Genomic DNA, 127,208 nt, shown 5'->3' on the forward strand with positions numbered 1-127,208 from the left:
ACCCCAAGGAAAGGAAGTATGCCACCAGAAATGCTCTTACACTGGGCCAGACAGAAGGTAGAGGATGATTCAGTTGTATTAGCAGATCTAATTTCTAGATCTTAGTTTCTAGTAGTTTCACAAAACCTAAGATGACTAAAAGCTAACATGTGCTGCAAACAACCCTGTTACCTTATTATGAAGTTTACAGGTATTGTAGAAACAATCCCACTTTTGTCAAAACCCACTTGGATTTCCAGCTTCACATTAAATCATCACTCAGTTAGAATACCAGGCACAGACACATTTTTAATTTGTGTTAAACCTCTTCTTTGCGCATCATATTCACCGAATGGCTCTGCACTCAGTAACATGTGCATGCATACTAAAGTTCAATTCCAGGGAGACAAGATTTTCCCAACTTCTGTTCCTGCTGCAATGTGGTTAGTTTGTAGATTAATTCACCAGAAACAAGCATTTGATTGTTCAGTCAGTTCTCAGACATCTGTACACACACACAGCTGGGATATGTATAATAGTAAGTAAACACATTGAAATACTTAACGGGGAGCCGAGAAGAAGAAAAAAAAAAAAAAAGAGTAGTCATGCAGAAAAAAGGAAAACCACCACTGCCTCCACCCCACAAATTTGGTTCCTGTGTTGACAGAGCCTTCTGTATCTTTGTGTTGGAACAGAGAAGTAGTATGAGTATTTCTGTACATAAAATCATGATATGCCATCACTCAGTGGTAATGAATCTCAAATTCAAGCTATTTACTGAAATAACATCCTGTTTGACATCCATTACCTAATCAGTTTTGACTAAGACGAGATCTACACCTTCCATAACACCTTTTATCTAGTATCACTATAAGGATAAACTAGATACTTAAAACTGTAAATTCTTTACTCCTTCAAATTAGTTGGTGCTTAACAGTAAAGACAAATATTTCTCAGTAGTTGGGAAGGTGTGTTTTAAAATACCAAATTTAACACTTTCTTTGTTTACCAGCTGAGTCTTCTATTGATAGGACATTTCTTCTGAAACTCTGTATTATATCCTCCCCATCCCTCCTCAGTAGTTATAAATGTATGATCCTTTGAAGTATGTCCATCACTGACTGACTAGTATAAATCCAGAACCACAAATCATTACACACCTTAAAAAAAAAAAATCATAAAACATACCTGACTCAATAGCTGTCCATGAAAAATGTTGTTAACCACATTCAAAACCTGTTTTATAAGTTTTCTTTGAGAAGCAGGGATAAGAGCTGGGTATCTAGTCCCTGTAGTCTCCAGTTCCTGCTGTACTTTATCCAAAAGTTCACAGAGAAATTCCTGAGCATCTTGTTGGGCATATCCTCTGAAGGCTGGAATTAGTCTCCACACAGAATGAAGCATGGCAAAAGGAGATACCAGCGCCCATTTGCCAGACCACATAACCTGGAACAGAGTATGCAGCTCGTGACAGAGAGAAATATGCTTTGAACTGGGCTCCCTGGGCTGAATGAGTTCCATACTTTTTGATGCTCCTCCACTTAATCCAGAGGATAAACTAGGCCGCCTCACAGAATATGATCCCTTTACTTTCTCTTGGTTGTCATTCACATGTAACGTTGAGGCAGCTACTGACGGGTGTTTAGACGAAGATCTTGTTTTACCATTGGTTGCTGTTGCCAGCAGTTCCTGAGTTTGGTTGAGATCAAGCTTTAAAAAGCACTCTCGAAAAATAAGTAAGTGACTTAATACCTGCAGGACAGAATTCATATAGCATGTATTTCCCAGGTTTCTCAGTCCTGTTACCCCAGGAGTCACTGTGGGCCTTCGTTTAATTGGAGAGTCACTTATTTTTTTCAATCTCAATTCATCTGAGGTATATGTCTCTTTCAACTCTGCCACAGATTCCATGTTCTGTGATGGACAGGCACCTGTTTTTGAGGACAGTCTAATCTGATTTTGTAAACGACTGCTCTTTCTTGGAGGCATCTTTTCCAATCTCTGCTTTCAACTCACGCTTTCGTTCTTGTCTTCTCTTCCTAGCTTTGTCCTTTTTTTCCTCTGCTTCTTCTCGACGTCTTTCTTCTTCCAAAATCCTTTTTCCAGTAGGTGTCAACTCAAGCCACGATCTGAATATTTTGCCAAGGAATGCACGCCGTCGGTGCCAGAGAGCTGTGAACATTCGATCTTCATTCCGAAGCGTGGCTTGGGCACCCCCATGTGAAAGGTAGGAATCATCGCTTGTGCCCGTGGAACGCAAAGTCCTCCCGCTCCGAGTAGTGCACTCATAGTTTTGACTCTTGATTGCACTTAACGTACTCCGCAACAGCTTTAAATCACCAGTCGCGTTATCATTGAGAACATAATCGTCGCAGAGATAACAGAAGACATACAGGTCGTTTACTTCCAATGCCACTGGGTGCCTGCTCTCCTGAAAGTGCTTTAGTGCATGTTCTTCGATGTATCTTCCACATGCCACGTGTGAGCAGCTGAGGCACGCCCACACAGACTCCGTAGTATTGCAGTCCATGCAATGCCATTTCTGTGGATTGAGAATGGAGTGATCTTGGGCCAGTCGCAGACGTCCTACGTGCTTACACTTATCCATTGTTAAAACTGAAATTGCAGAGATATGCTGGCAAAACACATCATCCAAACTGTTTTCTGTCCATGATACTTCAATCCGCAACTAAAAACCAAAAAAAAAAAAAAAAAAATTACAGTTCACAAATACCCAGCTGTATCCCTTTTACAGGAGTCAGTATACCAAATTCATACCCGAGGTTAAGCTCATGACCATCACCCAAGTCCCATCAAACACATGAGAGCAGTCGGTTATGTGGAGCCACTCCTAACACCATCATCAGCGGTTCGACATTCGGACTAAATTGTCTGAATACCTCTGTTGATATTCCCAGTACCTTCTGGCTCAGTCAGGACTGAAGCATACTGGTTACACTTCAGGCCTGGGGTGTTTTTGTTTGGTTTTTTTTTGTTTTTTGGTTTTTTTTCAAAGTAGCACTGATTTGGTTTAAATGCCCCATCCCTGGAAGTGTTCAGGGCCAGGTGGGATTGGGCTTTGAGCAACCTGGTCTAGTGGAAGGTGTCCCTGCACATGCCAGGGGGTTAGGGTAGATTATAGTCCCTTCCAATCCAAACCATTCTGTGATTCTTTGATTCCAAAACTCTTCTATTAATTCTATTCCTAAGCATACAGGTGCAGAAGTGCAAAGTTCACTTAAATTTATTATGTTTACACAGTGCCAACAGTTCAGACAAATGAGGCTTTATACAACTCAAACCCTTAATTAAACCACACCTTTAATTAAATCACTGCTCCTCTGTGCTCAGTCAAGTCCATTATACCATTTCTACAATAATGTATCTTAAACAAGTATGCTTTAACATGTCATCCTAACACCTCTGAAAGAGTAACTTGGAAAAGCAGAACTTGATTTCTCAATAAGACAGAAAGAGTAGATATCTACCTTGGCTGCTCCAAACTTTATAAAAACCTGCATTTTGAACCAATCTTTCTAATACATGTCTTCAAAAGATCATTTAAAAATCTCACTAGCACTGGCTTACATCCTTTATTAAGTTTATATGGTTGCCTTTGTTTGTTCAAAGCTGCTGTTTTTGCTTTCTCCTATAAGGTGCATTTTCCCAAAACAAACAGACTGGCTATGATTAACAAAAATCAAACAGACAGTGAACCATTCTTTACGTTTTTTCTATCTTTCTTTGACTATGTCTTGTTTAGATATATCATCTAGAGATAAACAATAACAGTGCTATGGTGTGTCACTAAGTGATTATATTCGATCTGGGGCATTTGTGCCCACCACATCACTTACTAGAAGGGCCAAATAGCACCAGCACCAGTGTCATTCTGTGAGTACCTGCCAGATGAAACAGTTAATTCACCTGAGGAGTTCCAAGGGTTTGTCAAATACCCAGGCTACACCAAGTGAGACAAGTTATGCCATTAAAAATGCACACTGCAGACCTGGCCTAGGCTGTACAATATCAAGGCCCAGGATTCTATGCTTTACAGACAAGTAAACCATGCTACAAAAGTACTGAGTGATTTACACAACTCTGGATAGAACCCAAAAATTTGCATTCCAGCTATTATCCTTAAATGTGTTAATATTTATCAATTTTTTCAGTTCTGAAATACATAAAGAGGTTACTCAGCGTAGAACAGATGTTTGGTGTAAAACAAGGGAATCCTAACATACAGTGACATGACACCACCAAGGAAGGGAAACAGGTAAAAGGATGCAGCTGGCTAGGAAAGAAGCTTTAAATTTCATCTGGTACTTAGACAAAAACTATCATTAAAAGATTTAACAAAAAATGGCTTTGTTTGGTCAATTGGCCCACAGCTTCTGCCTTATAAAATGTTCTAAAACAGACACCAGCATAAGAGCTGTAATAACTCTGTAAGTATATAATCACATTGCACATGTTGTATAGATCTCATTCTGTAATGGACAAACGATTGAACCAGTTGTAGTGAAACTAATACAGTGTATACAATTTTACATGCCCCTTTTAATCATTCTCATTCATTTTAGCTAAGAATTGTCTCCAGTCCATACTCACTACACCAAAGAATTTCAGGCACTAAGACCTCTGGGTACTCATTCAGCAACTCCCAGATCAAGTACCAGCCACAGTGTATTATAGGAGGTCGAGATCCCTTGTGTGCTATGGTCAACAAATCACAAAAGTGGCTTGCTTAACTTTTTCAGCTTGCTAGCATCATCAACATTCATTCCTTTTAAAAGGCAATCTATTTGTAGGTACTACTTAAATTCTTTTACAAAAAGTTGTGCATAGTAAGTTTGCTTCTTATACTGTCTTTATAAATAAGATCATTAGCACTATCCCATGTCTTTGAGTCTGACAACCTATTTTCCCCAACAAAGCTGAGCTTTTATAACATTGATAAAATTCACATAAATTTTAGAGTTGGGCTATGTATCTATGTATATTAATTCTTCCTGGACTACTGAAGTAATACCTATGCAAAGCGTGCTGCAATAATTAAATATAGTACACAGAATTTTAAGTGACAAGACTCCTATTTGTGTTTTTGGGCTGAGATAAATAGATTCTCCTGCATATTAGTAATGCTCCTTTCCAGCAGACCAGAAAAAGCCACTAAACTCTGTCTTCCCACACGGCTGTCACACACAGCAATGCTGTCAGTCAGAGAAGTCGGACAGGTCAAACCCTTTTTGGTTTTGCTAAAGTCACTGTGTAAACGCCGTGCCTTATTTTTCCTTCTTTTTAATATTATATGGTCAGAATTTTTTTTTTCCTCAGTTTTAAAAACATTATCAAGACTGAAACTATTTACATGCCTCAGCATAAGCACATAGTGGACTGAGGACAAAAGTAGTCTGCTGATTTCAGGACAACCACTGTGTAAACCAGGGTTGCACAATCAATCTCTTCATGCAAAAGCAACACGACTCTACGAAAGCGCAAGATCAGCGCCTTAAAGAGAAAAACCTAAAACCCCAGCTCCCCCACCAGCAACCAAGCCAGCATGACATTTTCCCACCTACGTCGATGTGTGGAGAAAGGAGACAGGGTGGAAGGGGGAGGGGGAGGAAACATCTTGGCATAGGAGTCTTTCTCTGAAGAAAATTTAAATCAAATGGCAGAGTTTGGTCAAAAAGACTGCAAAAAACTTCAAGAGCACAAAAGTGAGATCAAGAAAACTTCAGATGAATGCCAAGCAGCACACTGACAGCATGAAGTACTGAAACTACACCAACTCACAACATTTAAAAACTGTACCTTAGAACCAAGACAAAATACAATACTTCAGGGAAAAAACAAGAGTGAAGTGGCAAATAATGGTGGAAGAAATGTGAAAAATACTATACTCATTCCCACACCTACTAGAAAGCTGCAGCAGCAATAAAATTGTACAAGCAAATACTCCAATGTTAAAATTCCCTAAAGGAAGTTATTCAGCACTAGTTTCTGCATTCTTCTCTCCTGAGGTTCAGTTCTGTGCACACACACAAAGAAACTTTGAATTAGTTGATCAGCACTTCAGAGATCAAGCCCCCACTGTGTTCTTACTACAGACCTGAGCTGAAGTAGTAAGCAAAATAGCAACTCCTAACACGCAGAACACTACTGCTGAAAGCATTAAGTCGTCTGGGAACCCAGAGATATACAGAAGGTTTTTCTTGCACCAAACTTCCACAAACTAGAAACAAATACCCAGGGAAAAGGATTTTTTTTCTTATTGAACTATATTTCAACCTTACTGACATGTTTCCTTTTGTTTCAATCAAGAATAGCTGCTAAAATGTACATTCTCGTGTAATTCATGGCCTGAAAAAGTACCTGATAACAAAAACAACTTAGAAGTCAATAAAATTGATGGTTTATTTCCATTTTTGTTCCATATAAACAATAATTTAAGACTTTAGGAATTTAAGACTCATTTTCACAGCTGATAAATTTAAAAAATGTAACTCTAACTATAAACAGAAGGAAGTATTTTCCCCTTATCACTACTTTTGTAATTAATGGCTTGGCACATAGATGAGAAGTCTCAAGCCTTAGACTAGAAATGCAATACATACTTTTACAATCCTACATCCACACACGTGTGCATGCTCTTGTGCCCCTTTTATATTCTGGCTTTTAAATCCGATGATCGTTTAACAAATGATTTTCATCACTTTCAGAGTACCTCTTGTAGTATCTGAAAACACGGGAACCACGAGTCCTTGAACAAGTGAAAGTTTTAGGTAACACGTATGACATCTAGAAGGCAGATGTGCTGCTTTACTGAGTTCTTAAACAAGTTTTCTTGAAGAAAAAACATAAACGAAACACTGATGTGCACTTCACTCTGCAGTACAGTCCTGCAGGTATAACACTAAGACTTAAAATTAAAGAAGCACTTAGAAAAGAAATTTTTGTATGTTATTTCTGATTTTTAACAGGACAACCCCTGTCACGAAAACCCCCAGCCTCCCTTCTCTGGAGCCATGCAGATCGCCATTTAACTTTTTTTGCTCTGTCTTTTTTCTTTTTTTACCAACTAAGGAATGTACGTCCAGTGTGCCGCCTAGAAGTGGCCATTTACAACAGGACACTACAGAGGCACAGCTTTACATTCGATGTCTCCTATTGCAAATAACCGCGCATTTCCTGCAGCGGAGAATTCGAGGTAAACAAACAATACAGATTGAAACCCTTTTCACGGAAGCACGGAAACCACGGCGTTTCTTACTGGTCTGAATTTACACTTGACAGTTCTTCCCGTTTAGAAAAACGAGCATCTCTGACTGTCCTGACAGCTCTCGGGGAACGCCTGGCTCCTGTTCTGACAGCCATGGAGTACAGAACCCCCGGCTAAGCGCGCCCAGGGCTCGATGCCGCGGTTAGAGCTGTTCGGGTGGAAAGTCCGGTGCTTCCCGGCACATCGCGACATGGCGCGACTCTTCGCCTCTCGCCACCACAGGCGGGAGACCCGGGCGGCGGGCCCTCGTCACCGCCACCCTGTGCTCCTTCCTCCGCTCTCCCTCACCTCGACGCCTCCCCGGCCACTCCGGGACGAGCGAAGGGACGGGGCACCGTGCGGGGGTTCTCCGCCACACACGGCGGCGAGGCGGCAGCACCGCTGCTGCCCGGCGTGGGAGGCCGGTCCCCGGGCCCGCTCCCCCGGCCCCACGCAGCGCCCGGCTCGCCCCCGCCGCAACGAGCGCCTCCTGCTCAGGTGCCGCTCCGCGGGCACCGCGCTGCCGCTGCCGCCCCTCCCCGGGGAAAGGCGCGGCCGCCCCGCGCTCCCTCCAGCCGGGCACCTGCTCCCGCGGGCCGTCCCGGGGGTGTCAGCGCCGCCGCCCCGCTCCCGCCCCGCTCCCGCCTCCGCCGCCGCCACACGCACCCGGCAACCGCCGCCGCCGCCATCTTGGGCGCACCGAGCCGCCGCCACCGCCTCGGAGCGGCCCCTCGGCGACGTCAGCGCCGCGCGGGGCCGCCCCCGCCCGCCCGGCCCCCGCCCGGCCCCGCGGGGCTCCCCGCGACCGCCTCCACCCGCCCAGGGCGGGAGCGGAGCGTCCGGGGCCCGCGGGGAAACGCGCAAACGCCCCGCACTCACCCACCGTCCGCACCCCCGCGGCCGCCCCGCACCCACCTGCCGATCGCTATGTGCCGGCGGCGGGTCTGTCACCAGATTTGTAGTGGAAACCGAAGTCCTTCCCACGTCCCCTCCCACCTCCCCGGCCTCCCCCGCCCGCCGGGCCGGTCCCGCGGGGCCGGGCGGGGAGGGAGGGGGCCGCTGCCCGGGCAGGGGTGCTCGGGCGGGCGGAAGGGAGGACACGGTTCCCGAGGCCCTGGGGGCTGCTGCTGCCCGGGCCCGTGGGACACCTGTTGGCCCTGAGGTGGGTCTGTACCCAGCCGGGAAGGGTGTCCACATTGCCCTTCCTGTATTTCACTCGTGCTTTCTCGTCGGTGTCGCCGTCCTTGACAGTGCGAGCTCTGGGTGCGTGGGCTGAGCAAAGAGCCGCGCCCCAGGCCTCGCCCGGTGGCTCCCCCGGCTCGCCGGTGCCACCACGAGCCACCTCTGGCCTGGCCGCTGCCTGGGTGTGACACACCGACCGTACCGGGGGTCTCAGCCCGGGAAACTCCTCCACATCGTGCGTCTCTCTGCGTGTTGTTTGTGAAAACTGCAAAGCAGCTCACACGGAAAACCCCCCAAGCTCTTATCGGCCTCTGTTACCCATCTTTTTCAGTCTCAGGTTTCATTACAGAACCTTAAATAGGCAAAAAACTTGTAAACCCATGTCCTGCGGATGTCCTATTTTGTAAATTTGAGGCATCTTTGCACCGGTACTTTTAGAACTAAAGTTTCTGAAGTGCAGCCAGCTCTTTTTAGCTGCTTTCTAGTTCTGCCAGCACTAAATTAATTTACACTTGTGTATACCTGCTGCTCTGCCCGTGCACAGGTAGGCTGTGTTTGGGACAAGAGGAGCCTGGTTTAAACTCCCTCCTTACTGGGCAACATCATTTTTTACATCCATGCTGAAGTGGGTTGCCTTGTGGTTTATGTGAACCTGCTCTGAAAGTCAGTGCACGGGGCTACTGGTGATTGCAGAACATGGTTGTGGTGCATGTGCTGCTGCTCAGTCACAATAAACAAGTAGCGGTTTGATGCAGTGTGAGCATTTCAGATCAGACCCTCTTGTTCTGGATCCATTATGCATCAGGATGTTTTCATGACGGCATCCAAATCTTGCACATCTGTTTCTGTGTTTCTAATTGTGTCATCACAGAAAATGTGTTTCAGTTTAAAAGTTGAAAACTATAGGCCCCAGTTGCCTCAGTTCTCCTCCAGTAGTGCTTTCCTGTTCTCTCTGTTTCTTACAAGACTGCTGAGATGGCGTTAGGAGGATGCAGCCAAGAGACATGATTCCATTTTTCTGCAGGATCACTTTATTATGGTGCTTTCAGAAGCTCATAAAAAGTGTATACAGGTAAAGTAAGCTCACTAGGCTTCTCAGGATTCCAATGTGTTTCTAACTTGTGACTTTAAAGTGAGGAATACTGTTTCATAATAAAAATATTTATGAAAACTGTTCATGCACAGTGTATTTGCATATTCCTCTTAGGTGTTCTTAGGACAACATTAACCATTTTCAAATATCTATTTTGTCAAGTATTTCCATCTTTAACCATAGCAGTTTCTTCTTGAGTCATAGCTGGCAAACTCACCTTCCCATACCTTTTCTTGCTGGAATCCTTTTACGGTATTCTCACACTCAGGGTCTCAATCAAATTCTGTGTGCATGCCTGTCTGTTGTTAAAGTCTTGGATCAAGACCAGACTGACTGACATCGCTACTGTGACCTCTTCAGCTGTCTTTCCGGGCTGCTTTCACCAGAGTTCCTCAGCCCCCGGGATTCCCTAGAGGGGGAGAGCCAAAGCTCCTGATGCTTCCGCACACATTGGAGATCTCGTCCATGTGGTCTGGGTGAATGAAGTATAGGTGAGGCTCAGGGTATTACCCTCCAGGGCACTGATAAATGATCCCAAATCCTGGTTTTCCTAAGCGTTCAGGGGAGACTTTGATCCTGGGCTGCTCATCTCATAGGAAGGCTAAGGCCAGCAATGCAAATGGGAAATGATGGCTCTCAGCCATGCATATCCTTAACCCCACTCCACAGCTGATTGCTCACTCAGACACAGCCTGAGGCCTTGTCACCAACTCCTTTAATACCCTAAATGGCCACTTTTAGTAGCCATTCCCAAAGTGATTATGATACTAAAAAAATCGTTTTTATTTATGCCAATTTTATATTCTCGTAATCTATAATTTCTCTAATGCACAGCAATACCCCTTTCTCTTTCATAAAATAGAGCCTATATTTCAAAACCCTGTTCTGGTGATAACAGAGATTTGCCATGTCTCTGCTATCTCTGCAGTATCTGATTTAACACCAAATAGATAGTCTTTTTTTTTTCTTATGCATATGTGGTTTCCCTGTGTCAATGGACATTTCAGCTGATATTCACTATGCACCCTTCATACCCTTACTGGATGAGGGCAGACTTCAATATCTGTTCCTGCCACGTATTTAATCCGTTGCAAAATATTGATTTGGAATCGGGATTTGGCTTTGGCAGAACAAGTAAATCACTGGATTGCTATGTGCTGCTCTTACCGTATTTGTCCTGCTTCATGTGTGCCTTTTGTGACATCCCGCTTGAATTTTTCACCTTCCTTTAACTTTTCTCATACTTATGCATTTATTCTTCTAAATAATGTCCACATTAAAAACATTCAAGGCTGGTAAGAGAATTCCTGAGCCTTAGGGACACATAAGACCCTCTCCACCATCCAGACATTACAGCTAGAATGTTGTATTTTATTGAGACAACCAGAAATTGGTTTCCCAAATGTAATTTAAAATTCCTTAGGCATTTATGAAAATGGATGAGAGATATAGAATATTTTGTCAAGAAGCAAGCAAATGTAATAAATCCCTATAAGCAATGTAGCCTCGTATCTTCCTATTATGTATTCTCTGGAGGGGAAAACATCACCTCTAACTGAAACTCCACCTCTGACTCAGTGTTAAACCTTTCTAATATGGCAAATAGTTTTAATTTTGTTTTTAAATGGTCATTGGAATCATATACACTGTCTGCATTAATACAATTGAAAACAATATTTACTTACTGCATTTGGCAGAAGGAGACATCACAAACTGTTATTCCAAGTGAGGCACCTAAACTTTGGCAAATGCATGAAATTTCAAACTTCTGTCAAATATAAACATAATTATAAAATAGTAATAGTTTTTGATACTCAAGAACAACAAAGTGGTAGGCTAACCAAGCTTTCTAGTCTATCTGAAAAGACAATTGATATGATACCAGGTGTCAATGAAGACTGGATGCATAGGCATCTCAGTGTCTCCACTGAGTTTGGGTCTGGTTTTATGGTTTGAATCTTCAAAACTGGTGAAAAGGGGGAGAAAGAGAGAAAACCCTATGTAAGCTAAAGAAATGAAAGCAAGCTTTAAACAAATACAGAGTCATCTTTGCTCTTGCCAGTGTGAATGCTTTTACTTGTTAGCAGCACCTAGTTAGGAGTGATGCTCCTGTGTGTCCACAGTGCTAGCAGGGTATGATGTCATCCTGGCAGACCCACTGCTTTGATGTGAGGTCATGTTTGTCACTGCTCTAGTTTTAATCTGCCTGCAACCACACTGCTTGCACCAGGAACTGCCCTGAGTTCAAGCTGCTCCTCTATGAAATGTCTCCTGAAGAGCCAGCTGGCTTCCCTGAAGTACAAGGCAATATTGGTGATCAGGAAATTTGTTCTTTTGCTGCTACGACAGTACGGTCATATCCTGTGTAGACACTGGCAGATGGACCTGACTATGTGGAGTTAATTGCACATATGAGGCACAGAAAATTGGTGACATGAGGGGAGTGATAATAAATCACAGATTTGCACATACTAATATGAACAGCTTGATGGTTTCTAGTTCAGACTTAGATGAGAAATAGGAAACCTTTTTTATGAAACAGTGGGAGCATTTTAAAACAACACTTAAGAAGGGGAATGTTGGAAAGCACATCTAAAAGCTCGATACAGATATGCACCAGTATTTGCATATTTGGGAAAGGTTTACATGCTTACCTTCATGTAACATCTGCACTGGGAGTTTGTTGTGTTTCCATGTTTATTGACACAAACAAAATACTTCAGTTTATCTATAAACAGATTCAGGACTCAAAGAGAAATTCTCTGTTCGTGATCCTGAAAATAACAGGATTTTCTCCAATGTCTATGAAGCTTTTGGGCTGCAGTTCAGTTCAATATGAAGACTCGTACATGTTGGTGTCTAGATATGAGCTAGGTGTCTTAATTCCCAGTAGAGTTGGGGGGGTACTTGTATGAGTTATACCTTGGGTACTTCTGGGATGTGAGATGTTCAGACAGGGCTGGACAACCTGGCACACAACCTTCAGGACTGTAGTGCCCTTCTGGAGAAGCAACTGGAGACAAAATGGACTAGTGTGTAGCTTCTTAAATGGTATTGGGTGCCAAGACAGCTGAACTGAGCTCTCTCAGGCTGATCTTAAGCAGATAGTTGATGGCCAGTTAAATGGATTTCCAGAATTCAATCTCGTTTGAATCCACTCACCAAGAGCTCAATCAATTCTATGAACATCAAGTGCCACTTGAGAGGCTGTGGAATATCCTTCCTGTTGTCTCCCTACCCTTCTGGAGAGGTGTCAGTTCCCATAGGTCCTGTGCCGTATCTGCTAGCTCTGAGGAGGTGTCTCAGATACCTTTGGGGTTCTCACACTGCTTTAGATACCAACATCTAGGCAACTGAATAAAGCCTTGGATCTCCATGGGCTGTAAGAGGAATGCAGACATGCTTAGTTGCCTGAATAAAGGCTCTAGAGATGGCCGTGGGCACCAAAGGCATGGTGACAGAGGCTGAGTGGTGTGATAGAGGGTCTGAGAAAAATCAAATCTTCCTGGAGCTGGCTGTGGGGCTGGGCACCTCTCCCCAGCCCAGGTGCCTAGTGATGACAGATGCCTGACTTATCCTTAGGCAACTGAATCCTGCACTTAGCCTATGTAGGGACACTTGTGTTTAGAGGTGCAATGAATCCCATCCCTACTCATTTTATTAAACTTAACTGGGTCCAAACACAGAAGATGTATTTTGCAAATATGCATTTTTCACAAATGAGGTGAAAGTCTGGGAGGAGTCCTGAGTTTTTAAATCGTCTGCAGATGTACATATGACATTATGACTCACTAGAATTTTTTCCAAGACCTTCCCTACATTCCTGCATAAGGATAAAGAAAACAGAAAATACTAATTTTAATACTGATTTGGGGAAAATTGTCATTGTCAAGGTTAATGCCATGCCTATTCCACCCTTCTTCCTCCTATTTGACTTCCCTTCACTTCTTCACATTGGCTTTTGCCAGACAAATGCAGACAAACCCATCTCCATGGGTAAAATGGTTTAACAGTATGGAAGTATTTGGGCCCAGGGATTTGAAGGCCTGTTGACAATGTTAGATATACCAAAATACTTCATGACATTTTAGGGTAGCTTTTCTTGCTTATTATTTCTCATTTTTAAATAGACTGAAATAAAAGTGAAAATTTAATGAACAGTTGTTTAAGCGGGTGCTAATGATTTTAATTGAAAGGTCTGAGGTTCTAATGGTCCTTTTCATTATTAGGCATTTGGCTTGCTCTCCTCGCACTGCTGGTGAGCTTCTGAGTCCCAGCTCTAACATGAATTTTGTTACTAAAAGTGCTCAGACACGTCCTCATTCTGCCAGTCCTTCACAGAAAACAACTGAACGTGCATTGGAAGTGTCAAGAGAAAGAATTTAATGCAACAAAAATGTATTAATCAAATCTTCTCTCTTCTTCTTGTAAAAACAAGTGTACAATGAAAAATGTTTTTAATTTTCAAACTCAGGAGTTATCCCTTATGACTATGAATACAAAATATCCTAGTGAAAACACATTTGTCAGTATTTTCTTCTGCTGCTCTACTGGGTCCTGCCTCTACTGCTATACAAAACGGGTGCTAAGAAGAAGCATACTGTGTGATGGACATCTGATTTGGTTATATTTAATGTGAAATGACTTTGAGTCTAGACAGCAGAAGGAGATTTCTTAGTGATGTTGGGGAGAACAAATGAAGGAATGGTGCTCCGATCGACTCTTTTAATTCAAGGACAGTTTTACACTCCTATCAACCAGAAGGAAAGATAAGTGCTCTCCTCTGCAGAAACCTCAGGATTTGGCTACCAGATGAGAGTGTGCTAAAAATCTCTTGCATTTTCTCTTTCCCTAAACCCTATATTCCTCTGTCTTTGCTCTGCATGAGCCTGAAGAGTCATCATCCCACGTCCTACCAGAACACAAAGCACCCTCAGTGCATGACCCCACTCCTTGTCCAAATGCTGAGCCCTTTTCTTCTGCTCTAAGAGCTTATTCTGCATGACAGTGCTTCTGTTTTAACACATCTTTTGTGTAGCAGATTCTGCCCTAAGATTTGCTATGGATCTCCCATCGAGGTCAATTGATGTGGGAAGTATGTCTGCATAGCTCAACCCTGCTTTACTGTACTTGCAAAGAAAGGGGAAGAGCTCAGATGTGATAAATGTGTCATTCTTCACTCGGGATGCTGGCTAGCTCACTGGCTTCTCAGAGAGGATGAGGGTACAGCTTGCTTTGCCCTTAGCCCTTCTCCTACTCCTCCTTCCAACCAGCCGTTGGAGCATCCAGACAGTGACATAGAGAGTGCCTCTGTCACAGATGTTCTTATTCCTCCTTCCTCATCACAAGGAAATAGATCAAAACAGGTGCACTGATGGGCTTGGACTTAAATGGTTTAAGGCCACAGAGTTTGCTTCAACCACGCTGGCGATTCAGCTTCAGCTTATTTCAGTTGCAAGTGCATGTGTCCATGGACTTCGGTGGGAGCTGTGACTCCAAACAGATCTGAACCTGCAAGTATTCAAAGTGACAACAAACTGGACTTGATTTGGCCCCTAACACAGTCTGTAATGCCATTAAAGAGGCAGAAAAAGGACATGCTTGTCCTATTTCTTTTGCTACTACATACTTCTTTTGTTAATTTTGTACCCGCACATTTGATGGTGCGTTTCCTTGATTCCCTTTGATTTTATCTGGTGCCTGTCTCCATGGTGCTGAGTTTGGACTGTATCCTTTAACACCTTTTTAAAAATTTAATAAGCTTATTAAATAATCTTTTTGTTACTGAATATCTCAGTCTATGCTCAGTATCTCAGTTGAGGATCAGCTCACTGAAATACCTCTGCAACTGGAAAAAAACATACCTGTAAAAAAATTGGATTTGGGGGAACTCTTGCTGCCACCGCACCGCACGATACAATGACAGTATTTCTGCCTTCAGATGTAAATGCTTCTGCAAATGCTGCTTTTCAATTAAACTGTAGTACAATTCGTTGAAGTTTAGCCGAAGAAAGCCTTTGAATGGAAACACTTAAACGATACATTAGGATTTAGTTACAGACTTTGCATTTGTTTTCTCAACCAAATGTAAAACAATTGTGTAGTGGCCCATAGGAGAGAAGATTTTACTTGGGTTTTGTTTGAGAGTCAGTGTTAACGATCAGTGCTCAAGCGTTTTAGATTTCAATCTTAAATTAGCAATTTAAAGACAACAAAGAATGATTTTCATGCTTGTCAGTTCTGATTAATGTAACATTAACCCCTAGAGAACAGTATATTGCTCTAGTACTTTATTTCAAGTTGCAAGAGACCAGTCTTGGGAAACAATGAAAGGCTGTGTTTGGCGCTTTTTTTTAAAAAAAAAACAACCCAAACTTTAGTTGTAAAAAAACCCACTTTAGTTGTAAAGATAACACTAACTACCGCTATTATCACGTTTATTTATTGTGGATCTCATGGTTGTTATTTTCTAAGGTATATAGCAAGGACAGATTTCCTAAATTACAGCCCTACCAACTTAATGCCATTTCATTGCTTCCCACGGATCCCGGCGCTGATTTTGCCGCTCCCGTGTGGATCCCGAGGAGCCCCAGCTTGCTACCTGCTGATCTGAGCTTTCAAGGGCAAAAACTGCTGGCAGCACGCACAGGAAATTTATAGGTTTCTCCCCTGCTGACTAAATTACAGAGAGGAAACAAAACCAGAATGTGAAAGTGGCACATAAAAGAAGAGTAGTTTTGCTGTAAAGGTGGTTGCTTTTTGACAACTGCCTGTAACCCCCAAATTTGTTGTCATTTCCCTGACTGCTGAACAGTAGTTTAAATGTTTGCTGTTCCTTATCCACAATTCGGAGATGGTGAGATAGGCATATGAGGAGGATGACAGAGATAAGAAGAGGCCACGCAATAATGCATTTGCCATCAGCGGTGGATTAGGGTATAAACGGGAGGCCTCTGGTTCCCCTGGTCCCTTTCCATTGTAGGGTCAGATAGAAATTCTACCTATGTGAGACAGCAAGAGATCTACCATTGACATAGGTACTGTCCCCCCAAATGAACTATTGGAAACCTGATAATATGTTTGCAGTGCGATCAGTCGATTCTCTGCCAGAAATTGCTCCTCCTGCACGTTTAACTGAGGGCTTTGAGGCAGGAAAAAGCAGTTACAGTAGAAGAAAGGAAAAAAAAAGGGGGAAGGGAAAGCCCTGCAAAGCTTCATCTGTCCGAATTGCTGCAATTGAACAGTTATTTATACAAATTTCACAAGACTTTCAAATAATTTGAATATACATGTATCTCATGGTTGTGATATTTCTTACCTTGAGATCCCTCTGTGGGAGAAGCAAAGACAATAAAACCTCACAGACGCCCAGAAAAAAAAAAATCCATTCTGGCTGTTTATATCTCCTTGTTCGTTTCCAGGGGTTTAGGCCACATTTTGTTTTGTTTCCCTTCTGTTACTGCCAAAACACTGGGAGTGCTGAGCTAACAGCTACCTCGCATAAGCCCATCACACAGCAATGAAAGCAACATGCACTTCTTGTGCTTGCAATATTTCCCTCAGCTCCAGTGGGAGCTTGAGGATTTGCAAGAGCCACAAGCCTGTTCTTGAAGCATGATTATGCTTCAATATATTTATTTTTCCACGGTATTTGTGTGTTTGGAAACATTCACAGATTTGAATGGAAGATCAGTTGCATGCCCGTAATACACGAACATGTATACATACGGAGGTAAGATAGTATGTAATCCATGTAACAAATAATCATGGCTTTTCATTTGTATTGGGACAGTGCACCAGAGTCTCTGTCACTGAACTGGTGTCTGACCCTCTGCACAAGCTGTATGCCAGGCATGGACAGCTGCTGGCATATGCCAGAGTGGGGGTGCCCAAAGTGGGGGCTGCAGGCGTGCCCTGAGCATGCCTCTCATCCAGGCTCCACCAAATCCACTCATAAGGCCCATGAAGAGACGCACATTCAGGTGCTTTTGCTACTGCCTCATGGATCTGCCCTACCATCTCCAAGATGCTGGCGTATCAACACTGTGTCTGGACAGCAGGGCTCACAGATGGATGCAGAGGGCAGGTGGGGAGCTGAAGCATGGCCCTGCAAGAACCTGAGGGGCAGCTCCAGGGCAGAAGAGCGCAAGGAAGCGGATATGTTAGTTTGTCTGCCACAAGATGAACAGACTGACAGCAGCATCCTGCTCCTAAGGCACAATACAAGTGCATAGCAAGAGGAAGTTCCTACAGTGAAGAGACTGCATTTTGAATGGATGATGTAGACACAGGGAATAGGAGAGGAAGTGTACGATAATAATTTATTGTAGTTGTCTGCTTCTTGGGCTGCTACACTTGCATGGGGTTAAATACTAGTAAGTTCTTCTGGGTGACAGCTGGCTTGCCAAAACTTGAGGTATCTTTCAGAAAGCCCTTACATAACGAAAAATAAAGAACATCTAGAAACATGCTGGAACACTTATGATGTTTTCTCCAGAGGGTGGAAGTTCCTTCTGCAGATGATAGGGAGGGGCCAGGAAAGCAGAGTGGAGTCTGGACTTCCCCATGGAAGGAGCTCAGAAGTCACCCTCTTTGCTTACCCAAGCCTTGGCTGTGAACAAGAGGCGGGAAGAAGAAGGGTGGCCAGGTCCAAGAGCAGGGGTGCTCCCTCAGCCCCAAAGAGACCCTGGATATAATGCCTGCTCCCACTGCTCTGTACAGGCATGAAGGCACACTCTTTCCTGCCTGTAACAAAGTTGTTGGTTTTTGTTTGTTTGTTGTGTTTTTTTTTTAAATTTATGCATGATGCTATTTTAACAATATTGATGCTAGAATATTTTACATTTATGTTTTACTTGCTTTAAGTTTTTACTTGCTTTAAACTTTTTGGACACTTCTCTTTCCTTCACCATTTGTTGCTCACAGGGAGAAATGTAAAGAAAGCATTGACTTTTGAGCCTGACCTAGGATTATGACAACTTCTAGTTACCCAATGCTGACATTTAGCATAGTTGACTGCGCAGGCATCCAGTGCTATTGCAGCAAAGTTTCATAAAAACTGCAATTACAAAACAGATGATGCACTCTAGTTTACATAGAGGAGGAGGTGATGTAATTTTTTTGGTTCTACTGCCAGGATAATCAGGAACCAGGACTCACTGCAGGCTTAGTTGTGCTTCTTGTATGCAGTGAGATGCCCGAGATGTCTCTTTAAGAAACAACAGTTGAAAACCCAGTTGTGAAAATATTTCACCTAATATGGGTAAAACTACGTCCTTAGTGTACTAGAACCTGAAGCAAATAAAGGAAATGTCTTTCCTGTTTGTTTACTTCAAACCCTCCACAATCTTGTGGGCTTACTGCTTGTCTCCTTTCTCTAGCTGTTTGGGGTTTTTTGGTGCCCCACCACAAGTGAGTCTTGTATGCAATTAAGGTGAAAAAATAATGCAATAAAATGGAAGGGCAAGATTGTGAAATTGCTGCTGGTTGCAAAGGGCATTTGGTAGGCACGACCTTTGAAACCACTTTGATTTTTTAAAGTTGACTAGATTTCAAAGCCATCTTTCTGACTTCCCAGGCTTTTCACCACAACTGATCTTTTAGATATGCCTCTCCTTGGAGCATACACTGACCTGGAAATACAGCACTGAACTAAGTCCTCCTGTACGCCTCATGAACCCGATTTCAAACATCCTTCTGCTCTAGGTTTAGATGTGTATTCTCTGCAGGCAGTGGCTTATACAGAATATGTATAAACTTGTGTCGTCTGGAACATCATAGGTTTATAGAAACACAGGTTACTTCATATTGGAAAGGATGTGAGGAGTCCAAACTCCCACACAAAGCAAGCTGTGAGATCAGACCAGGTTGCTCATGGTTTCATCTAGCATGGATTTGAAAACCTCCAGGGACGGAGGCTGGGCTGCCCATCCTTACTGTTTGAGTCTCCTCACGGGGAAAGAATATGTTGTTATAACCTGTCTGAAATTCTTGTCTTTCATCTCATTGCTTCTTGTCCACCCAGCAGGCTGTGAGCAGCCTGGCTCCCTCTTCATAACCCTCTCTCATTAGGATCTGCTGTTAGGTTCCCTCAAAGCTGTCTCAGCTCCAGCCTAAGCCAGCCCTGATCCCTCAGTCTCTCCTCATGGGGCAGATACATGAAACCTGTGCCTCTCTCCAGACTGGCCTGACCAGACCAGCAGGAACTGAGGAGGTGTGATATGGTGCTTGTCCTGTGCTCCCTGTTGCAAGGACCTTACCTGGCCACTGCATCCAGCTGTAGGCACTGTCACAGAATCACAGAATAGCTGGGGTTGGAAGAGACCTCTGGAGGTCATTTAGTCCAACCACTCTTCTAAAGCAGGTCCACCTGGAGAAGTTTGCACAGGATCTCACCCAGCTGGGTTTTGTATGTCTCCAGAAAATGAGACACAGAACAGTTATCTTGCCACTGTGTCCACCAGGGATTGGGGCCTCACAGTCATGGGTGCTACAGCAGCAGGAAGAAAAGATGGTCCCTCCACTGAGGCACTTAGTCCAAAAGAAAAGAAAGAGAAAAAAACTCAGTACAGACAGGGAAGTAGGAAGATGAGGAAAATAACACCAATCTTGTATCCCAGCTAGGCTCATAATTCCTTGTCAGCAACAACCTCTCGTAAGTAGCAGCAGAAAGGAAATTGTTGGTAGTGTTCACCACAATGCCACAGACATGTCCTGCTCTAATTATAGACGCTGTGGTATGTTGGGCATGACACAAGGGACATTACATGGACTTGCCAGACTGCTGCTGTGTAGGGAATTGCAGTTACAGGCCTTAAATGGTGTGGTCACTGGTGGTAAGCACAGGGGATTTCCAGTGGTGACCACTGTAGGTAGTTTGTGGTCAGAAGGATGGCAAGTCCAGCAAAGAGGTTTCAAATTGTCATTTAAAATGAAAGGTAAAACCAGCAGGAGTCTGTGGGCATTTGCAAAGACATCCAGGCTGTTGTATGGGAAACAAGGCAGTCATTGTGGCCTCAGAAAGTACCCATTTTTTACCACTGTCCTCAGTTAACAGAACTATTTTTAAAACTAAAAAATCCTTGAGATTATTTTTTTCCTTCCAATTTTGTTGAACACTGACCAGCATTTTTTATGAAATCCTGACTTTGCTTTCCTTTGGTTATAAACTGACCTCCAAGGGTCTACAGCTGTAGCTACTTCTGCTACTCCCTGGTATGTGTGCCCCAGGGCCAGATCTGTACAGGCTCCTCTGGGACAGATCAAGGAGAGGTTTTACTCTCACCACATGGGGAAAGGATGCTGTTTTTTTAGTGTGTTTTCATTTGGAGGTCTCAGAACATCTCATGATTCAGACGTCTTGAATGTCAGCATGTATGAGAAAGTTGAATGTACCCAAGCGTTGCTGGATGAGGCTGGGCAAAGGCAGGTTTGGACCCAGGTGGTCCAGATGAGAGGTTAACCTGCAGTGAAGGCAGTTCTTCATCTTCACTGTGAGCGGCAATTGCACAGCACTGAATTGGCCTGTCCTGAATTTAAGAATTGTGCATGTGACTTTCCTTTCTGCCACATACCCACTTTATTCTTGGGAGAGAATGGAGATAAAGGAATTAAGTAGGCAAAGGAATCGTACTAAATAGTTTTGATAGTTTAAATGGCCTTTTTCAAACTTTCTTTAACCAGGACCCCTTGGGCAAAGCTTTTCCTCCCTCTCTGAAGAAGCAGGAGGTGTGGGATGCTGCCTGCCCTCCACAGAGGGCTGCTAAGCCAGTCTGTTAAGGATAAGTGAAAAAACCCCATCATGCTGCCTGTCTGCAACCACATGTCGGGGAAAGCAGCTGGGAAAAACCAAAACACAGAACCTGTGTCTCAGCTTGCAGAATCCCAAGGGAAGTAGCGAAGTTTTTTAAAGTTTCATTGTGGCAGTCATGGCCTGGAAGGATGCCTGGCTCAGGGACTGGGGTAAAACTGGTTTTGGGTCCTGGGTGCAAACCATCAGGGTTTGCTGGACATCAGGGCATCTCAGAACAAGAACCAGGAAACAAACTCCACTCACAGCAGCTCTGGAGGAAACAGTTGGAAAAGGAATGACACAGGACAATGCAGAGCATTCTTTGGCACTGGTACAGCTGTCCTTTAGCGTGTCCTGTTCAAACCTACTCTTCTTTGGGGAACTGGAGTCTGGGCTTCATGGACCAAAGCTGGCAGCCTGCAAAGTAGAGGCTCGAATGTTACGTTTTCCATACAAGTGAAAGGAAGACTGTAAAAGTCCTCATGCTCATGCAATCCATCATCTGAGAGGGAAAAGGCAGCAAAAGTAATGATGATTCTCTCCACTCTATACACAGGAAAGCAGATGGCTGAGAGAGTGAAACAACTTATTGTAAGTCACCACAGGGAGTGCAGCCCCATTTCCCAAGCTGAATTAGCAGGTAAGTGGGTATCTCCAGGGAGAAGAGCATTTCCACCTGCTTACTGGAAAGGAAACAGACCTTTATTTATTTTTCTTCTTCATTAGTTTCATGCTTTGAATTTTGGTCTCCTGGCAACTCAGTGCTTTCTTGTTTATACTTTTCTAATTTCATGGCAATGTGTTTTGCTGACATTGTTACAACCTAGCTGTTTCTCATGTCAAAACCATAGAAAAGTTTTGAAGTTGCTGTTTGGTGGGTATAAATGGGCTCCTCTCACTTCATGCAGGATTGTAATGCATTAACCAGGTGCGATTCCTGGTTTTGAAATCAAAAGGATAGAGTATTGCTTTTCCAGATTGAATATCTAAATAAAAGAGGTCACATCAAGGCTTCACAACTCAGGCAAGGTTATGAAGCATACATACACTAAGAGCTGGGAGCCAAATGGGACTGAAAAATTGTTGATGAGTCAAGTATCTGTTCAAGTACTCCACCTACGTCACTATCTATAAATCAGCTGTAAGAGGAAATAACTTCTTCCAGAGGACTGTACTGCCATGCAGGTGATGTATGTCCCTTCACCAGACTGTAAATTAGGTCTTACAGTACCTCAGACAGGCTGGTGCTCGTCAGAGAATGTAAATAGATCTGTGGATTAAATAATCTCTGGCTCTAAGTGGCTGGAAACGAAAGAAGAGTTTTTCTCGAGGTTACTGTTAGTACAAGTAATGGTGCCACTATAGTTTTTTTTCTCTGTCTGGGAATTTGAGCAATTGGCAAGGGTCTGTATACTGCAGGTGACATCCTTGGCCTTTTTCTTAGTCACACAGGTACAGAAGTCCCAGGGCACTGTCCTAGAAGAAAACGGTGGTGGCTTGAACTCACACCACTTTGGAGCAGAGGGGATTTTTGGCTTCGTTCCTGAGCCAGACCTTGCTACCGCGATGTCGCTTGAGCTATCAGTTCCTTGCTGTCGTACGTACAGACTACTTGCGCTGTCTCCGATGTGTCTGTACACAGGTGGACGCGTTCGCTGTGCCTGCGCGGCTGTGCTGAGCAGCTGGCTATGGGAGAGCCCCCGCTGTCCTCTAGTGGATGGATGTGGAAGAGCCCAGGCACACTGCAAGGTCCTGTCTCTGGTGGGAATACTAGGTCAAGAGTAACAGCCCTGGAAACTGAAAGCGGTCAGTGCCACCACAACAAGTGTCCAAGCAGTCACCACAGAGAGGACCATAAGGGCTTAGGTGCCAGTGAAAGTGCACTCTTCAGCCCCCTCTGTACCGTTTGTGTAGACTGCTTGTCTGAAGTAAATGACTTCTGTTTTTTTGAAGTGTTTACACATTAAATGGATGACATGAATCCAGAGATTAGTTCGATTTCTCCCACCCTTGCCCTAAAATGGTGAGAAACTCCTTTGCATGTGTCCCTCATGTGTCCCTCTTCACTCATAGTCACATACTGGCCACCGTGTGTGGGGCAAGATGGGTTCCCCGGGGAGGAGCACAAGGACCAAAGTGGGCAGAGCAGCATCGAAGGCTGGGGTGGAGGCTGCAGACTTGCTTGCAGCCATGCTTGCCTGCAGCCAGCTGAGGTGGCCTTTGGGATCATTTTGGTGGTCAGCAATTTTAGTGTCCTGGTTTTCTGGAGCTTTCTGCAGCATGAGACAGCTCACCTGTGGCTTCAGCAAAGCCTTGTCTGCAGCTGGCCCCATGTTTGAGAAACTTCTCCGGTTTGCAGGAATCTGGAGACCACTGACAGTCTTTACCCTATTTGAAAGACATACTTCCAAGAAGTCAGGCCTCCTCTAATATGTGGGAAGAGTAGTATGTATGTGTGTGTACATGCATGAGCATGTTAGAAAACTTCCCAAACACACACACCACCAGCTGGGCATACCTCTGCCACAGGAGGATGAATGGATGAGCACAAGGGTACCAGGTGGTGGCCCAGCTGTTGACAAAGGGGTTGGCAGTGCTTGGGCATGGCGAGATGAATCAGTGACAGGGCCTCTATGGGACACAAATTAACCAGATAGTTATGACTTCTCTCTCATTCAGTAATTTCTAAGACTAGACTTTTAGGTAACTGAATTTGCAAAACTTTTGAAAAGTTTAAGAAAACCTCCAGTTAAAAAGTTTGCCATAAGAGGGCAGTCTGAGATAACCACATGGGTCAGTTATCTTACAAGGACCTGAGTTTTTCTTATTAAAAAAAAAAAAAAGAAAGAAGATTCATAGGAATTAATGACTTGTTTCAAACTGAAGTCTTGTATTAAACTTTAGAAGGGATTTTTGCAATTTGTGACATAGTATGAGTGTAAAAGGGGAGCATTTACAAGAAACACAAATCCCTGTTTTCCTGGAAGAGACATAAAATGTTGTCTGAATCCTGAACTCAGAAGTCATAGGGATGAGATTTCCTCTTTGCACAGTTGTATTCTCCTGCTAGGAACACAGGTTTTGAATTTTCCCTTCAGTGGAAAAACTGTGTGGTCCATGTGGGAAGTAGATTGTGGCAACATATGGTGAAAGGGCAGAGTGACTACAAGGCAGTGATGGGACACTGTGCCATCTTCACAGAAGCTTTTATAAGGAGCTCTTATGTCTTGCTGCTTAGAAGGCTAGGTCCTGCCAAAAGGGGACTGGCAGTCATGACCCTCCTACTTGCTGTTGAGTTTTTCCCAGTGCACATAATCTCTAATATTGAAAACGCTAGTGTGGTACAGGACTTTGAAAGGTTGCCGGCTGCTAGTCTGATTTCTGGGGTCTGGAAGGCAAAATCTCATCCTCTTTAAGCCTCAACTTATCTTTCTGTGGTTCTGGGCAAGGCAGTTTTGTCCCCTAAGCATAAGCCACTGATGAATGGATGCAGAATACACAGTGTTGTTTAATGGCTCCCTCTTGCAGAGTGCCTTAAAATGCTGCCAACGCTGCTCTTCCATGTCAGATATATAATGCACGCCCTGGTGACCCCCTGGCACAAAAGGTAGAAGAAAAGAGAATTAGAGTCACAGAGGCTGCTGCCTCACAAGGTGCTGCTGAGGGAATGGTGGGGCAGTGATAGGACAACCACAAAGCTGGCTGCAAGCTTCAGGCCCTGGCTGCAAGCTCTTCCCAGAGCTTCAGGTCCCTAGCTCTTCTCAGAGCTAGGAGAACTGATGGGATGCCTCCTCTTCTTCCCTCCTCTTCTTGGGCATCATGGTGGTTCAAAGAAAGCCCAGAACCTTTTTGTGAAAACATTCTTCTGCTGTGCTCTTTGTCCAATGTGTTTTACGCTTTCATTAGCTCAGACAAATATGTTTGCTTCATAGTGCAGCTCAGGGGCAGGTGTTCAGACAATAAAAAACCCCTAAGGTAGAGCATATGCTGTTTATGCCTTAGTATCACTCTGGAAGGCAAAACCTATCAATCGTGGCCTCTCCTGCAAGAAGAACCACGAATGGAGACAAACACTAGAGGTGGCTGGTGACAATGTGGTACTGGAACTCATCAGGAGCCTACATTCAAACCACAGCAGTGCTTGAGGGCAGGAGGCTGAATTCCCTGGCCTCCAGACATAGGATTTTTGCTCCAGTGTCCTCAGAGAACCTGCTGTCTCTCTCCTGCAGCAATTAGGTAATGTGATGAAAACTTGTATTCTCAATCTCTCCAGTATAGGTCAGCTGCTGGGGCAGCAAAATCTGGCTTCACACGTTGTGAAAATCAGAAGGGAGCTCCATGTCAGGGCTGATTCTAGTTTGAGCTGCTGATTCACAGTTTGTGTTATTTTACCAGTGTTTGGTGATAAGTCCCCCTTTGCTCTGGCATGGGGAGAGTGAAGCTCCATGGTGTTCCCTGCACAGGACATGCACATTTGTGAGACACACTGCTCGTCGTGCTCACTGACCCTGCACTCCTGAGTGTTCAGCAGAGCCCTGCTGTCCCTCTCCTGCAGTGATGAGTTGGCAAAACTTGTCTTCTGGTAGTAAGCCCTTAGCTTGTTGTCTTGAGCAAAATCTCTTCAGCACAGGTCAACCTAGAGCTAATTTTGTCTGAAATGAAGTACTGATTTGTATGGGAATGGGCAGGGTTATAGCAAGCTATAACTGGACTGCCATAGCTTTTGGATGAAAAAATTAACTCTGATTTGATTTTAATACTTCCAGTTAAAGGTTGTTTACTGTGCATTTTTCAATGTCATGCTTCAGCAGTGGAAACCAAAAACATGTAAATATTTGCTGGTCCCTCCTCAACTCCATTTTTACTATCACGTATAATGCAATACCAAAAATCGTTAAAAATAAAACACCAGATACTCAGAAATAACTGTCTGTGGGAGGAAGGAATTGAAAACTTCCCAAAATGTTCCAACCCCAATCTGAAAAAAAATCCTTGCATGGATTTCAAGGGTTTTTTTTGGGATATAGGGAGATAAAAGGAATAGGATATTTGACTCCCATGCTATGAGCATGAGTTTATTGTCAGTCCTGGCAACAACAACAACAACAACAACAACAACAACAACAACAAAAACAAAGCACAATCCTTTTATTTTTTATTTTGAGCTCAAGTTCACAACATATAATACTTAATAAAATTGTTCTTGGGAAAATTTGAGGTCAATCAGTGAATCAATACATACTCCATGTTACTATAACTACTGTGTTAAATACAATTAAGTGTTTAACTAGTAGTTAGGAGTAGAGATGATCTTGCATTTATGAGTAGGAGACAGATCTGTAATGAAAGTGATCCTTTGCCATTTCTGTCTACATTTTACTTTAAAACCAAGGTAACAGGCAAATAGCTTCACATACCAAAGAGAGTTTGCAGTTTGCTATAAACACACAGATAGGCTTCATAGGGGCAAAGTGAACTCCTCAGCTGTATACAGACAGATTCCTTAAATCAGTGCAGTCATGTTCACAGAAGTAAAAAATGGACCTGTCATCTCTGAGGAGCAGTTAGTCCACTGCTGTGCTCCCATGGGAAAGGGAAAGGCAATTTTCCCAACAGAAGGAATTGCTCCGTAATGTGAGAGGTCATTGAAATGCAAGTAACAAACCAAAACAGATGAAATATGTGCAAAGTAAATAGATCAAAGACATTGAGATAATTAATTACCGGCGGTCCAGTTCTCAGAGAAAGACTGTTCATTCACAAAGAAGCCACTGTACCCGACACTTCCCAATATTGGTGCTTACAGCACACATTTACTGATGTTTGTTAATGAGTAAAGACAGAATTATTATGCCAGATAACTGTCTGCCCTAAAAGTTTATGTTCTGTTATGATAATGCCTTGGCCTACAAATAAAGTCCAGTACATTCATAACATTTTAGTTCAAGAAAAAGTGCCAGGTCCATTTTTGTGTCTACTAATGTGGAAGTTTTGATCTCTATATGCTAATCATTCGTGAGCTTACACAGCCATTTCAAAAGAAAACTCAACAGCGTTTTGAACTGAAACTCTTAATTCTTAGTGCCTGGATACTCATCTTTTTAATCCTATTAGCACAGCAGGAATATTTCTGCTGCAAGACAGCAAGTGTGGAAAGGATGAAGTCCTGCATTAGTGCTGGCTCTGTGGCTGCCAGCACACTGAGACTATCTCATCCCCTGAAGAATTACTGGAATGTTATAAAAAAATGGGCTGAATTTATTTTATGCTGCATGCCCTGGTCCTGATGGGGACCTGAGCACCTTGAGGACACAGCAAAGCTTGCGGGCACAGGGCTGTTTCTGTGAGGAGAAGTGTGATATAAGTCAGATGCGAACAGTAAATAGTAGTTGCTCTGAGTCTGCAAACCCAAAGGTTTTCCAGGTGGGAGGATTTGCTGGGAGCAGGCAGTAAGCTGAAAGGCACCATGACGAGCAATAAGGACAGAAAGATGCTGATTGCTACCCAGGGGTGGCACTGGATACCTGCCTTCTACAGAAAACATCAAAAGCTTGTTTTAGCCATTAGGTTTCTTTCTTTGAAGAGTGGCATTTGAAGCATCCCAGCAAAGCTGCATGTTTCTCAGAGAATTTCCGAGAGATGCTGAAGATGTTCATCTCACTCATTCTCAGCACCTTCTCCACCGTGCCCTTCAGCCCCAAATTTTGACTCCTAAACACAATAAGTGACTGAGAACACAGGGTTTCAAGTCCAGGCCCTGCAATTTCTCCCACTCCTTAAAGGAAAGCAAAACTCTTTCCTGAGGAGACGCCTGGTATAGCACAAAGGAATCCAGGCAGTAGCAGGGAGGTCAGGATAACTGAGAGGATAGGTCCCTCACGTACATAGGTGTTAGCAATTAAGGACTTACAATGTCCCAACTCTAGTTCTGCATCCCCTGGAAACTTCAACTCCACTTAGGTGAGACCATGGTCTTGTGGAGCTGCCTGGAAGATGCATGGTGCCATAGACTGTGATTTCACACACTGATATAGGATGTGTGAGCCCACCAAGGGACAGGCCAGCTGACTCCACCAACCACGGCAGGAAGAGCATTAGGAGACAACAAGGAAGTGAGGGGACAACAGCCATGCTCCACAAATGTCAGGGAGCAAGACTGGGAGAGAGGGCAGGAGGACTGATGGGGCTTGGGAACAAGTGGGAGCGAAGGAGGACCTGTGGGAGGAGAAGTGGGAAGATCTGAAGTGGAGGATGCCTCTGACATGCTGCAGGAGATAGGAGGGTTCTGGGAAAAAGGGGAATGCGCAGTGCAGTGTCTGAGTCGGCTGTGAACAAGACTGGGATGATACCTTGCGGGGAAGGATGTGGTGTTGGGGCAGAGTAGTCTTTCCTCTCCCTCTCCTTTCTTTCTTTTCTTTCCAAAAATATGGCAGCCATCACCTGAAATGATGCATGCATGAATAAATGGATGGATACATAATTGACAAGGGGTGACTGGTTCATCCTCTTCCAGGATTACTCCCCCAGACGATTATATCCCAAAAACAGATGGGCTTTCAGGTCTGAAAATTTGTCACAGATTCTCTCTCCCTTTTAACAACATTTCAGTGACTATAAAAAAAACTCTGGATAAAGCATTCTCTGTCTATTTATACAAACTTGGGGGCTGCAGCACATCAGCTGTGGATGGGCTTTGTATCTGGCAAAGACCCCACCATTGTCAGTATGAAACCACAGCTCCAGCTTTAACACCCTCCTGGAACAGTGTTCTCCCACCTAAGCAAAGGGGTTTAAGGAGCAGCAAGCGATAGGGGACAGGTGTGAAGACTTGGTTTACTTGGTTTAGCATAGACCTTTAATTTTAGCTGCTGCAAATATAATAAGGCCTTTTCTTTATTTATCTATGCAGCCGTGGGGCAGAAAGGGCAGAGGAGCTCAAAAGACTTATTCATGCAAGCAGAGCTGCAGTACTAAGTCTGCTATTTACACACTGCGAATGTGTTTCATTCACATTAATGCAATGTGAAGGAAAATGGATGCAAATTCTGTGTCTCCATCTCCATGGCAGTACAGAGGCTGACAGTGCAACCAGAGGCCAGTAATCTTGGTATTTTCCCTTCCGCAAAATGGAAAAATCACCTACACTAGTGGCCTGAAAGGGTTTTCTAAGCCATCCCAAAATGGAACAAAATTTGCGTGTGTCGTGTACCTCAGGGACTGGTAGAAAAATTCTCTGTCATCTTCCTGCCTGTTCTATTTTAAGCAGAAAGATTTTCCAGCTAAGGGAAAATATTTTGAATCATTATTAGCATTTTTTCAAGAATTCCTGCTTCTAGTCTCTTGTTTTACCAGGCAAATTGGTTTTGCTGAACTTAGGCACAGTTTATGCAGAATATTTCCAGGTGTTACAGGCAGACTTTTGGGCTGTAGGTTGGTGAAATGTTGGTAAAAGCACAGGAAAAAGGCAAAAAAACATAAATCGTCTTTACAAGTTGTGTCACTGAAATGGTTTTGCTGTATCCATGCACTTTCTCCTGTTGATACCTGTAAGCCAGAAACTGTTTTTTTAAGATAAGAAGAATTGAAAAATCAAGGCTAAAATAGCTGTTTTGTCTTCAGAAGCCTGTGGCAGAGCTGGGGGAGGAAAGAAGTGCTGTGTGACAGCGTGCCCCTATTCTTGGGGGTGCTCCAGCAGCTGGAATAGATGTGGAAGCCCTGCCCAAGGGTCATGGTTAGCTCTCACCAGCCCACCCCAGCACCTGGGGACATCCAGCAAATGCTGATGAAGCTGTGACAGCCTCCGAGCTGCTCTTGCAGGTGCATTTGGTGCTCCACACAGCCAGTGCTGGTCCATGCAGAGGCCCAGAGCAAGGTGCCCCAGTCATGCTCAGCCACTGTTGCTACAGACCCTTGAGCCAGGGCTCTGCACAGCACTTTGGGTGCCACCAGAGCGAGGACAAATCAGTAAAGCACTGTCGCCTTTACTGCTTCTGCACCTTGTCCAACCCCAGCCCCCCTTTCCCTCCAGCTCCCTCACAGCCAGAGGTACCCTATTAACAGCCTGCCAGTCCTAGTGGGTGAGGGTTCCTGAAATAACACTTTTTCCCACCCCACTCTGCCTGGAACAGTGTTATTTGCCAGCTCTACTCAACACAAAGACTAACCTGCACCACGAGAAGACCTATTTAAAGATGCATTTTTTTAGCTGTTTCTTTTCATAGCCGAAGTGCCTGGAGAAAGGCCAAGAGTGATTCTCAGGCATCTCTGAGCTGTTGGGTAATTCAGCTGTAGCAGGAGCACTGGGGTAAGGGGGTCAGAGTGGCAGAGGACCAGTTTTATCTGGCTCACAGATTTACAGTCACTCTTTCCAGGAACACATTCAGAACTACTCTGGTTCAAAAGATGCCTTTTTTTGCTCAGCCATCCTTGTCTCTCAGCTCATTTTCTGATTTCTGTCCTGTCTTGAACATTTCAAAAAAGGATGCATGCTGGGAAGTCACTGCTGGAGAGCTGCAGCCTTCCTTCTTGTCTCCTAGGGATTACCAAGGCTGCAGAGACCAGAACACATGTTTTTCCATTTTTAAAATGTACTACACATTTTGAATGTATGCTAAAAATGTTAATACATTATTGAAGGGCCTGGAATTTTTCCTTCAGGTGGGATGTCTTTAGGCCATTTGTGCTTCACACACGAATGCAGGTAAGGGCTTGCTACACTGGCAGAAACATGCACTTAATGAAAAGTTATTCACTGTCCTATTATAGTCAATAAGAGAGTTCAACAGTCACTCAGCTTTAACATACCCTGCTTTTTCCTCAAAAGCTTTGCCCTGGAGTCAGAGTTGCAGCGAGGTTGAGGCATCAGAGGTTCATCTGTTTTCTGAGAAAGGCCCTAAATGGGTGCAAACCTTCACCTGTCTGGCCACTGTGGACACCTGGTAAAGCAGCCAGAAGATGTGCAGTGAGCAGGAGGTGATGGCAGCAGTGGAAAAAAGCCCAAGAAGGAGGAGGAGAAGGCACTGTAGAGTGCCAGGGATAAAAGCTCTTGAAATAGAAAGGGTGGTGGGGGCAAGGCACCAGATTATGCCCTCTGTCTGGTGGCTTACCAGCATGATTTCAGTGTTAGCCTGGTCCTCACTAGAGCTGCACAGACACAGTGTCACAGTTCAAAGCAGCAAGGAGGATCCCCATGAGGTTGGGGATGTTCCTGGACAAAGGAATGGCAGGTGTCCTGTGGGTGCCAAGTGTGGCACCTCCCACCCAGGAGCCCAGCACCTTGACATGGAGCCATACCTCCCAGACACAGCCTGAGGGGATCCAGTCAGTCCCTGTGACCCAGGGGGACTGTGGGCTGCTTCACACCAGGAGAGGTTAGTGGCACAAGGCCTTGTGCTTGGAGGAACTTCTTACTGCTCTCAACAGCTTTGCAGACGTTGGCTGTAAGATGGCTGCTCAGCTAATACCCCAGTGGGGTGTCCATCTCAGGCTTCCCAGGGTGGCTTTGGAGACTTTGGCTTTCCTTTCTGGCTACTTTGTCGTCAGCTGTGGTGTGACCATTGCATTCTTATTGCATATTACTGGTTAAGGTAGTTCCATACTGGCTCATCTTTATCCTGAAGCCTCGAAGAGCCAATCAAGCAGAGCTCTCAGGAAGGTATTGTTCAATATCTACAGATAAGGGCAGGAGTTTTGCAGTATAACTTGAATCAGCATCAGGTTTCATTTGGGTTTCTCGATTTAGATTTAACTTTAGGCAATTTGAAGATGTTAAGGTAGCAAAGGGCACATTCCCAGGTAGCTGAGCTCAATATATAGGCACAGGATTTCTTGCTGGATGTTGGCAGGGTCTTATTGCGTTTCCACAGGCAGCATCTTGAGGGACAATGCACAATCAAGGCATCAGAGCTGATGAAAAATTTTCTGTTTGCAAGGAGATGGGTCCATATCGCTTTGCGGAAGGGAAGGATTTTGGGGGGAATCTCAGGGCTGAGCTGATCCTTCCCAAACCATGCTGTGTGCCACAGATCTCACTGACTTGGCTGGGATGTGTTCTCCTCTCCCACCGCTGCCCTCACCACCTTGCAGCACCGTGCCCATATTTTGACTCTGGAACGTGTGGCCTCATTGTGGCTGGGCGCTGATCCCAGCCTCGCCAGCAAGCAGAGCGTGTTGTTCCGCCTGTCTGCTCGTAGCTTTCGCCTTTCTTCTGTCCTCCTGCTATTCTATCGCTACTATAAAATGCAGTTCTGACCTCTTTGTCCTCAGCAAGCCATTCATTTAAAATACAAATGCTGTCCTTAAACAACAGTCATTAATATGAGGCAGCAAATTCTTTTCTTTGTTCTTTTTTGTTGATTTCCCCCCATCAGGAGACTGGGTGGCAGCAGAACCGCATAACTGCAGGAGCAGCTTGCTAATTTAATACTTTAAAATACTAATTTGTATGGGTTTGTTTGGTTAAAAAGGGAAAAAGAAACAAGCCAGGGGGTGATAAAAAAAGTCAAGGTTATAAACTCCTGGAATTTTTATTAATTCTTTAAATGTAAATTGCAGGCCCACGGCCGCACATCCATGCCTCCCGCAGAGCGCCAGGTATTGCAGTGCAATTTGCCCTGCAGACCTTTGGTGCAGCGCTCAACCCGAGGAACTGAACTCTGCCCTCAGCTGCCCGGGAGCAAGGCTGGCCAGGTGCCAGCCAGGCAGCTGTTCCCAACATGGGCACTGCTCCCAGCTGGCGCCCTGCTGGCTGTGGGCAGGAGCCAGCCCCTGGCCCAGGTGGGGTCAGGTGTTGGTGGGGGCAAAAACATTTCTGTCTTCAGGGAGCTGTGGTTTGGAGTGCTTTCATGACAGCGTTGTGTCTGTGATGGTCTTGGGGAGGAAGTGAAAGAAGGTACTCATCAAGGAGTGACACTTCTTACTAAACCAAGAGGTATAGCTGAAAAAACGCAAGTCTTTGGGCACCTGTGCTGGGACTTATCCTGAGTAATTCTCCTACATACATTTCTATACCTACCAATGACAGTGCTTGCTAAACATGGACTGCAAGCTTTTTTGTAATGTGACTGGATGATTTGTATTGGGAAACAAGACAAGACATACAGGTATTCAGCTCTTTTAAGTGTTCAAACCCTTGAGTACCTGCTAGCGTATTAGAGGTGGCTATTTTTATTTGGGGTGGTTGTCTTTTTTACCCACTTCCAGGATTTTGCCATGTTTGATGTCTTCCTGTAGGTTCCTCCCTCCTACCAACCAATGTTTGCCACTTCTATTTTAAAAAGATATTTTTAGATGCTCTCTTCTGAGAAGTTCACAATGTCCATGCATGGCATGAGAACCATGGCAGCCAGCAGCCGCTGCTGCCTGCAGGGATGTTCCCCCAGCACAGCTGCTGCCCATGCAAGGATGCCCTAAAACATGCTGTGAATGTGGCCAATAACCAGCTCTCATGGCCCACTGTGCTGGTCCCATGAGAGGGATGTGACAGCAGCCAGTGCCAGGAAGAACCTTCCCGGGGCAGCGAGTGTTGAAGGGACAGGCAGGGCACAGGGATCTGCAATTTACTGTCGTACTGGTCAGAGTCAGCTAAAGACACCGGAGGGCTCCAAGGCTGTGAATGTGAGGGATGCAAAGTCAAGGAAAAATTTTATTAACTGTTTTATTTTGTGTCTGTTTGCTCAGCAGGGTAGCTATCTCTGTTTGTTCACTCTCTTGTCACATAATGTGATGAGTCAAAATGGATTTTATTGTGTACTACTTGTATTTTAAAAAAAATTCCTTCCCAGTATATACTGCAATAGGTCATTGTTATTTCCCTCTCATCTTAATAAAGTTTGCATGACACCATAAAGGGGAAAAAAAAGCACATAGAGGCTTTCTCAAAAGTAAATGATATTGTTTTTCATGGATGAGAAAAGGTTGGAATCCTTGGCCAAGTTACACAGCATGAGTGGGTTTGCAGTGGAAAGCACAAACTGCAAGCCTGAGCAGCAATAAGACCAATATCTAATTATAACACATACAAATGTGTTGGCTGGAAACTGATACCTGAAGTTTGTTTCTCAGTTTAAAACTGGCAGAACAGTGGATCCACTGACAGTAATCTCTGCTTCTGAGTTTTGTGATGCTTAAGGTAATTGACCAATTGACCATTTCCTTAACTGGAAGAGAAAGGATGAGTCAGAAACCTTAATAGCTCATTATTATTAAAATAGTGTTTAATCAGTGAGCAGCAGGGAGAGAACTGAAATGAAGCTCAGTGCTTAGCAGCTTGTGAGTCATTAGAATAAACCCAGCTGGTTGCAGTGAGACCTGTAGCACCTCTGGTTTGCAATAGGTCACCCTTGCTGGCTCTCAGACCTCTTCACTTTCAGCAAGGGATCCCCCTGCCCCAAGCTACAAGGAGTGGCCTGTGGTAGACTCCAAATCCACACCTATGTTTTGTCACATCTTTCATGTGTTCTGGAAAACAGAATTACATAATGGTTTGGGTTGGAAGGGACCTTAAAGATCATCTAGTTCCAAGCCCTGTGCCATGGGCAGGGACACCTTTCACTAGACCAGATTGCTCAAAGCCCCATCCAACCTGGCCTTGCACATTTCCAGGTATGGGAAAGGGGGTGGATTCAAACTGTAGAGTTTGACATTTCATATATTACTGGTTCTCAGCAGGCTTTGTTCACAGCAGCTAAGCTGTCTCCAGCAGACTGGGTGCTAGTACACAGGGTCCCTGAGATCTGGGTTCCTACAGCCAGAGAGTGGGTTCTGCCTCTGTCCTTGTGGTGTCTGCTGCTTGGTGGAGGATGCTGGTGGAGGGGGTGGGCTGCAAAATCTGTGTCAGGACTGGGCCAAGTGAGACTTCTTGTGGTCTTATCATGCAAGCACTGCTGGTCATGAAGGTCCAGCCCTGTGCCATTGCTGAGAAATTCCAGGGAAGGAAATCAAAATCCTCCAAGCAAGACAAAGCGGACAACACTACTCCCCCAAGCTCTGGTCTCACTGTGTTACTGAAAAGGTTACATTTCTTTAAAAAGCTGGCTGAGTTGATCCCTCAGCACAGCACAGACCCAGGCCCACTCAGGTTCACTGTTATATGCAAAGGCTTTACCTTGTACCTTAGGAGATTTACTATTTCACAAGGACAAAGGAGTCTGGGCCAGGAAAGAAAAGAGGCTGTCTGTCAAACTCCTGAGTCCCTTTCTAAAAGAGAACTGAAAGCATTTCTGGAAATGGCTGAGTGTTGTTGCCTGTGGATTCTCAACATTGGGTTGATTGATAAACCTCTATACGAGGCAGCTAATGGAAAGGGTCAAGTCCTCATCTGGGCTCCTGAAAGCAGGAAAGCCTTTCAGGAATTGAAACATGCCTTAATGACCGCTCCTGTATTGGGACTACTAGACTTGGAAAAACAGTTTGAACTGTTTGTGGATGAAAGGTCTTGTTTGGCATTGGGGGTATTGACACAATGACTGAGGTCCTGGAAGAAACCTGTTGCATACTTTTCTGAACAACTTGATGATATCAGCAAAGGATGGCTGTCCTACCTTAGGGCAGTAACAGCAACAGTTCTCCTCAACCTGGAAGCCAGAAAATTAACCCTGGGACAGCATTTACTGTTTTTGTGCCCCATACAGTTACAGAGGTTTTGGAACAAAAAGGAGGACACTGGTTATCACCAAACAGGATGTTAAAGTACCAGGCAGTACTCTTAGAACAAGATGATGTGGAGTTAAAAGTAACTGATCTTCTGAATCCAGCAGTGTTCTTAACAGCTGACCTGGAACGAGGCAAACTAGCCCATGATTGTTTGCAGACCATCGAACAGGTGTACTCCAGTTGAGACAACCTACAGGACACTCCTCTGAAGAAGTGGATTTGGGAATTCTTCATGGACAGGAGGAGCTTTGTGAAAAATGGAATCTGAAAAACAGGGTATGCAGCGGTAACTCAGCATGAGATCATAGAAGGCAAAGCTCTAACCCCCAACACATCAGCTCAGAAAGCAGAACTGATTGCACTGATGAGAGTGTAAGAGCTCTCACAGGTTAAGACTGTACATATGTGGACAGACAGGAAATGTGCTTTTGCAGTGGTCCATGCCCATGGAGCCATTTGGAAAGGGAGAGGGCTGTTAACCTCTCAGGGATCCCCCATGAAACATGGACAAATAATACTGATATTGTTAGAGGCAGTGCAGCTACCTTGAAAGGTGGCAATAATACATTGTAAAGCTCATCAATTTGGAGAGACCTCATGAAATATTGGAAATCACATGGCTGACAAAGTGGCCAAGGAGGCCACCTTTGGGGACATCCTATTAGTTTTACCTGAGGCATGTTGGTATTTGGACAAAGAGGCTGCCTATTATCAGGCTGAAAGTGAGCATTGGCAAAATTGTCAGATGCTGAAAATAGTCCTGAAGGATGGTGGATTACACCCAGCAAACAGATAACAATTCCTCAACACCTTATGAGGAAAATTGCAGAGTACTCACTGGGGAATAGAGTCTATGGTAGAAGCATCGAAGCCTTAAGTTTTGAGCATATGAATAACTGGTATCATAAAAAGCTTTTTAAAAATTCCCAAGCCTATTTAAAGAACAATGCATATCAAGTTAGACAGCCTACACCTGGGACTTAAGAAAGGAAATTGTCTAGGAGACTACTGGCAAATAAACTTTGCAGAGCTTCCATGGCAAAACAGGTACAGGTACTTGTTGGTACTGGGAGATACTTTTTCAAGGTGGCCAGAAGCTTTTTCTTGTGTATATTAAAGTCTCAGAAGCGGGATTTGTTACCGAACTTTCTTTAAAAAGGAGTCTATGCAACAGTGGGGTAAAATGTCAGGACCTAATCAACAAGAAGGGAGATTTAATCCATGATTTAATCCATGAAACAGATAGCACCTAACAAGCAAGCTATAAGTGATGTCCATGTGTTAGAAAAACAAATTGGAGTTTAGGGCTAGGAGTGCTTCAGTGATCTCAGACCTGGGGGAGGAAGCTAACATGGCTTGGAAAGAAGGATGTACCACTGATGATGGACACAAAGAATGCAGAATTTATGGGTGACAAGGACATTTGGCAGGACTCACAAGATAAGGAAGAAACTAACAAAGACAATTCAGCAATTGTGCTGAAACACTCTCTATCTAGGAAAAAGGAAATAAAAAGACAAAAAATGTGTACTAATTAGCACGAGAAGTGAGAAATCGATAATAGAAGATAGAATACTAATTAATAAAAAGAATTATGTAATTTATAGCCAATGAACATTAATTTACTTGCTAAAATGTATAAATAGTGACAAATTTTTAAAGGGTGTATATGTGTCAGGTGGAGTGATCCCCCATGTACATCAGTGCTGAATAAAGTACTGTCAGCTTTCTAAGCTAACAAGCTGGTTGGAGAGTTTATTTCCCAGTTTTCAGTGACACCTGGAGCCCTCAGACACTGCAGTCTTCTAGGCGAAAACTCCTTTGGGCAGCACTTAGTATAACCCAGCACCAGCATCCACCACCAAGCTGGGTACAATTCTGCACCAGCTGGGAAGGAGGAATTGGGAAGACACAAAACTGCACGGACTACAGATAATTAAAATTCTTAACGTTTCAGAAACTATACTAAAATCATGGTAACATTCACAGTCCTTTGACAACAAAGCAATAGGTTTTCTTTATTGCAAGTCATTCACAGAAAAACCTCATCCTTAACATAATATGAAAGTATAGTCCTTTCTTCCCTAGGTGAGGGAACTCAGAGATTACTCATGTAGGTATATTTTTCAGGATGCCTTCAGATAATCTGTTCACCGGAATCAGCTAAGCTGCTGACTCACACTGCAGAAAAAATAACAGTGCAGAAATTGTAACATGAAGCAAGAAGTTATCACAGTTGTGGATACGAGTTCGAAGCTGGCATCCAGCTGGCAGAGATTGGGTGGCTATTAAATATGTCAACAGCCCCAGATGAATGCCAGGATAGCCTTGTGAACAGGAACTCCTGATGGTGTTTTCTCTTGTACTGTTGCTATTTTAGTTCTATTTTATTTCTCTCTATTTTGGATGTTACATAGAGGAAAAAAAAGAGACCTTGCACAGCCAGACAAATCAGAGTCCTGGAAGGAGAAGAATGAGAGTGCCAGCTGGTCACTTCTCCTTTGCTCCTGGCTAGTATAACTGCTGTGTATTTGATTTTTTCCAAGTCACAGAGGGTTTAAATGACACGTATGGTATGGCCTCAGTGTATGTCATCATCTACCAGATATTCAAGGATTTCTAAGGATTTAAGCTTGTCTGTTCTTTGAATACAGAATAAGCAGTGATCTCTGTTTGCTGGCATATGTTGGGTTTCCCTGAGGGTGGAAAGGGAAACTGAAATTTAAAACAATTCTCCTTTATTTAGTGTTTTCCTATACAAAAGCTGGGAGTTTTCCAAAGCTGACAGGAGTTAAGTCATTTGTGGAGAACAACCTGTGGCTGCTACCTGGGTTATGTCGGCATGCAACAATACCTGTCTGCCCCATGAATGTCAGACAAAGCTGTCATAAATCTTGTAGTGCAGGCAGTAAAATTATTGGGAATCGCAGAGAGCACGACCTTGTCAGCTTCGTAATAGTTCTGTGGGTAGAATAAAAATTCTCATGGTTTCCTTCAGGCTTAAGGCACCCCAGCTACTGATGCTCAGTGGCCATTATCCAATTAAAAGTGCTTTTTGCTCAGAAGAATTCAGTCGTTATCGCTTTTAGTGTGTTAGATACTGCGAGGGAGCAGAGCCCACTGCAGTCTGCGGCAGAAGTCTTGGGGATTGTTTCGTCTTCTAGTCTTGCGGTCTCAAAGCTCTTTGCAGAATTGCTTGTATTTTGTCACTTGCAGTAGTGCTTTGTCATTTCAGAGGTGACCGGGGTGCAACGGGGGCCCGGCCTCTTCCCTCTTCTGCCCTGTCCAGCTGATCGGTATCAGCCCGAGGTGGGGCGTCCTGTTTACGTCCCGAGGCTGCAGGACTGGGAGTGCTGGCCCGTCCCATCGGCACCGCCACTGTCCCTGGTCCCCGGGGCGCTGCCGCCGGCCGCCGGGCTCCTCGGAGCGCCGAGGCCAGCCTGTTTGTCCGAGCTGCGTGACATTGTGCTTACAGTGCCTTTCGGGGTTTCTGCCGGTCACCCGCCGCGACCAGGGAAATATTTTTATTCCCCCTCTGCTGCATAACTTGGCTTCTGTTTTCTTGTTGTTGTTTTTTTCCTCCTGCCTTTGTAGCTGTTGGCTTCGGCCAGGGCCAAGTCACGGGGCAGGATGTGCTGCTTCCCCGGAGGTACAGACATGCGAATAAATTACATAGTTTTCAGGAACTTTTCCGGGCACTGAAAGGTGATAATCTGTACCGCCGAGTTGTTAGCATGGCTCCTGGCACAGCCCTGCCCTGCACCGCTTCATCACCTCCTGACCTGGGGACTGCTGAGGACCAGTGACCCTCACAAAATGCCTGTGTCAGAGACAGGTGTTGTACACACTGCAGAGTTGTTTACACTCCAGAAGCCCTGGGCACTTTTATTTTGCACACATAGCTCCATGTTAGCATTTTCCACCCCCTTAGGCAACTGCAGGTTGCATGTGTTGCCGTGACTAGGCTCAGGCTGCAATGGCTCCCTCGGGCTGCTTTTAGGTCTCTGCTACGAGCCTGAGGGGATCAGGGGATCCTGTCATTACTGCCACCTGTTACTGCTGGTAGCTTTAGGTTAGGCAAATCTCCAGTGCTTCTTTGTGTACCTGAAATAATGTTTTCTTATCTCCTACAGGTGTTACTCAGATAAAGCCCGAGCAGAGGTTACGCAGCAGATTTGACCACGTGGAGGCTTCGCAAATGCTTGAGGTCCGAAGTGAGTTGCATCTGATGCAAATGAAGGAAAGCTCTGACAAGGAGCAGAGGTGGAGAACAATCATATTTTTTAGAGGTATGTATCTTAAGGTTATAATGGTAGAAATATCTATTACTGCTCCAGGTAAAGATCATATGTCTGAATCAGCCATGGGAAATACAATGAGGATTGCTCTTTCCTCCAGGTTAACACCAGCCTAATGGATGGTTGGTTGGGTTTGATCTGTTTTTCCCATGTTTCTTTACTCAGTGGGTGTCCCAAGTCTGGAGCTGGGCTGTATTTTTCACCTGCTGAAAGGGGTGCATATCTATGTCCACAGCAAGTCAGTTCAAGAAAATGTCACTGTTTGGTTTAGGAAGCAACTTTATTCTTCTCCGCAATTTTCATACAGATCTGCAGGTCTTTTGCCAACCCCGATTTCCAGATGGCTTTCCAAAATCCATGTCCTGTGCTCAAAAAATGTATTTGATTTCTATGAATAAGTCTGAGAGAAAAGGTCAAATAAAGAAGTGTTGTCAGTATGAGCAAACTGCCTGATCAGGGAGAGCTCAGAGACATGAGCAAACACCATCTGGGAAATGAAGCAGTGAGCAGTCCTATGGGGATGCACATACACACACTTGCACCCACACCCACACCCCCTGCAAGACCTCTCAGCAGCCTGGTAAACTTCTTTTATACATCTTCTGCAGCTGAGAACGTGTCCAGATAGAGCTTGGAGATGCCTTGAACTACATATTGCATTGCAGGGAACAAGGCTCAGGTATGATGAAATTTTTGTGTGATACGTGCATCAGTTGGGCTTAAAGTGTTCTCATGAGCACATCACTCCAGTGAACACATCACACTCAGGAGCACATAAATAAATATGCAAGCAACCCAGCATTATTTTTGTTCCAAAGGACACATCAGAGTGATGCAGAAGTGAGGAGATGGACTAGACATAGAGAACGGTTGTCCCGATGCCTGCTGCAGCACACTGGCCTCTTGGCCATGCCAACATTTTCAATATGCCAACAAGTTTCCCATATATAGTATATCTCCCAGCCTGTTATGTCCCCAGGCTGCAGGACTGAGCACTTGCTGAGGGCTCATTGCCTTCCCTTGAGGCAATAAAAGGCATTCATGAAGTTTCTATGCTGAACTGTGGGAAAAGAGCAGCAAGAAGCTGTGACCCCATGCAAGCAAGGCCATGCTTTGGAAACACCGTCATTGAAAAATCAACACATCAGCCCAGAAGGCCCACAGGCAGCCTATCTCCTCCTGCCTTATCGGAAAGATAGCTCCTTTGGATACTGGGGCAGCAGCCACTGGACATTGTTGAGATGTTTATTCTATCCAGTGTTGATATTGAAGTAAATACAATAACTAAAAATAAAGATTAAAAAAAAATACACTGCAGCTATTTGTTCCCGAGTTGTTATGTTTACCCATACCAGCTTGGCTTTATATTTAGGCAGGCCTGTAGTCCCAGATGTTCAGTCATTTTCAACAACATGGTCATATCCCAGTAGATTTAGCCTGACGGAGCAACGATATTAAACATGCCTGTAATTTTCCACTGGAACTGGAAGATTGCATTCCTCTGGGGCGAGTGACAGCTGACTGGACAGGCCCCATGCACATACAGGTGGCACAGACCCAAGTCCTTGGTCCTCTCTGCATTCTCACCATGGCAGGAGGGTACACCACTTCTGCAGCCCAACAGGGCTTGGTCTGGGATGCAGGAGGCCTCGTCAACAGCACCTCCTGCGAGATGGGGATATGCTGCTGGGGATCTGTGGCCACCTGTTGCTGCAGGGGCAGATGTGGCTGGGGCTGCAGGTGGATTCTCCACTGTCCCTCCTTGCACTCAGAGCCTGTAGGCATGGTTAGTGTCTGTTGAGGCGGTCCAAAAAGAAAAATGGTCTTTACCAGAATAAAAGCAGATGTTTCACTTAAACGCCTGTGTTTTTTGTTAGACTCTGTCTTGTCACCTCCAGCTGCTTGATGAATGGGCTCAACAGAGGTACCCATCATGCAGGCCCTGCACAGCTGGGGAGCACTCACCCTGCTTGCAGATGTTTACTGGTGAGCAGGGTGTGTAAGGCCACCTCTCTGAGGGAAGATGAGGAACATCTCTGAGTACAGTCTCCTCCAAGCACCTGGCTTCAGGTTAGTGAAAACTAATGGACAGATATGGGTGGCTTATCCTGCTTCTTCTCACGATAGCAATGGTGGCAGAGGACAGTTGGGTCTCCAACCCAATATTGGAGATTCACTCCCACAGTGTAGGAGTATGCATCTGGTCCTGACAATACTTATGGCACAGGATCTGCCTCGGAGAGTGAAAGGAGGGATTGAAAGCTAGTTGGGACCAGGTGTTCCCTTCTCTGTGCCAAAGCATCTTCTTTGAGCTCATGTGCCAGAGAGCAGAATGCTCCTGTCCACCAGAGAGAGTGAAAGAGGTGTCCTGTGAGTGCCTTGGGGGAATACAGGTTCAGATCACATGTTGCTACACTGGAGGGGCTGTACTGCTGCGTATAGTTAGGGTCTGTGTTTGGTGTCAGCTAGTTCTAATGCATCTGCTTTACCTCTGCCAACCCAAGCATGTCACCGAGAGCAATGCTGACAGACAATCAGGAGCACAGGGGCTCAGGCAGCCCTGATCCCTGGCCACTGCTTACATCTAACCTCCAGCACTGGAAACAGGGATTGTTGAAGACTCCACCATGCTTCCTTCAGCAGCAGGGAGGTACTAGCTCTTAGGTGCAGGTGAGGCATAAGGACATCATGAGGATGCTCCAGGGAGAACTGCGGCAACTCCTGTCTTTGGTCCCTTAAAACCGGAGCCCACCTCTGCTCCCCTCTTGACAGAAGCAGCACAATCCAGAGGACAGTCTGGCCTCTGGGAAGCTGCCAGCTTTGCCTGCATCAGCAATTCTTACCTGTAAGGCCAGAGGGGCAATTCTGGAAAAGAAGATCCTTCTGTATATGCTGCTGCCATTGGGTTGATTTTCCCACCACTGATTTTTGTCATGCAAAAGGACTGGTCAAGGCATTGCTACTCCTGGAGTCAGCAAGCAATACATCTGCTTTTCAAGTGGGCAGACACAGACATCCTCTTCTTATACACATAACAGATGGGATTTAACAGATAAACCAGACAGGCTGCTGCCATTAACTCACTGAGTTGCAAAGATTTCCTGTCTAAACAAGATTTTCTTGCTGAGAAGGACTTGGCTGACCATCACTGTGAGGTGATCTCATATGGATAGAGGGATATGAAAGGTCTGGAGGGTAAGTCCTATGGAGAGTAGCTGAGAGAGCTGAGGTTGTTTAACATGGAGAAAAGGATCTTCAGGGGAGACTTTATCCCTCTCTACAACTAACCAAAAGGAGGCTGTAGAGAGGTGGGACTCAGACTCTCCCAAGCAACTAGCGGCAGGACAAGAGGAAATGGTCTCAAGCTGTGCCAGGGGAGGCTCAGGTTGGCTATCAGAGGAATTTCTTCACATAAAGGATTGTCAAATATAGGAATGTAATGCCCAAGGAGGTGATAGAGTCACAGTTCCTGGAGGTGTTCAACAAATGATTGAATGTGGCACTTACTGCCATGGTCTAGGTGGTAAGGTGGTGATTGGTCAAAGCTTGGACTCAATGACCTCAGAGGTCTTTCCAACCTAATTGATTCTATGATATGCAGCTTATCTGCTCTTGGTAATGGGACACCTCCTCTTCCAGCCAAAATTCCCTTCCAGAAATCTCTCATGGGCAGATTTGCCTATGGAAGCTAACCCCTTTCTTCCATAAAACCATCAAGTGCTCACTATAAGGCTAGGACAGGAGTCAGACAGGGTGCCATGAGCAGCATCCGCTCCTGGAGCCATCCTGGTCTCCCTATTTCCTACAGTGCTCAAGCTGGCTGGACCTATGGGCTCACACCCTCCAGCTTTCACAAAGTCACGTTAATCAACTAGACATTGCAAATGCATTTTTAATGGCAATAAAATGAAGCTAAAAATATGTCAAGCAGGTAACCCCCCAGTTTTAAATCAAAAGAGATATTGGACACTCTTAGTCTCCAAGTGCTGCCATAGGAGGAGCCTTTCCTTGCCCTCCCTTCCGCCAGGGAGAAGGGTGCTGCCACAGTGGGGTGCCCTGGCAGTCACTGATTAACCACCCACCTGGGAGGGTGCTGCCCACACTGCAGATTACGTCTTGACCCCCTGGCCACTAATTTCTGATGCTTGACTTCACTCTGAAATGTTTTTATAGACCTTTTGCCATAGCACTTGTTTCCCACAGCCTTTTGTTTTCCCTTTATAGTTTCAAATGTTTCAAATATAGGGAGCAAGCTTTATTTCTGCCATCCCCCACTTGCTTTTTATAAGTATCTGCTCTGCAGCTCAGCCATCAAGCCTGTGTGAGGCAAGGATCTGGCCAGTTTTGAAAATATTTAGGTACAATGCTCCTTCTTATGAGAAGAGCTTATAAACCTCCCAAAATAAGAGGTGAAATAGGATTTTTGTGAGCCATTCATGCTACTTGGCTTTTTACCCCATGCTGATTATTACCCACCTCCAGAGAGGAAAATATCCCCCATGGTAGCTTCTCCTTACCCAGTGCTATCTCTGTTGTGCTCTTCAATGCAAGCATGAAGACCCTGCTGCCAGTGGCATAAGAAGTAACAGGAGAAGATAGTTAAATCATTTTATATTTATTACATACATGAGATATAAAAACAAATTACCAAAATAGTATAATTTTTTTTGTGAGTCCACAGGACCTTGAAAGAAAAATACATACGTAAAGTGGATTGGCACACTCGTGACTTTTCTGTTGTTGTTGGTCTTCTTTCCCCTCACACTGATGAACAAAATACACTTTGCAATGTGGTTTAAAGATGCTTTACACAAAGGATATATTTTAGTGCTGAAAACTGCAGTAATCTGTGCTATATTTCATACTGATGTTAATGAGGAAGTATAATGGCCATATATATTGCAAACAATAACACAGAAGAAAACAAATAAAATGTTCAGTTTTAAATACTAACATAAAAATAAAATAAACTCCAGGCCCACCATGAATCGCTGGGTTGTGATATGTGAATGCAAGTCCTTTCTGTTCTCCGCATCCACTCCTTTTCCTGTAATTAGAGTTTTACTCCTCTGGCTATTGCATTTTTATCTTAAAGTCTCTTCTTCTCACACTGTTTACAAAGTCTTGCTGGAGTCCTGCCCATGGGGTCCAAGTGCTGGTCTGAAGCTGGGACTTCAGTGCAAATACCTTATCTTTCAGCTTGCATCCTCAGATATTCTGAGTGGCCAGTGCCAGGCTGGCCGTTCCCTTTATATCGCCATCCAACTCAGGGGGGTTCTTCAGGAGTGCTTCTGTTTCAGGGACTTTTTCACATGCTACCTTCAGACTCTTCTTTCCCCAACACAATTAGACTTCCCGCACTGTGGAGTGGCAGGTAGTAAAGTGCTTTATACAACGAAATATTTACACTAGGGCTAGGTTCATTTTTTAACACTTCAAGGACAAAAGCTCCAAGACACTGCACCATCTGGAGCCGGCTCTTCTCTGTAGCCAGGCAGTGGGCAGAGAGTTGGCCTCTGCCCTGTGTCACACTTGTGCCAAGGCAGAAGGATTCAATCCACTGCAGCAGCTCTGTCCTCAACAGCATCAGCAGAAAATCTAGCCCCTGAAACCTTCAGCAGGGCAAAGAGGTTAAAAGCAAGTGGCATCCAATTCTCTTTGACGGGTGCCATGTCCTAACCTGTAAGGGGGTGTTTCTGAAGCGTGGTCATCATTGCCATGCTGCTGCCAGCGCCTGTCTGCCGCTGTGGCCATCGCCTTCCCCACAGCATTCTCTGGGAGCCTCTGGAAGTCACTCAAGATCCACACTAGTGGGCACTGGCAGTGGTGTTTCGCTTCTCATCTGTAGCTCTTCCAGGGTGGCAATTTAGTCTTGGGTGATCAGTGGCTTCACAGGAGTTACTCCAACATCGCACTGGAGCAAGACAAGCATCCGCCCTTCCATTTCTCTCAACAACATGATGAGGTGGGCTCAGCTAAGCCCCTGACAAGGAAGCTACAGGCAAGTGAATGAACATTGGCTAGAAAGGGTTAAATTAGACAGCGCCTACAACTCTGAATGCCTCACTACACGTTTTGGCACTATTTTCTTACATTCCAGTTTTCATCCTAGAGGTCTTCTCTCTGTGAAGGGTGTTGCATTTTGTGCATAAAGAAATGCCCTAGACTGTTGCACACATCTAGTTGCAGTCTCTTTTCAAAATCTCCAAGACCTTTCTTCCGAGAGCCGACTTCCACTGATGGACAAAACTTTTCATGTTGACGATGAGTCTGCCTGTTCGGACGTCCTCGTGTCCTGCCACGAGATACTCCAAGCCTGCAAAGCAGCAAATCTGTCAAGGACTGCACAGTACTATGCTTAAGAGGCCTATTGAATGCAAAGTCAGCCTGGATATCTAGTCTCATGTAAAAAAGCACTTATAGAAAGAAATGTATATACATATTGTTTCACATGTATATCTGTATATCTATGGCTCTATCAGTAACTATGGAAAAATGACCCCCGTGGCTATCCATCAGTGAGAGGCACTATCCAAAGTGTGACTTTGTTAGCTTCTAAGTGGAAACTGAACTCTGGGGCTGCACTACAAATTTTTATACCTTTTTTGGGAACGGCTATTACCTTAATTTGGCAGCCTCACATCTCCCTGAATACACCTGGGCCTGGAAATTGGCAAGTTCAGTAAATTCCAGTAATGGAACAGTGCAGGATGGCCCAGTGCCTGATGTCTTGCTCAAAGTGGCCAGTGGTCCCTTGGAGGCAAAGGCACACCAGATCCCAGTGAGAGGCAACACTAGATTTGCTGGCACAAGCATCCTAGAAGAGCCTGAAGGGGTGGCAGTCACACTGAAAAGAGCTGCTAATTTCTGCTTCTGCCAGATGTTTTAGAGATATGACAGAAGGGTCTGACAAAGCCTTATGTGGTGCCCAGAAGCAGCCAGAAAGGACTGGAGTGCATCCCAACAGCACCCTGCTGCTCGCTCCATGCATCCAGGTCTGCGCTTGACTTTGAGGGCATGACTCAAAGAGCACTTGGAATCAGGTAATAACTGCTAAACAGAGGGACAGAGCAAAGACTTCGACTTAAATTAGCTAAATAAACACTGCTACATATCCAAACAGCCTAACGAGACACAAATGGAGAATAAATGGGGATAACAAGGAGGATAGTCCTTTCCATGGTAGGAGAAGCTCCCTGCCAGGCTCAGCATTCTGCTGCAGCACACTTAGGGTGCAGCCAGCATTAGTTTCCTTCTGTTCTCACTCCTTCTTACCCGAGTCTAGGGAGCACAACGTGGCAGTATGAACTAGCCTGGGGAGATGGGTCTCCCCATGTGCTCTTAGTCATCCCGCTCCGTCCTGGCAGGGAGCCTGCTGGAGTTTTCTCGAGTCTTCGTTTTGCGGTTCAGAATGAAGGGTGAGTGCCTCCTAGTTAAAAGTCAAGGATGTTTTCCTTTAATTCAATACAACTTGTTATCTACTTCATCTGAGTTTTGGGGCACACACATCCTCTCTTCTGCCAAGTAAACACAGGATACGTGTATGGCAGCATCACCCTTTGCAAGACATTAGTTTGGCCATCTTGCTGTTATAAAACATCACTTTTCAAGGGCTCCTAAATTTACCTCCCTTGAGAGAGAGAAATGTGGTATTCACACTCAGAGAGCAAGCAAATATTGCCACGGCTGGGGAAAGTGTGCAAGGGTGGTGAAGGGACTCACCTTGTAGGAACTTAAACACGTTTATCATCTGAAAACAACCCACGAAGATATAAACCCATGTCTGTCTGACTTTTATGTTTATCTTTGGTCTCCTGTATGTTTTTGGGAGATGTGATTTCCATTAGAGTTATATGTCAGAGAATTGTTTTACATCAGCTTGACTTTTCATCCAGCTATTGTTGGTTGATTCATCTAGAGGTCATAAGCTCTTACTCTGATAGAGGATTTAATGTGCTAACATTGTATTGCCAACCACTCAGAAATAATTGTGGTAGCTAAAGAAAATAATGAGTTTTTAAAAATACCTGGGATCTTTTTTTCCCCCTTTGAAATTATTGAATCTTAAAGATGCATTCAATTTATGTTTTCAAGTTTCCTATTAGCACTGAACTTCATGACTTCTTTTCAACACGAAGGCTGAGATTACTTTATACTCACAGGACCAGCAGCTGCATTTCCATACAATACCAAGCTTTGCAGTGTAAATCATGAGAGCTGTCAAGGGAGTAACACCTGATGTGTCACATACCTGAATTATCCCTAAAGACAGCTGCATATCCACCCTTCTGCTGCTGTCCAAGAGGTCTTAATTGATTCTGTGATTACTGCTGTCTTTTCATTTGTTGGGGAAAATCAGTGAAGCTCCTCTAAAGCTAGTGGAGTGGCAAAGTTGGGTGGTAGGTGTGGGGCTGCCCTGCATGCTTGGCTTCAGACAGTTTCCACAGGATTTCTCCAAGTTCATAAACTGCTGTCTTGCTTGTGTTTCCATTGCATGTAGAAAAATAAAATAGCTATAGCTATTTGATTATGGATTTATGGTGTTCTAGCAATATTCCAAGTCTTACTGCACTTAAATAGCAGAACCCTGCCTAATGCTGCTGACTCATCCAACCTTTGCACCTGACGAGACTTCCTAGTTACAGCTGTGCTATCACGGCAGCATGCCTTCAAAACTAGACAGTCACTCCAGTGAAGATGAAAGAAGACTGCAAACACCTCATCAGTGAGTAACTTTTCTGCATGATCCAGCTTCACAGACAGCCCTTTCACCCAAAGAGAAGTTCCTAGTGCTGCACATGTAAGGATGTCTCAGTACCAAAGTCAGTGCTGTGATTGCTGACTTCCAAGTGGTGTGTGCACCTCATGGAAAGAGAATCCTTTATCTGAATTAGTTGGTAACTGTTGATTTATCTTGGAGTTGTAAAGAAAGGTGTGTCAGCTGGAGCTTAGTTTTGTTCTATGGAAGAAAAACATGAATCTGCATGTCCTTGTCCATACCGGAGACTGCACACACTGTTCAGCCTCCACTGGGATATACTCACTTCAGTGAAAGAAGATGAGAAGAAGTTGAGGAGCTCTCATCCCACTGCGTAAGAGAATATCTTCCAAATTTTGTAGATGTAAATTAGTGTTACTTTCAAAGAGACACCTTCCCTTGAGTTTAGATTAGAACTGCAGTACAATATCATCACTCAAATTAGATTTAAATGTGTCTTTATGGATTCAAATTAGCTTTAGCTCTGGAAGATATGTCATGCAATTGGGGCACGATGTGCACCTCCCCCATCTGGGAACAGACTGAGACTGGTAAAACTGAAAGACTGTTAGTATGCTACAAGTTTTTCTTTCTGAATTCCAATTGATGAAGACTGCTGTTGGAATCTAAGTGATGGAACAGCCAGTAATTTTTAAGCAGCACTGGGCTGCAATCTCAGCTCACTGGCATGAGGGAATAGAGGTGTGGGAATGAAATCTGTGTAAATGTGGTGCGGATGTACTGCTCAGGGAGTAAAACCTACCGGGATTGAGGATGGGACAAGTGCAGCCTCTGTTAGTCCAGGATTCAGGGTAGAGTGTCCTCTTGCCCCGGAGGATCTTCAACTTTGTGGATTTCAAGACTTTCTTAATCTTCACATTGACTTCTGCATGGGAGCCTTTGTCATGAGCTGACAAGATCTTCACCTTGATCACTGGAAAGTCAGGAATTCCAAACAGGCATATATAAACTGTTTACAGTGTTCCCTCCTTTTTTTTTTTTTTTTTTTTTTTTTTTTTCCTGGTCTAATGCAGGTGTCTGGGTGAAGCAGTAATGACAATTGCTTCATTACAATGGAGTTAGCCCAATGCTCCTTGCTGGGGAGCCTGGGATCAGTTAAGTTTCCAGTGCAACACATACATCCTCCTGCCCAAGGCCAGAAATGCTGAGGGTTGGTTTGGCCATGACCCCTGGCTCTGCCACATGGGCCACAGAAGAGGTACAATGACCTGATTTTCAAAGCTTGTGAGGGTCCAATTTCCTCCCTGAGCTCAGAAAAAACTTTGGGTTCCTTAGCACTTTTGGAAATCAACTGGATTTAGGGATGGGGACCTGGAGGCTTTGCTGGCCTTGGCCTGGGCAGCCAAGGCAGTAGGCAGGGGTGTGAGGAGCTGCCCTCACCCCACCCTGGTGCAGGTCTTCCCACTTTGCAGAACTGCCAAATCCAAATACAGTGGAGGAGAATGAGATGTTGGTGGAGACTGGAGCAAATCATGGAGTACCCTGAGCTCACAGATACCCACAGGCACACTCCCACCACGTGGCATTCCACTGCTGAGCCCATGTGGGGGAGGTGCAGGGCTCAGTTCCTCCACCTGACCATGCTGATGCCGACACTGGAAGATATCCCCATATGGTGGTGCTTTATTCAGCACCACACATAAGGAAGCTCAGGGCAACCTCTCACAGAATGGCCTCCTGGAGCTCATGATTTGCCCTGTATTTCATCTGTCTCCAGTTTAGCTGACACCTTTGCATGTTGAGTGATGAAAGGGAAGGAATCCTGAGTGCACTTTAGGTACGATTTTTGAACTTGGGAGTTTTGTGCCTTTTTTTTTTTTTAAATTTTGTATCTTTTGCAAGACCAAACACAGTCATTACTGCATCCAGGAAGCAAAGTAAAGCAGAATCAGGTTTTCTCTTAACATCACTAAGCCAGGGCAATATTTCAACAACTGGCAGCCCCTTAAACTCCCCTTTGTCGGTTGCTCTGCAGCCTGCAGAGGTATGGGTTATCTCTCTGTTCCTTTTCAACTTCAGTATGAGATAAAACAGGTGCAAGAGACCCCTACAATACTGAAGGAAGGGAGGGCTGCACAGAGCATTCCTTGCTCTGCTATGGTATGAAGGAGGCGGTTCACTGGTACACACCAGAGAGGTCTTGGGAAACAAAGTTCCTCCTCTCATTCATTTAAATCCAAGAGACACACGGGCAGTATAGATCACCCCACTGCAACAGCTGAACTTTGTTGACAGAGGGAAGTTCCCAGTGGCTGCCTGAATTGTTTTCTCCAAGTAGTGCCTTGTGTGGTGATAACCATCCCTCCTTACATTTGGTATCATTCAGGTATGGTGATTTCTAGACTATGATGGGGGCACCAGGTCTACAGACAGTGTCTCAGTGACCTGTTTTTGGTAACAGTGCTTTATAGTCTGTCTTGGACCTAGAAAACCTCACAGGGACAATTCTAGCTCTTATGCTCACATGATTTTGGTACAAGGGTATTCTGGTAGCAAGAGAAACAGAGCAAGATGCTTCACCCATCTTGACTTGGCACCATGATGTCTATATATTTCGGAAAGGCCAAAGATCTGCCCTTAGACTAAGAAGTCCTTGGGTTTGCCAGGATGTAACAGTTCATGCAGTGGCACCTCTCGCGCTTTACATGCACTCTTGCACTGCCTTACAGCCCCTTCACCTGCTACTCACCATAGGTGTACTTCATCCCACAGAAGACCTTGGGATTCCCTAAAACTTGCTCTTTACATTCGCATTTACCTGAGGAAAGAGAAGGAAGCAAATGGCTGTGGATTGTACTTAAAAGACAGGAGCATTCACAAGCAGGGCCCAGGACCTGCCGGAGGTTTTTCAAGTGGCCCACAAGCCCCATGCAAAAAAAAAGCAGTTTGCAACTATTTTCAGATCCCGAGTAAATATACAGTCTTAGTCCAGGGACAATTATTCCTTGTTTACAATTAGAAGAAAAGGGAAACAAAGGCCTTATTATTTTGCCTGGGGATGCAAATAACACGCGGTATTTTCCACACCGTAATGTACCAGACAAAATTTTAAAAGGAAATGTTGCAGAGGTTAAGGCAGATTAATGACTTCCGTGATCTCAGAACAAAGAATAACATGATATACTTATTTACGTTTAAAATGAAGTCGCCCAGACAAATGATGGAGCTTTCCCCTCAATTAACTCAATTATTGTATCTTCGAGATTTTATCATGCCGCTCTCTGAAAATGGAGGAAATGACTCTTGCCTGCTTGCATGCAGCGATTGCAAGGCAGGGCAGCTCGATGCTGCTCTGTGGGGACAACCTGCCTTGCACCAACCTCACATAGCACACACGTCCTGCAGGCTAGGGACACAAGAGGTAAATAACCTCCCCAGCTGAAGCTGAAATGCTAGACCATCTCAAATTGCATCATAAACTGCAACTGATGCCAAAATTGTTGTGGGTATCATGGAAATAAATTCCAATTTAGAGATTTCCTAACTACCTGCCAGCAAAGTGGTAAACCCCACCCTTTAAATAAAATTGCTGGTTTGCCCAACATGTAATACTTCCAGTGAATATAAAGATACCTTTAAAACATGATGGTCAAGTGGAAAAAAAGAGGGCATTCAGCCTTGAAAATCAGAGCCGGGACTGCAGATTCTTGCCTTACCAACAGCTAAATGCTAAGTGCAGGCATTCAGCATGGAGCATCTGCCTCGTGGGTTTGCATGTCCTTGTGCAGATGGGATGAGCTGTAAGGTTCCTCTGGCTCTTGGAGGGGAAGGAGTTGGTTGCAAGGACATTCCTCCACGTCAGTGGGTGGATGTCCATCCCCTCCTGCAACTGCCAGGGTGCTAGCTACATGCCAGTGCAGAGGACTGGTGGGAGGAAGTGGGCAGGTGAAACACATGCAAACCCATGGTCCTACCGGAATGTCGGAGTGCTGAGAAGCCCTGCTCATCCTCCCAGCCCCAGGTGGGCTCGCTCTCGTTGAGCACTGCTTGGAAAGGAGGTGGTTCGTTGTGCCAGGTCACGTCTGAGCTGTTGAGGGGAAAGGGAGATGGTCAACCTTCCTTCTGGAGCCTGCAGAAAGCAGGGCCACTACCAACCCATCCTCCACGCACAGTGTGAAGGCATGTCTTGATGATGTTAAATGCAAGAGGCAGTTTTGGAAAGTGAACAGGTTGAGTGTTGTCAGAGTGGGTTATGAATTCATTTTGGGTTTAAAACATGTTATAGGGATTGATTTATTTATATACCATAAATATCCCCAATGTGGTAAAAGAACCAACATATAAGATTTGGAGTGTGGGGTATTATTAAAATCTGCTGTCTTCCAAAAGTCAGAGCTTGACTTCAAGTTCAACCCAGTCAACTTAAGCTGAGTTACAACAGCAATAATATTAAGCCTTTTGTATCCTCTAACTCATGTGTCCTTGAGACTTACATTTTGCTTGTGGAGAGGAAACAACTGTGAAGGTTATGCAAAACACCCGATACATGAACAACACCACTGAGAGCAAAAAATTCAACATCGCTGGTGCCCTGTCATGGTGTGCCAGGCACCCAGGTGAATCACAGCCTCAGCTCACACTCTATCCTCAGTTCTTGACCATACCAAACCCAAAATGTTTTACATAATGGATATTTTTCAGCCTGTGTGCCACGCATAAATAGTGCCTTCCTTGGAATGAAGATCATGGAGGTATGGCGAGGCTGGGAGAGGGTGGGCAAGCCCTCCAACTCACCTGCTGCTGAGGCAGTCGCCGGTGTGGGGGTCGCAGCTGCGGGCGCAGTCGCAGGGGCGGCAGCCGTAGGCTCCAAAGCCCCAGTAGCCGGGGAGGCAGTGGTCACAGCGGGGCCCCGCCACGCCGGGCTTGCAGGGGCAGTCGCCAGTGCTGGGGTCGCAGAAGGTGCGGGGGCCCAGGGGGAGCACAGCTGATCCCAGGGGGTGACAGGAGCAAGCTGCAGGGGACACCGTGAGGGACAGAGCATCAGTGAGTGCACAAGCTCTCCAGGAAAAGGCACAGGAGATGCCTGACGAACCACTGCTCTGCCTAAGGACACTGGTGGGGTTTCTGTGCTTTCTTCCCCCCTCACCCATACAAACTTGCACAGAATCTCCCTTTGGAATCTGTATTATTTTAACTTCTGTGATCTATTTTAATTAATCGACCTACCCTGGTGTCGTGTTATGTTTTGCCAAACAGGTCTTTATTACTTTCCTTATAGCATCTGGACTCTAGTCCAGCCAAGTACCCGTGGATGTGCCTGGCTCACTGTGCAATTTAAGCAGCTGCGGGTGCTTCATTGCAAAAATGAATCAGAGCATAATTGCTTTTTCAAGTAATAACAACTGTCTTGAATCCAGGAGGTTAAAAAAACCCCTCAGAACAGTCATTTTAATTAAAGTGGAGGCTGAGCATAAAGTACCCTTCTGTCTCTGTCTGATTTTTAAAGCCATCATTTAAAAACATTAGAAAAAAAGAATGAGGACACTAAAAATTCAGGGATATGCTTTAGCATATACTCCAGAACACAGGTTTTCAGAGTGCATGTCAGAAATGCCAGCTGCTCTCTTTCCTCCCCCATAGCCCCTTGCAGCAGAACAATACACTAGAAGTGTACTGGGACACAGAGGGTTTAGGATGCCCTAAAACAGGTGAAGTTTTCCTTGCCTGCTGCTTTGGATTCTTCTTTTGCATAAATGCAATTTATGTCTTTTGCAAGACTACTTTCCCCCAAAGATATTAATATTTTCAAAGATCAGAAATAGAGTTATCAAAAGCATAAGCCAAACCTCTGATCATCTGGCCAGGCCAGCAGGCAATGTGGTGACTTGTGCTCTCCTTACCTCAGGGTTTGGTTCTCTGACCAGGACAGGGTATGGTCAGTCTTGTGCATTATGGCAAAAAAATTCCCTGCTGAAAGAATGTTGCCTAAAACTTCATTTACATAAAAACTGGATTTCCTGAGAAAATTTCATCTGGAGGGAAAATTTTCACTAAATTCTAATATCAATCTTTATCTTTGCAACTGCAAAGGCAATAAAGCAGAAAAGCCACTGTAGGCAACACAGCCTTTCTTTCTCTTAAAAAGCTTATTGCTGCACACATATATTTAATTTTGTTCTGACAACATTTTTGTGGTTTCAGGAATCTGACATACCTGGAGTATCGTTTCAAAATATTAAAGGATAGATTAATATTGGCAGTTAACTTAGAGGTGACTACTATTCCAACATCTTTGCCAAAGTAATCCCCAAATTTTCCCCACCCTTTCCATTCCCAAACAAATATAATTATATAAAATTAAAAGATTAGAAAGCCTCTTCACAAACTGCATAACTAGCCGCAGGCAGTGAACTCCGGTACCTTTAATAGCATAGTTTTCAACAGCACTCACTGAGACTTGCATACCTTTCTCCTGAAGTCTGTGAAGTGTTTTACACCTGATACATATAGCCAAATGCTCTCTTGTCCTACTAGATGTGGTGGGTATTTCTGGCATTCCTCAGCCCCTTCAGGGGAAATATCAAGCACTTAAGGCTCTTCTATTCTCCCGTAGTCAGGGAGATAAACCCACTGCTCAGTGAGAAACTTGGTCCTGTTTCGTTTGGGTTTCAGCTGAGTTTTACAGAACAACCCTATTAGGATTGGAGCTTTTTATGTTTTAGAAAATTCTTTCACACTTTTTTTTTTGTAATAGAAAATTTAAGATCAGTAGCAGCACCATGGTGGAGGGAGAATATTACATTTACAAAGGCTGTTATGAAAAATAGAGCAGTAAGCTCACAGGCAAGTAACAAGGCAACTTGAGAATGTAGTTGGCTATACTTTTGATAAAAGCCACAATGAGATGTGTTGTAAAGGTTGGTAATTTCTAACAGGCCTGCAAACCCACTCCACGGACCCCATCCTTCCTGGCTGCTCCTCTATGAGCTACCAAGGCTCCAATCAGCTTTCCAATGGTGGCCAGCAGATTGAAGCTTTTTGCTCTTGCATCTTGGGTGGAGGCCCAAGATGACACTAAATGGCATTAATCTGAATGGTGGGGTGGCAAATTTTCAACACGGTAAACGTTTGTGATGGGCTGCAGTGGGAACATGCTGGGAAATGCAGACATAAAGTGAAGTCCATCACTACACACTGAGCACAGAAATGAGACTCTAAGGCTCAAATCAGAACACATTGTATCCCATTTGAAAGAAATCCATGAAAACAGGATGGAATGCTTCCATACTATGGCAAGAGGAGGAAGAAAAAGACTGCAGGACTGATTATGTTATGTTTGGAAGCTGGAGCTAGTGCTTCCTCTTGGGCAGCTGTGCTGTGTTGGTTTTAGGCCCCATTTTCCTCCTTCCACACAATCTGCACCTCACTGGAACACAGGTGGTAGGAGACCCATGTCCAGGAAGGTGAGAGGAGCAGCTGAGCAGCAGATAAACAGATACAAACAGTGTTGAATGGCATTTCATTGTGGATACACAGGTGCAGAGTGCAAGACTCTCAGTGCAAGGCTTCTGACAGTACCTGTCTCGTGCTGTGGCCACCTCACCAGGGAGGCTGGGGATTTCCACAGCCAAGTGAGCTCTTGCAAGAGAAGGGCTGGCCAAGGCCAGCCTTGGACCAAAAGAAACCTTCCACAAGCTTGATCTTTTGCTTACTTCTTGATTTGTAAGCAGAATTGCTAAAAATGCTGATTTACCACCCTGTATATATAGCAATATTTTGCATGTGACTTCCATGGACATATGAATTAACAGCTGCCTGTCCTAGCATGGCATGTGCTGACCAGGATGGAAAAACAGTGAGTAAGATGCTAGCAAAGCTGGATTTCTCCACCCTGGATTGGTGGTACTGTTGTGGTTTCTTCAGCTGCCAGCTACCTTTTGAAATGACAAATATTTACCCTGAAAAACATACATCTGAAAAGCAAAAATAAACTCGTCAATTATACAACTTGATTTTATTGTCTGCAATTCTACTGTAGCTGAGGCTTAAAAACTTATGAGGGTGTAAAGAAAAGGACTGATAGGTATGGCAGGGGGAAAGAGTCATCAGATTGGTGCTTTAAACGTCAGAATGTCTCATTTTATCAGGTACACACCTTCTCCAGAGCAAATATTATATACACTCTTTGCCTACAAGAATCTTTAAAGTATCCTTAAAGATTATGGCTTAACAACTCCTTTATTTACTTTGACCTAGGTATTTTTAAATTTTCAATAGTTGAACAATAACAGTACCTTGAGCCAAATCAATGCCATGGCCTCCCCAGAAAGAATAATAGGGCTCCATGCATGCCTCTTGTTATTGCAGACCATGGCATGGTCCTTGGAAATGTTCCAGACATAGGCTGTAATTGATCTTATATAATTTAATTTAACAGTCATTAGTCATTTTCTACGGCCCTGCAGCTGCCATCTCCCCCAGGATGCTGGGTCCCTGGGTGCAGGGAGAACTCCCGGCAGCAGGAGACCAGAAATGAAGAGGTGAAGGGGTCTTAGGGAGAAGTGCATCTGTGAGGGTTTGAAAAGCCCAGAGAGAAATCATGTGTGAGTTTGTACTAATAGGGTCTCTGAAAAGAAACCACTCAGATAATGCCTACATTTCTGGAACCCAGTTTGTGCTAGGAAAAGTTGTCTTTCTCGGATCTTGAGTATTTTATGCTCCGTAATTCATAAATACAGGGAAAAAAAAGGGTGCAACAAAGTAGATGTGCTTTATGCAGAAGGTAAATAAATGTAGACTTTTTCTTACTGTACTCAAGAGTATCTTACAGTTTTTGTCAACTGTATGTTATATTTGGCTTTTAAATACCAGAGTTCAAGAATACCTAGTGATCCATAAAGAGGCTGGATGGTTGCATTAAAGGGTAATGGGGGCACATTTTTTTTTTTTTTTTAAATGTGGAAGTGGAATGCCATGGGCCAGTGACTCAGAGATTAACGCAGAAAGCCAAGAGAACCAAGCACTGGCATATGTCAACAAAAATACTCATTAATCATCTGATCTCCACAGCTTCCTCTGGCCCAGAAAGACTGGGAGAAACATTTTAATCAAGAACTCTGGAATTTGGCTAACATATAGCTAATGATGTGATCAAATGACTGACTTCGTTAGCGATGGTTTAACTTGCACACAGGCACAGGCGCACGCGCACACACACACACACACTGCTGGCAGCCTTCCCTTTGAGCTGTGGTTGTTCTGCTGTGATATGTCCCCAGACCTCTTGTTTCCACCTGGCTTTGCAAAGCAGGGAGGCTCTGCGCTGGCCAACCCAGGAGGTGCCATTTGACTTCCTCTCGGACCCTCCAAACAGCTACAGATTATGAACTGGGCATTCTGGCTCCTGGAAAACCTTACGATGAGTCCCTTGTGAAACTACATCTCCTCAATGGACTGCATGAGATGACACAGGAGGCCATTTCCAAGGTGAAGGATGGTGTTTTTAGGTGTCCAGAACACCACACTCAACTCAGTGCCAAAGCTTCACTCGTCCTCACTGGCCTTGGAAAACTGTGAGTTCCTCCCTGATAGGAGCTGGTACATAATTCCATCAGGAATTACAACCCTAGCAAAGGTACCAAAACCACAGTAAAAGCATGTTTCAGAGCTTGAGGGTCCCATACAGAATTAATTTCAGTCTTCTGTCTTGCATTATCTACCAGGAGTCAATTAATCCAACTGGTTCTTTTCTTAATCAACAAGGATGAATCCTTGAGTTAGAAAAAACCATCAAGCCTCTGCTTATGGTCTAGATTCAAGACTTAAATCTGATTTTTTACTAATGAGACTCCAAAACAAAAGTTCATTGCCTAACTTCTGGAAATAATTAAGGAGGAAAAGTATCTGATGTTTCAGAGAAGAAGACTTGGAACTTTGATGTACTCAAATAGGTAAAGAAACTTTAAAAAGTTATTAAATTCACTGTTAAAAAAATTGTTTACATACTACAGCAGCGAAGTAATTATTTACACAAGTAATGGAGAACTGTGGTCAATTCTGTTCTCATAAAGAGAACTAGGGTTCAGGTGTTGCTGCTCCTCCTTGCAATGGGTGAAGGGTAGACAGGAGGAGGACCTCTGTGACAGACTGGTGGGGCTGCTGGGAATCTCAGGAGGATGATATGCAGTGAGGGAGTGGGACAAAAGCAGTTGTTCCCCACCCAACATCGAAGAACAAGGTGAAACTGCACATGCACTTGCAGCCTGGGGTGCAGCTCCCACCGCAGAAGGATTTCCTCTTCATTTAAATGCAGGTAGTTCTCCTTGGGAGGCAGGAGTTTGTGCTCAGCATCTCCTCAAATGACATGGGCAGGGTGTCAGTCAGATTTTTTTCTGTCACTTATGAAGGTTCCCCTTCAGATTTGGGCCAGTGAGGTGAAATTTGGTGAAGCCAATGGGCGGCTGCAGGCTCAGAGAAGAGAGCATGTCTTCATCCCATATTTGGCTGACCAGTGTAATGTGATCAGCATGATTTGGGGATCCAGAGTCCCCCATGGTAAGTCACTATCCTCACAGTGGTCCCTGTGGCTTTTGGATTGCTGCTTTTGTTGGGGAAATATTTAATTTCACATGTGGCTGAGTCACTGCCTTTGGCCTGGTGGCCTCGGTGTCCCACTGTCTGAAGTATCAGTTAACTTGTTCCCGTCTGTCCCTCCCTCCACACCCAGCTGCTGCTGCTGCGAACACGAACTGGTGGGCAATGCTATTTGTCAGCTGCACCCCTCTTGGCTGAGGTGCCTCATTCTGAGGTTGCAGCAATCACCAAACAAGGTGAACATGAAAACATGATGCAGCTTTTGCTCTCCAAAAATAGCAATAGGAGAAAGTAAATTAATCATGCCTCTTCCTCTGCCCTCAGGCTACAGGGATCATCAAGATAGATTTGTCAAAAGCATCTGCAGACCTTCACCCTGCAAATATCACCACTGCTTTTTGCAAATAGCATCACAAAGGCAATTCAAAGAGCTCTCTGTCCTTCAGTGAAGCAAGAAGATCGCTCCAAAGAGGGGCAGGAAGATCTCACCTGTCGTTTGACACTTTCCCACTTGAGAAGCACTTCACTAGTAAAAGCTTTCTGACTTACGTTTGCAGGCATCTGGGGCAGAGAAGGGCTTCCTGAGGTCCCGGTAGAAGCCCAGCTTGCAGCGCTGGCAGTGCTGCCCTTCTGTGTTGTGCTGACAGTTGTCACAGACGCCGCCGCTGCGATTGCCTGATGCCAGCCATGCATCCATGTCAAAATGACAAGTGTCGGCATGCCCGTTACACTTGCACGCTGAGATGAAGCCAAAGGCAATAGAAAGACTCATTAAGGCAGTGAAAGATATTGATTTGTAGAAAAGAGACACAAAAGCCCAAGCCATGTTTTGGAATGGGGATTTGACCTATGAACCTGTTATTCACTCAAAGGCATGGAGTATCATTACATTTTCATCCCTACTTCCCAGACTCTAGAAGTGACATTTAAGAAAAAGCATTTTCTTTAACTCTTTTATTTCCAATACAGGTTTCCCAGTACAAGGACAGCCATAGATGGTCAGGCTAGTGCAGGGAGACAAAAACAGTGCAAAGAGAGCCATTCCTGCCACACAAACATGGATGGGTGCTGGGCAGAAGCGTGACATTGGTTCTTCACTCACTGAGATGCTTTGCAAGCACCTACCCACCACCCCAGTATCTGCTGCCTCTTGGAAACATGGGAGAAAGGCACATATGGAGGGAGCATTTCCCTATGGCAGAGGCTCTGGAGACACTGTTCCTGACCAGCTACTTACACTGACACTCTCTGGGGGCTCCGGTTTTGCCATCGGCAGCCTGCCAAGGCTGGTCATTGTAGAGCGGAGCGCAGTGCTGACAGTGGGACCCCACTGTGTTGTGCTTGCACATGCATTTCCCATGGACCTGGTACAGAAAAGAGAGCAAGGATCACGCACAGAAAAGCCCAAAGAGTTTCCAGGGCACAAGCAATGTCCATATACAGGAGATAGTATGCCAGCTAGATGCTATTACATACATGAGAAAGAGGGATAGTACCATGTCTGCCTCGATGAGCAGTGCAGCCAAGGGCAAATATTCTGCAGTTACACTTTCAATTCAATCAGTATTCATGGATCTGCATGTCATGGTATTGTATAATCACACCTTCTTTTTTTTCTTTTTTTGGATCTAAAAGGATCCAGGTGCAACATGAATTTCCAGAAGAGACTGAAAAAAGCCAAGATTCAAAATATCCTTGGGAAACACTGTAAAACTTTTCTCTTTTTCACCCTCCCAGACATGAATACACCTTTGTAGTACTGCAGGAATAGCACCCACAACCTCAGCACCTAGCTCTGTGTGCCCAGCCATCACCAACACAAATAAGTACAAGAAAAAAGAAATTCAACACCCTGAAACATAAATATCTACTCATTATAGGCATAATTTTTGCCCCACAAAGGAAGAACCAAGGATAGCACAAGGACCATGACTGACTATTCTTGGACACGTTCATGACAGATAATTTAACAGCTAGACAGCCCAGTGTAAGGAGGTAATTAGAGATGAAAGGCCAGCGTAGCACACTTGGTGCCAGCTGCCCTGTCAGTCGCTGGCATTACTCACCCTGTTGGCAAACACAAAGAAAACAGGATGTAGCCAGAGGGCACAAGCAGCCCAGCAGCGCCTGGATGCAATGAAATCGAGCTCTGCAGCAGCATGGCTCTGCTGGCAAGGATGATAGCCCTGCCTTTTCCCATGGAGCATGGCAGGTAACTGCCTACTGTAGCTATTTTGGGGTGTGCCTGTGTTTGCAGCTTTACTCTGCTCAACATTTTGCTTTTAAATACACAGTTCGGCTTCTCCTGCTGCTCAGCAGTGAGCCGGAGGCCTCAGTCTGCCCTGCCAGCGTGGCCCTGTGCTCATGCCACAAGTTGGCCATAAAACCAACGGAGCTACACCAGCTGCTGTCTGCTTTTGGCATAGAGAGGAACAGAGGGTGGTTGGGGTGCCTGGTGATCCAGCCTGGAGCTGGGGCATGGCTTTAACTGCTACTGGAAAACTCTGCCTTCCACACTATTTAACTTGCGGTTTTACAATTGTGCTGTTCCTAACTGCGTGACTTGCGGCTGGGACTGCCACAAAAAAGGTTCCTGTGAAAAACCTGAACAGTAAACAAAACAGAAGAGGATCTTGAACATGTTGTAAACAGCTCCTGCTTGTTACATTGGCACACACACACCCCACACACACACCTGCCTGATGATGACTTTCTGACTTACTCACTTTTAATGAATAGATTTTAGCTGGTATCTCACAGGGGTCAGAAGTAACCCCTGTGTACAGACAAAATTTCAAAACTGACCTTGAAAGTCCTTCAAAGACTCTTCAGCAGCAATGAAAATAGCAAAACCTTTCAAGAGCTTTTTAAGCAATCCATTCCAGCCTTATTAAAATGTCTAGATCATCAAAGGAAAATCTAGAACAACAACTGGGCTGTGTAAGCAATGGATAGGTACAGATGAAATCAGAATGCACAAGAATCTAAACTAAAGTGAAAATACATTGTTTTCTGTGTTATTTGGCCTCATTGCAGGTATCCATTGGTCTCACCGCAGATACTAGTTGGTCTGTCTGGCTTATTGTATTGATATATGCTTAAATGTGTGCTAATGTTTGAAAAGAATGAGAAATAAAAAAAAGAAACAACAGATTTGTGGAGGGAATATTTAGTTCTCAAAGTGTGTCTTGTGTTTTCATATATTCAGTTTTGCTACCACCTACAAAATGTTCTTCAAACTCTCAGATGCCTCACTCTCTTCAATTACAACTCTTCGATAAATTTGTCTCTCTCGTATATTTTAGGCAAGGTCTACACGCAGACTGATGTTACAAGGTCTCTTCATGCACATTTAAAAGCATACACCTGCATGGAAACAGAAAATTGCTAAACCTATATTGGTCATAAGGTCATCTGGCAGTTTTGATGGGGTTCTAACTCTTTGATGCCACTTTTGGTAGGAGTTTCTTGCAAGCCCTTTGGCCATTGAATAGTTAGGGCTAAACAGGTTGTATTAGAACCACATACGTGGCAGAGAAACCCTTCAGAAATCCTTCTTCACAGGACTGTCCCAGCTGTTAGGATAGAGGGACCCATCAGACCCAGGACATATGTGAACAGGAAGGAAAGTTGACCTGAGTGAGTTGGAGGGTGCCACGGTCAGAACCAGATGGTCCCTTGGTGTTTTGAAAATCATGATGTCAAAGTGAGAAGGACAAGGAGAAGAATTGCTATCAGGTGTATCTCTCAGACACTGGGACACTTGGGATTACTGTCTCCCCCTGCCCGTGCCCACAGCCTGTAGCCTCACCCCCCAAATTCAGCTTCCTCCTTGCCAAAGCCATACAAAGAATCAGTGGGACCCAATCAATCAGCCGGAGGCTGCTCAGCATTAATAATCCAAAAACTCATCTGAAACTCAGCAGCACCTAAGAAACTCTCAAAAGATTAAGCATCCCAAGACACCAGCACAGACAGAGGTAAAATTCCCTGCAGAGGAGCACTTACAGTTCCAAAGAGTAAGAGCCCACATTTTCTGAAAGCCCAAGTACTGTATAATAGAGCATGCCACATTGCTGGAACAAAGGGAGGTGGGTGAAAATAAAACAGAAGAGGATGGGTATCCCAAGAACCTGCTGTGCCACCATGAACTTGGCATGCAAAACTAATATGTAAGCCACTGAATAGCTATGCACCAACATCAACATATTAATATTATTCTGTATGTGAACTCTAAAGAAAAAGGCTTTATAAAATTTAAAAACTGTTGCAGCAATAGAAGGCTTGTGGGGTCTCAGATGCTGTAGCAAGGAGAGCTGCAAAAGAACCAATTTGGAGACGATGCAAATCAAGCCAGCTGGTGTTTAGATAGCAGCACAGCATGGCATGATGCTCCTGGTATTGATTGCTTGTAAAGCTGTAACGCATCTCGGTGGAAGGAAATAAATGATCTGTCTGAGAAGCTTAAAAAAATACCTGAATAGCATGATTGTCACGTCTGTGTAAAGGCCCGAAGGCTTGGGTTCCCCAGCTGACTCGGTGGATGCTGTTGCAGCTGGGTCAGGAAGAACCATGTGTTACCAGTCCTTATCAACAGGGTGTTCCTTTGCAGTTTCTTTTCCTCAGGGTTTATCACAACCAGATGTGTCAGTGCCTTCCTTGGCTGCTCCCTCCCAAGCACAGATCCCACTGTGGATCCTGCACCCCCTCTGCTCACCTCAGCACGGCCCAGCATGGGCTGTTCAGTAGCCCAGCCTGCCATGCACGCTTTGCAAACCTGTGCACCCCTGCTCACTGCTCCCTTCTCAGTGGGACTCATTTTTGGGTGAATACGTGCAGAGGCACTGGATGCAATGGGACAACTGATCCTGCTTCTGTATCAGATGCAGCTACCCAGACTTCAATCTTTGGGAGTAAGCTTTGGAAAAGGCAGTAGGGTTCCCGATTCCAATGGTACTGTGCCTTTACGGTGGTGCTACTTAAATGGTCTTGACACTGAGAAAACTTTGCCTCCTTAGGGTCCCCCAAGGTCTCACAGTGGTCCCAACCCCTCTCGGCCAGGCAGAGCATGGGGTGCAGACCTACTAAAGAACAAGCTGAACAGCTAAATGGGCAGCTAAAAACCAGCGAGGGGAGGGAAACAGGGTCTTTAACAGCTTGTTTTTCAGTGCAACCATTTAGTTAGTACCTTCTTTTCCCTATTCCTTTTTCACAGAAGTTTAATGAAAGTTGGACCCAGGTGCTTCAAAAACCTTGCCTCGGGCTGATGTATTTATTATCTTACAATAATGTTATAATGATTAACCCTCCAAAACAGCTCTGCTTTAAAAAAATTATCTTTCCATCCTAGCTTTATCCCACTGAAGAAAATACTTTTTTTCTTTTACGTAATTCCAGCATGACAGAAACATTTTTACACGTTGGAAGCAACAAAAGATGGTGAAAATTAGTAAACCCTTTCTTGCAGCCCATAGGCAGAGATTATTTCTTTTAGTTATAAAGAAATACTCTGATAGATGGAAATAGGAGAAAGACAGGACAAGAAGGGGTAATACAAGGAAATGAGAAGTGGTGGCAGATGAAAAACAGCCAACAGTCTGCCTACAGCAAGTAAAATGAATGCCTATAAGAGCTGTAGGAGGGCCAGTTGCAAGACTGCTCTGCCATGTAAACACCCTGTCATGCCACAGAGTAGCTGGGAGACAGGGCTGAGAAACCAGCCCAGCAGCTCTTTTGGGACCCAAGATAGAGTGGGGAAATGATGTACCTGGCCTTCAGGATTTCTCCAGCATCTCAGCACCCTTCTGAAAGCAGAATGTGATCCCTATGCATTGACAGGGAAAAGAGAACATTTTTTCCTCCCTTTTCATTCACCTCAATTACAGTTAACTGTAAGGCATACCCACCAGGGTCATTATGGAGCATTGCTAAGTACACAAACACAGTTCCCAGTATGTCTCATCCCTTTAAGCATTCACACAGCTCTTGACTCATTTGAGCGGCAAAGCCTTCTTATACCATTTTTCATTTTGTCATGGGGTCTTTATATCCCAGTTCACTTTCACACTGTTCCCCCTCATAGCTTGACAGCCCTGTCGCAATGTCAGTCATTAGAGGGCACAATGCAAACAGTGTTACAAAAGTTGCCTTCTGTAAGATAAACGAGTGTCTGATTTCTCTATACAAAGACAGTTGCTAGGGCATGCTTCCTTCCAGAGCCTTTTGTTGACGAATTATAACCTTCCAGCGCTTCCTTTCAGATTGCAAATACATAGGTTTTTCTCCTTAGTCAAATCCTATAAAATACTTTCCCCTGTATTTATCATGTTCCAAAATGTTGGGCAGTGACAAAGAAATGCTGCACTGGGGGGAAAATGCTTTCAATATCCTGTTATGAATTGATTTATGTTGCAAGAACTCACTCACTATATAGAGTCCAACACAAATGCACACTAAAAGAAAATCAACCAAAGACCTGATAGTGTAAATAGGCTAAACAGCTGGGAGGAGCAACAGCTTTTGAGAGAATGTCTTTGTTGGAACTGCTACAACTGTATTTTTTTTCTACTTTCTAGGAAAATGGGCATGATATCAGCCTAAGGAAAAATGACAGCATTCACATTGAGTTTCTAACTGCAGCTTTTAAACTGTGTTGCGCTCGAACCACCGTGCCAGTTTTAGAACCAATGCCTACCGGCTGCTGTCAGCACATGGGGAGGTATTCTTTTCCCAAAGCACCAGACAACCAAATTTATGCATGAGAAAATTCTCATATCCTACCTCGTTCTTGTGAAAGAATACAAAGCTTGTTGTCCAGGGTGTGGGGGCTGTCTGGTGGTTTTTTTTAATTCCTTGTACAATAGGCTTCTGTCAGTGTTGCTGTAGAAGACCTTGAGCATCTTTTGATGTCAGTAGCACGATAACAATTTATAACAGCCACTGGGCTGCCACACGGGAAGGGGGAGGAATATTCACTCTGCCTGACTACACAGAAGTGCTTTTGCACAGTACACAGTCCACCCAGGATCCCAACCATACTTTATCATCCCACCCCTTCAAAACTATAGAAGGGGCCTGGGGCGATCAGCCGGCTAACTTGGGTACATCAAATGCATACCTAACATTAGGTGAAGCATATCTGGGATTTGGTGCCTAACTCTAGGGCAGCTGCCAGAAATCAAATTCAGATGTATTTACGGATCAGGTTCCCAAATGGGTCTCTCTGTTCAGCCTAGAAAATAAAGCACGGTTCCTGGAAAAGTCCTTGACTTACACTGACACAGCACCTTGGACTACTAAAGAAGCATATAAGCTTCTTGCAGCAGTGCTGTTTCGGCATGGCAGCAGCACCACACCAAACCGAGCTTTGGGCACGTGTTTTAGGTCCACTGAAGATTCTTCATCACTAAGCTCTAGTTCCCCACTTCCTTTCTTCCGAGGAAAGATAGCTGCTATATCATGTTATAGAGGAAAAGAGAGAACAAGAGGATGAAGAAAACTGGGTGGCTTCATTTGTTCTCATTGTGTTCAATGCAGGTGAAAGATGCACAGACAGCATTCCACTAGAGGTAACGGATGAAGGGGAAAGGAAGGACAGAGTGGGAAACATTGCATAGTTAATAATAGTGGATTATCAATGATATAATGAAGTCACCAGTTGATAGTGGATCTCACCTCATGGGGGTAAAAGCGGGAAGCAATGACACAGCCCTTTAAGACTGATAATTCAGGCCAACCGTGAAAACCACTAAGCTGTTGGCAGGACTCTGCAATCAGGGAGGGCCAGAGAGTCTCTGAGATGGACGAACTCCAGGTCTCACCTTGAGACAGAACTGCATGGCCCAGGTGAGGGAGGTATCTCTGCATTTGCTTTCCCCATTTTGGACTCCTAAACTGTAAGATCCTACTTATCTCCAGGCTTGCAGGACACTCACATCTCCTCTTTTATGACACTTGCCATAGTTGCGAGCGGGCCATGGGGATGCTTTAGCAGGTAAGGGGCCAAGCATGCAATGCAATGGCTCCATGAGCAGAAGCAAAGGGTGAGAAGATCCTGTACCACAGATCAGAGGAAAAACAGACTTCTCACGGCCACTGAAGATCAGAAGGGATGTCCTCTGTGTGTGAATTCATTTCTCTACTCACATGTGTGGTTTGCCATGTAATGTAGCTCACAAACTGATCAACTGCTTTGCAAAGTATGGTATGAGGTCTGTTTGTCCATGCACATTTTTTCCTGGGTATGCACTGGGCTGTTGCTGATGAGATTTGGGTAGTGACCCTTCGAATAAGTTTGGGAGGAGTAGGAAAGAGAGAAAGTGTATCTGTATCAACCTGACAGCTGTCTGTGGCACACAGGTGTACAACAAGGGACAGTCAGGATTATACTTCCCATGAGGGGCAGCCCTTGCCATCCTTGGAAGGCAGCCAAGGCTTCTGTGTAGTTTTCCTGGGGAGCTCATGGAGATATAACCCTAGAGCAGAAGTCCCACCTGTATTTTGAGCAGAATTCACCTAAAGGCTAACATGGCATTCCCGATACTCAAACAAAACTGGAGCTTTCTCACATAAATTCCATTCTCTTTTAGGAGAAAGGGTGGGCAGGGGAATTGCCAGCAAGAGAAGAACAGCACAGAGAGTTTTGCAGCTGGATGGTGGTGATGGCACAGAAACAAATCTCTTTTTTTATCAGTCCTTGTCTATTTTTTTTGTTGTTGGGCATAATGTGAAATATTCTCACAGTGAATGCTTGGAAGTTAGGATTTTGCCTGTACACTGAGACCAAGTAGAGGGTTAAGAAAACTTACATATACATTTTTTGGAAAAGTAGGGGGCTTTTTTAAAGGATTTTAAACTTGCTTAAATGTTGATGTTAACTCTCTAACTTATTCTTCAGGAGTGCTCTGGTCTAAACAAGCATAAAAACAGAACCAGATCTTATAATCATACTGTGAAATAATAATGTGCTTCCCAGTTTTGTTTTCCTTGGTTTTATAGTGAAGGTTCTGCTACAACCCCAGATGGAAACAATTACATAAAGACTAGATTGAAGTCCCCACATCTCTCTTGAATGTCTGACCATAATGCTTCAGAATTATATTTTCCCTGAGCTTTTCAGGTGAAATGTACAAAAATGCTCCCTCTCTGAAATCTTCAGCTCTTTTCAGTAGTTTTCTGACTTCTTCCAGCTAAACAGCCACAGACACCAGAATCTTTCATCCCTTTTCTGTTCATTCACACCCATGTCTTCCTATCATCTTGAAAATAATCTTCTCTTCCAGTCTTGAAGCAATGCACTGGCAAACCCCAGACTGGTATGCACGAGTGGGTTGCCACTGCAGTCCCCAAATAGCAGCAGCCTCATGCCAAGCAGCAGCCTGGCATGGACCAGGCTCAGTCGAAACTACCTCGGTCCTAGGATGGAAGAAGTGGTACTGAGAGAGGAAACCTCTTACCACTTCTTCACTCTCCCTGCAAACCATGGGGCTATGTTACCCCTATACTAACACATTTCTCATGGGACATGCAGAATAAGCTGTATGACACAGTAAAATGAGTCAGCCTCTACTGTAGAAACGTCACCTTTGGGACTCCTGCCACATAAATATTTATAATCAGAGTTGAATTTCCCCCTCGGGGCCAGCGCAGGGCCTTGTTGCTATGTTTTGCTTTGGTTTTCAGTGCGATTTTGGCACTTGCTTCCTTCCCACAGCACTGCCTGTTACCTGCACACTCTCCTTTCCATACAATATAGCCATACTAGAAGCCTATTTGGGTGGAGACTCTGTTACAACTCCCACTGGTGCTCCAGGGCACTCTCCTGTGCAATTGTATTCCACCAAAATAATCACGAGCACAGTGCTGCATGCTTTCAAATCGGCGTATTTTCAAGATGTTGCAAGACTAGCACTATTAGAAGGGAAATATGCTCTCTGCTTCGTGTCTGAGATAGTAATTTAAGTGAAATGAGAGTTCCCTGAAGAGCTGGACTCCTACTCCCTTTTTTTTTTTTTTGATCTGTTCCCTCTCTAACATTATTCAGCACAATATATTTGGCTGACCCAGCTTTCCTTACTGCTCTTCTGCCAGCAAATCCAGAGTTTTCTGAACCAGCATAGATGGGCAAAAAGGATAAGATGTGCTGGGGTAGCAAGTGTCCCTGGACTGGCTGGGTGCAGGCATGCCATGACACAGGCATATGTCAGCTGCTGCTGTGCCCATCACCTCCCCAGCGGGTTAGTGGCTCTTGCTTCCTTGGGACATGGGGGGACTGGGGTTTAGGTCTTGGTGGGTCCCAAGGGATTTGAGCTCAGAGCTCTTGCGATGAAGTCCCCTTGAAACCAGAGCACAGGGTTTTCATCCAGAGAAAGGTACTGCAAAGTGCAACAGAAAGCCTGAGAGTGAGAGCCAAAACCCAGCTCCCTGTCCCCTTGGTTCAGGACCCAACCCAATATCTGAGGATCCTCCAGAACCAATGGCAGTCACATGATGCCTAGTACCTTCAGAGAAGCTCTCCTCCTACTTTGTCATCACAATGCCCTGCATTTATTATCTTTTAGATATTGTGTTCTTGCAAGTTAGCATTTGGGGGAAGACAGGAGTCAGCAATTTAATTTTTTTAAGGATCTACCTAAAATAAATAAATTACTGAGGAGCACCCTTGAAGGATGAGAGTACCACACCAAGACACAAAGGAAGTCCAGTGCTTCAGCCCCACATGGAGATCACCTCCTCTGCAAAGAATGTTTCTGCCCATTGTGCTTGGAATTCAGGGCACATCATGTCAAATATCTCATACTTGGACCTATCTCATACCTTACTATTTTTAAAACTCTGCTTTGCTGCAGTTCAGACATTGTTGGGTGCATGCACATACCACATGGAAAACACCAGCTGCCTTGATGGGCTTGAATCCAGCAATGGGAATGCAGTGGTCGGCGTGGCCATTGCAGAAGCAGCTGCCCTTCACGATGAAGTCATAGATGGCAAAGTGCAGGGATGGCGTGGGCTGTGGGGACTGGGGGGCCGGGAGGCAAGGGCAGCCCTGCCGCTCCAGCAGCCGCACTCGCAGGTTGGTGATCTTCAGCTGCGCCTGGGCTTCCGCACTGTAAGGGTCCTCCGCGGCGTAAGGCGGTGACAGGGCTCGGAATATCACCTGGGCAGAGAAACACAGCAGGTGAAGCAGAAATGAGGATGTCAGCCAGCCCCATGGTGTGCCATGAAGTGGAACGGTAATGAGAGCATCCTCTGGGAGCATGCACCAGGTTCTCATGATGCTCTTCCCCCTCCACAAGCAGTGGTAGCAGCAAATCCACCTCCAGCCCAGTATGCACCAGGTGATCCCCTGTGATCCCATATGTCCCTCTCCACAATAAGTATGGACCCCACAGGTGTGCAGTTACATTTCACCATTAACTTTAATCAGAAGTGGGTGCCACTGCTATGTGGTATGGCCCAGCACAGGGACCAGCTGTCCTGCAGGTGATGCTCAGGTGGGTTACGCTACATTAACACTCCCTCCCCAGGATGGGTGTATTTTTTAACAAATAAAGCTCAGATTTCCAAATATTTGGTTCCTATCAGTCCCAGGCTACTTCCTAGTGGAAAAGTGATTAGGTATGGCAATTAGTGACAGCAAGCCGATAGTCGAGAAAACTGAGATAAGAAAGAAAGAAAACTGGGGGGCTTCCAAAGTTTAAACAAATACTTATCAGACATTCTTTAACTTCACTCTGATTGAATAGGTAAATATTGGCTCAAGCTGAAAATTGAGAGCACTAGACAAAAGTAACCAATTTTCTTGAAAAGGTTTATTTTAAAGTTGTTGGTCTAGCTGCCTACAGTGAGAAACCAGAAACAGTATATACTTCATTTGACTACGATTGACATAAACCAACACATTTATGACACATGTAATTAGTTATTGGTACATTTAACTTACAGTGACACTTTCAGATTAGTTAAATAGCTCTTCACTGAACAGCCACGGAAGGCTTGATGAACTACAGTATTGATAAACAACATTCAATCAAGTCACTTGAGGGTTTGAGGGTGTGATGGAGCCTAATGACTCGATGCACCACTCCCAGCAATGACTTAAAACCCCCTCAAACTACCCTGCTGCCCTGTTGATAACCACCCACGCCACCCAAAATGTCAGCCAGCGTCTTACAGACAGCAAGGAGGTGTGTGGCAGCAAAGGGTGACCATCATTTCTTGCCTGATGAGAGGCAGAGCATGAACCTGCCGCTATTGGTGTCAGGGATCACAGTCTCCTACCTCTAAATCCACTCCTGATATGCTTCAGCTGATGAAGGCTTCTATTTTATTTGACCAGGATTCACAGATCCTGGAAATAATGACCACAGTGCTGCCAGCTGGCCTGCCCGCACGCTTTGCCTGCCGGCTGCTGCCTCTGTCAGCGCCACCACTGCTGGCACCGCTCCTGGCCAGGACCTGGCTTTTCTCCAGAGCTGCCAGAATCCGACCGGAGGAAGCTTTGTCTCAGCCTGGAAGGAGATTTAGCCCTTGTTTTGGAGCTAAATGGTGGCAGCATGCTTTTGCGTGCCCTGTCAGCCTGCCAAGTACAGCTGCGACCAGCATGGCGGTGACAGCGGGGCTCAGGAGTGCTGGAGCTGGGTGTCACACGCTGGCAAATACATCACAGCGGCAGGTCTGCACTGCCATCCTGCAAACCCTCCCTCTCAAAGGTATTTGAGCATCTTCTGTCAGAAGGACTCAGATATGGGAGAAGGTTAACCAGGAGAGGTGGTCAGAAGACAAGGCTGGTGAGCAGCATGTTCCTTGTGCAGAAGTGTTGAGTCTGATGAGGGGTATTAATAAACAACAAACACACTTCAAAAGGTTTTTTTGTTTCCCCTCTCTTTCAGGAATATACAGAGTTTTTTCTGCTTTCCTAAAATAAAAATATAAAGCAGGTATGAATAGAAACACAAGCAAACCCAACTATCAAGTCCCGTACCTCTTCCTAAGTCTTCTTATTTACCCAAATTTAAATCATTCTGATCACATTTACTTGCTACTGGCTTTGTGAACACACAGTGCTTTCAGATATGGAAGAAAATTCCTTGGGATACATCCAAACTGGTGACATTGATTTCCTTTTAGTGAAGATGACAGAAAATGAGAGGTCAAGAATTTTCAGTAAAAACCAGTATTTTGAGTTTCTTGTTATTACATAAATTGCATCTCAGAGAGTTCTTTGTTTGTCCTTGTTCAGATGAAAGCAGGGAAGGAAATACACAAATAGGAACAATTTATGCTAGATGGAGCTGCAAACTTTCCTCTCATGTTTTTGGTTCTCCTTGTTTATCTATCCCTGTTTAATGCATGTGACTGATGCTTGTGGTTCTAGCAAAGACAATTGCTGCATGGAAATCAATAACCCCTAGCGCCTCTGCACTGAGAGAGTTAAATCTTGTCTGTGTGGAATTCAGGGGAGTTATGCTGCTGATTTCAATGGAGCCAGTATTGCTCAGACCCTAAAATGCTACAAACATTTCTTTTTATGGCTACATGAAAACAGTGATGCTAAACATGAGCCCTATCTGTAATTCCCAAGGGCTGCGCGCTCTCAGCCACTTCCCCGTGGCTGTCTTGTACTGCTCCAGCTGTGCCCAGCAGCCCCAGCCCTGGCTTCAGAGCCGCACTGCACCCTGCAGCAGTGTAACCTAATGGGGTAAGTCTGGTGTCACTACTGCCAAGACAGTAAAACATCTTCCTTCATCTGTCCCAGACACTAGAAGCTCTGCTTTAATAAAATATAAACTGGTCATTATAACATGTAGGATGCCATACAAATAGCAATGCTCTGCTCTGACCCAGCAGATTAAGCTGGAATTCTACAAGCCCCCAGACACTACATAATAAGGTCAAGGACGTGTTTCCCAGCAGGATTTCCCTGTTCAGTCATTAAAATCACTAATTTTTCCCAGCCTATCTCAGGAGTCAGCACATTGCTGGGGCTACACTGCCCTCATACAGCTGTTATGGGTTTGAACCCCTGTGCTGTCCAGCACCTCAGACCCAGGTAGACACAAGGGCAGTGCCAAATTTCCTGCTTTTACCTCTTCTTGGGCTTTTCTGTGCAATTGTCCCAAGAACAGGGTAGGCATAGGGCCGTGGTATCCTCTCTGTGAGTGAACCATGGTTTGCACAGCAGACCTGACTGGGTTTTCACACCTCTGGTTCTCCCAGGTACCACAGTCAGAGGCCGCCTCAACCAAAATATTGCTTAGTTTTAACTTTGCAGGGGAAGCGTGTAAGGACGATTTGAAAAGAACACTTTGCCAACACGTACGTGCATCTGACGATGCATCTTTGTGGTGCCACTGTGTAGGACTTTGGTCCCACTGCCCATCTACAGTTCTGTTGGGCCAGTTTTCTCCAGTTGCTCTGGGACACTCATGATGAGGTATCTAAGCCACAGCCATTCCTCTTTTCAACAGCTTCCCAAAGCCCTCCTGGTTTATCCTGCTAACACCACACAGGTGTGCCAGGCTCAGCTCCTCAGTGGCACTGTCACCACAGTTGTGGTCTTGGCTGGTATGGGGACATGTCATGTCAACTTTTTAGTTCCCTCTTGCCCCCTGGAGAAGTTATTGCTTGTTTTTTGCCATGACATAGCTCCGCCACACGCAGGGGAACGCAACGCTTGGTGGTGGAGTGATAGCATGCAGCAAGCCTCAACAGGAAGCACCCCACTCAAATCTTCCTCTGTCTATGAGGCTTGCCAACAAAGTGTCAAAACCCATCACTACAACATTAGGTAGGCAATGTGACTTACATGGTAGTCAGTACTACACAGGACAGCAAGGACTGTGAAGCCTGGATCTTTATATCAGCAGCTCTGAAATGTATGTACTAATTAAAAAAAAATTAAATTCTGTAAAACAAATCAGAAGTAATACATTGAAACCCCACAGCACTTCTATACTTTACATGCCATATTATATCCTATCTGAAAGTCATTTTCATTCCCAGTGTTGCTAGTTCATTATAAATCTTATGATATTTGGGATTCTTCTTAAACACAGTACCAGGAATTGAATCTTTATCTCAGCTTCCATTTAAAGTTAAGTATCTGGTAATATCTCACATCTGAGCACAAATGTCACAAACCATGAGGCAAACAAAAAGAACCACTGTCTTTAAAACAAATTTTCTAGTATTTGGGGTAATGTTCCTCCCACATCACACAGAATTATGCTGTTGGATGGCACGTCCTATAAATGCAATGCCTGCATGAAGCAACATCAATAGAGCAGTAATTTACAAGTTGCACAGGGTTTTTTTGGTGTAGTGGTGGTCTTTCTACACAGCCAAATAGGAAGTGTAGTCTGCAATCCCTGACTGAGGAATGCCACTGCTATGCCTCAAGAGGGTTGGGTTCACTTGACCCTCTTGGTATGATGCCTGGTGGCAGCAGGAGGGAGCCCACTCCACTCCTAGGGGAAGCCCACTTCACTCCCAGGGGAGCAGGAGTGGATGTGCTGTCCTACAGCGCCCTGCAAATGCCATGGAGTAAAAATATTCTGCTCTTCAGCCAGACCACTGCAGCTGTCTGGAGTTTGGGCACATCATTACAGAGACACCCTCTATTAAAATTTCCACAGCGTTTCAATTTCCTTAGGGGCTGTCGTGAGCAACTCTTGCTCTGTTGATTACTTCACAAGTTTGAGTGGCAGAAGAAGCCCGAGCTCCTCGCCATTCTGCAGATGCAACAATGTAGCCCTGTATATAAATAAAGCAGCAGCCATGAACAGATTGCACTCAAGTAACTGCATGCACCACAATGACCTTGATATATAAATACATAAAGTCCCTTTGCAAGAAGTACCCTACTATGTTTACATGCGAGAGGCAATGAAAGAACATCTTTATATATAACTCCACAGTGGGACGGAAAATGCTAATGAATGATTCTGATAGCAACAAAATAGGCTCCGAAGCCAAAGCTGCCTGAGGAAGTCAACAAAACCAATGAAAGATTTGCCAGGAGCAAAGGTTTTTCGATGAGTCATGGGCCCATCTCACACTGCTGCAGCCTCCACCGGATGCAGCTGCAAGGGCCCAGATCTTTGCCAGGACTCAAGTGTCCACAGCGATAAAATGGGGCCCTTTGGGACACAAATGCCCACAACATGGTAGAGACGTGTGTGACCAACAGAAAGCTTCTTCCTCACAGACCTTCAGAAACAGGCTCAGCCACAGAGGCTGTGGACAGGGACTGGCAGCTGCCAGGCATGTGCTCGTTCCCTGGGTCCCTGCACCTGGCCAGAGGTGTCACATCCAACCTCCAACTGGGAGCCTAGCCTCAGCCAGGAAGGCATCAGGAAATGACACTGTCAATAAATTACAGAGAATGAGTGGACGGAAGACTCAAGAAGCATATACATAGGGGAACAAGCCAATAAGCAGGAATATTGTAGAAATAAAATCAATAAACAAATATTAAACCCCACATTTTTATTTGGTTGTAAATGAAAACCAAGGGGGTAACATCACATGAAGTGATCTGTGATTTCTTTCCAAAAGAAACTGATGAACTCTACCCTGTAATATCTGACCTGGATGCATGAAAATGTATCTGTAAGTACCCTACAATAATGACCTATCCATATTAGTGATTCATTTAATTGGCTCATGGCATTTTATAAATTCAGTACTGCTTTATTTGATCTCTTTTCTGGTAGTTTTATTCCTTTCAATGCATTTGACAGGAACATAAGAAAAAATAATAAGAATAAAAAGAATGTAAGTTTCGTTGTCTTCTCCAGATAGACAGCAAAAGTAATAGGGCACATGCACCCCCTTACTAAATGGTATGTGATGTCTAGGTAAGTGTTTAACAGAAAAGTTAAGGTTTGCTTTAGGAGTCTGCAGTGACTCTTGGTATGCAGGCACTAAATAAGTGTGCTTAATTGGCCTGCATTATGGGGCCCTGTTGAATCTCCACACCACTGAAAGAGGTCTGATTTATTTAGTGCTTGGACAAGGCTCTGAAAATGTAGGCAGTAAATGCAGTGGTGGAGCTCTGCCAGCACGTCCGGGACCTCAACCCTTTGCCTCCTGAAAAATTTCCCTCGAGCACAACAAGCAGCTGAGATTAGGCACAGCCTGCCTGATGCTGGGGCTGAGGTGAAGGTGAGCCCCCATCTCTGATGTCCTGGCTCCAGGATTTCCAGCTGGGTGTCCAGCATCACCTCACATCTGCTTGTGCTCACAGGCCACGGCTGTTACTTGTAGTTGCAAAGCAAGCTGAGGTGGTCCATGTTACATCCTCTGTATGGTACGTCTCTGCCATCCCCCAACCACCACATGCTTCCACCCTGTCCCCCTGTGTCTCCCTCCACAGCCAGCCCAGCTGTCCAACAGCCCAGGACCTCTCCTATAAGGACTACTCAAAAGTGGTAACTGGTTTCAGCCTTGGCTGGTATTGTTCGGAAAAGCTTAGATGAGAAATTTTGTTGGGACAATTAAGCTTTCCCGCTCAATAGATGTAAAAGTTAAAGGTAGTAAATTCTCTTGGTAAACATTATGGAAATCTCACAGGCAGCAATAAGGCTGGTTTGGAGAAAAGTTTTACCAAAAAAATATTAATAATGATGCAATATGTGTGTCAGCTGGGGCTGTCTATAATGTCAACCTGCCGCAGTCTGCTTTCAACTTCCACCCAAGAAACCACATTAGGAGCAATAAGCTCATCATCACCACAAAAGCCTGATCAGATGGAGGTGGATGTAAATTTATGTGCAGAAATCCAATGCCAGTCAGGTGCTCCCACTTCAAAGAGATGTTCTCACACCTCTTTCGCACACCCCTGCTCAGTCACCCTTCAGTGCTGCAGAAGAACCTTGAAGCCAAGACTGTTCTGTGCTTGTGCCCCTGTGCCTTCCCAGGAAAAAGTAATTAAGTTTCTCACTCCACATGTGCAGGAGAGACTGAGGTGAGACTATCTTATTATTCATGTGAGGATATCTTGATTTCCAAGGTTTGCTGGGCCATGCAGCAAGAATCCTTCAGCAATGAATCTAATTTGGTACCTATGGGGAGCCCTGTCACCTTTGAGGACTCTTCTTTTTTTTTACAGTGGGAAGCCTCAGACAGAGGAGCTGACTGGTTTAATGGGGCTCCCTCAGCCCTGCTAGTGCAGGAGCAGCTCAGGCACCCCAGCTGCCAGACGCATGGTCTGACTGCCAGGTGTAGTGCCTGCAACAACCAACAGATTCCCTGCCTACGTACGTCCTCTGAAAGAGACAGGTACTCCACAGGTAGGTTTCTCTTGTCTTCCAGTTTCAGCACTGAGAGTAGAACTCCATGCTAGCATTTATCCTCCCAGTCAATATTTAAGTTTCCAGGGATTTTCTGCATCAGTGTGGTCAATTTCTGCCAGGCTCTCTCCTTGGCTCTTTCTTGAGGGGAGAACTGTGTCTGCAGAGCAGTGTTTTGCTTGCAAAGTGAGTTCCCTACTGAAATAGGCCTTGTGTCATTGCACCGCATGTACATCCAGGTGTGTGTCCATCAGTCCACTCTAAAAACTTTTGAAACCACTGTCTAACTTCAACCACCTTTTGGAGATGTATCTTAAAGGTGTTAAGCTCCTAAAAGAAAACAATCCCATTCCTTCACAAAATCAAGCTTGGTGGGCCACTGCTCCACGTGAAGAAAGCTGCACAGCCACAATACTGGTACATTCTACAAACAAAACATGTATTACCACTTCAAGCAACAAGCCTCTAGGAGAGAAACCTGTGTACATCTATGTGCTGTGTGTTCACTGCAATCACTGTAGGCTGAAAAAAGAATTTTTGGCAGATGCTACAAATTATTCACACGGTGTGGGAAGTTTATTGGCGTAAGGTGGGTAGGTATTATCCACTGGCTCCTCTAATATACTTCTTTGTTTTTCTGCCTGTGAGACCAAGTGGACTTCAGGGAAGAAGAGCCTGTCTTTTTCTTGTGGAGAGGTCTGACCACGCACTCCCATGGTGCACACTTAGCATAACCTGGATGAGATGAAACAGCAACAGAAATTGGAAAATCTGCCTTGCTGCTGTGGAGAGGAGACCATCAGAGACAAGATCACAGTGAGCAGCAGAGTCTGTCTTGCAGGCCACAGTGTTAAGCACTCAACCAACATCCCCGAGCAACGATGACAGAAACTCACTGTGTACCCCCACCAGCAGTCCCTGAGCTCCCTGAGATGCTGGAGAAACGGCACTCCTGCAGCAGCCTTAACAAGGTTGTTTCATATAGTTTGATAAAGGACAGCATTTGGCCCACGCCTACAGCTTTCTGCAGTCTTTTACAGCATGTAAATCAAGGCAAATAATCCCTTGTCTCACCACCCAAAAGTTATGCCATCTTACATAGACTTTGGGAGGAAAATCGAGCTATTTCAAATAATTGGCCCTTGCGAATTAATTTATACCAAGGCAACTTTTATCTTTTGGGAAACTCAAAGCATTCTTCTGCCATTCTTAAAAGCAAAAAGCAGTATGGGAAGAGCTCCTACTCACATGCAGCAGCTGGCCAGTGAGGGGCTGGAAAAGGCACAAGGAAAACTAGGCAAGAGTCTTGGGATTTCACCAGGATCCTTAAAATCTCTGGTAATAATCAATCAGATGAGAGCCTTCTTCTCAGCTTCTCTTCAACATCACACTACACAATTTCATTAGATGAAAATGAAACACTGCTAGGTCATTCCTGTCTTCATGGTGACCACAAAAGTAATGTTCATATCAGAAAAAAATCTCAAAACATTTGGATTTCTTAATCTCTGGCTAATAGTGCTTCTCCAATAATTGACAATTTATTCCACCACGGCTTTATTTTGCCTAATCACTATTTTCACTCAGATAGGAACACTCAGTTTCTTGGCTCACAAAACCCTCCAGATGCATATCATTGGCTATGCACTATCAAGGAAAACAATTACTGCTTTTTTCTCATCTTCAGAATCACCGCTTCCAAGGCTGCACTATCCTGCATAGGAAAATGAACCAGCACACTTCAGTGAATAATATGAAGAAGTCCTTTGACCCATCAGCAAGAAAGATGGTATTTAAATACTCTTCCCTCCAGCAATTCCCCTCCTTTCCCTATCTCCACAAAGATTTATGTCCTGAGCCTTGGCCTGCCGGCAGTACCTGTTGTGCATATGGAAGACCAAGAAAACCTGGAGCTACCTCCAAAGAGCCAGACAGAGAACTGGACTTGCTTCTTCATTGGCAGGACTGTAAGAAAAGCTGGCTCACTCCCCAGAGATGCAAAATAACCCCTTTAAAAGCTTCTGAGCACAACACATCACTGCAAAAGCCTGAAAGGCAGCAGGTTAGTGTTTCAGTAACTGCAATGGTACTAAGGATCAAGGGGATTTCTTTCAGGTTAAGAGTAGCACAATTTCATGAATATTTTTCAATTCCTCTTGTTTATAATGAAAAGGCTTTTTGCCTATAGGACTGGCTGTTTAAACCACCTAGTTACTATGAGCTACACTTAATTTTAGGAAAAAGAAGAGTTGTCTGAATTATATGTAAATACACACTGTCAAAAAGGTCACAAGAAACAGCACCCCTCTTTCAACCCATAGCTATAGATTTTGATCACTGGAACGAGGGATGCTGCGGACAGACTGGTGACAAAAGACTCATAGCATATGTGTCTAGTAAGTTTCATTTCGGACATGAACTTACTTTCTTCCTGGAAATATTGTTCAGAGAGAATTTGAGGACTTCACCACTCGTGCAGGATATCCAGTTGTTAGACTGGATATCTCACACTGACACCCACTGTTGCACGGTGATTAATCTCAAATGAGCTTTGGAACCAAAACTTCTGAGACATGTCAATACACTGCTTTAGGTTACACACTTCCCATGTAACCAGTTGCATCCAGGAACCCTGAAGAGAAACATGGCAGCCCTACTTTCCAGCCAGAGAACTGGGAGCTGAATAAGTGAGCTAGTCTTCTCTTCGTGCCAAAAAATGAACTGTGAAATGAAGCCGTGGGGTGCAGTGCCTGAAGAGAGGCTCCGGTGGCACCGTTAAAATCCTGTGGCACTTTTCTCAAGGGAAGCAATAGTCCCGCTAACAAGGCCAGATGCCAATTTAGAGAATTAAATTCTGCCTACCCAAACTCCTCTTGTTTCATGTGGGTACAGCGCTCTTCACGTCCTACATAAGAAGTTTGGAAAGGGTCTCCTGGAGCCCTGGGACTCATTCCCTCCTGCTGTTGGCAGCCTACAATATACCCCCTTTCATAGACTGGTCAAGCTCTCTCCAAAGAATAATTTGTTTTAGCCATAATTGGAGGTTGATCCAGAAGTAGTTAAAAACTCGCTGCTCTAAATGGGGTTTTGCTGATATGCACTGTTAAACACTGGCTATGCTCCATCCCAGAGGCAGCTGCATTTCAAGAGCTGGCCAAGCAGACGGCCAACCTCCAAGTGCCAAAAGCACAGGGAAAGCCAGGAAGAAAAGGAGACAGTCCTATGGGCTAGCTGTAATGGGAGGAATCACGCAGAGGATCATGGGGCAGGTTGGAGAAGCATTTTGCTCTTCACATGCCCTGGTCCTCCAGAGAGGCTGAGCATCCAGAGGGCCTTGTAATGGGACATGTCACTCCTCCTGGATGGTCCATGGGAGAGGGGGAGGGATTTGTCCCAACCTGGTCCACAGATCTGGCAATATCATGCCTGATAGACCACATATGGAAAACTTAAAAGGCAGGTGCTGGTGCCCAGAAAATAACAGTTGTGTTGCTCTGCCTTGTCAGTGACCAAGCTCTAAAGTATCTTCCATTATAAAATTTACCAGAGACCAAAGGTTCCTCTTCACATGTGCCCAGAATGGCCCCTGTCTCCTGTCCTCCTGGGCACAGGTGAAAACTAAGCTCAGGTTTCCCCTTTTCCCCTGAATTCGCTTTTTGCTGTTCCATTATTTGAAGGCAGAAGCTCCTCCTCTCCACTGTTGGAAACTTGGGGTTTCCAATCCAGTGGTAAACCCACACGGTGCTTGGGAAGACAGGCTTCCCTGCCAGGAAGGAAACCTTGAGGGCCAAGCCAAGAGATGAACTTCACCCCAGCCATCAGCAAGTCGGGTGGTGGTGAGTTGGTGTCCTGCTGATGTGCTGCTCCTGCCATCACAGTCACCTCATGCTGAACAGCCAGCTGCCACAGCCTGGGACTTTGAGGTTCCTACATAATTTAACTGACTCCAGCCTGGCTCCATTTACTTAATCTCATTAACTTTTCCCCTAGAAATCACTATTCTTGTGCTTATGAAATAATGGTTGCCATATCTTGCTAGATTTACTGATATAATGCACAGAGCTGGACTGAGTTTGGCCACCACCTCAGTCACTTCTAGCTGGTCAGTCCTAGCTGGACAGACTCTCTTTTGTATGTGACATTTCTGAACAATTCATGTTTTCCCAAAGACGGGATCAACAGGAAGATGCTGTTAAAGAGGTCTTTTTCCTACAAAGTGTATTTCAAGTGTAGAGATAGGACTTGAAAACATACTTCCCCATCTACATCCTTGCACATCCTAAGCACTGCTGATCACCAGGCAGGATCCCTCTTTCCTTCTTGTCAGTTTGGGCCTTTGAGCAGACACCAGTGGCACAGGGCAACTAAAAAAAGCTGCCTGCAGCCCTCTAATGGTTTGATATCCCAGGCTGTTTTGAGGTTATTCTTGCATTTTCCCAGGTTCTTTGTGGAGTCCCAAGTCCTCCAAGTCACTGAACTCAAATCTCCTGTTATCCACAAGATCCTTGGAGGATCTTAGCACAGTGAAAATGTAGCTTCAGTTAAGGACAACAATGATAAGCTTGAAAACCAAGATTATTCAGGCCTGAAAGGCAAAAAAAAAAAAAAAACAGGCAGAAATTTCTACAGCCCAAAATCAGGACTTAAAAGTCACTGATCATCTTTAGCTCCTGTTTGTGTCAGCGAGTATTACAACTCTCATTGTCTGTCAGGGTCAGACTTGTGAGTAGAAGGACACAATTTACTTCTGCTCTACACAGCAAGTTTCAGGTAGAACCAGTAGGACTGGTGTCCAAATCCTTAAAGAACAGAGACAGGCTGCATGCAGTAACAGTGCAAGGCAAAACATAGGAAGGTTTTTCTGCTACAGAAGGCACGAGATCAATAACATGCTCAGTAAGACACACATCCCACAGCAAAACAGTGGCATGTGATGTTTCACAAGTTAAAAGCACGTTAGAATTTGTTGCTGGAATACAGTCAAGCTGCAAATATGCCTCTCCTATTAATAGCAAACAGCAACAATAGCTGAGGTCTCCAAGTGATTTATTAGCAGTATTCTAAATAGATGAACACTAAAATAAGTTACTAATTTACTAAAATCTTGTCAAGGAGACTCTGCTTCAGTAAGCCCTTTTATCCTGGAGCTTGTCTAAATGGGGACACTCAGGCGAGCTAATCTGAATTGACCACAGATGGGAATGTAAAGTGAATGAGATAATTGCATTGCAGAGTGGACAGTCACTCTCACTCACAGTAAAAGAATTAACATCTGTTAAGGGCCCCTTGTCGATGAGCCCTCAACAGCGATCTCTAGCAGAGGATAATTTTAAAATCAGAGTGTCAAAAAGGAAAAATTAATATGATCTGAACTACAGGAGGGAAGATAGCCTTTTATGCATGATAGTAAAATTAGTATTCCTGTCTGAGCATGAAGCTGAAAGAGTTTATTTCTGTGTCATGTTTACTTAGATCAGATTAGTTTGGATGGTGAATCCAGTTCTGATTGCCCTTGCAATAATGTAGCTGAAGGGTTACACCCTAAAAAACAATGAAAATACTCAGGATTTGTAGCATATTTGTGTGATTCAGGCTAAAACTTGACCTTAGCCTTTCTCTTAAAACACTGATGATATAAGGCCAGCATTTTGTGGTTTCTGCCTATGCTAAACAAGCTGCTGCTGTGAAACAATTAATCACTGAATTAAGCATAGGGAAAGTCTATAATGACCCCTCTACATGCAGGTGGTCTGAAATTATTCCCTGAGAAAGAAGCAGTTTCTTGTCCCCTTCACAATGTTGCAAATCCAATCCCTCAAGTAGGCAGATGCTTGAAGCTTGCTGGAAACCCAAGTTGATTGTAGCAAGGCTTCTTCCTCCCTCCTGCTTTCTCCTTCTCCTACACTAGAGGGGCCTCATAGTGGAGGACAGCCTGGCCCTAGGTGTTGAACAGTGAGAGCTCCCAAAAGCAGTGCCAGCCCGCAGGTGGACTGCTGAACGGGATGCAGTAAATGTCTGGGGATGCCAGGGCAGGAGTTGGGTACCCACCATCTGCCTCCTTTCCCTACTAAGGAGGGGCTCAGTAGATTTGTTTGGCTCCTCTATATGTGCAAAGAAATCACTGCTTTGCTCCTTGTTGAAACAGTGGTTCTTCTTTGCATGAGCCCAGCCTACAGCCAGGCTGCTTGAGCACGGGGATCAGCTCAGCAGAGTCTCTGAGCACATGCTGCCCTGTGAACTCATGCTTACTTCCACTGAGAAAGCCATCTAGACCAAACCCAGGGCATTAGTGCAGTGTTCCCAACATCAGTACATGCCATGCAGCCTTCAACCTCTTTCCTCTGCAGTTCTGTCCAGATCTGTCCTTTTCCTCCTAATCCCACCACTGGGCTGTTGATCCTTCATCTTTTGCCTGCTTCAGGGTAGAGTACTCAGATCCATCCAGATCAGATGGTAACCATGTCTGGTGGTTTTGCAGCATTAGGGACAAGAGACCTGCCAAGTCAGTAGACCTTTCAAGTGCCACATGTGGCGTGTGACATAATTACTTCTGGTTCCCATCGCTGTGGTGCCACCTTCCAAACGGATCGCTCTCCCAGTGCTCTCTCCCATCCCAGTCCCACCCCTGCAAAGAGAAGCCCAGAGCTGCACTACTACAGAGGAAGGATGAAAGGCATCTCCCAGAGCCATTTCAGCATTTCTGAGGTCTTGATCTTTGAAATGAACCTGGAAGCTTGGCAGCTTGCTTTCTGCACTATCATAAATCTTCTCAAGATCAACATCAGGGTAAATTCTGACGAGGGAGGATTTTTGTCATAAGAGTTGAAGTAGGCATCTAAAGAATGACTCATGATGATGCAGGCAGAATTCAAAACGTCTGATCTTTCTTTGCAATAAAAACTGAGGCAAATACAGCTTTGACCCAAATTAATATATGACCAAACAGGTGACATTGAAAAGAGGCCATAAGCCCCTGAGTGCTGTGGGATTCTGCACACTGCTGCCTTGAATGGGGGCTTGCAGGCACTGTAATGCTAGGCAGAATCACAGGCAGATCAGCACCACCTGCTCTTTGCAGAGGGCTAGCACCAGAAATCACCAGCCCAAAAAGCCACAGGTCTGTGCCATTTGGGGTGAGTCACCACCACCTGAGGCCTCACTTGAGGCAAAGTGCTCATCCAAGGGGCTGGGCAGCAGTGAGCCAGCTTTCAGCTGCATGCAGAGATTCCAGCATCCTGCAAAATCCTGCAAGCCCTTACACTGTGCCTGGAAATGCACATGTGGTGTTGAAATGTTTGAAGTGTGAGAAAGTGGTGACACAGTTTGGAGCATGGATTACAGTTGTTACATCGCAGTTAAAGAAAATCTAAAAAGTTAAAGAAATCCGGCAGCACTCACAGAATTTGTATTTGTCCTTTAAAGAAAACTTTGATAACTGAGTTGCAAAGAACAGTACCCTTCAGACATTTGAGATGACTGTGTATTTGAAACCACTGCTTCAAGTGAAATTACTGTTTCCATATGTCTGAAATTAGGTACTACCAGAAGTGGGAGTAAAGCACAACATAACTCCAAATGGAACACAAAACTAGGATGTTTCTTTAGGTGAGATACATGTTGCTATTGGCAGCTACAAGTAATTGCTGGAATGTAGCACACTGTAATAAATTAAATGTGATATTTGCTATGCATGCAGGCTTGCCATCTGGTCACCACAGAGCTGCTGCTATTACTCTGCAGGTAAAAAGTGGTGTTTAAGTGCAGAGAACTGAAGTGTGCCATACAAGCATAATCTTCTAAGCTCCAGCCTCTTGGATGCAACATTTGTTTAAAAACTGCAGCAATTACATGCTCTTGACTTTTATAGCTTCTTTGCAATAACACGGACTAAAGCGATGCCAAAAGGAGATCCCCCAGGAGCAAGCTTGGTACACAGCCTGGTTTTGCAGCATGCTACTGCAGATGCATCAAACACTACCGAACTTTTCTTCTCGAGGTGGGCACTGGTTTCTACACACAGGACCCTGATTCTGCTGTCCCCACACAGAGGAGCTGCCTGAGGTCGGGATTTGCACAGGTTCTCTCTGGGTACAGCCCCCATCCTGGTGTGACCACAATGAAAACTGCACTGGGGTGCTAGCTACGTGGGACCTAACACAAATGAGGCCAATACTGCCCTATATGATGCCCTGGGTTTCTCATCCCTGAGTCATAATCCCTGAAAAAGATGAAAAACGAGTGTGTAAGTTATATACCCCAGACGTGTCCCACTGGCTGGCCTAAGAGCTGTGGATTACAGTCTCTTCCCTGCATCACAGGCTGGCATAGCTTTATGGTTCAGGTGGTGTGACACAGAGGCTGGTACAAGTGCTGAGGGCCAGAAAAATTCCCAGTGGGGTATGTACATACTTTCTTTTGTAGGTCTCACTTCGTAGCTAGCCCTGATTTAGAACCACAGAATGGTTTGGATGGGAAGAGACCTTTACAGACCATCTAGTCCAACACTACTGCCATGGGCAGGGACATATTTCTGTAGATTGGATTGCTCAAAGCCCTATCCAAACTTACCTTACACTTCCAGTTATGGGGTATCCACAGTTTCTCTGGGCAACCTGTTCCAGTGCCTTATGACCCTCATAACGAAAAAATGTCTTATGTCCAATCTAAATAAATTTCAGTTTGAAACTGTTGCCTCTTGTCCTGTCAGAACGGGCCATGGCAAAAGGTCTTTCTTCACTTTTCTCATAAGTTTTATATTTTTAAATCTCTTAATTTATATATTCCACTCTGAAAGGAAGTTTAAGCAGCTTTTTGGGGGGCAAAAGCAAAGGGTGGCAGCAGAAGAAAGAAAGATAGCACTTGCTCTCACCAGCCATTCAATTTAAAGTCTAATGAAATAAACCTCCTGGGTCTGTCTGACAGGTCTGGAGATCCTTGTTTCTGAGCTGGTGAGAGCATGGAGCAGATTATCCTAGAGAAAGACACTGTCTTCCTCTCGAGACACAGCTAAGATATGCACTTTGGTAAAAAACCAGCTTTCAGTAATTCTGCAGAGTCACTTCCCAGCTAGAGCATCGCTAGAGGTGACCCCAAATGATTGCAAAGGAATCTGAATACGATTTTTCTCAACTTGGTCTCCAAGAACCAGGCTTCAACATCAAAATCAGTTGTCAGCAGAAACTGCAATTATACAAGCGACTCCCTGACTCACCAACCAGATTTTCTCCTTTCTTTGTGTTAGGCCAGAGGGGAATTTTAAGTTTGATTAAACTTTCAGGCAAGTTCATTAAATTAGGCCACTAGAGGGAGCAGCCTTTAAAATCCAGACCTGGTCACTGGGGATGCGTTCCCACGAGAGGGAACCCAGGAGGGCAGCCCCATGGCCGTGGCTCCCAGGGCAGGCTCTCCAATAGGCGGGACAGGCTTAAGCACCAAAGGGAAGACTATTGCTGGTACCATTTCAAAATGTATGCTACTAACTGCTGGTTTTTATATGAAAATCATCTGACTTTCACTTTTATTTTTTTTTCTAAGCAAATGTGATGTTTTTCTTCCTTTTTCAAGTTCTTCTCACATAAGTGAGCACAGGGAAGAAAAAAAAAGACAAGATATAAGTTCCTTAATTACCTGGCTAACCTGGTTTATGGGAACCATACTTCACTGTGTGGTCAGCAGCTATTTTCCCTGGTTACAAGCCTACTCCTCAGTGAAGGTAGTCACTATTAGAAATTAATCTGGTGACTTTTAATGTATTTTGGTCAAAGTCAGACTGATTTGCATCACCCCAAACCCACACGACTGCCAGATCTGGAGAAGGCCGTCTAGAATGATGTTTCCTTTGGCGTTTCCAAGGAATCAGCAGCATCTGCCTAGATTGCAGTTGTGTGGGGGAGTTAACCAGGTGAAAGGAGAGGAATTTTTGGAAAAGAAGGGGATTATGAACTCAGTAAAGCAAGACACAGGGCGGTGCCTATATCACCTAGGAAAGAATTGCGATAATTCACCTTGTGAAATACATGCGATGACAAGAGATGCTGGTGCAATATGGAGCATAAACACCAGTGCAGAGATTGCAGACAGAAAGGGGGCTGGAGCAGGGGCTTTCTTGTCCCAACACAGGCAGACTTACCTCTCCTCCAGTGCAGGGGAAGGGACTGGAATATCTAGAAGTGCAAATGGCTCCTCTCTGTCTCACATCATCCTCCAGCCCGAAGGTGGCTGAGCAGTTAGCAGCAAAGTATTTGTAAGGCTTCCACGTCTCACCGAAGTCCTGGGAGCGCTCCAGCACCATGGCAGCTGGCCTGGGCGACTTGAAGACCATAATCAAGTGAGTGAAGTAGAAGGTGGCTTCCAGGTCCAGCTGGATGGTCTCGCTGGGGCATCCTGGGCTGCCTGCCACCAGGTGCGGGGCAGGCGGAAGGGGGAGTCGGCCATGGCGGCGGGGGGGTGTGCCAGCCCCGCGTGGGCTCGGCTGCACCGGCCGCAGGTGGGGCGCTTGCAGCGGCGCTCGGTGTCCTCGGTGTAGGTGCAGAAGGGCTCGGTGGCGTCACGCCCGCAGGACGTCTCCGTGCGCAGCGCCCGCCCGTGCGCCAGGTTGCCCATGCGGGGGTTGCAGGCCTTTTCACAGGGGCTGCTCGCTCCTGCCACACCGCCCAGACCTGCAAGGCAGAGAGCGGGGGGCTGAAGTTGGCTCCTGAGGCGGAAGCACCCTACCCCTTCAGAGCAGACATGTCCTGCAGCATGCTTTACAGGGACACTGCTCCTGCAGAGACCATGTAATGCTGGTACCCGCTGAGCCCTGGCGGGGATAGGGGAGAGTGTGGCACTGCTGCTCAGCTCTCCCCACTGGGGAGCTCAGTGTGTCTACGAAAACAACAAAAAAAACCCAAAACCCCTCAGGTTTTCCCTGCACTTGGGAAAATCCCTACCATGAGTCGCAGAGCAGAGCAGGCAGAAGGCAGGAGAGATGCCTCCACCTTGCCCTCCTGCCCCGAGGGACCAGAGCAGGGCTGAGGCTTTGGGGACAATGATTGTGGCCTGCCACTCATGCCCTGAGGCTTCCAGAGGGATCCAGGTGATCCTGGGGAAGTGGAGAAAAGCACAAGAAAGACAGGCTGCTGCCAAGGCCACATGCCACCACAAGGCCAGGAGATGGTCATGATGGCCATGGGGGATGGCATTGCTGTGACCCAGCTCACCATGCAGCAGATCAGGTGTTGGGTTGCAAGGGCAGATAGGACAATCTCCCATCAGCAATGACCCCAAGCCTTCACGCCCTTTCCCACCACTCCATCCCTACCCCAGATCTCCCCATAGTCCCAAACTGCTGCTGACTTCAGTGTTTAATTGAAGCACTGCCTAATTTTGGAAAGGCTGTCACTGATGTGTGTAAAGGGAGGAAAAAAAGAAACTTTGCTTGAAATTATGCTGGCAATCTGCCCCACAGCTGAGGCTCTGTCGGTTTTGTTCAAGTTTTTCTGGAAGCCTTGTTGATTTATAAATCCACAGTTAAGGTGTCAAAGAAAAATAAAATCACCATGGGGTTTAATGTGAAACCATTGGCAACATAACTCTCCTGGTGCAGGAATGTTTGATTAGGGGGTCTCCACTTCTTTATTAATAGATATGAGTAGGTCAAGGCTGTATTTGATGAACTATAACTATTTGACACAAAAAAATAATCTCTGATGACTCTTATGTGTGCAGGTCAAAGCATCTGAGGTGCATAATGTCTTCTTTATCACCAGGCCAGTCATACATAGTCAGCTTTGTGCACCAATTAATGTCTTCTTGGCATTTTTGTTATGTCCAAAGGTCATTTCAGTTTAGCATCCAATAAGTCCTTTCTCTGGGGTTAATTCAGCTTTTGTCTACAGTGTCATAGTTGCAATTAAGCTATATTACGCACTAGCAGTGCTAAGCCTTCCAAGACTGACAGTGTCCCCCACTTCTACTGCTCCTCAAGAAACACCCTGGATAAAAAACATTTCCACCACCAAAGGCTTTCAATAGTGATTCTTCAGAACATATGTGGAATGCTCACTACGAACCCAGTACAAAGCACTTCTGAATCCAGTCTCTGGATTTCAATGGGTAAGCAGTCTTGTGAAATTTTTAGTGAACAAGAAATGCTCAGTCAAGTTAGTTTCCTATGGGGTGCTGGTAAAGCTGTGTCTGAGATGACCTATAGTAACTGTGCAGAATATATTTCCTCTAGAAAAGTAAACAAATAGAACTGTAAGGTTAATGTAACATCACTTACATCTCCCAAACATCCTTTTCAAAGTGTTGTATAAACATTAACTAAACTACGTAGCATTCCTGAGGGATAGGTAAGTAAGTGCTATTATCATATTATCAGTTAGCCCAGCCAGTAGTTGGCCTAATTTATATCTTTGGCTGCTTTCCTGGATTCTTTGGCTACGTGTAACACAGTGCAGTTAGCCGCTAAACAAGTAGATGAACATTTACTGCGGTTCCCTCAGTTGTGGGATTGCAAAGAGGTTTGGGAAGCGGCACAAAAAGAGCAGGGCTCGGTCAGTACCGTGGGACAGGTAGAGATTATTGTTTTCTGCACACTGACTGCTGCCCCTGGGGATGCAGTGGAGGAGGATCTGGTCAGTGGGAGGTTTCCAGTGACTGACGTTCCTGGCAGGGCTGGCGTAGCGGCAGAGCCCGACCAGGAGGGGTTGGCTACCAAATCCCATGTGAGACTCTGGGAGCTGAGAGTACTTAACTGCTCCAAGCTCCGGCTATGCTCCAGCCCTGGTCATGCATGCTCACTGACTGCAGTTGTCCTTCGGCCAGACACAGAAGGTCCCTTCCTCACCCAGGGTCAGATTTGGGGCAACGGACCTTGGCTTCAGCAGGATTTGAGAAATGCTGCTGGCACACAGACGTGGGTCCCAGGGGATGAAAGGGGGAAGAGGAAACCCCCTTTGAAAGGGTGTTTGTTTTCACTTGAATTGGAAAAGAATTGCATGACTGATGCAGAGCACCGCATGTTATGAAAAGTGACAGCTTTCTAGTGTAACGCTGGCTGCCACAGGAATTCAGCAAAAGGACAAATCGAGAGCATGGAGAGTTCCATGCTGGCAGCATGACTGCTCTGTCACAGCCCTGGGAAAGGTGTTTTTCCCTACTTGCATTTAATGCTTCTGCCCACCAAATCCTCCCATTCTATGTACTGTACATGCCACAGGACCGGGATCTTCACTAATGAGTAAGAGCATGCAGTGAATACCATGACTCACCTGTAAAACATCCATGGAAAATCATATGCTTCCTGCTTAAGCATTTTAGCAACACATGGCTTGTGATGTTTCGTTTATATCTTGTGCCTGATTAAATGTTTGTTTCCCATCTGGGTTTTTTCTTCTTTTTAAAGAAGAAAATTGGCACTCGGCTTGCAACCGACCGAGGAAGCGTTATGCAAACTGTTTATGCCCGAGTGTCTCTGCTGCGGGACCCCGCTGCGGGCAGCTCTGAAAGCGAAGTGTTTACGCTACGGGAAGAGGCTTTGAAAACCCTGCCCGCCCTGCCCGCCGTCCTCCGCACCCCGACGGCTCGGGGCACCACCGCCCAAAGCGCCTGCGGAGCCCGCAGCGCCCCGCCGCTGCCACCCGCATCGCTCCGCAGACCGGCCCCCCTCCCGGGGCATCCCCAGAGCTCAGGCCCCGGCCCGAGCCCAGCCGGAGTCGCTGCCCCGCAGAGGCTCCGCGGGCAGAGGCAGCCCCGCGCAGCGCGGGGCGCCGCGGCCGGACCGCTCTTTGTCTGCGGCTCGGGATGCGGGGGGGATGCGCATCCCGGCCTCTGCCCTTCCACACACACGCGGGCACACGGCGCACCGACACGCACCGCATGTGCGGACACGGGAGCGCACAGCCTGTGCGCGCACACCTGCGTATGTGCACGCGTGTGTGCGTGTGCGCGGACACGGGCAGACACAGCCGTGCGCACGCCCGCGCCCACTCACGCACACAGGCACGCACACACGGCCCGTATCTGCCTCGCACGCCCGCGGAGGACGGAGAACGCCGAGCGCGGCCGGTCGCGACCCACCTGCAGCGGCGGCGGCGGCGGCCCGCAGCAGCAGCAGCAACAGCAGCAGCGACGGCAGCGGCAGCCACATCCCGCGCCCCATGGCCGAGCGCCCCGCGGCCGCCCGCCCTGCGCGCCCCGCCGCCCCGCGGCGCGACCGGCCCCGCGCGGCATCAGCGCCCCGCGCGGCCCGCCGCCCGCCGCGCACCGCACCGCCCCGCGCCGCCTGCCGCCCGCCGCGCAGCGCCCGCGCCTGCCCTGCCCCGCCCCGCCCCGCCCGCCGGGGCCGCCCCGCCGCGGGGGCTGTTGCCGGTGCGCGGCCAGGCGCGGTACTGCAGCGGAGCGCACCCCCCGCACACCCCCGCACATCCCCCGTCCACGCAGCCCCGGCGGCTCTGCCGCGGCACCTTGAGGCGGGCGGGCTGGTCCCTGGAGAGACAGAGATCCGCGCCCCGGGGCAGGGGGCTGCCCTGCGTCAACGCCCGCAGGCGCTGGCTTCCGAGCCCGGGCGTGCTGTCGGGGCGGAGAGGGTGGAAGTGAAATTGTGAAACGTAGCCTTCCTCCGTCCCGGATCGGTTTTAAACGAGCGACTTAAGTGACAACAGCTAACTCCGGGTCACTCACAACTTTGAAGACGTTTCTTGTTTTATCGATTCTTTTCTGGTAACTGACTGGTGGAGCCACGTAACTGTAAGAGGTTTTCCCTTCTTTCATGGGAATTGGAAATCTGTGGCTTAGTTCACACATTTTAGGGCCAAAAAGCCCCATATGGTCCGAGGGGTTCAATAACACTGGTCATCATACCTCACAGCAGTTTTAAGCTCTGAAAATAGGAAACGATGCAGTTACATCTTTTTTTCACCACCAGATCATTTTTAGGTCTCAGTAGAGGGCCATTAGGGTGGAGCTCTTCTGAGCAGTCACAGTTTTTACTTACCTGAATCTAACCTGGGAGGCAAGCATATTGCAAGCGCTGCAAAATGTTGCTTATGTCTTTCTCTGCACTTTGAACTTGGACAACTTAAGAACAATTCTGTTTTAAAGAGCAGCATGACAGTGTCTTAAGACTACCATGCTGCCTTCTGTTATGAATTTCAAAAGTGCTGCTGTGGTTATATCATCACCAAAATGCTCCCTGAAAGGTAATTAGTCCATAATCTACTGATAGCAGTCAAACATCTGACTCACACAGCAGTGTTATCACTACGTTTTTACCTTAAAAGGTACAGATAGGCTGATCGTTGTCATCTTTATAATTTTTCAGTGCTGAGTTACATACCACAGAGAAACATTTTGCTCGTGTTGCTGCTGTCATTTTCTCTGCCCTCCAGGTGAGAGCGTCTAGACAGGGACTTCGAGCCTCCAGGGACCTGTCGAGCCCCCACGGCTGCTTGTGAGCTACTCAGGGGCTTGTCCTGCAACCTGCCTGTTACAGGGAAGGCTGCTCCCACACTTCTGAGCCTCCTGACGGTGGTGGCCATGGGGGAAAAGGGTGTTCTGAAGGGTTTCTGCCTTGCATCTTTCGAAACAGTGATGTGTTGCCACTGAATCATGCAGGAGTTTGTGTTGTTACAGACAGGTTGCAGCAGTCACATTATGCAGGGCTGGGAAAGGAAAAGGGCAAGCCACAGGTGGGGAATTTATCTCCATTTTAATTCATAACTCGTAGTTCCTCCTGTGTCAACAGTGCCAAGTGATAAATCTGCTGTAGGGTAATAAGTCTGGGTGGACCTGAGCAAGAGCTCACGCTACTGCGTCAACCCATTTGGCGTCAGGAGCATAGGGCAGGTTGAGGTCCATGAGCAGGAGAAGTAATTTTCTTAAAAGGAGATGACAGGGATGACAAGGGCAGAGGATGGCTCTGGAGAAATCCCTGTGGCAGGAGGAAAGGAGATGATCTGGACTGAAAAACTGCAGAACAAAATATTGAGGGAGATGAACAGTGATATCACTAGCTGGAGTGGAAGAGTGCAACTAGGCTTGGGCTGGAGTTGGAAAATGGAAGAGCAGTGGCCAGTGAGGGGAAATGAGAGGAGAAAGGCTACACAGTGGGTATGCAATTGCAGAGATAGGAGAGAGAAAGGACATGCTCACAGCATTGTCACAGGTAGGAGGTCTGATATTTCTGAAACAGAATAATTCTATAGAAAACTGGAGAGACAATTTCCAGATAACCACAGGTAGGTCATCCAAAAGTCAACTAGATATCCAAACATTTAAGAGCTTGGTAGCATAAGCCCACTCCTTTGAGGGGCTTCCTGTCTCACATGCTTCAGTTCTCATAAGCCAGATAACTGAGTTGCACTTTCCCATCTAGCAGCTCTGCTCTTCCTAGATGAATTTGTTTTCTTTGTTGGAGGCCACACAGTCTGCAACTCTGGCCATGGCCAGCTCATATCCTTGTGACACCTCCTCCCTGGCTCTTGGTGGCCCCACGGGACCTGCTCAGACATGCAGCCATGAATGCATCCAAACCAGCAGCTCGGTGAATACCCCCTGTGGAGCTGTGCATGGCCACAAACTGAGGGCATCTTCCCAGGGCAGGTGTTGCTGTTTGCTGCTTTGCAGGGCTGGTGGGAGTTCAGCAGAGGGTAGGAATTACACAGAGGTGTTTCAGCACAGTTTTATTTTCTTTATCTGTCAGTGTTGCCTCTTGAGGTGACAGGAGAAAAATCACATAGTTACAAAGAGGTGAGTGTTCACCCCTCCCCAAACTTTCTTCAGGAACATAAGCTTTTGGGTTCATACTGTACTACTGGTTAAAGAAGAGCAAGAGATGTTTAAAGCTGTCATTCAATAGCTCATTATCACCCTTCACTGTGAGGGTGGTGAGGCACTGGAACAGAGTGGCCCAGAGAAGTTGTAGAAGCCCCATGCCTGGAAGTGTTCAAGGCCAGGTTGGATGGGGCTTTGAACAATCTGGGCTTGTGGAAGGTGTCCCTGCCCACAGCAGGGAGGTTGAAACTGGATGATATTCATCCCTTCCAATCCTATGATTCTATGATTCCTGCAATATGGTTGTGGGTAGCCAGGTAGACGGAAAGGCCCAGAAATGCAGAGATCACCTGTCTGATGTCTGCATTTCTCAGTTACACTTAAGAAGTCTTTAAAGAGTGATGGTGTTCCTTGACTATACATGTCACAGTAAGTTTCAAGGAAATTAGCAGGGATGAAAGGCCTGGGAGGATGGCCTCTTCCTCCTCAGAGATGCTGAGTAGGTAACCTGAAGGAAAGACCTGCTTTGGCAGAGGGTATGATGCTGTCCTCGGAGAGAGGCATCAGAAGCCTTTCAGCTTGATCTGTCAGAGTGAAATCCAGGCCCCTGAATTGTGTGAGGAGAGAGGATCCTCTCTGAATCTCTTCCTGCAAACCTTCTGCCAAGGGTAAGGATGTGCTGTGAGTAATGTTTTCAAGTCAATGTATGAAGCTAATTTTAGAAGCAGATCACAGGGGGAATACCTCACCTGCCACCCAGTCAGAGCCATCTGGTTTAGACTTCTGTCATAAAAAAATCTCAAAAATTCAAAAGATCAAACTTACTTTTTAACTAGAGGCTTGTTCAAAGATCACCATTTTTTCTATTGCCATCCGTGTAGGTATGCAGAACTCCTGTTACAGTTTAACAGGGGGCCCTTGGGGCCAACACAGTCCCTCAGACATGCCTGACTATTTTAAGTGGTGTCACATGTGCCATCTTGCACCTGCCAGTGCATTCACTCCTTCTCCACAAATCGGGCATGGCCCACTGAGTTCTGTGCAAGGAACAGAGGTGATATCCCAGTGGAGCATCACACTTTGACAGGAAGATGGGAGGCTGGATCGGAGCAATCTCTGCTGAACAACATAACTGCAGGGCAGCAATTCCAGCTGAATAATTACCTACATGCTCTAGCTTTAGAGATGCTTATTTTAGTTTGTTATTTATTTTTCATTGACGGCCCTTTCAGGTGTCGTCTGGGCAGAACTGGATGTATCTCACACACTGCTCAGCAGTGGTATTTGTCCTTTGCTCTACTGTGCAGGAAATGGTGATGCTAGTGTTTCTGTGAAGGATCTACTAGATTATCAGTCTTTTTGACTTCAGAAAATATTTGATCCAGATCTGGTGTCTGTTGCAGCTCTCAGAAGATGGTCCACTCCTCTAGACATGAACAGAGGTTAATACACCACATGCACATTTAAACACGTTAAAAGAGCTTTGTAGAAAGGAATAGAAAGTTGTTTGTTTCAACAAAAAAAATGATTTTGATAGAAAGCCCACTGAAGTCAATGGAAGTTGACATCTGATCAGTGGATTTTGGGTGGAGTCTGAAGTCATCTCCCTCTTGTCTGTTTTGATACCACATCTTTAATCCTTTCTATTAAAACACATTGTTAAGTCTTGTACTTCACTTTTTTGCAAATCACTGAAACTCTTCCAACTGTCATCCATTAAGCAATGAAAACCTATCACTGACTCATCAGACCTTAAAACAGCTTGATTCCTAAGTATCAGGTATCGCTTCCACTTACAGTCCTCTCTTGGGATTCATGGGAGGGAAGAGAGGGTTAAGGCTGTTTCAGGTGTCCAGGAGATCCAATAGCTGTAACACTTCTCTGACTAACAGCACCAAAATGCCTTCTGACAGGGATTTGTTTTAGGAAGAAAGGTCAGACCCCAAGCCCAGTGCCGCAGGGGATTGCCTGGCAGTGCAGAGGGCTGGATCCAAGTGCATTAAAATCTCTACATCCACTGCTAAAAAAACCCAACCCCAAGCCTAATTTTCAATAATATTTCTTAAAGGTTTTGCTACATTTCTGGAATTAAGGGCTGAGTTAGTGTTTCATTCTCCAAGCTGTAGTAACTCAAAACCCACATCAATTGTTTTTCACTTGCAGCTGTTTTTTTATCCACAAGCCATGGCTCCAGGCATTTCAAGGGTTTTTTCCCCTTTTTCTCCTTCTCTCTTCTTACCATCCATTTTGGACAAGCAGGAATGAAGGGAAACCAGCTAATCTCCCCCTGCTCCATTTATAGGGGATTCAGGAGAAAAAAAGCAAAGCAAAAGACAGAAAGAGCTGGGGTGGACTTGCTAAAGAAAGAAAAGTGTTGGTAGGCACTCAGCGTAATTTTTTGCAATAAGACCTGTGCTTGCTGGATTATTGCTGCCACTGTTTTCTTAGCTCCCACATAACCTCTACCCTTCCTCCTTCCCTCCTTTCCTGGGTAATTGATATGCAAATATCAAAACAATGATGAAATTTCAATGCTATAGAAACCCACAGCATTGACGCTTTCTATGTCAGTTCTCTGCTCCATCCTGCATCCTACAAATTATTAGGAGGATTAACCTGCTGGCTGCTTCCTGAATGCCACCTCTGCCAACTTCATCATCTAGTCAGCAGAAAGACTCCAAAACACTCCTGGCAGCCACGGAGAGCAGCTGGGGCAGCTAGAGGTGGCTGGGATGGTGAGGCAGCTGGCCATGGGCTGTAGCAATGGGGCTGGCAGTGGGATGCGGCTGGGCACAGTGCTCCTAAGCTCTCACACTGACTGTTGTTTCCACCCTGCCACCCAGGAGCAGGGTGCCAGAGGACAGCCCAGCAGCCAGCAGCAGCCACAGCCATGGGATGTGGGGCTGGAGGAGTGGGCTGGTGGGACAGAGGGAAAAGGCAAGGAAAACTGCTGTTGCCTTTCCACTAGCTTCCAGTCCACACAGGGGAGCTGGTCCAGATGCTGTCTTGTGCTGGAAATCCATCAAGTGCAGCAGTCAGCACATCTTTCATCTCCAAGAAATACCTGTCCAGCCATAGCATATCACAGCCTGTTTCTTAATTCCTGATAGGGGAATGACTCTGCCTCTGCATGGCTCTGCCTCACTGCTGATGTAACTGCAGAACCAAACCCCCAAAGCTGGGGTTCAGGTGTCCTCTCCCAGCGGGTGTTGATACTGTTGAGACAGAAATCACCATGCTGTGCTCCCCTACGTGCCTTCAATGGGAAAGGAGGGTGGTGTAATTGTGTTTGCTCCCACTTCTCAGCTGGGACATCAGTCAGGAGGACCTTTTGGCAGGACCTCAGATGTGTAGGGTATAGATGTTGGTGGAGCCACGCCACCACCTTTGGCATCTGCTCTTTGCCTTTTGGTTCAGTCCTTGAGCATCATCCTTCTGTGATCTTCCTCACTTTTACGCTACTGAGCAGTCCAGGCATCCTGGGGACTGTCACAGCATCCAGCTCTTCCCTGGTGACCTGATAAATGGGACTTCGGTATCAAAGTGAAGGAGCAAGCCTATTGTAGTGCACTTCACAGAAAGGTAAATAAGCAGAGACAGCAACAGGGACTCTTAGATGCAAACATGGAGATTAGGAATTTAGGAAACCAGCATAAAATCCAATGTCACAAGCCAGTAGTAGTCACTGGATGGTTCCTGGGCTTTCTCCAGGACAGTGACTTGTTGCTGAACCTGCTTCCCCAGTGAGACTGTTCGAGAACTGCATTATATTTGAATTAAATGAGGTTTAATAGCCTTCAGTTACAATCACTACTCATGCGGAGGAAAATGGTATTAGTAGAAAGCAAGACTGGAAAAACATGCCTTCATCTGCCTGATCAACAGGATGAGCAATGAAAATCTGACAAACTGAGTTTAGAAGCGCTCAAAGAAGCATTTGCCAGTGGTTTCATGGCAAACTTGGGGAGGGTCAGGTGATTGAAAATCCCCCCCTTCAGGCATTCCAGGTTATTTAAATAATGACAATTTATCAAACACAGCAATAAAGGCAGCATTTAGAGAAAGTACGTTATCATTTTGTAATCTCATTGGACTCCATTGAAAAAATGAGAAATGGCTGTCAGAAAACATGTAGAAAAACACTGATTAAATGGATCGCACTTTGACTGAATGAGCTCTTGGTATAGAAAGTTCCTCCCTGGGTCTCAGAGGTACTGTGAGCATTGGTCCCCTCTTGACCCTGAGTCCCTTTGGGAAGCAGTGCAAGGGCTCCCACCCTACTTGCCACAGGGCATGTGGCACAGCCTCCAAAGGCAGGCAGAGCTCCATACAGAACCTATGGGGAGTTCCTTCCCATGAACCAGCAGCCAAGGTGGAAGGAGCCATGGCCCTGAGTGTGCCGGCATGGCCAGAGAGGGCAAGGACGTGACTGGCTGACCTCCTCCTTCCCCTCTGTGTAGCAGAGACTCCACAAAAGTATGAAAGAAATCATGTCTGTCCTGTACTGATGAGAAAGCTCTCCTGACAAAGAGGTGTGTTGTAGGAGGTCTATTTTTCCTCCTTTCTTTGGAAAACAAAGTATCTGCATCAGGGACATTAGGAATAATCCAAGGAAGAAAGAGCACTGGCTCAGAGGAAGATACTAGCCATGTCACACAAAGGTCCTTTCTTCTAATGATTGAATCTGTGCTGGCATGAAAGTCTATCTTTTAAGTAGACATAACCACAGTGGATTTTGCACCCTACTATCATATTTGCCAAAGCCGTTTCATGGAGGCATGCTCTGGGAATGCACCTGGCAACTGCCTAGGAGATGCAGTGCACAGCTAGGTAGGTGGAACCCTATGGGTGTCCTGTTCTGTCTTTTTCTTAGGCCATATTTGCAGGTCACAACATGAATTCCAGGTTAACCCGGTTCAGAGGAAGCCTTCAGGCCATCCTACACAGTGTCAACCCAACCAGCACACATCATTCACATCTCCCAGTATCAGTGAGAAGCAGGCGTGTGCTGGATGCAACATGGAACAGCCTAAAATATGACCTTTGAATATGACCCTGGGGTGGCAGTAGGATCAGTTACTGCACATGAATCGCAGATCTCAGCATGCCAAAAACAGCAGAAAGGTTTGATGGTGGTTGAAGGTGGCACCTTCCCACCAAATCTTTCACCCATACTGCAGTGCCCTGTTTTCAGGCACCTAAAATGAGCACATACAGTGTTAATACTCTCAGTCTGCCTGCACCCTCTTCTTAGGTGTCTCTGGTGGGGCATTCAAAAACCAGGCACTGAAGGTCAAGCCAAGCTGGAAAACCTTGGCCTTTGTCCTTGTCCACTTCTTGCCTGCTTGGCTTTGTTACTAGTTAGAATTTTGTGAAAATCTTTGGTTTTGAATCTCTCTTTGGGACATCTGCTTGGTCACACAGTCACTTTTACCAGTCACAGTCTTGATACTCGTGCAGTCTGGTGAGCCCCAGTCTGGTGGAAGGTGCCTACTGCTAGAGGGCTTCCTGCTATTGCTGCTCCTTTCCACAAGACTCGAGAAAAAAACCTGTGTTACCTCCTCCTGCCCCCACAATCTTAATTCAGTGTTGTGTAGCTTGGTCCTTTTGTCCACTCTTGAGTGAAAGTGTCACACAGTGTTGCTAAAGAGAAAGGGAATGTGACAGCATGGATATGGTGGAGTACTGGGCACTGGATCTGACAGTGGGCTCAGGCTATGCCTTCTGTGCTGGTGGAAGACACAAAAAAGGTGTAATTTATCCTCCTGGCTCAACATCATCTTTTGTTCTGCTAACTCAGAGTCAAAAGTGCCACTTTCTCTTTTACATACAGCATTTATGGATTGGCAAGGCTGAGCGGGAAGACTGGGAATGAGAAAAATGCAGCATGGAGATGTGCTGGAACCTCTCAGGCACAGAGGAGTATAACCATGCAGGCATAGATATACCCAGGGAAATCCTGATGTGCTGGTCACATCTCTTTTTGGGCTCAGGTAAGTCATGCTATGTATCTGAAGAGCTAGAGTTCCTATGGCACAGAACTGGGCTGAATTTGCCTATGCTTCTATTTCTCCCTATACAAACCTAGTAACATCTGTGCAGGTAAATCATAAAAAGTAATGCATGGGATAAAGGGGTGTCATTAACTCTTACTATCATCTTTACCTCTGAGAGGTCTTAAGTATGCCCACCAGAAAATTAAACATCTGAGATAGTTTGTATATACTAAAGAGTGTGAATAATGTATAAGGTAAAGACATGGCACTCAAACCACGAGACTGTCTTTAAAATATTGTCCTCCAGCATGTTAGAGAAATCTGCCTATTCCCATGTTCCTTTCCTTAGTATCAAAATCTCAACTCAGATGTTGCTTTGCTTTGGGGTCTTGGCAATGTTTCCACCTGTTCTAGACATTATTTTGCTGTCTGCTGGATGTACACACATGGTGACATCATGGCTATTTCTGGTCTCTGACAATAATCTCCTCTGTTTTGATAGTCAGAGGACAAATTCATTTCACATTTCTGATTCCTTGCCTGTATGAGACTGATGTGCAGGAAAATGTGTACATTAAGACTCATCACATCAGAACTCAGGGGAAAGATCTTATGATAGAAAGAGCCCATGCTCGCTGAGGTACATTCATTACAGTCAGACTTCATGCTGAAGATTACTAGGTGTGAGTATCACTGTGTGCTGGGTGGTGAAAAATACACCTTTGGTATGTCTAACGTGCATCTAGCAAATTATTTGGAGTGTATCGTGTGGTCAAATGAGTCAGCTTCTTGAAGTGGAAACGGAAGAGCGCTTCACTCTTTAAACAGAAAGAGCTCCATAAATGTGGAACATGCTGCGTCTGTACTGCTGAGGCAGCATAATGTAGCAGAGCTACCGATTCAAGTAGCTCGTGTTTGTGAGTCTACATTTACCCTAGACACCCTTGGGCTGCTTTCAAGCTTGGACCACTAGGGACTTTTTAAACATAATTTTTTATGAGTAGTTAAATATGAGAGCCCTGGTTGTTCTGTGTGTCTGGACGTAGAACACGTATGGAGTGGGAAGACAGGCAGGGAACTGGCCTAAGTAACACTATTCCCAGCTACTTTATTCCAGCATATGTTAAAGATGTCACGGGCCTCATGACTTTTGCTCTGGTTGAAAATTGAGCAATTAAGCTAAATTAGCCTGTATTAAGCTCTTGCTTAAAGCTAGTTTTGGTACCTCTGAACGACGCTGCAGGCAGCAGTGAAGACGTGAAATATCAGTGTAGTCAGAAAAAAGCCTGATCTCCTCTGATTGAGTCCTTTGGGGGTTCTTCATCCTCCTCAAAGCAGCTCAGATTTCCAGGCCTTGGTGTGCCTCTGATTCCACAACATCCATCAGAAACATGGAGATCTGGAGACATTTTGCAGTACATAGCAGAACAGTGACAGTTTGTTACACCAGGACACACTGGCTGTGTACCTTTACCCAAGAGGTTTAGGATGAGCTTTCAGAGAAGAAAGAGAAGTTGAGCCAACTTCACTCTGCACAGCCTCTTCTCACCAGCATAGACCAGGCTGATCTAGTAAATTCATAGGAAGAACAGAAATGCTATAGGGCTGAGAGGCCTTAAATGCCCAAGTCACGTCTGCAAATGGGCTTTGAGCACCAGTGAGTAGTCACTGTGTCCTACCTGAGAACAAAAGGGACTGCCAAATCTACATGCAGCCAGGTGCATTAGTTCATCTACGTCTTTCACCAAAGACCTGGGGACTCCTATAAAGACATTTCAACAGGCATCCTGGATGCACTGCTATTTCAACTGAGATGACACCAGCAGCAGTCACTGTTGATACTATTGCTGCTTGAGTTTAAACTTTTGCCATTGACACAAACGAGTACCAAAAGCTGCTGTGGACATTATGAAAAGATTTATTCCATCATTTCTAGATCATTATTTCTTCTTATAGCCAAATCTATGTCCTTAACCCACAAGCTTTTCAGCTACTCCAAATTGCATCTCTCAGTCAGTGAAAGCTTTGACCAGAATTTTTTTTCTCCTTGTCCTGAACACATACCATATACTTTAAGGAGAAAAAAAAAAGGTGTCTGTTTGGGCTGGAAAATAAAATAAAATGAGGTTTTTTTCCACTGTTCCTTTCTTATCTCTTCTTGTTGTTTTCTTCCTTACTCTAAGTTCTTCTTGAGTCTCAAACATGCTCTGCTTTTCCGTGTTGCAGCCTAAATCCAGTCTTTACTTCCTGCCATCATGGCCTTTAATTCCCTTCTGTTCACAAAGCCAATCCTATCCCTGATATCTGTCCTACACCTACACCTGATATCTGTCTTCCCTTCCTTGATCTATCTTTCATAGCCACTGTCTTCACTCTTTTCCCTTCTGCTAGTATCTTTTTTTACAAAAATAGTATAAAATTGTGTGTAAGAAATTACATTAGAATATTAGACAAATAATAAAGAATATTTATATAAATAGTAGGCAGATAATAAAGAATATTAGACAAATAATAAAGGAAATGCTCAAGTATTACAGACTGTACTCTTCTGGGTCATTATAACATCCTTTTGTTTTATAAAGCATGAGACCAAAAGCCAAGTGATTCTGTAGAGTGAAAAAATATGAGACAATCAGTCTTTGTGCTTCCTGTCTTTATAAAATGAGTCTAGACCTCTTGGAAAGTGTCCATTGATAGTCTTGAAACCCCTCCTTCACAAGGCAAGCACAGTGACTGTAGTGACAAAGCAACTGTTGTGCATAGCATCTGAAAACAGCGAAGTCCAGCAATGCAGTGGCATGTTTCCACCATTATGACCATAAAATCTCTGATAGATGAACACTGGAGTAGTCCTGGCATTGCAGGAGCAATAGTGCAGTTTGTAAACAAATTCCCTGATAATTTCCACTTATTGCTCACTGGTTGGATTTGCAGAGTGGTTCTGAACATGAGAATGAGATTTCCTTCAAAGACTACTAAACTGGAGTCTCTGCTCCAGGGGAGCATCCACAGCACTCCAGCACCCAGGGCCACACATGGGATCACATGAATGACCAGTTCTTCAGGCAACTATAAGCCACATGCCTGATAGGTACATTACAGTCCAAAGAAAACCCCTTGTACAGACACAGGGTAGATACTGATTTTATCTATGGGTCCATCTAACATAAGGAATGTTAGTCCCTGCAGTCCCATTCCTGGGCACTTAACTTTCTCCATCTCCTTACAGTGAGTATAGACAATTCACTTAGGGAAATATGGACATGAAGGTGGCGAGATGCCTAAAAAGCAGATGACAGGATGCTCTGATTTGCAACACTTCTGTCTGTTTGTGGCCCCAGTCCAGTAGAAATTGCATTCCTACTCACTGAAGCACCATTGAGCCTTTCAACCCTAGTCCTTTAGCTTGAGTTTTATGATGCCAAGGGGATTGGGCTCACTGCCCTCCAATAACCCAGGCAATGAATTAATGTTCCCTTTGCCCTAAGACTTCTTCTATAACAGCAAAACTCCTTAGCATCAAAACTCCTTAGACAGGATGTAGAGGGCTGTTCAACAACTTGGAAACCCCACTGTTGGAAAGATGTTGACATGTTGATGGGATTCATATAAGAACAGGAGGAAACAAAGGGGGAGGACAGACCTCTGCTAGATGGACAGACAATAAAGTCTGATCTGGCTGAACAATGACTGCAGAGAAATACTGATGGTATAGTGAGGGTGTATGAGTCATAGTACGGTTGTTCAAGGCAGTGCAGTGTGCAGCTGTGCTACACAAAAGAAAATTACAACTGAATGCCAGGAAAAATTACATGAAAGATGAAATGAAAGAAGAAATTAAAGAAGTTTGGGGAATTTCCAGCTCCATTAAAATACATAATACTGGATAATACAAGGATATCACAGCGCTGTGAGAGTGAGACATATGAGACTCCTTTTTCCACTTCCAGTTTCTATATCTTTACAGACCATAAACCAGAATGTGCTACCCTGCAGAACTAAGATTTTTAAGGGAAGCAAATAAACACGTACATAGTTGCATATGAATGAACAGCAATAGACAGGATCAAAAGCTTTTTTAACACACAGAGCAGACGCTAAACTCTGGGGAATATCTCTAAGTATGGTCAAATCATTTAATTTCATAGTTTTCCATTCTGGGCTTACTTGGCTCTTCACCAAGTCTTGGCCATTCTCAGAGATGGGACACTGAATGACTGAATTATGACTGAGATAGTGTTATCCTTGGTTTGGAAGCTGAAAGCACAGGAAAAACATGAAGGGAGATAAGCAATGCTTAAGAGGAAATTTCAGAATGATTCAGGAGTTAGTAAGGATGGGAATATTTTTTTATAGCTTTGTGATTTTGGCATGGGACAAAATTCTAAATACATTCCTAACAGATGAGATCCTCAAACATCTGGAGAGATACGAGCTGATATGAGGACACTTACATTTCGTAAAGGATAAATTTAGGCATTTATAACAGCTGCAGTGACTGTGAGAGTTAGGCAGGGCTGTGGATGTAAGCCATCAGAAGTTCAGCAGGGAAACAGTCTGATGGCTAGGCTGGACACCAGGGATTCACCTCATCATCAGCAAGGGGAGGATTTCCCAAGTGCAGAGGAATTCAAGGAGGTAACCAGATTCTCCTCAGGTCTTGTAGGAGCCACTGCAGATCTGGGCAGTGGGAATGATCTTCTGCTGCTTCTGTAGACCAGACTGCCATCCTACTCCCCCTTACATGTACCTGGCACAAAAATGTCTGCAGGAGGTTACAGACTGAAACATCAGGTCTGAGCCCCATTCACCCACAATGCCCCCCAGAAACCTGCTGCTTTGGAGAGGGGGCTTCTAAAAACACTATCAAGGACATGGGATGCACCCAGCTCCCTTTTTCATGCTGGGGAAAGGCCGTGAGCTGTAGCAGCCTTGTGTAACCACACCACTTGCAACACTGTGACCTGGAACGCAGGGGACAGCCAGGACAAAGCTCAGACCACAAACTGGGAGGTATTTTGGCATCTTACTGCCCTTGCCTAGACACATCTCAGCTTCTGGAGACCAGGAAGGAGTGGGAACACCACAGGACAAATGGTTTAGATTTTTAACGGGTTTAAAATTAGTTCGAAATCAAAGAAGATGAGATGCATTGATCCGATGTCAACGGACATTCCTGAGATGCAGCCAAGAAAAACAAGTTGACATTCAGAAAGTCACCAAAAACAAAAGGAAGAAGAAGGAGATGAAAGGGAGAATGGGGAAAAGCATGAAGCCATCAGCTCAATACATGTATCTAGCAGAGGTCTACCATGTCAGACCTTAGTGTCACTAGTGTCTAATGAGGTCAAATGAAAAAGGATTTTTCATTCCATAAAAATGTGTTGTTGTGTCTGAAATGCTTTTTATTTTAATAAGAAAATAATCTGATTTCCAAACACATTTCAAGACGTGAATTCCCTTTCCAGACTGGATGGATGCAGAACAAGTTCTGGGATTTGATATGGTTTAAAGGGAATTAAAGGGGTAATTTTTTTCTCTACCCATCCTCTGATGTATAAAGCAATATTGCATTCATGCTTGCTCATCTAAACTGAAGCTTCTCCCTTACCCCACACTCTTTATTTCTCTTTTCTAGTGTAGAAAAGCCAGAGAAAAGAAAGAAGCAAAAATGTATGCTGTTTGTTTTTTTCTATTAGGGCTTAAATAAAAGAATTTTTATATTTGTCTGAAACCAATTTTTTAAGTCATTTCATGAAAAATTCTATTCCAAAGTGTTCCAACAAAAAGCAATATTCATTTTGATCTGCTGCTTTATTTTACATACATCATGTTCCTCATTGCTACAGCAATACATCACTAAATCTGAGCAAACTTTGCTATTCTTTGTAAGGCAAGGAGATGTGGAATGCATTTTTTTTTTGTATACATTTAATGAACAGGAATAGAGACAATATGAAAGCAATCAAACTATCCCAGCCTGCAAGGAAAGACAGAGACAGAACCAAGAGCACAGGTTCAAAACACAACTTGGAGAGAAGTCAAGTGATTCATAGATCGCAGTTGTGAAGGGTTAGCCCCCATCTTCAGGGCAGTGATTCATATTTTCTATCTTGGGACAATGCTTTTTTTGGTGAGTAATTATGTGGGTTTGTTTGTCCTCTCCTACGCACAGAATCTCTGTAATCTGAGAAAAGCTCTGTATTTTGAGAAAAGCAATGTCCAGTGGGATTGACACTGAACTGTCTGACAGTGGATTTCAGTATTCAGTGAGCAGCAATGACTCCTTATATTTTTGAAAGTAAGGATGGATATGAAACACATTTTGGGCTTCTTTTCTGTAGTTAGTTTTCAAGATTATTCTAAAACAGAAGACTAAAGCACAATCCCCAGCAACTGGTTTGCATATGTCCACATAACAACCGTAACATTCATGATGTTGCTGGGACACGTGCTGTCTTTACGGGCTCTTCGTGTAAGAATTTTAATTTAGCTAAAGTTGAAAGTTTAAAACTTGTGCTAGCTTGCTCCGAAGACCTTTTGTAATATTAGCTGAATTATGTCAAGTATTTTCTGTCAGCTATAAGATTTGTCATAAATCACAAGAAATCTTGTAATAATGTAGTTCTGAGCATTATGCCTCCAAAAACCCCCTTTCATAATGGGAAATACTGTCTTACGCTTTTTAATGTCTTTCTTTCCTCCCTTCCCTTGGGCTGTGCTTTTTTCTTTCTTTTGTCCTTTCTAGGGAAATTAAAGCTTTCCTTTGGACTAACTGGAGAAAATCAACCATTTAGTTAAACTCTATGTTTGTACCTTCTTTATCTCCCTGTAACAGAGGCAATTTCCTTTCATGTGCCCAAATATTTGGTACACTGGACTCCACATTTACCATTAGTTTCTGCTCAGTAATTTTCCACTTGAGATCTTTTAGCAAAGATGGACATGAGCGGGCTTATGGAAAAGACTTCTATATGCTGGAAACATTTGGTTCAGAGCCAAACCCATCTCTTGTAAATTAGCAACACCGACAAACATCCAGCCCCAAATACCATCACTGGGTAATGCTGCCTGCTGGAGCAGACTCTCCTAACATAAAGAGATGTCCTGGATGTCACTTCTCCTTAGGAAGCCCAGGGCAGAGAGTACCATCCCAGGATGCCCAGAGCAAAGGTGGGAAGCTAAGTTGGGCCACATGCCTATTTTCAAAAGTTCATTCCCTAGGGCAGTGCTCACTGGTAAGCCAGGGCTATGCACTTTGGCCCATAATGCTGAAGGAGCACGTGAAAGAGAAGAGAGAAGGTGCTGGCACTAAACGAAGCCAGCAAAGGGCTGCTAGGACCAGCTGATGGAAGAGGCTGTGTCACAGCTGACCTTACTACCCTTCAGTGACTCCAGGCAGATGATAGCTCTGGCTAAGCTGCACACAGCAAAGTCACTGAGAGATAGCTATTTACTTGTTTCAGATGAAACCATGAAAGCAGCAGCTGCTGCAGCATCTTTAGTTCTAAGAAAAGCCTTGCAGGAGTGTGCAAGTCTTTGAGGAATATGTGCAAGGCTTGCATGCTGAGTCCCATACTGGGGACTTAGATGTATTTCTGCGGTGAACTGAGGACCCTATTTTGATCCCGTATCTTCCCCTCTTCTGCCTTTTCCTTTCAAAGAGCAATGGCCCCATCACTGGGGGATGGTGGCTTTGAGGATGGTCTCACTGAGAAGCAGCTGGCTCCTGCTCAGAGCCACTTCAGTGTCTGAGCCTCATCTTCCATGAGGGACAAGTGAACCTGAGTGAGGCTGCCTGGTCACTTCATGAGACAGAGTCAGGCACAGCAGTGCAATGAGGCAGGAGCTGATTGAGGGGTTCTGCTCCAGAGCCTTGTGCAGTGTGGACTTTAGGCCCTGAAGTACCCCTGAAATGACATGTAGCCACTCAAAAAAGCTCTGAGCAGCAATTAAGTGGCAGGCAGCAGCCTAGTACCAGCCCCCTGCAGATCCCCTGATCAGAGACACTCAGGGCAGTCACGCAGCAGGGAGTGTGTAGTTTTGGGAAATGAGTCTGAAGCACTTAGGGTATTTTTTTTAAACATTAGCTGACTATCTGGGCAAATAATTTTCCGCCTATGGGTGTCTTACAAAAAGCTGACTATCTTGTTCTACTAATGAACCTTTGTGACTGGGGTGCCTTGTGGGTGAACCAGTATGCTTTCTAATTCTCTAGGCAAACACCGACATTCCCTAGCATGAGTAAGTTGAGTGCTGAGCAGTGACTAATGAACAGCTGGTATGAATTCCTGACACTCCTGGAATCCAGAAATATGTTGATGAATTCTGGCAGAAGTCCAAATATTTGCAAAGTAATGACTAAGGTGGTAATGAACTACAGTTGACTGGCTCATTCATGTTAGGATGCTCAGCAGTTTATCCCAGTGTACATCCAGAATCTCTGAGCCAGTTCTGGGTCACCTTTTCATGTCTGGAAGAAGGGGGGTGCCTGGGGATGCTACAAGCACCACAGTAGAATGGGGACCTACTGGGTACTGGTGCTTATCTGCACTGCATATATGCTCCATCTCAAGGCAACCAGGACTTCTGGCTTGCGGGAGGGCTCCAAGCCCCTTCCTATCTGCAAGGCAAGGTACACAAACAGCTGTACAAATGCTGGCCCAGGCAGAGTAGGTGCCACAGGGGAAGCTAAGCATCAAATCAGGAAATGCCCGTGGCCTCATCTTGTACAAGGAGCAGTGCAGAGAAGACTAAAGTTGATGAAGGAGATGGAGTGACTGCCAGGCCAGCAGAGACTGAACAGTTTAGGATTAGATAATTCTGAACTGGGAAGAGGATTATTCTCTGGAAAGACAACCCACAGATGAACAACAGAGAAGGACAGGAAAAATCTATGGCAAAGAGCACAGATTCCATACTGGGAGCATATGTGTTTACAGATGCTAATAGGCACCAGTAAATCTTGGCCTCTTCTATGGGGTCACCTTTGAAAATAGGAACTATGGTGACTTAGCATTTTCAAACACACTGCCTCCTGGTGAGGGATATGCTAGATTTATGCCAAAGTCCTGCACTGATTTCAGTAAGGTTCCTTTTGGCATGCACAAAACCAAATATGACCAGACCATACCTTGGACAATGTTGCTGAGATAGCTGAGTACATATCTCACTTGTCTTCCAGCCCTCCTGTGCAGGCAGAAACATTCAGGATGTGTGAAGACAGGCTTATTTCCCAGCATAGACTGGGAATGCCACTCTCAAATTTCCTGGTGTATATTTAAGCAGGCATCTCGAATTAAACTAAACGCAACCCAACAAATGATCTCACTTTTCCTTTCCCTTTTTTTGAAAGGGATTTATTCTAATGATAAATTAATTTAGCTGGCAGGCAAAACCACAGATGGGCGAACATGATGGACTGATATAGCCAGATGGAATCATGTTTGTTTTAATCCACAGTCAGTAGGCACAGCAGCAAGAGCCTTTTAATGCCACTTTACAGGAATCAAGTGCCCTGAAACTTGACTGGAATTATGTCATGAGCAATAAATAGCTCAAGCCAGAGATAACAAAGGATATAAGGCGATGGTGGTGCAACATTGCTTCAGAGGAAAAATATATCTAGAAATTGTTGAATGTAACAAACCCAAGGACTAAGAAGAATAAGCTGACCTGGGGGAATGTTTTGGCTGCCATTGACTGCTCGTCAGGCAGCAGTGGAGATTTCCACAGCATTCAGGAGCAGTGAGAAACATAGCCCTGAAAGAGCAGAAGATATTTCTTGACAAGTGTCACTTCTCTGCTGCTACAACTTCTGGCCTACTCTTCCTTCTCCTTAGCTCTAGATGCAGACCCCACTGATGCCACAGGGACACAAACCCCACCATCCATGAGCCGTCTCCACTGCACACACCCACTGGCTGGGGAATTTCCACTGATAAACAGGGATTTTTGCATTGGAGCTGGATTTTGCATTAGGGCAGGGTTTTATTCACGTGATCTCCTTTTTTTGGTTTGCTCACCACCAAATTTGGAAAGAAGAATCTGGATCACTGATGAAGTTCTTCATTTTCTCCACACCAAAGGCCCTGATGCTTCTGTCACGAAAAAGCCATAGCTGTTAGTGCTTTCCAAGAAAAGCAGCGCTGTTTCGCTAAAAGTGCCGACTGGCAGCAGGTTGGCATTGGGTTTCTTTGTTACAAGATAACAGAGCTTATGTTTTCCGGGAGAAAGAAAAGTCCTATTGATATAATAATATCATGCCAGGCAGACAGCCCTGCCTGTGTAATCCACTTTCAGTACAATGCTGTGTTGTGGCTCGAGCATTGTTTCCAGATGAAAAGTGGCTGTGATTTGCCTGGTCAAGGACGTTATCCTGACTGACAGGTCTACAAAAGGAGACAGCATGTGTGGCGGGCTGAGAGGCCAGGGAAGTCCACCTGAGGGGTGAGGGTACGGGGCAGGGCCTGGTATGAAGGGACCTTCCTGTATGTGCACCTCCCTCCTGTGGGTCAAAAGGGTGCCAGGGGCATTCCACAGAGCTGGGGCAATCCCACGGTGCTGGTGGCATCCCATGGAGGTGGACTGCAAGAGCAGCACTGGTATTTATAAATCTGACGGCATTATATAAACAGAATTAGATACTGTTTGCAAAATGTTAATTTTCACTCTTTATTTTTTGCTGCTTACTGGCTATTGAAAAGCCCGACTGGTTGAGACTTTCAAAATGTGTGATGAATGTTACAATGTTTCTCAACAAAGAGTTCAAAGATAGTACCATGTTGTAGGCAGGAACCTACCTCTGGTTTAAATCTGTAAATTACCCCTTTACCTTCTATCTCTTCTTGACAATTCAGGTGAAGTCAGAAGGACACCGTTGCTTCAAGGTGTTGATCCAGGCTTGCTTTGGACCACACATCAGTTCTGTGGCAAATATGATGAATCTTGTGGCATTTCTGTCACCTGATGGGCTGAGCTTTGTGTTTGCAATATAACTAGGAAGTTAAAGAGTTGTTAAATCTCTGTAGCAGAAAGTCTGCTGTAAAGTTTTGCATGTATATATAATAACCCTTCTCTAGAGTATTTGCCATCAGCAAAATAATGTCTTCTATGTAAAGTGGTTTATTACGGCCACTTGTGTTATAATGACCAGCCCTAAGCTTTTGCAAAGCCTTCTTGGGACTAAACCCAGTGACTGGGTGTAAAGTGATAAATCTTGTTCATACTGAAGTCCTATAAAGGTCATTCATGGCCCTCATGCTAGCCATTTAAACTGAGGCCAAGTTTCATTCAAACGTGAGAAGTGCGTAACAGCAGCATGGTGTAGGGCTCAGATGGATAAGCAGGACAAAGAATGCAGGAAATAAGAGAATTGTTCTCCTCTTTGGAGCTAGATACCTCAACCAACATCCTTTCTCCAGCAAAAACTATTTCACTATATTACTGATGATAAATGAGCATTTGCAGGACTCCAGCCCTAGGGGATGGTACTGGGAGATAGTGCTGTGCAGATGGCCAGCACGTGTTCTACAGCATCAAGATCCTTCTCTGTCTTCTAGATAGGAATTTTGGGATTTAAATGCCAAGTAGCCCTGTGCTGGTCTTCAAAATCAGGCTGGTTTTCCCTATTCACAGTAATTAAACCAAACAGTGCTCCAGACATTCAAAACTGCCAAGCTAAGTGTGGTTGGGACAGTAGCTGATTAGTAAAAGAAGTGCATCACCTGCAGCCTCTGAGACCACTCCTAGCTAAGACACATCATTTTTTGACAGCTTTCCATCTGGTAGTGACCAGGCCTGAACATGCTTAATTAGTGAGATCTGATGAGTACTAAGCCTGAGGTTGTGTTAGTCTTGCTTCTAAATTTGGACACGTGCTTTGAACTAGTAATACAGAAGTTAAAAGCATCATGTAAACAGGATTAGACTTGGCTCACAAAACCTTTGCTGAGTCCTTGTTTGAGGAAATAAGAGACAGCAAGAAAGCATACAGCAGAGCAAATGCTCCAGACAAAAATGCTAGTAACTCTGAAAACACACCTTTCAACATCTATCTCTGAGCATGTATGCCTGGGGGTATGCCTGGGGTCCTGTGATGGGTGTCAGCACTTGCAGGTGGGACGATATGCCTGGGAAAGCAGTGGCACTCAGCAGCAGGGAGGGGAATCTGCCTACAGCCCCTGTTGAGCAAAGGCTTGGCCATCCCATTCAGAAAATATGTGCCCGTGGGATGGCACTGTGTATCTGCAGTGACTGGAGTGCTATGGAGCAGCCTGTGAAGGTGCATCATGATCCAGCCTCCATGCTGAGAGGGAGGCCTGGAAATCCAGGGCCCTTATGGGGAGCTGACAAAAGTTACATGAGCAAAACTTGTATGTTGAAAATAGAGGAAGTGTCCAGGGAAAAACCTTGTAAGGTTTACCCCGTGGCTGTGATGCAGCACTTAGGTGGTTCCCGAGATCCAGACCTGCCATTGATGGACCCCCAGAGATCGTGGACCAGGCAACCGCTGCCTCCAACCAGAGTACAGCATCAACACAGTGAGCACTGAAGGAAATAGAACATGAAAGCCTTCAACAGTGGTGTGGTGTAGGCATTTATCTGGGGATTTGCTGTCTCAGCAGGAGAGCACAAAGAATACAGGGAGCTTGATATGTTTGGAAATATGTCAGACAGCACTCAAACACATGCGCTGATGGATGCACACAGCTCGGTATGTTTCCTACATCTGAAGTATAGTTTCATGAGAGGAAACGGAGCTTTCGGGAGTGCAGTAACTTTCTGGGAGAGTGTCTTCATATGTGTACATTCAGCCTAGAACACTAGAATCCAGCCTCTGATCTGGCCTCTTGACATTTCCCAATATAATTATTAAATGATGATTTATCATGTCTTGTGAATATGATCACGGATGCCCCCCAGTTTTGGAGCACAGGGTGACATGAATGCTCTGAGAAATGTATGTTCATTTGTTCCTGTCCAGTATACAGTATTGCTCTCCCTGAGCAGGGATCTCCCAGGCTAGCCAGAATCTCTTAATTTGCATTTCTGTTTAAGAAAGAGTTAAAACCACTTAATGTGTTATTTTGCCTTCTTTTCTTTTTCTCATTTATCTCCAGACGTTTCAGGACTGCAGTAGAATGCTTAGAAAAAAATCTCACCAGTTAATAAACGAAAGACAGTATTTAATTTATTTACTTTCAAGTAAACCAGGCAAGCCATTCAGGCATTTGTTGCCAAACAAGATCCTCAAGGCTAAGAGGCTTGTCTATACTATTCCTATTGTTCTGGTGAGTTATTTGCCTTGTACTTAGAGCAGTCTGTAAACTGTTTCTTTCTATATAATGAGAAGGAATTTTACACATGTAAAGAATTCTCCATGCTTCAGTTTACAGATGTGATTTAACAGCTCTTGCTTTCAGAGAGCTTGATAGAGAAATATCTGAGGTATCTAAAATATTGTAAGAGAGGTCAGAAATTGCACTGAGAGCTCAGGACTGGCTGCTTTTCTGGGCTCATTCAGGCTGCTGCAATGAAAGAAGTGCTTTGACTTTTGGAAAGTGTGTTTAATGGACTTGAAAGGAAGTGTACAAAAGCCAAAAACATCTTCTGGAGAGTTTTGAAAACATCCTCTATTCTTCTTTATGTGTTTGTTTTCCCACTGAAAAGTACTTTCAGTGGATCATATCAAAAAGGTTCCCTGTGAAGGTATTCCATACATTATTAAAATACATTATGTATAGTCTCCATATCATCATAAAGTGGGAACACTCATCTTCTGAAACCATTTTTAGCTTTTCTTATATATTTCCATACAAATGCACAGCCAGAAACTGGAGCTGATCACACACTAGAAAAAGTAACACCAGCTCCTTCCTTTGCCCTGAAGAGTATCAAATGAGCAGCTGTTTGTTGCCTTCACAGTAGTGGCCCTTAGGCATCAATCTCCTCTAAAGGATCCTCCACTCCTCTGTTGGATTCCTCCTCACTGTCTTCCTTTCAGACTCCTGCATTTTACCAGTCACTTTCATCTTCAAACACTGGACTTCACCTCACTTGCAAATCTGTGGTTCAGACCACAGGAAGGAGAATATTGGTGCAGATACTTTATTTGAGATTTTAAGACGTGTCACTGGGGGATTACAACCAATACAGCTCTGTTACTGGCTCTGAGACACAATGCTGAAATCTTTGCTCCTTTGGATTAGATCTCTTTTGGCCCAGGAGAGATTCCTTCTACCTTAGTCTTGTTGAGTCCAAATTCATTGCTGAAAATGGACTTGGAAGAAAAGTGTCTTTTTCTAGTTACGACTGTACTGTTGAAAGATGTGGCACCATCAGCTAGAGTCCATCCATGTGTAAGTACAGCAAACTTCAGTCAACTTGGATTAATTTAGTTTCTTTCTCTCTCTTTGTCCCTTTTGCCACCAACAGCTCTGTTTCAGGCCATTGGGACAGTACCAGCTGTCACTTGCCAGCGGGTGATGTCACCTTTATGTATGTCTGCTGGGCCTCTGTTTTCACAAGATGTCAGTTCCTCTGGATATCTGAACAGACTGCATGCTTTAGACTGCATCTGACACCTAAATCAATATATTTGACTTTCTTTTCAACAGTTATAGTTCCTGAAACTGAATGATTTGGATCTGTTGCAGGCAGAAAAATTGCTCAAAGACAAACGATCTCGCAAAATTGATATCAATTTTGCCAGATTTTTTTAATCTCCACATTTGTCTTTGAGCAATTTTTCTACCTGCAGAAGATTCAAATTGAACATTTTCTGCTAATGTCATTGACATCGTCCTGCCTTTCTAGTTCATTAACAAAGCTGTTAAAAACCTTTTGTTGGCCTTCGGTATAATTTGCTACGTGTTGCTGTTTGCCATGACTAAGGTGGACTATTAGTGGGTCTGGAAGATCGCCAGTGTTCCTGGAATCTCTGTATCTCCATCATTTAAGTCCTGCCTACCAGATAACCTACTTAGAAGATAGAAAGAGTAAAACAACAGAGTTTTAGACCACTGCATGTGGGTTCATTCTTTTCCATTTCCATCCCTTCTGAAACAGAAGTTGCTTCTTTGTGATTTTACATACCCTCAATACTTTAGCAATAGCTGTGAGCCTTTCCCAACCACAACACTCAAGTACTTTGCGGGCTGTGGTTCAGAAAGTCTTCATTCTTATTTCTAAAGCAGCTGAGCTATGAAAACAGCACACAGTGATAATTCTTTTTATGTTTTTACTTATTTATGGCCTGAGTTGTTTTTCACTTTCCTTTCTGTCAAATTAGGTCTTGCTGGCATTTTTTGACTGTCTTCATTTTTGATAAATGGCATTTCTCTGCAGTAGAGCTGAAAATTACTTCTCCTAATGAAGCCATTTCATGTTTCTGCACTAAAATTTTCAAAACACTCATTAAAATTTCATTGTTTACCAGTATGCAGACACAGAAGACCTTATAAATAAATGCTTTTGCTCTTTTTGAGTCCAATGATTAAACTTGAAAACATCAGTTAGAGGACATATAGTCCACTATATATAGTCCATACAGTTTCAGTTTGCATAGACAATTCCCTCAGACGTCACACAAGATTTAGGTAGTAAAGGTGAAATAAGATTCCACATCTTGCTCCCGTCCTATTATAAGCAAGGGCATTTCTTGCCTGTAGTGACTCCACGTTGCTCTTGTTGGGTGCTTTGAGCGAAGATCTCCTCTTTGTAAGCATCACTCTCCAAGCTGGAGGTGAGGTGATAGCATTCCATGATTGCCACTAAAACAATGGCTCATCATGGACAGCTCTTCACACCCCTCCTACTGAACCAGGATGAGGAACTTCTAGCCGGTGATTTTCATACATAGACAAGTTATACCCAGAGCATTTCTGCCAGGCTCAGAGGTTCCTTGTCTATCACCCCAGTGACAAAGGGGAGTGGACAGGATCTCACGTGTAGTTCTTGACAGGACTAAAAGTCACAGGGCAGTTTAGTGCACCTGGATTTTAAAAGACAAACTGGAGAACAGAGTAAAGCAATATTTAATGGACTTCCCAGTTCTTTTCTTGATTTCTTTTCCCAGATTGGTACCTCAATCTCGAAGTCCTAGTGAAGCCGAAAGAGGAAGAGAAACAGCGCTTCAGAAATCAGACCCAGGACCTCAGAGCTGAACTGCTGCCTCAAAGGCAGCCGATGTGTGCATGCCTGAGCCCAGGGCTGCCTCCCATCCCTCTGAGCAGCTGTGGTTTCATTGTAGTATCATACGACCCCCTGCTGGCCTCATTTTTCACCTCAGCACTTCTGGCACTCCAATTTTTCTGTTTTTTCCCTCCTCGGGAGTCTTGAAAGACCCACCCTCTATAGGTGCTCCTTTCTGAGGATGCAAGTAACTTTTTTGGGAAGTGATGGTCCTGAAAGGGCCTGACTGGTGTTGCCCAGCATTGTCCTGCTCCCTCTGCAGCGGTGGTGACAATCCTGGCAGGAACCGACCATATCTCAGGCTAATGAGTTGTCAGAAACCCGTTCCCGTCCCTCGCCTCCCGGGCAGGTTATTATTATGAGGGCTGTCAGTGGCGGGTGAGGATGGGGCAAGCAATCCATTTCTGCAGCCAGCGGGGAGCTGCGAATCTGTTCACAGGGGATCAGCGGGGTGCTGTGGGAACCGGCCTGCCCTGCAAGCGTCCACCAAGGGCTACCATTCAAGAGAGCTCTGTGGGTTCATGGCGAGCGCAGCGAGTTTGCCTCTAATGTATGCCCTAATGAGTCAGCGGAGGGTGTTCTGCCTGCCTGAATGTCTTTAGTGTGGCAAAGCAGAGTGGACATTCCCATACAATAGTGGGCTTAAATTCAGCTTCTCACCGATGTCTAATTCATGGGCGGAACGGCTTTTGTAATACCTATAGAAGAGAAGTACAGTAGGTCATTTCTCCAACTAATTGGAGTTGACAATCCCATATCTATCCATATCTCAGAGCCATTTGCACGCATTTGGAAAGGGAGGCATTTCGTCTTCACTCGGTCAGCCACTGAGAAGGGAAAATAATGTATGTACGGGTTTCTGCTTCAAGCAGTCACAGATTTGCAACAAAAGCTAATATATCCTGGCAATGGCTTTTTCACTTCCTTAATGGCAGGTAGAGCATTAAGGGTTATCTTTCTTACCTCCATTCTGCACCTTTTAAAGGACGCTTCCTTTCCCCACCCACGGTTTGATATCTCTGCAGGGCTCTGTTTTCATGACTGTCGGTTGCCCCAGAGCACAGAGACTCAATCTTGCATGTCTTCTAGGTGCCATCATAACATCAATGGTCAGAATAATTCAAAATGTCCCTGCTCTGCAAACAGGGGTTTCACCGCTTGCTGAAAGCCACTTGCTGGACTGCTAGTAGGAGTAAGACTGGTTCCCAACCCCATGTCTGTAACGACAAAGTGCATCAAAGGTGTCACATGTTTTAGTCTTTTTTGGCATGGCATGAACTTTTGCTATTATTAACACTTTATCCACTGACTGGTTCAGATACAGCAGTTATATACACAGAGAGTATTAATTTTTCTAATTTCATTAAGCACATAACACCTGAAGGAGAAAACTTCTCAAATTCTGTGTGGAAGCCAAATGAGCACTTTGGAGTGCTGTGCCAGTTAAAATTGGACCTTTATCTTTCTTTGGTAGACCATTTTCTCCTCAAAGACATCAGCCACAGTACTAAGTTCTGTCCCCAGCTATGGTAGCTTTTGGGAAGAATTAACAGTGGTTTGAGCTAACTTGAGGGATTTAAACCATATATTTTTTTAAATAAAAGTTTGGTTTAGTGCATTTGTCATGCTAGAGCCTTCAGACTTTTTCAGTGCAATCCTCAGCTCTGTTAACAGTCTATGATGAAATCATATAACTAAATTAATAGCCTTTTCCATTCACTAAGTGCCTATTCCACATGGGATCCAAAATACAGAACATGGTAAAATTGCCCAGTCAGTACTTCATGCTGGGACTGAAGTAGACTGTAACACCACTGGGATGGAGACAAATAAACTTTATGCATTAATCCTGTTGACTCAGAGGTGATTTAGCTGTTCTTGATTTGACATGGAAGTTTTGTAAGATGCTATAGAGCTAGGAAGCAGTATAAAGCCACACAATAAATAGAAACAAGATGAGATAAACTGCCATTTTATTTTTCCAAATATGTTCATTAAAGATATTCATTTACTTAGGATGAAAAACTTTACTATGTTTTTGTTTTAAAAAAAAATAATCTGCTGGAAGTGTGGGAAATATGTTTTAAAAACCCCAGTAAATGGAGCACACGTCAGTAAAGACAGCTCAATTTCGTTACGGTGGTGTGATCACAAAAACATTTTCTACCATGCAACTTTTAATTAGTCTCGCAAAAAATTATTCTGCTTCACTTATACAGAGTACAGTAAATGGCTACGTAAATGCATAAGGAATGAAATAAATACGCTTTGTTCAAATGTGGTGACCTTAGGGAGACAAAGATGATAAGAGAATGAAGTTTCTCTCTGTTTCCCCTTGTATTTATCCTGTGGCAAGTCAATGTTCCTTCATGAAATACAGTAATTATGATAAAAAATAAACCAAAGTGAACTTCTTCACTTCACACTTCAACAATCTTCCAGCCATACAGACGCATTCATGCATGTATGGCTGTCATTTCCAATCCAGACAATTTTTGATAAGCTTTAGCTGTTCTGAGGTGCTGCCAGTTTGAGTGACAACCTTGATACCTGCAACTAAATGGTTAATCTGTTCACCATTGTGAATGTAGTCAGTGCTCTCGGATCCAGTGGAATCCCACATTTTTCTGATGTCTGAAATAAAGTTGTTGTTAGTAAATAATATAGAGTATATGTACATATAGTGTCCAACACATAAATATTAATATGCATCGTACTGTGTGCACTGTTCTGTGGTATCACATATGTGGGCATTATATATATATATATATATATATACACATTAATATTAAACCAGAGAAAATCTGGAAAGGAAAACATATTGTTTAAATGATATAAAATGAGTTTGCCTTTACTATAAATAAAAAAAATTAAGTGATGCTTTTCTTTACAACATTTCAGATGCACAGCTCAGGTCTGAGTCATGTGTGCTCTATGACTATTCAGTATAATTTAGCATCCAGTTCCCATGAAACTCAGGGGCATTCTGCCCTTGAAAGCACAGTCATTACTTCCATCCTGCTGCTATTTAGATACACTTGGGGATGATGTGTACTTCCAAATGTGAATAAAGCAAAACCAATGAAGGCAAAGGTTATGTAGGCAAAGGGTATTCAATTTCCCTCATTTGCTAAAGACATTACAGCTTCAACCAGTCTGCTGAGCTTGCATCTTTTAGCCCATTATCTGAGACTGGGTCAACTTGGCAACCAAAAATGTTGTATTTTTCATTTGTACAAGCTATTATATACTCATATATCTGCCCACCATCAGAAACACTGGTTTGCAGCATTGCCTCTCTGCCACAATCGCATTGCTTCTCAGACAGCCCAGTTCAGAGGGGCATAGGAATTGCCATCCATTCCACTCTATTTTAAATTATCTTATCAAATACCTAAAGTCATACCTCCACTAAAATTCTTGGTGTCTCAACATGGTAGTATTGTGAAATTAATTAATCTTAAACAAGACTGTTCAGCTGTGAAATTTTTGTTTGTTGTTAAATAAATCTTTAATTGTATCATTTAATCTTCTAGATCTCCTTTCCCTGAAATAGAAAATTATAAGAGCTTCTTCTTGAGCACTTAAGGCAAAACCCCACAAAACCACAGATGAGCTGAAGCGTTTTATGTCCAATTCACAGAAGCATGTAAATCCATAAAGTGTCACAGGAATGAACTAGCCCTTTCCCCCTTAATAATTATGTATCTTTTACAGTTTGTCAAAACAAGTAGTCACTTGCCTTACATGAAGCGTTATATGAAAGGAACATCAATATCAGTCCATTTCAACCTACAACTGATCAAATAACCTTAAGGATTACTTAAGAAATACCACATTTGCCAGAAAATACTCAACCTGGTGTACACTATGCTGAATTTTTGCTTATTGTGTAGTAAAACAAAACGGTACAAAAGTTTCATATCTAACCTAGCATTTATTATACAAAATCCATATTAAATACTTCTGTTTATTAAGTGAAGTTGGCAATGCTGTTATTAAGGTTTCACTGTTTTCCATCCTAAGCTCCTCTTTCTTAGCAGCTTATAACTCTGGCAGTCTTTAATTGTTTGTATAAACATTTACAGGAGGCAGAACTTTAGAAAAGCTTTCCTGGAAGCAGGAAATATCTGCTCCAAGCTGATATTCTTCAGGAAAATTTCATCCAAGAAGGTCATTTCCAAGAATGGTGCTTGGTTAAAAAATAGGGTCCTTTCCCCTTATTTTTAAAAAAAGTTTCTTCTGGGAAAAAAAAAAAAAGAGAGTTTTGGAGCAAAGATTTCAGTGCTGCAGCAAATGGTCTTTGTTGAGGGTACATCTTCTGCTATGCTTGTGAAACGTGCCCACAGTCTAACCCTTGAACACACCCTAATCCTCAAAATGATCGCAGTTCACACGTGCTGGTTGGAGTGAGCCAGCTCAGGCACCAGAATATGTTTATTGGCAGAGAAGCAGGCTTTTTTCAATTGTTTTTATTACCCAAACTAGCTAAGTATCTCTATCCTGCATTGCAGTAAACAATACAATCAGGGCACAATCTTCCCTTCCCTTGCCTGGTCAGTACCCACCCTTACAAGTGAGCTTGTCACTGCAGAAGAGTGGATCCGCTATTTACCATCACTGGTCCTATTTCAAGAACACACATCGCTTTCCACTAGGACCTTCCCATTACTTGTGGTGTAAATTGCCACAGAGAAGACGTTGCCCTGGAGAAGGAAAGCACCAAATGGATGCAAACGCCTCTGAGACCATGCTATGCTTCCAAGGCCACCCATGCCAAGTGCAGACAGCAATAGTGGCTGCTATAAAAGATGCAAAGGCCAGAAAAGGATACAAAGAGAGCAGTGTGGCAGTGGGGCCAGGCCATCTGGGGCATGCAAGGAGCATCAGGAATTGACAGTGCACCATCAGAAGCACTGAAATTGCTCATAATATCTCTCCAGGGTCTTGGCACACCAGCAGGGAAGCCCATGGCACATCAACTGCCTCCTCAGAAACACCTGATGGGCAAGGAGAAGCCAGCTCTCAACCTCTACGTACTTTGGGAAAAACCTAACAGTTGTATAATTGATCTAACAGTTTACTCAGCAAAACGAAGGCCAAACTAATAGCTTTACAGGAGGCAGTTGTAACAAGGGAACCCCAGCACATCAATGACCTCCTGGCTAGAAATGAACCAGGTAAATCTGGTCTCTGTGAGCATTGTCATCATTGGCATAATACAGTGGAAACTTCACTGGCCAAAACTCCAACTTACTGAACTCCTAGAGAATTCGGAAGAAAGGCATTTTGTGGTGACACACTGCACCCAGCACATACAGCTGGGCACTGGCCCAAGAAGTATGAAAGTCAGGGCACTGGTAATTTGGGGATGGTTGGCATAAAACCAGTGTAAACAGCTATAGTCATGCTCTCTCCCCTGGATTTGTACCAGATGACGTATGTTGAAATATGGGATTTTCAGTTACTTCCATCCTGAGTATGCTGTAGTCTTTTGTGCTGTCTGCCTTGGGCATTTGGTCCTAATTATCTGACCATCCCCACAGTTAACTCCTGGTCTCTATAATCCTTCTTATTTCGGGCAGGATAAGCCTATGGGGTTCCCAAGGTTTGAGAAAAGCTTGCCCACCTACACGAGCTTGGACTCCTGCTTGTTCCAGGCAGGCAGTGAAACACTCCGAGGTTCTGGTAGCTGACTAGAAATGGTCTGCATGACAGCTTCTCCTCGACTCTGCTCCACAGGGAGGGGTGTACACATACATTTGCCTTTATAGCAGACCCTCAGCACTCCCTAGCCTGGAAAGGCCCTCACAAAGGGCCACCAGTTTAGCAGAGAGGCAGAAGCCACTGGAAGTCACTGGTCTCATATGCAGCTGCCTCCAAGATGAACTGTGTGCCCTGGGCTCAGGTTCAAGTCAAACAAGAAATGCAGACATCGCCTCTGGAACATTTTCAGAGCACGGGGGGTTGGGGATTTTTTCTGTCTGTAGACCCTTCCTGGAAATGAGACTTTCTGGCCCAGCTGCCTCAGGACCAGCACTGGCTCCCCTGGGAGAGGCGCAAATAACCCACCAGTCTTTGCAGAGGCTCCAACCTCAAGTCGCTCTTCCCTTTGGCTATCAGAAAAAAAGATGTATCTGGCCAAATTAATAAAACCACAGCACATTAAAGCCCCTCAGTGTAGTGAAGGGAGTTCAGGACATATTTGTCCCTACAGCTGCCAATCAGCCTTGATGACTCAGAGGTTACTCTGGGACTTGGGCTCCTATTTCTCTGCCTCATCTCTCCAGAATATTGCTTGGGCTCAGACAGAGTTTTCTAAGAAATTCAAGAATCCTGGATTTAGCTCCTTCCTTTAACCCAGTATAATTTCTTTCACTTACTTTCTCGTCTCCAGCTAGTTTCTTCCTGCTCTTTCTCTGAAATGGTAAGGGAGTCTGTACAATATCTGGTGTATCCTGATCAGTAACACTCCGTGACCCATGTACCTGTTGCCTAATAACTCCTTTCTTATCTTCAAGAAAGATTCACCCCCACAAGATTCACTGTTAAAAATTGCAGATGAGCTCCTCTGTTACAACAGAGCTGCCACCTAACTCAGAAAGCCTCCAACACCAGCCAGACTTACTGAGCTCTGCTCAGACAGATTTCCTAAAACACCAACTCTTAAACCACTTCTGTGATTTGGAACCCGTTATTAATTTCTATTAAGATGTTTGTGTGAAAGCACAGTTTCCAAATTCCTTCAGCATAATACTTATCTCCCCCTTTTTGACACACACAAGAACACCATTTTATTATTTATACAGATCACTTTGTTTTCCTCAGCACATAATTTCAATTCCAATTCATTAATGTCAAAGCATAAAAGAAGCAACCGCACATAAAGCAACAAAAGTTTGCCAAACCCAGAAGATAACAGCTGATAATTAAGGAAGTCCCATTATTTCCTGGCAAAGGAGCCTGTGTTTTCAGAGACACATTCTTAAAGGGCCTCTCTTTAGTGTAGCTGCATAATTTGCATGAACACTATTTGCACAAATAAATAAAGGTTTTCAATATGAATAAAAGGAGGTTTTAATGTTCCCATAATTTTTGTACAATACCCATCCCATGCCTCTTTTTGTTCACACAGCCCAGCCTTGTGATGGGTTCATATATGTATATGATAACAAAGCCCAGATCTTTCACCCACTCCTGCAAACCTCTGGGGGAGTGGGCAAAAGATCTGGGCTTCGTTAGGACATACCTGCCCCCACCCACACACCCCCAATCTCATATCACAGATATCACTGCAGAAAAAAGACATTGTACTGATCTGAAATGACACAGAAATCTTCTACCCAAGAATAAACCCTCCCTTTCTATCTTCCCAGGCTCACCTCTGCCTCCTGCCCCGTGAGTCTTTCACAGCATGGTCTCCTGCTCACTGGGCAAGTCCAGCCCAAACAGATTTTTGCATGTTGTGTTTCATCACATTACTATTTGCCAGCCACTACCAGGCATACAGGGCCAATGGCAAGTCTCTTGGCTTTTGTATTTCCCCTATTCCCTTCCCTTCAGCTGTATCCAAGAGTTGTTCATCAAGACCGAGCCTCTATTCTACGCTACAGTCTTATACTGAGATGAAAATTTGGCAGCATGTGGAAAGACACATGTTACTTGGATCAAACCTGAAATAGGCTATCCAGCTTTGTGCATCCTAGCACTTGGATTGTGTATATCCCCCCCTGTAGCATAGCTTGGCTTTGGTTTGGTTGATGAGAAACTCAGAGAAAAATTAGACCCTTATTCTTCTGAAGCCTGATGTCATTACCTACTGGTTCCCAGACAGGGTCCATGGTGAAGGCCTGTGGTGGATGGTTGTTGCCTCATTCATTGAGATTTGATCAAAGATGATGTTATTAAAATGACAAATCATCAGCAGAGAGGAAAGGTGTTTCACTGGTAGAGATCTCTGAGAAAATACTGCTTGAAGCTAAACTGTTTTATTCTGGCAAAGCCACAAAAAGTCAGGATTATACCAGTTGTTGGCAAGAGCAAATTTTCCATTCCAGTATGATTTTTAAAGGCAAATCTTCCATTATGCCTATTGCTGAAGGAAAAATAAATTTATTTCATGGTAAGATTTGGCCTGAGTCCTAGATCCTCTTCACATTTAAACATCATCGCTACAGCAGCAAAACTCCCCAAGGAATTTGCACAGAGCTTCAAAACCCTTCTAGGTCTGTGAGACTCATAGCCACTGCATCCTCAAGTAGTTAGAACAGAGAGTGTGTCAGAAATCAACTCCTAGTCTAAGACAACTGCTTGTCTTAGATCAAGGCACCATATCACCTAATATTTTCAAGAACCAGACTTGGTCTGGGAATCTGGCAAGGTGGAGGAAGGAGGGTGGTATGTCTTCACCCAGCACAGGTTTGTATGGGGAGAGCAGCAAGTTCTTACAAGGCTTTGTCAGTTGAGAACCCAACAGAACCAGAAGCTGAGGTTCATCTGCTGCACAGCAGGGCTAACTCTGTGGAGCTACACTGGAGCTCTTTTGATGTGAACCTGTCCTTTGAAGGCACTGTCTCCTAGTGGAGCTTCCTTTTTGTTAACTCAGCTCTGCCCACTCTTAATTCAGGGCTGTGCCTTCATGACTGTGTTAAGTTCTCTGATTGCAACTGGTGCCCATGGCACCGTGTCTTCGGTGTGATGGCAAAGTGGATGCTGTTACTACTTGGGTGGAGATGACTGTGGGGTACCACAGGTAGCTCACTTGATGTGGAATAAGAGTGCAGTGGAGGAAAACCCCATTTACACTGGCATACTGCTAGGAAAAGGTGTGGGATGGTCACTGAATGTGCAACCCAGAAGCTGGAACATGGGGCAGCTCTGAAAGTTTCCTTAATAAATGTGTTTATGGCAGGCAGAAGGCGGTCATTGCAGTGAGTTCCTGTCTCAGCAAACTTGGCTCAATCAGGAAAGAGTTCTGGGCAGCTCAGCTTTCTCTCAGTGATGTGAGGGGCTTCCCTCTCTGCCTGGCACTATGGTGACATGGTATGTTAATGATATCAGTGAGCAATTGCACTTACACAGATAATCTAACAAATCCCTCCACCAGAAATGCTGATGCCCTCAGATATTCAGCTGCTTAATGTGTTTCCTTAGGAACAGAGAGTAGGCAGTTGTGCTAAATTCCCACTCCTGAGCTGTAAGAGAAAATCCTATCCATCCACCCAAGAGCTAAGGTTTGGATTAATCTGTGACAACAACTCTTTCCTGTTCATTTCCTGTTGAGCAGCAGCCTAAATACCCTGACCCAAAGGCAGAAAAGAATGCAAATGATTACTTCCCCTATTACATGGGGAAATACAAAGAGGACAAAAGGTGAACTTCAGCCCTGTGCTGAAGGTCAGGAGACAGCCAGTACAAGAAAATTGTCTCTGAGTCAGAATGATTCAGTCAAAAAGGTAAACATCAAATTCCTCACAAGGGGGAAAGAAAAACACCAGCTATTTTGTTTCCTGATTAACCGAGTTATTCAGTTAACTACATCAGATGTAGTCATGCATTCTGTGCTTTTGGTACTCCTTCCTACCCTACCACCACATAAAACTGCAGTCTGCAGCTGATGAGATTACTGACACGTGAATTCACGTACCAATTACGAAACTAGAAGTCAAGCACACTTGCTCTCTGACTTCTACACTGATATCTATGATCCTGGGAAATTTGTTTTTATAACTACAGGGCTGGAGTATTTACTCACCTGTCAGAGGAACAGAGTGTACTAAAAGCTGAATACTACTGCTCCTGTATTTTTTGGTACACAAAAAGTTTTCCCAACATGAGCAGGAGACATTGTGATCAAAATTCATTCCATATATAAGAATAAAAGTGCTGTTTACAGAAAACATACCAAACCTGTTATAGTGCCATTCATAGATACATATTTATCCTTGGCAATTGTCAGAACAGTGCAGAAGTTGCTCCCACTGTATGATATTATTCAAGACACTCCCTTTAAGCTCATTGCATTCTGCCACACTATACATGTTACGTGAAATCAGCTATTCTCTACTTCAAATGACATGACAAATTTTGCTATATATACTATTTCCCATTGTGTTCATACTTTTCCTACTTAGTCTTCCCTAAAAAAATCTTGTAACTTAGTTACTCTTTAAGGTGGCCCATAGTGAGTCCTGCTACCAGAAAGACAATTAGCCTAATTTTGATGTTGTTTCTGTTGCCCACCTACTACACCCTAAATAAAAATCACACTCATTTCTAATGATCATGGAAACAAGTATCTGAGTATTTTCACAAGAAGTTTCACCTGAACATGAGGAAGAACTTCTTTACACTGAGGGTGGCAGAGCACTTGGACAGGCTGCCTAGGGAGGTTTCGGAG

General features: G+C 44.7%; 2 protein-coding genes across 2 annotated transcripts in view; both read right to left on the reverse strand.

The window, feature by feature from the left end:
• The window catches only part of USP44 (ubiquitin specific peptidase 44), a 19,528-nt gene extending 11,561 nt beyond the window's left edge, over positions 1–7,967 (reverse strand). Inside the window, 3 exon segments of the mRNA XM_050323657.1 lie at positions 1,168–1,977; positions 1,979–2,668; positions 7,910–7,967. Of these exon segments, the coding sequence (XP_050179614.1) occupies positions 1,168–1,977; positions 1,979–2,587 (1,419 nt within the window). The 5' untranslated portion in view covers positions 2,588–2,668; positions 7,910–7,967.
• Positions 7,968–44,858: 36,891 nt separating this feature from the next.
• NTN4 (netrin 4) lies at positions 44,859–92,013 on the reverse strand. Its single transcript, XM_050323688.1, is given in 11 exon segments — positions 44,859–46,575; positions 49,781–49,951; positions 51,728–51,796; positions 52,953–53,065; positions 53,773–53,989; positions 60,121–60,309; positions 60,809–60,935; positions 70,448–70,726; positions 87,994–88,241; positions 88,244–88,522; positions 91,926–92,013. Coding segments are annotated over 11 exon segments (1,911 nt in total). The 5' UTR covers positions 92,008–92,013; the 3' UTR covers positions 44,859–46,438.
• Positions 92,014–127,208: the final 35,195 nt, after the last annotated feature.

Source organism: Myiozetetes cayanensis, unplaced genomic scaffold, assembly GCF_022539395.1.
Source record: "Myiozetetes cayanensis isolate MyiCay16 unplaced genomic scaffold, myiCay2020 scf3, whole genome shotgun sequence".
NCBI lineage: Eukaryota > Metazoa > Chordata > Aves > Passeriformes > Tyrannidae > Myiozetetes > Myiozetetes cayanensis.